The sequence below is a fragment of the Schistocerca cancellata genome, chromosome 2, assembly GCF_023864275.1.
Source record: "Schistocerca cancellata isolate TAMUIC-IGC-003103 chromosome 2, iqSchCanc2.1, whole genome shotgun sequence".
Taxonomy (NCBI): Eukaryota; Metazoa; Arthropoda; class Insecta; order Orthoptera; family Acrididae; genus Schistocerca; species Schistocerca cancellata.
In genome coordinates this window covers 1116963002-1117107180 of record NC_064627.1, presented here as the reverse complement: position 1 = coordinate 1117107180, position 144179 = coordinate 1116963002, and the positions used below count along the sequence as shown (strand labels likewise).

The following is a 144179-nucleotide window of genomic DNA, read 5'->3' as shown; positions in this document are numbered from 1 at the left end:
TGTATCGTCCAAGATTTGTCAGTTAATTTCAGATTGGGATGGGGGGTTGGGGGAAACTGATAATTAAGGAGAAGGGTGACTTTTGTTGGGATGGTTAAAATATTGAAATGGATTTTTTGGGGTTGATCCATCATTATTCATTTTCTTATGTTTGGTAATTTTCTTCTATAGACACTTTTACTTTACTTCATTTTGTTGATATGAACTTCTGGGTTTATATATTTGTATGTATGTGTGTTTTTTCGTGATGTTGTGTTTCTTGTGTATGTGAATATGTTATTTTTGTTGATGTCTCTCAAGGCGAGTTTTGGTTTTTGAGGAGTTTGCGTGTGGTAAGGTTAGTTTTTTATTTTTATGTTGTACTGAATTTGTCTATTTTGATGTATTTCTTTGATGTATTATAGTGTTCTGCGTTAAGTATGGGCTAGTCAGGTGCAGCAAGGAGTACAAATTTTGCAGTTGTTGCTCTTTTTACCTTTCCTAGTACTAGTATCACTACGATTTTTTCGAGTCCATACTAGCACTACTGAAGGCGAAAAGACTGACATACATAAAATTTTTATCCCGTACTTTGGTTGCGTATACAGGTCAACTGAAATATGGGATACTGGTGCTAGCTAGACGAAAAAAGCTACATATGTAACACTGATGTGATTTACCTACATAGGTCAACTGAAGAACAGGATACAGAAGTTATGTATATGTCGTTATTTTTCATCTTCGCTAGCACTAGTATCTTATTCTTCAGTTGACCTATATAGGTCAATTGAAGTACAGGATACACAAGTTATAAATATCGTTATTTCCCATTCGCTAGTACTAGTCTCCTACTCTTCAGTTGGCCTATATAGCTCATCTGAAGAACGGGAAAAAATTTCACTGCTGTTTTTTTTTTTTGTCATGGCTAGTAAGACTATGTTAACTTTCAGTCGATACTATTAGTATCAAAGACAAAAAAATTGTATCCCATACTTCAGTTGACCTATATAGGTCAACAGTACTATATAGGTCAACTGAAGTATGGGATACAAATTCTAAGTGTGTCATCTTCTTCCTCCTTCGTATAGTTGAAGTGAGGTGCAGATGGCCAGTGTTAGGTAAGCCGATTTCCTCGTTTTAGTTAGCAGTAGTATCCTGTTCTTCAGTTCACCTATTTAGGTCAACTGAAGTATGGGATACAAATATTATGTATGTAGATCTTTTTGCCTTCGCTAGAAATACCATCTATGTAAGAACAGAACGCTACTAGTATCAGAGGCGAAAGAAACAACACCTCTAAAATTCGTATCCTCTACTTCAATTGACCAATGTGGTTCAACTGAGGAATTGGATACTAATGCTAAAGAAAATGAAGAAATCAACGTATGTTAAATTTATATCCCGTACTGCAGTTAAGCTATACAGATCGACTGAAGTTCGAGATGCAACTCATATATATGTCAAATGAAGTATTCTATGCTATCGCTACTTCTATCCCTTTTTTATTTATTTTTCATGGAAGTACTAGGACTCAAGCAAGCAATATCCTTATCATTATGGTCGAAATATTACTGGACGTGGCATATGTCTACCATCTGTTTCCTCTCCTGCATTCCTTTATTTATGAACACTCGTCTGTGTTGTTAAATATGTGTAATAAATCATTTCTGGCAAATTCTGACATCCTTGGTCAAAGCTGACGGGTTGTATCCCATTCTTCAGTAGTCCCAGGTTTTTAATCAGCAATTACTGATTAACGATTGGTTACCTGGGTATCTGGGCCCATAACCTGTTGAGGTTCCATGGATATTGAGAACTTGATAAACACGTATACATTCGGTGATTTATCATATTATTTCACGTTGGTACACTTTACTACATGTTAGCACACACATAATTTATTTATTTAGCTTACAGCATGACACACTACATTGGAAACAGCATAAAAGAGAATATACATTGTTAAAATATAGGATAAAAAGATAATAAAACAATGTAAATTGGACATTGGCACATAACAATAAATGTATAACTGCATTACAAAACAATAAGATTGCATAAAGTTCAGATTCCAGTATTTTCAGCTATCACAATTCCACACTTAGATTCTGCAGCCAATCCACAGCTTGTTGTGTTGCCACTATCAATATGGACGAAACGGAATTGAACAGAACAACATGTAGGAACAAAGATGTAAAAAGTCAAAGATAACACACACATAGCACGCAACATATCGATATCATTTAAATAGGTTTGACCAGAATAATAAAGGGGACGTTGTGGACTGACCCTGTACGATTTCCTTTATGTACATTAATAGGATTTGAAAGTCTGTACCCAGAAGTTAGTTTACTAAAACTGTGCAACACAATTTTAAAAAACAAAAATTGCCTCTAAAAATGATATAATTTTCGAGCTCTGTTAAGTGCAAAACAGTATTTATATACTAAGTCGATTATCTTAGCTGAATGCATAGCTTACATGCTTCATATTATGTCGGTCTCTGGTTCAAATATCCCTTCACACCAATGTTTTTTCGGCCAATTCTATTTAAATTCCATATTTTTTGTCATGTGGGAATTATAATAATACTAAACCATAATTTTCTAATGAAAATATCATTTTATTTTCAGTTGTGGCTCACATGAAATAAATTAAAATTTGATACAGATATGTGAAATGACTTTTATACATCAACAATAATCCAGAATGAATTTTCACTCTGCATTGAAATGAAACTTCATCGCAGATTAAAACCAGATTAATCTGCCATGATGTTTAATCAATAATACTGGTGCATTTCGTATGCTCGTTTCCTCATTCAACAAAGAAATTAATGGGTATCCACAGTAAATTGAGCAGACATAGAATACTCAGGAAAAATACTTTTACAGTCGACCGAAGATCTTTCTGTAGATACAGTCCAACCTTTCAGTTCTTACGTACGGTACTAGATTTTGCTAGATTACTTATGATAGTTTATTCCACCAAATATGGAAATGTATTGATTTTTTGATTAACTATAGTTCCCTAAAATTTCGTGCTACTACTAAAAGACTTCATGAAGGCAGTATCAACCAGTAACAGCTAGTGACGAAAAGATTCAATCTCGGTTTTGTCACGATCCAGACCATCAAGCATTGTTCCCGTTTCGCTGTCACTGCTGACTGTTGGCACTGATGAATTGTCAGCACGTATTCTTTTTTTCTCGCATTTGTAGCTGATTTCTGTAGCACTGTTTACTGTAAATAAGCGTCTGCTTGAAAAAAACTTTTTGAACGTATCACCTTGACGTTACTTGAGTTTGTAGTCATCACATAGCGTAAACGCCGATTTTCGACCTAAATTAAAATATTAATATTTATTGTGCGATTTAATCTAATCTGGCGTAATGTGTGTTTGTTTAACATCCTGCACTTGATGTCGAAAACAAATCTTAAAATATCTAAATTTGTAGGCTATGTTGTTGTTAGTGCAGATATTTGTCCCCTGAGTAAGCTTCAAACCAGAGACATGTAGGCCTTCCTGTGTGAGTATGCTATACATTCTATGTGTTGAACTCGATATACTGTTAGGACAAATAAAGCTAGGGAGATGCATTATTGGTCCACTAAGCATACAATAGCTCCAAACACTTTTACTAGCGTATTTTCCGCAATTTGATCTTATGGTTTTTGTCTCAGTGTCATAAGTATAACAGGGGAATTTGCACTCAGCTTCCATCCATTCATACTTGCCTTCAGAGGTTAAAGACGACTCGTTCAGTGTGGCATCTAGTAGCAGAGCAAGATACCTGGTGGCATGATGTCACGAGACGTCACCCCAGAATTAAGAGAGTATTTGGCCTGAGAAGATGTGCTGTGCTTCAGCACCACACACACACCTGGCGCTCAACCCCAGTCCAGCTCTACCCTTCATGCATCTTGCACTTATATTCTGGAAAATACGGAAAGGTATGTTTACACCAATGAGCAAATGTGAGCACACAAGACAAAGATCCAGGTTGAGGAGGCTTCTGGAAGATTGAGGCACCCAGGGTTCCCCTCCAGTTTACTGTGGCTGGCGTGGTCTGCACTTCCTCGATATCCCAGTGCAGACCATGGACAGCGCGATGAACGTCTTTGCAATCGTATTTGGATCACGTCTTGGTGCCACCAGTCGAGACGCAGGTGGTCGCCAACAACCTGTGCATCGACGACGTGGGCAACGCCATCTTTCACCACCATGATGTGCATCTTCTGCAGTCCACATGGCGTCTGGAGGTGGGGCTCAACAAAGGTGTTGAACACCTTCTGCACCAGCCCCCACGCGATGTACTTCACAACAACACATGTCTGTATGTGGGAACCATGGGTCCTCCTACAGCTCTGGACAACGTGATTGGTGGTCTTGACGACGTTGCATCCTAATCTGCAATTTTTCTCGAGTTCCTGGCCAGGACTACTTTGATGGTAAGGCGTTAATACATGCACATGCAGCTGATGCAGTCATGGCCGGAAAAGGAAACAACTGGTATCCACAACCCACTGATGCTGGTGAGCTGTTGCTGCCGAAGACATCAGTGCTGCACCATCACAAACAACTGTAGTCATGCTGCCCACATGTCTGCCATCTTCCTCAGCGTTGCCAGTAAGTGCTCCTCCTACAGAAGATATCTCAAGGACACCAATCTCCCATTGTATTTCTCATCGCCCTCTGTCGTCTGCTGGTGGTAACGTCTGCTGTAGTGTCAGGAGGCTGCTTCGTCGCAGGATTGGATCTACCCACCTGGCAGATGGAATGTCAACGCCTCCATGTGAGATGGGGTGTGGAAATAAATGGTTCAAATGGCTCTGAGCACTATGCAACTTAACTTCTGAGGTCATCAGTCGCCTAGAACTTAGAATTAATTAAACCTAACTAACCTAAGGACATCACACACATCCATGCCCGAGGCAGGATTCGAACCTGTGACTGTAGCGGTCACTCGGTTGCAGACTGTAGCGCCTAGAACCGCACGGCCACTCCGGCCGGGGTGTGGAAATAGCTGACAGGGGTGTCTACTGGGAGTCGAAGCCAGCTCTGTACTGCAGTCGCACATGGGTGTCGGTGGCCATTAATGCAGCCAGGCGTGTGTGACTAAGGGCGAGGCCATGGAAGAGGCCCGGAAGAATGACATTCGAGAGCGCATAAAGCCACTGCTGGGACTTCAATGACACTCTGGAGATGACATCGAGCTGCTCCTGGAGGTGGCGCCTCGGATTGAAGAGGTACTGCCCTGTGAATGAGAACTGCAGGCCCCAGTACCAGATGTCTCGCACCATGCGCATGGCTGGCATGGTGGTATTTCCGGCTTTGAAGATTCTCCCATCATCCACTTTAAGCTACTTCTCGCGGCTGGATGCCACGAGTGAGAGGGACAGATATTTACCTGCAACCCCAGATGGCCCAGGGTTGTGACTGGCGAGCTGATGAGGGTCTGCAGTTCTCCTGGCGTCGAGGCAAACAGCAAGACGTCATCTGCCAAGGCTGCCACGTTGATCGGTCAGCCAAGGAGAAGGGCGCCGATATGGGAGGGAAGGTGGTGCAGGACAGGTTGAGGGCATAATGGAGGAGGAGGGGAAAAAAGAGGTGGCCCTGACGGACTTCTCTGGATGGCTGCACGATCTTACTCTCGCCATCAGGGCCCACTATCACCCTCCGCCCATCATCGTAGCAGCGCAGGATGTAGCGAAGGAATTCACCTGGTAGATCATAGGCTCTTAACACAGGGCCAAGAGCTGCATGGTGGCCTTCGACACGTCCAGCGACGGCACGTAGACAAATTAACCAGAATTTAACGCCGAGTCTCCCATTAGCCACCGCTCTGACATCAGCTTTGTGCTGAAAGCTGTGACTTGTGAGAGCACACGAAAGAGTAGTACACAGTTCTACGAACAGACGACGCAAAGTCTCACAGTTATTTCCATGGCCTATAAACACCTCCCAGATAGTCTATACCTCTCGATTGTTGCCAGATCTCATATGAGCGAAAGCGTAGTACAATCTTTGGTAAACAGATGGCGCGAGCCACTGTTGGCAGTGAGGCAGCTATTGAAATAACTGCTACTTGCTGTTGCTAGTATCAGATGAACGGTGATTGTGGTAACTGCTACTTCTCAGTAACCGTTTATTTCTATCAGTTATGTTAATTTTTGGCCACCTGTAGTAGCCATGGCCAGTGTGACATATGTCTTATAAGGAATTGTGGGAGTAAACTGCTTAACTTTTTCAGGATTATTTATAATTGATTTTTTACGGCACCCTTTATGGAAGGGATTCCAAGAATAATAACTTTTATTTATTTATTTCGAGTCAAAAACATTACAACAATATTTACAATATATACAATATAACAAATCAGGTCAAATCATAAAAGAACAAACTAAACGGTATTAGCCCAAAATTGTGCAACGGCAGCAGCATTGTCTGAAACATCAACAAGCTCTTGTGTGGAACATGATACAGGACATCTAGGACAGTTAATTAAATGTTTGGTTGTCTGTTCTTCTCCGCAGTCACACAAGGTGGAAGATTCCTTCATGAAGCCCCATTTAAACAGATTGTCCTTAGTTCGTCCGACGCCACTCCTGAGCCGATTTAGAGACTTCCACACTGTCCAGACTTGATTTCCACCAGGAGGAAGGGTCTCAGAAGGAGTCATCCAATCATTACTGTCAGATTTTGCTGTCCACTGAGATAGTCTGGCTGCTCCAGTCCGACCGGTGAGGGGTGTAGTAGTTCTCATGAAGCTCCTCCTAGATTTGAGTCTACTAATTGGTGGCTGGTATCCATGTAGCAGGTGATCGGTGTTATGATCTGCTTTATGTCTCTCAAGTTTGGCTGCGACTTCACGCCTTATGTCTGGAGGAGCAATACCTGCTAGTTTATGGAGTTTATCAATAGGTGTAGCTTTGAGGCATCCCGTTACTGTCCTGCAGGTTTCGTTCAGGGCCACATCAACCTGCTTTGCATGAGATGACTTGTACCATACAGGACATGCGTATTCAGCTGCGGAATAGCACAAGGCCAAGGCTGATGTTCTTAGTAGTTTGGGATCTGCACCCCAAACGCTGCCAGTGAGCTTCCGCAGGATGTTGTTACGAGCAGCAACTTTCTGCTTAGTGTTAGTGCAGTGTTTTCTGTAGGTCAACGTTCGATCTAAGGTGACACCCAGATATTTGGGGTAGAAACAATGTTCAAGCTCTTGATCTTCCCAAACCACTGTAAGTTTTCTATAGGCCTCTCGATTGCGTAGGTGGAAAGCACAAACTTGAGTTTTAGCAGGGTTCGGTCTTAAGTTATTGACTCTGTAGTACTCAGATAGGTCCTTGAGAGCAACAGTAAGCTGGTTTTCTACTGTGTCAAAATCTCTGGCTTGTGTGACTAAGGCAAGATCATCTGCATAGATGAAACTCTTTGTAAGAGAAGGTTGAGGCTGGTCATTTGTAAATATATTGAACAATATGGGGGAAAGGACACTACCCTGAGGCAAGCCATTCCTTTGACTTCTCCATCTACTCTTTCTTCCTTGGAACTCCACATAGAATCGCCGGTTTTCCAAAAGTGTCTGCACAGTTCTGGTGAAATTAATGTCTCTAGTGATGTAGTAGACTTTGTGCAATAATTGTCGATGTTGAATGGTGTCATATGCTGCTGTGAGATCCACGAAGACAGCCCCGGAAATGTATCCTTTTTCATATCCCTCTTCAATATGTTCAGTCAGATTAAGGACTTGTGCTGTACAATTCTTTCCAGGTCGGAAACCTGCTTGTTGAGGTATGAGTTGTTTTTCAACAATGGGAGTGAGTCTATTTAGCAACATTCTTTCATAGATTTTATACAAATGGCAAAGGAGCGAAATCGGTCGGTAGTTCTTGGGATCAGCTGCACCCTTTCCAGGTTTTAGTAAGGGAATAACTTTAGTTTTCCTCCAGATGGCAGGGATCTGTTTCCGCTTCAGACAACCATTATAGAATTGCAGAAGCCATCTTTCCGTGATGGGACCAAAATGTTTAATTTGCTCAATCATTAGGTCGTCTAGACCAGGCGCTTTACCATTTTTGCATTTCTGAATTGCGGTTCTGAGTTCTTGTAAGATGAAGTCATTTGATAGATGGTTGTTTTCACGTTCAGGTTCTCTTTTGAGTTTTGTTCTATCTTTAGAACAATTGACCCTTCCATTCTGAACTAGATGATGAGCAATTTGATCTGGTGCAATGTTTGCATGGTCAAGATTGTGGACAGGGTCGTTGTTCAGGCGTCGCAGCAACTGCCAGGCTTTCTGACTGCTTTTAGACATATCAAGGTTCTCGAGTAACTCTATCCATCGTTCTTTTTTGGATTTGGCTAAGGCTGAGGATAAATTTTGGCCAGCAGTTAAGGTTTCAATGCTGTAAGGATTATCATTGAAAAGTTGGATATAGTTATGTAGATGCTTCACGGATTCTTCTGTCAAGCCAGGTATGTAGTTAACTCGACAGCCTCTGGGAGTTGAGAGTCTTGAGCATCTTTTCACGGCTTCTACGAACTCATCATAGTTGGAAACTGAGGGTTCTATGCGTGAAACTTCTGAGTCAAGGAGGTCAGCAAACTTCTGCCAGTCTGCTTTCTTGAAATTGTATCGCCTTCGGAATGATGTGATTCTAGGAGTAATGGCTGCAAACACTTGGCAGCCTATGGGGCGGTGTTGAGTATTTGGTATCGGATTTAGAACAGTTTTTCTGCATTGGTGAGCTATGTTCTCGCTAACAAAAATTAAGTCGGGGTTACACCCACGTTTCCAACGCCCACTGTTAAAAGATGGTGGGAGTTTATTATCATGGACAAGATTAAGATGGTTGGTATCAGCCCAAGTCAAAACTGCTTCACCATTACTGTCGTCCTCAACATAACCCCAAACACTGCTATGACTATTGAAATCTCCAACAATAAAGTGAGCTTGTTGATTGGTGTAGTTGTCTGTAGGTGAAAATTGGAAATCTGCTCCTGGGGGTTTGTAAATTGACGACACAATACAACCATTCAGTTCTACAGACAGTATTTCAATATTGTTGAATTCTGTAAGTGAGGTAGAGAGAACAGCTATATCGTTCCTCACAAAGATAGCACTGCCATATTGTCTATGGGGTCGCTCAACTGCCAGTTTCATCCCAAGGATTTTTGGTCTTCTCATGGTGTCATCTCGATGGGTTTCTTGTATACATAAAATATCACACCTAGGTTCCTTGGCAATATGTTGCAGGAGTTCTTCTTTGGCAACAGACAATCCTTCTATGTTGATTGATACGATCACAAGGTGAGGTCTTGATAAAGACCTTTGGTTTCCATTCATAGTGAAACCTATAATGCAATGCTTTTGGAATGCTGACGTTCAGTTCAGTACTGGAGAATCTAGTCCAGTACCTATGCAGGGGCACCACGTGCAGGAGTCAGCTTCACATTAATAACTGAAAATGTACTTTATGCAACTGCAGTATATAACCTGATCGGTGTTTACCAGCTTCGAAAATGCGGAGTATGAACTGTTTATAAACACGGAAGCATGGGATTACGGGTGTTGGAGCTGTTTAGTGGAATCGGAGGCATGCATTATGCTCTTCGAGGCAAGTGTTTCGTTAAATGCCATAGAATAGTGCGTTTTCGTTACGAGTTTAGTTGCAATCGTTATTAGCTATCAACGTAGGCATTTGAAGATAACTGTGTGTCACAATCTTTCTATCATACTTTTCAGAAAGTTGTTCTGGTGAGGTGGTTGCAGCAGTTGACATCAACACTGTTGCTAATTTGGTTTACGCAGCTAATTTTCCACAAACGAAGCTCCTTCAGAAAAATATTGAATCACTAACAGCCGAAGAAATTAATAACATGAAAATAAATATGATTCTAATGAGCCCACCATGCCAACCCTTCACTAGGTAATTTGCATCTTATGAAATCTGAATATTAGTGCACAATAATTATTATTTTGTAGAACGTGAAATGAAATTAGTTTAACAGCGTCTGCAATTCGGGCAAATTTTTTTTCGGTGAGGACCATTACCATGAGGATCATTACATTTTGGCCTACTATTGCCCCAAACGTTGATCACATCGTAAAGGAATATTTTGGGTATGCTTTAATCCCACAGATAGTGGAGACATATGAAAAAGTAGTTTTCTCAGTTTGCTCCACTATTTGTGGCATTAACACACATTCAATTTTGTTGTACAAAATATACCTTTACTGTGTAATCAATGTTTGAAACAAAAGTAAGCTGGGTTGTGGTAATGATCCCCACCCCAAAAAAATTTGCAACACCTACTCTCTGCAAACCATTGTGAAGTGCATGGCAGGCGGTTCTTTACATTGTATCACATATAGGGCTTTTCCCAATTCCATTCACGTGTGAAATGTGGAAAGAATGTTGCGTAACTGCCTCTGCACCTGCTGTAATTAGTTTAATCTTCATGGATCAGTCTAATTTTGTCTTCATTATCCATAAGCGAGCAAGATATAGGGGGTGTAACATATTCATAGATCCTTCAATTCATGTTGATTCTGAAAACTTTTTTCACAGACTTTCAAGGGATAGTTTGCTTCTATCTTCAAGTCTCTTGCCACCTCAGTTATTTCAGCATATCTGTGCCATGTAATCATTCGTGCTGCCTTTCCTTACATTCATTCAGTATTCCATGTTGGTCCTAATCGATAAGAGAAACACACCCTTTAGCGATATTCTAAGGTGGATCACATGAGATTTGTCTATGCAATTTTCTTTGTAGACTGATTGCATTTCTCTAGTATTCCACCAATGAATGGCAGTCTGCCATCTACTTTACCTGTGACTGAGTGTATATGATTGTTCCATTTATCTCTGCAAACACACGTGACAAGAAGCCAACACCAACCACAGTAGAATAAGATTATATGCCCATAAGCTGTACAGGTGGCGAGAGATCGCAAGAATTTCGGACAGTATAAAAGAAATTTATATTATTGAGGGAGATGAAATTAAATGGGGGGGGGGCTGGAATATAATAGTAAGAAAGGAAAGTGAAGGAAAAATAATGGAGCATGAACATGGGCAAAGGACTAAAAGGGGAAACCATGTGGTATAATTTTGTGCAGAGCACAATTGAATTATTACTAAAACTTGGTTTAAGAATTGTAAAAGGAGGATGTGTCTGTGGATGAGACCTGGAGACACCAGAAAGTTTTAGATAGATTTATGTAATGGTAAAAAGAGATTTGAAAATGCAAAATATTTGAAGTGGGCGGGGGGGGGGGGGGGGGGGGGTGAGGACTCAGACCATAATTTATCAGTTATGATTTGCAGATTAAAATGAAAGATAATTAAGATGATAGGACCAGGATGAGTTGAAAGGGCCAGAGGCAGTTTAGAATTTCAAAGTGAGCATTAGGCAACATTGACTGAAATGAGGATGAATACAATAGAAGGCAAATGGGTATCTTATGAGAAATGAAGTAGTAGAAGTAGCAGAGAATTGATAGATAAATGGACAACACCCAGTAGAAATGTTGGATAACACACAAGATACTGAATTAATTGACAACAGAAGAAAATAGAGCAGTGACAGTGGCAAAAGGGAATACAGACACAAATGAAATTGACAGATAGTTCAAAACAAAAATGCGGGAATGGTTTAAGGAGAAATGCAAAACTAGTGGAATTACATATTCCATCTGTAGGAAATTAAATAATACTGTGGGAGGAAGCACTTGTGCTAATATGAAAACTTCAGATGGAAAGTCATTTAAAAGTAAAGAAGGAAAAGCTGAATGGTAGAAGGAATGTGTCTAGGTCTGTTAAAAGAAAACAAACTTGAAGATAGAATAACTGAAAGGGAAGTAAAGTAGATAATTTTAATTGTGTGAAATGAATCATTTTTCATTCAAATTGCCCGTTTGCGTACAAATATGACTACATGGTCTGTCTTGTTTACTGACTTAAATTACATACAGAAGATAGACTGGTAGAAAACAGTATCAGGAAAAATTAGTTTTGGTTCCATGGAAATGTGGAAACACAGAAGATAATGACTTATCTCCATAGATAGGCCGAAGAAAGGTAAACCTTAGTTTATGGCTTTGTAATTCTGTCAGAGATGGCAAAGGACTTGGAAGACAAATTTAACAGATTGAATGATGTCTTGAAAAGAGTTTAGAAGATAAGTAAAACAAGGGTAATGAAGTGTAGTTGAATCAAATCAGGCAATGCTAAGGGAACTAGATTAGAAACTGACACACTAAAAGTAGTTGATGGACTTTGTTATTTGGGCAGCAGATTAATGGATGATGCCGAATGGAGAGAGGATGTTGAATGCAGATTGGCAATAGCATAAGAAACAGAGAGAAAATTGTGAATACTGATTACAAATTTATAAATGTAAGCCTTTCTAAAGGTACTTGTCTGGAGTGTAGCCTTGTAGTGAAACATGGCTATAACAAGAAGTGAATAGAGGCATTTGACATGCAGTGCTAGAGAATGATTCTGGGGTCAAGAGGAATATTTGACCAGTGACATAATGTTAATGGCCACTGTGACATCACTTTTTGGTGCATATATTCAGTTTTGTTAAGTGGTGAAGCTAACAAATATGCTAACAGAAAGAACTTAGTTATGGTGACAGACTGACCTGTAGCAAAGCCCATTTGAAAAAAAAAAAACTGCCACTGATATCTCGTTACAGTTGCCATGTTGTTTAAGGCTTTCATTACACATTTCCTATGTCACTGGTCAATGTCAACGACTGGTATCTAATATTATTCTTTATCCCAATGCTGAATTGATTTTGGGGGGGGGGGGGGGCAGATCACACAGCTAATGAAGATATGCTGAATCAAATTGGGAAAATATCAAATCCAGATATGAAGATGCTTTACACAGGACATACTACTGTTACATGAAATCAGTGTTCAGACTGTAGACAATAACAAATTGGTCTGCAGTGTTGTCCGATGTCTGTGTGTGCTACTATTTGTGTTATAAAAAGTAAAAGGTAAACCCAGAAAAGCTGTATTACCTAAAAGTCATATTTCCATCAAGTATTTTGTTTGGGATTATGGACATGGTACAATATATGTCGGTATGAAAAATGCAAGAGGGGTGAATGGGGAGAACACTACGTAATTCGTACCACAAAAGTACTTTTTTTATGAAGTAGGCAGTTAAATTTTACAGGATAGACTGTAGACTGAAATGAAAATCCTCAAAGAAAATCTTTACATAAAAAAAAAGAAACTTTTTATAATAGTCACTTCTCTCTAATAATCCATGGCTCTTGCACTCCATACTTATGGATGTTCTCATACCATCAGAACATGAAGTCTGGTGGAGGCCCCAGCAATGCTTGCTTTGTTTGGTTTGCAGGGACATTTCTGGTCAGAGGGAAACTAGTAAACAAAATATATCCTTACAAATTTCCTTTATACCCAAACTTAGTGGATTATTATCATATGATACCTTATTCATTTATTAGAATCAAAAGTAGTTTTAGCTATATTGAAGGAAATGTGGTGTAACAATTGAAGAATACTAATGAAGTGTAATTCATCTGACAAATTCCAAGAACGAATTTTCATTATGCCAATGGAGTTGTGCTGAGATGCATCTTCCTGAAAGATTAAAACTGTGTGCCAGACTGGGCCTCGAACTTGTGACCTCTGCCTTTCACAGGCAAGTGCTCTACCAACTGAGGTGTCCAAGCACCCCTCATGATCCAAATAACGACTCTGCTTTTGCCAGTAACTCACCTGTTTTCGTACCTTCCTGCTTCTGTGAAGTGTGGCTGTGATCAAATGAGCTGATGTCATATGTCTTTTCTGCCACATGTAAAATTGCAATGCTAACAGTTACTGTGAGGTTCTGATAACATTCTAATCATGCGACACACCAAATTGTTGCATTCACAATCATAATAGGTATGCTTTCCCTCCAACACAGTAGATATTACAAATTCAGCTCTGTTTCTCTGTGATGTAGTTACAACCAGTGTCCCCATATATCATAAGAAATTGTACACTGTAAATTAAGCAAATTTTATTAGTCATTCTCAGTGTAATACTTTTCAAACACATATGTAACATATGTCTGCCTGTGTCTGTGTGTGTGCTTTTTCCCCCCTAAGGTAAGTCTTTCCGCTCCCGGGATTGGAATGACTCCTTACCTCCTCCCTTAAAACCCACATCATTTCGTCTTTCCCTCTCCTTCCCTCTTTCCTGATGAAGCAACCATTGGTTGCGAAAGCTTGAATATTTGTGTGTGTGTGTTCTTTATTTTTATTGTGTCTATCAACATACCAGCGCTTTCATAGAAGAGTAGAACTGGTAAAAACAAAAAGTGGGGGCGAGAAAGAGGGAGAGTAGTAGACCCAGTAAAAATAAAAAGGATATTGTCAATGATAAGCAGCTCTCAGTAACACATGCCCTTCCTTGGTACATCAGACTTCAATGCTCATCTTTCCTTTCAGTCTAAGAAATAAAGGCAATGAATGACATTTGTTTGTTTAAATGTAAACATTTACTAGCTTCTAACATTGGGCTTATCAACCCATCCCGTTTTAATTGGGAAAATTATACATCCTAGTAGTAAAAACTTTGCAAAGTAATTTTTTTTCACAAATCCCCAGATTTTGTCCGTTTAAAACTGCTATGGGCAAATGCCCATTTATAAATGTCCTGCCCACTGGGCATTTGCCCAGCCCACATTACTGAACCCATGTCATCAAAGTGTTGTAGCCTGTCTCATTTCTGTTTATTACTTTTCACAGAAATGGGCTGCAAAAGGATATGGCTGACAATAGAACCTCACCTTTTCTGCATTTCTTACGGCTGTTACCTGAACTGACTGGAAATCTGAAATATATTCTTTTAGAAAATGTCAAAGGTTTTGAGAAGTCCGAAGCCAGAGATATGTTTGTTAACATCCTGCAAGAAGCCAATTTTATTTTTCAAGAATTTCTCTTAAGTCCATTTCAATTCCATATCCCTAATTCTCGAACACGTTATTACCTTATTGCAAAACAAAGGCCACTGAATTTCTCATTTTCTATAAAGCCACTGGTAAGTGTAATGACAACATTATGTATCATCTTATAATATATTTATAACAAATTTAGAATTGTGAATGATAAAATTTCAGGATGTATTTTAGGAGAGAATACTTTGCATTTCTATAAATGCAGTATACTTAAGTATATAGTTTGTGTCCTGTTGACAGAACTGTTTTTCCAGAGAGGTTCATTTTTAATTTGCACAAGGAGGTCAACATTGAATAAATATTTACATAAATGTTACAAGAAATTGGTTCACTACACATTATTAGCTGCACTGAGAAATCAGAATCATTGGTTCAGTGTTCCTGTTTCAAGCTCTGGTTGTAATCTTCCTAGCTAATTTTATTGAGGTGGCTCAGCAGTTAAGGAACTAGGCTTGTATTTGAAAGGAGTGGGGTTCAGATCTCCATTTGGTCATCCAGATTTAGGTTTTCCGTGGTTTCCTGGAGGCAGATTGAGACAGAGGCTAAGATACAGCCTTTAGGTATGCCAGTGCTGATTTCTTGCCCAGTCTGGATGTGTGTTCTCTCTGAAGATGAATGAGTCAGTCAGTAGCAGTCACATTTGTGATTTTCAGAAGTATAAAAATAGTAAAGCAGTCTATAATCTCAAGACTGCTTTGAGCAACTCAGTGCTTCACAAGACGTGGTCATATTCCGGAAGTAGTAGTTTCAAGGATGAATGCTAAGTACCATAAAGGAAAATGCCAAGTATAAAAAAATAATCAGTCATATTTTGTAAGTAATGCAGCTCCTCAAAAATACGGAGTCTGTTTGCCTCCTCATTCTTAGTTGGCATTGTACCATTATAACAAATGATAATGTTAAGACATACACAGCTGTAATATTGTACTTAAGTTTGTAATAGCTCTAGCAGCAAGAGAAAAAGTTAATTTATGCATATCTTCAGATGATGGTATCTTCAGATGATGGTATGACTTTCACATCTTTTCCTGCCCCTACACCACCTCAGCATGTTGCTCCTCAGAGCAGTTATAAACAATCAGATGGATGTGAATCATGTAGCTCATTGGGTAATACATTTGGTGACTGCACTGACAGGGAAGATGACATACTTGTAAAAGAGCATGTGGGCTAACATAACCAGTTTTTTGGGGGGAGGGGGAGGGGGATGCGGTACATTTTCAAATGCATGCTTCAGTGTCACTGGACTGTGTGTGAATACTCAAAACAAGTAGTAATTGTAAGATACACCTCAATAAACCATGATACAAGGCAATGCTACTTTGTGTCATTGGATTACACACCATAGTTGGATCTGTTATCTGATGTACTTCACATTTCCATGCAGCCACCAGTAGTTATCAGCTGAAACTTTGAGCCATTTTTGCACCCAACATCATATTTCAAGCAGCTGCTGGAGGTTACTGGAACACCAGAGACAGTTGGGTAAGAATAACTCACGGACATAATGCTGATGATCTCATGCAACATCACATGTGCAGTGATGTCCTCAGTATATGCTGCAATTACGAGGCGACACACACTGATGGTAAGCGGATGTGATGGTTCTGTGAATTATCACAGGTTGCAGTAACAAACAAGACCAATAAGTACATGTAATTCCCTCAGTCCCAAGACACCAACATTTGTGTGTTGTAGATACCTTGCAAATCAGATGATCCGTCTTAGTGACTACTCTTTGCGGGGGTGGGGGGAACACCTGAAACTGTTGATGTCTCCTACATTGCACAGTCAGTTCTTCACCACTTGGTGCAACTAGCTATCCTCACACACTTCACAGCCTGACTCAAAATTTCTTTTTGTACCTTCCAAGCTCTACAGATGATCTCGTGCGTGCTTATTGCTCTAGTACCCATGGTAGAAGGATGTAGCAGAGAATGGCGTAACAACAGTATGTGAGTTGTTTGCAGAATTAATTTTCTGGCAGATAGAAGAGAGGCATTTGCAGATTGAAGCTTGAGTTGAAACTTGTCTGGATAGCTCAGTTGGTAGTGCATTGCCCACAACCTACAAGGGTCCCAGTTATAATTTGTCAGTGCATTATATAGAATGCTGTTGTTTTGTTGAGTTGCTTGTATCTTCTTTTTATGGTATGTCATAAATTTGAAATTGTTGGTGGTGAAATTAAGTTATAAAAGTGAATAAAATAATTCAGTCATAAAAGTGAATAAAATAATTCAGTCTGATATAGAATTTCACGTTTCAGGTGGATGATATAACACAAATTTTGGACGGAAATGACAGTACTTTGTACAAGACGTATCGTGTAAATACACAGTATTGTGAACTTGCTGCACAAGAAGAAAGCCATGAAAATAGTAGAGACGAGAGAACTTGTTTCTCTCTTTCTCACATTCTTGAAAAAGAAAATGCTGACAATTTGTCAAGTTTTAAATTGCCCGATAACATACTACTAAAATATGCTTGTGCCTTAGACATTGTTTTCCCATTGTCTAAACATTCTTGCTGCTTCACAAAAGCATATGGTCATTATGTAGTGGGTACTGGGTCAGTCCTGTCAGGTGAATCTACAGAGTATGTTCTAAGTGTTGCTGAAAAAATAAAGTCACGTGAATGTGAATCAGAACAGTGTCTGGACCTACTGCACAGCTTGCAACTACGCTATTTCACACCATTGGAAATAGCGAGATTAATGTGTTTTCCACCAGATTTTAGCTTTCCCATAATTGTGAACCGGAAACAGAGGTACCGTCTCCTAGGGAACAGCATAAATGTTCATGTTGTATCAGTTTTAATAACACTACTTGTTACTGACATATGATAGTATTTGATAAGAGCTTTGACTCAATGAGAAACTTGTATTGAAAAGATTTTGTACAGTTATTTATTAAAGTAGCCAAATACTCTTTGTGTAAAATAAAGTCTCAGCTGAGAATTATATTGACTGTATTTCTTTTGTCTCTACCATTCCTTAGATATTTTTTACACTATTAAATTTTGGAGGAAATACTACATTTATTGTACATTTTTATGACTTAATTTTGAAAGCTGTGCAAGATGATCACAAATTTAACAGTGGCAATCATAACAAAAAAAGACTTAAGACTGCAAGTCTGCAGATAGGAAGTGGTTAACCAGTACTTTTCTGAATGAATATTTTACTCCGTGTAGGAGTGTGCACTGTTATGAAATTTCTTGACAATTGAAAACTGCAATACACTTGAATGCGGACCCTTGCTTTAAGTTGGCAGTGTACTTAACCATGTTCACAGTTTCAATTTTGGCCTCTGTTAGTTTCTTGGTCCACATATACTTTTAAGTAGTTGGAAAGTTTCAGCAACTATGATGTTTACATGACACCATACAAAATTTTTGTTCAGTGTTTGGTTCTCCAAAGTTGATACCCATTTCGTGTTTCTCCCATCTTGCTCAGTCATACTACCTAATTACGAGGAAACTTCAAAAATTAAGTTACACATTGGGCTGGCAAAGTAACTTTTATGGATAGCTGTACTACTATTCAAAGTGAGATACATGACTATTTTTCAATGTAGTCATCAAGTCTCTGTGAATAAGGGTCAGAATGTTCTACCAGTCTTTCATTTCCTCAATGACAGTAATCTGCTCTTGGTCGTGGAGCCATTCGGGAATTACTGTGTGAATGTCCTCATTGTTGAAAAATAGCTTCCCCTTGTGACTGATGTGAATCAGTTCATATTGCTGGGACATTCTCTTTCTAGTCGATGTCGAAGCCCGTCCTCTGTACTTCAGCTTTGGAGTACATTTCCAGTTGCTACAGCATTTCACTTTCACACTGTGATGCACCTGTTCTCCTTTTTGAAACAGAACTGTCTGCAGGAAACCTAGAATATATGCTGTATTTTGACAGTGTGCTACTCTTGTTGGGCATTGGTAATGGTGGAGAACATGTAACTTCCTTTCTGAAGTCCCAACATAGTTGAAGCTCTTCACTTTTTAAAGTGTCTCCCTACCAATGGAACTTAAGTATCAAATTTGTTTTTGTCTCATTTTATTACATCACTGTTCTCTGCCAAGAATGTCATTCCACCATAAGTAGCTATCTCCTGTCAGACATCCAGCTGTTCGTGGACTCACTCAGTTTCCCCATACTATCAAGTCATCTGCAAACACTACTGTCTTCATTTATCCTAACCTGTCCATCAGAAACTGAGCTATGCTAAACACTTTTAATTCTCCCTGTTGTTTCATACTCACTTCCAAATTTTCCTCCTGCATATAAATTTGAATACTTTCTATATCTTAAAAAAACTGCACAAACTGTTGGTTGTACAGTATAACCTGATTAACGCGAACTCGCATAAGACAAACTCGCGGTTAACGGGAAAAAAATATTGGTCCTACCAGGAATACATTAGTTCCTATGGTATGTTTTATCTGTTAACACGAATTTTGGTTAAGGCGAATTACGCACTCTGTTTCAGTTCCTAGTGTTATTAAATTTCATTGAAAAACAAACTTCCAACCTTAGAGTATTCTAAAGCATAATTTTTTTCTGAAATAAATGTAGGAAATGTAGCTACAAAGCTAATTATACTTGTTGTTGACTCGGTTTTTAACTTATTGTTGGTCGGTAGCTGCGATTATCACCTCAACAATGCTTTACATTTTAAGACATTCAATAATGTGTGCAGCGGCATTTAAGAATGTACTCAGTGCCAGATTTGACAGGCGTTCTGTTAGTCGTAGCTGTATCGAGTTGGAATACTGAATAAAAACTACAGTTACAACCGGTACCGTAGCACGCGAAAATGGCAAAGAGGAAACAGACAGCTCTAAATGTACAGTTAAAGCTTAAGATTCTAGACGAAGTGGACTGTGGTACCAAGAAAACAGCTATTGCAGAGCAGTTTGGAATACCTATATCTACTTTACCTACAATTACTAAGAATCAAGAAAAAATTATTAATGCTGCGGCATCAGGCTCTGGAAACAAATCTAAAGGACTTCGTACCACCAAGTATGAAGACGTCGAAACCTTACTGCTAGAATGGTTCAATCATATGCGTGTAACTAACATACCTTTAACTGGTCCTGTGATTCAGTCAAAAGCAAATGATATTGCTAAAGATATGGGCATCAAAGACTTCCGTTGTTTTGCTGGTTGGTTGTATCAGTTCCAAAAGAGACATTCAGTTTCATCTGTACAAATTTGTGGTGAAGCAAATAAAGTTGATGAAGAAAGTGCGAACAGCTGGTTGCATGAATTCAACCGAATGAGGGAAAAGTATGCCTCGTGTGACGTGTTTAACATGGATGAAACTGGATTTTTCTACAATCTTTTTCCAAATCACACCCTGGGGATAAAAGGTGATAAGTGTCACAGTGGAGTATGAAGCAAAAACCGTGTGACTGTTGTACCGTGCTGTAATGCTGATGGCAGTGAGAAGTTTCGTCCCTGGGTTATCAGTAAATCCGAGAAACCACGTGGTTTTAAAAACATAAATATGGATACTTTACCTTGCATCTACTCTCACCACAAGAAAGCTTGGATCGATGGGACATCATTTCGCAAGTGGCTTCTTCATTTCAACAGTTAAATGGTTGCTTAATATAGACATGTTCTTCTTACATTGGCCAGATGTACTGCCCATAACGTTTGTTTTCCACCCAACGCCACAAGCCGCCTTCAGCCTTTGGACCAAGACATAATCTCTCTCATAAAGAGAGCGTATCGTAAGCGACTTGTAAGCGCTGCAATTCGTGCTGCTGAAAACAATAGTTCAACCCCAAATTGGAATCTGCTTGACGCAATAAAAGCCATCGTAGCAGCCTGGAACTCAGTATCGCCACACCATATAGGGAAGTGCTTTAACAGAGCTTGTAGACATAGCAACACCGAAGATGTCCACGAGTTAGAAGATGCCACTTCACCTGATGAATGGACAGTTCTGCAGGACGTTGCGATCCCTGAGATTAGTTTCGAAGACTTCATTAGTGTAGATGACGATGCCGTATGTGCTTCTGTGGAATCGGATGTTCCAAAAGCTGTGAACGAGGTGCAAGAAGGGCCATCAGAAGGAAGTGAAGAGGAAGAGAATACAGATACCATTCCACATACCCGTCAGGAGATGTTTACAGCCTTGGACTGTTTAGAATGGTTCCTTACAACTTCTGACGTGACTGCTGGGTTTACGGACGCTATCATTACAATTGGTTGTGAAATTACAAAATATTATCGTTCATCATGAACGTCAGCGAACCATGACCGAATTTTTTCCGAGAAAGAAACATACATAATTTGTGAGTACTTGTAATTTTACAATCACTTTATAGTGTTATAAGTCTACAATAACGTGATTGATAGCGTAGTGTATTCCCCATGAGTGTACTGCTGTACATGTACACTTATTCCCTTGAAATGTTTGCATTGGATATCGCCTTGAAAATAAATAAGTTACTTTTCAGACAATTGTTATGATGCAATAGCATTGAGAAAATCTGTAACTGAAGGCATTGGTCCAATAACCAGGTATGTCCACTTTTGGCATAAAGATTTTACTACCACTGCATAGTTTGAAAATTGTTCAACCTTTTCATGCTAGAATGAGACTCGTCCATGGGACAACTCAGAATAATAGACGGAATGGACTTGTCTGACATTGGATGTTTGGGGCAAGAAACAGGGTTATCTTGTGCTTCATTTGCTATTCAACAAAACTAGTCAGATTGTGGCATGTGAAATACATCCAAAAAGTTCACTATAGCTGATGTTACACAAAATATTTTTAGACATCTCACCCCCCCCCCCCCCACCCTTATATACACTGTTTCAGTGTAACATTAATAAGAGTGCTGATAATGAGACCTTTACCATTTCAGGCCCTTTTAATACTTTTCTGAACACAGGTATGTAGTTCTCTATAGTGCATAATTATCACAACTTATTTAGACAGCCTCTACAACATTGGCTTGTTCCGAGAAAAATTTACAAAGCACCTCTGCCAGAAATCTTTGAATATAAAGGTGCTATGAATCACATGCCAGCCTCAGGAATGGAATTTTATAGTCAGTTGATATGTGACAGAACAGTTACTGATGCTACACATTGTTCATCAAGAGAGACTCGCAACCACTCCTATGATGTATTAGGATTTTCAGCTTTTTCTTTTGATTTCTCAGACTTCTAATAATATTAAGTAACTGGTGAAGAACTAATAGTTGTTCTTTCTTTAGTTATTAGTGTATTTGACATATAAGAAAATTGTTTGGTGCAAGAGTAATCATAAATCTTTTCTTTGCTTGTTACATAAGCTATACAGGGTAGTCCATTGATTGTGACCAGGCCAAATATCTCACAAAATAAGTATCAAACGAAAAAATTACAAAGAACGAAACTTGTCTAGCTTGAAGGGGGAAACCAGATGGCGCTATGGTTGGCCTGCTAGATGGCACTGCCATAGATCAAATGGATATCAACTGCGTTTTTTAAATAGGAACCCCCATTTTTTATTACATATTCGTGTAGTACGTAAAGAAATGTGAATGTTTTAGTTGGACCACTTTTTTCGCTTTGTGACAGATGGCGCTGTAATAGTCACAAACATATGGCTCACAATTTTAGACGAACAGCTGGTAACAGGTAGGCTTTTTAAATTAAAGTACAGAACATAGGTATGTTTGAACATTTTATTTCAGTTCCAATGTGATACATGTACCTTTGTGAACTTATCATTTCTGAGAAAGCATGCCGTTACAGCCTGATTACCTGTAAATACCACATTAACGCAATAAATGCTCAAAATGATGTCCGTCAACCTCAGTGCATTTGGCAATACGTGTAACGACATTCCTCTCAACAGCGAGTAGTTCGCCTTCCGTAATGTTCGCACTTGCATTGACAATGCGCTGACGCATGTTGTCAGGCATTGTCGGTGGATCACAATAGCAAATATCCTTAAACTTTCCCCACAGAAAGAAATCCAGGATACGTCAGATTCGGTGAATGTGTGGGCCATGGTACGGTGCTTTGACGAGCAATCCACCTGTCATGAAATATGCTATTCAATACCGCTTCAACCACATGCGAGCTATGTGCCGGACATCCATCACATTGGAAGTACATCGCCATTCTGTCATGCAGTGAAACATTTTGTAGTAACATCGGTAAAACATTATGTAGGAAATCAGCATACATTGCACCATTTAGATTGCCATTGATAAAATGGGGGCCAATTATCCTTCCTCCCATAATGCCGCACCATACATTAACCCGCCAAGGTCGCTGATGTTCCACTTGTTGCAGCCATCATGGCTTTTCCATTGCCCAATAGTGCATATTATGGCGGTTTTTGTTACCGCTGTTGGTGAATGATGCTTCGTCGCTAAATAGAACGTGTGCAAAAAATCTGTCATCGTCCCGGAATTTCTCTTGTGCCCAGTGGCAGTACTGTATACGACGTTTAAAGTCATCGCCATTTCCCGGTGCACAGAAATTTGGTACGGGTGCAATCGATGGTGATGTAGCCTTCTCAACACCGATGTTTTTGAGATTCCCGATTCTCGCGCAATTTGTCTGCTATCGATGTGCGGATTAGCCACTCCAGCAGCTAAAACACCTACTTGGGCATCAGTCTTCAGTCACCTAGAGAGGGCAGCAGGTCCGACTGCCAAAAATTCATGCAGTATCAATGATAACACCTGGCCGAACACCTGAGAATAATTTAATGGACTGTGGATTCCGACACTGACTACTTTAAATGATGTAGCCAATAGATGCACGTTTTACAGTACTTTGATTTTTACTTTGCCCAACCCCCTAATAATACACAGTAATATGGCCAGTGCACAATTGTTTAACTTTTGATAAGCCTCATTAATAGTTTGCAGGTGAAACTCCACATACTGCTATGATAGTTTCTTGTTGAACATCTGTTATTGTTGTGGTCTTCAGTCCAGAGACTAGGAGCCATTCCTATGACTGTTGGCGGCCTCTCGGGACTGTGTAACATCGGCGTAATGTCTCTTCGGCACATAACACACATGCTGCCGAGCGTCCCACCACTGCCACATGTAACTGGCTAAAACGCGAGAATGAATAAAGCTATGTTTAAAATAACAATGGCATTGTTTTTCTGGTGAAATTCACTGTCTGTCTGATATGTCACATAACCACATTCCCATTTGAAATTTTGGAGTTGAATCCAAGATGGCTGCTTTCAAGATGGCCAAATGTTGGTGGCCCAGTCTATAAAGTTTCCCTCTTCCCGTTCCTCGTGTGTAGGGACTCTGTTTCCTTGTTTGCTACTCCATTTGAATTTTATGAGGGTGTTTCCGGACTTTCGGACCACCCTATATACAAGAAAATATCTCTTACATTTGTGGGAAATCCACTTTTGCAAGAAATAAAGAATTTCGCTGTTTATGATGCAGACTTACAAAATTTTGGAACAGCCATTGAAGATCAAAGTAAAGAATGAAGACCAGACATATGTTGTGCAAAGTGTTGTAAATTAATTAACTGGTGGAAAGAAACATTGTGTTATTTGCTATACCTATGGTATGGAGAGATCCAAAAGACATATCACAGATTTCTGGTTTTTTTTTTTTTTTTCTTTTTCTCTTTTATGACTCTTCAGGAATTTAAATAATGGAAACTCCAGGTTGGAATATCAACAATTAGAAGACACTCACACACAAGCTTTTGGCCACAGCCTTCACACAAGCAAGACACATGATCACCAACTCTGGCAGATTGGAACAGAATGATTTGGGAATTTTCAAATGATAAATGAAAGTAATACATTGCTTATATGTACCTACCTTCCACACTCAGAGACTTCTGGTTCCTTCAAGGCAAACAGATGAAGAAATGACATTTCCTGAAAGATATGATCCTTTGCTCCAGGACACATACAGCAGTGCCACACTTTACAACACAGGAAGATTTGAATGATTTAGTGCATGACATAGGACTAAGGAAACAAAAGGCAGAACTGCTTAGTTCGAGGTTACAGGAATATTAATCTTCTCCGCCAAAGTACGAACGAATTTATACGCAGAGAATATATTTTTATTTCACTTATGTTTTGCAACAGTGTTGTAGGCTTAATGAAAGCTCTCAACTTCAAATACAATCAACCTTAGTATTAAGACTATTTTAGTACGAATATTCAACAATTAAATGGGCTCATTTTTAACCATTGCATACAATATTATGAACTTAAACCCTACAAAAGCTTACTATTCTGAAGAATGCTTGCAGTCCCACAAATTCTGATAAAATGTAAGGGGGCAGTCAAAGAAAAATGACACAGATGGAAAAGAGTATGTTAAGTGTTTATTATTTCAAAAGCAGTTGCCATAACTGTTAATATATGTATCCTACTGTAAGACAAGCTGGTCTATGTCTTCATGGAGAAACGATTGCAGCTGCCGACAAAATCATGATTGTACCAAGATATGCATCTCTTTGTCCAAAGCAAAGCAAATCAATGGCCACAAAAGGTTTTTTCAGGGGTCCAAATATATGGAAATCATATGGGGAGAAATCGGAATGTATGGAGGATGTGTTAGGGTTTCCCAATGACACTTCTGCAGTGCAGTTGAAACAGGTATGACCACTCCGGGAAAGTCATGGTGATCTTTTTCTTTGACTAAAAGGGCCTGCCACTCATTGACTTTCTGGAACACAGCACCACGATTAACACTCATTGGTACATGGACACTTTGCAATGGACACACTGAAACATATTGTCAAATTCAAGTGTCAGGAATGTTGACAGATGGTGACATTCTGTTGCAAGCTAATGTCCACCCCCCATGTCACCAAAGTTGTTTCAACTAAGCTGCAGAAGTTTCACTTGGAAGCCTTTACATGTCCTCCATACAGTTCTAATCTTTTCCCATGTGATTTCCATATTTTTGGGGCCCTAAAGAAAGACATTTGTGGTCACAGATTTGTTTCGGACAAAGTGGTGTATGCCTCGGTAGTCATGGTTCTGCAGGCAACCGCAAACATTTTTCCATGAAGGCATTGATAGTCTTGTCTCATAGTGGGATAAATGTATTAACAATTATGGTCATTAATTTTGAAATAATGAATAGTTTACTTACTTTTTTCCCCCACCTGTCTTGTTTCCATTTGTCTGCGCCTTATAGGTTCAAACAGATGAAGTAAATGTAGCTGGTCTGTTTCATCTGAATATGAAAGATTAAGTGGACATTCTTGGATATTTAGCAAGTAAAATAACACTGTAACTGCCTGTATGCAAGTGTATCCTAATTATCACAATTTTACAAGTGCATATCATTCTTTTATTAAGACAGCCATTTGTACACTGAAACATGAACCATACTTCCACCAAACAGAAACTGGGAGAAGGAAGAAATGCTTACATGATCTTCCAAAATAGTTTTATCAGATAAGATCACAATATGGTTGTTCCTTTCAATCACTACACAAATCATGAAATGGCAGACACTGAGATAAGAAATCACAGCATAAAAAAAAAATCATCTAAAATTACTCAACAGTGGAAAGGCAGCAGGAGTGGGTGGAATACTTATTAGAGATTATGTAAAACAATCTGCCCTTCCCTTTCTAGCAGTAGTTTATTGTATGTTGCTGCTGGAGCAATGAAAAGTACCTACAGATTGGAAATAAAAAGCTCAGTTGATTCCTGTTTTCAAGAATGGTCATCAGACATGCACGTAATTGTAGACCTGTATCACTAACATCTATCTATTGTAGACTTGTGCAAGGTGTCCACAACGTCTGGGTACATAGGGAATTCTAATAAATATTCTTTATTCTATAAAATAAAATAAATTCTAATAATCGTAATAAGTTTTATTTATTTTTTTTCCAGACTGAGTGGTGGTGGCGCTGTCTGAAAAAGAATGCTTTGAGTTGGTACTCTTAAGTGGACGAGAAGGATGGTCATATCGCAAAACTGCAGAATAATTTAACCTTTGACACCCTAATTGTCAACCTATTTGTTTTACTGCTATTGAAGGTTAAAGAAATAGGTCTGGTTGAGGGGCATGAAAGAGAAGCAGTAGTTGAGAAGGGAGTGAGACAGAGTTGTAGCCTATCCCTAATATTATTTAACCTGTATGTTGAATAAGCAGTAAAGGAAACCAAAGAAAAATTTGGAGTAGTAATTAAAGTTCTGGAAGAAGAAATAAAAACTTTGAGTTTTGCTGGTGACATTGTAATTCTTTCAGACAGAGCAAATGACTTGGGAAGAGCAGCAGAATGGAATGGACAGCGTCTTGAAAGGAAGATGTAAGATGAACATCAACAAAAGCAAAACAAGGATAATAGAATGTAGACGAATTAAATCAGGTGATGCTAAGGGAATTATATTAGGAAACAAGACACTTAAAGTAGTAAATCAGTTTTGCTGTTTGGGCAGCAAAATAACTGATTATGGCCTAAGCAGAGAGGACATGAAATGTAGACTGGCAATGGCAAGAAAAGCATTTCTGAAGAAGGGAATTTTGTTAACATCAAATATACATTAACATGCTAGGAAGCTTTTCTGATAGCATTTGTCTCGAGTGTAGCCATTAACGGAAGTGAAACATGGATGATAAACAGTTTAGATAGAAGGAGAACAGAAGCTTTTGAAATGAGGTGCTACAGAAGAATGCTGAAGACCAGATGGGTCGATCACATAATTAATGAGGTGGCACTGAACAGAATTGGGGAGGCAAGGAATTTGTGGCACAAATTGACCAAAATAAGGTATCAGTGGACAGGACACATTCTGAGACATCAAGGGATCACCGATTTAGTACTGGCGGGAAGTGTGGCAGGTAAAAATCGTAGAGGGAGACCAAGAGACAAATACAGTAAGCTGATTCACAAAGATGTAGGTTGCAGTATTTATTCAGAGATGAAGAGGCTCTCACAGGTTAGAGTAGGATGGAGAGCCCCATCGAACCACTCTTCGGAGTGAGCAAAATGTGCTTTATTATTATTTATCATAATTCCCTATGTACCCAGACTTTATGGACACCATGTAGATCATGTTGCATGTTCAAGCATTATGTTGTTTTTTGAGAATGGTAGTCTCCACCGTGAAAATCAACATGACTTCCACAAAGAGATATCTTTGAAACTCAGAATGTTCATCCACGAGATCCAGAAATATGTATACAAATGTGCCCAGGTTGATGCTATGTTCCTGGTCTTGGTACAGTTCCACACTATTGTTTAGTGTACAAAATATGAGGCTACTGCATATCAGACCACATTTGTGATTGGAAAAAGTCTCACATGAAGGTAAAAGCTCAACATATTGTTCTTAACGGAACAAAATCTAAACATGTTAAGGTAATTTTGGGAGTTCTGCACTGTCACTGTTTCCAGTTTATGTTGATGATCTAGTGTATAACATTGGTGGTTCTGTGAGGCTCTTCACACACAATGCTGTTGTCTTTAGGAAGGCTGCAATGCCAGAAGACTATCAAAATGCAGGAAGATCTGCAGAGGATCGATGATTGCGACAGGGACCGGCAGTTGACTCTGAATGTAAATAAATGTAACATATTTTGAATAAATATGTGAAGAAATCCACAACCTTTGGATTATACTATTGGCAACAATCACTGGAAACAGTAACTACCTTAAATACCTACGTGTAATCCTGTGGAGTGATGTATGATAGAATGACAGCATAAAGCAAATATTAGAAAAAGCAGATGTCAGAATAATTCATCGGGGAAATTAATTCATCAGTGAAAGAAGTATCTTACAAAACACTTTTTCAACCATTTCTCGAGTACCGTTCATCGGTCTGGTATCCTAACCTAGTAGGATTAATTGCAGAGAGAGAGGATATCCAGAGAAGAGTGGTACGTTTTTTTACAGGATCATTTACTCGTTGTTTGAGAGTTATGAAGATGCTCAAGCAATTCGAGTGGCAGATGCTACAAGAGAAGCAATGTGCATCACAGAAACTGTTGAAACTTTGAGAGTGTAAGTTCTGAGGAGACTCATGTCTTGCGAAATGATCATGTCAAGAAAAATCTGGGAAATGAGAGTTCTTAGGGAACTTTACTGAGACTCATTCTTCCCTCCAGCCTTTCACTATTAATATAGGAACACCGGGGGTGGGGGTGTAGAGTAGGAACGAACAGGTAAGGCACATTCATTTTGTTTCTGTTGATTTGTTAAGAGGCTAAGTAAAATAGCATATGCACAACATTTCTATTTTTTACACCATTAATAAAAAAAATTTACGACATTTTCAACAGTCACCTTGCTTTTCGATGTGCTTGGTCCATTTTTACATTAGTTTTCCAATACTATTCAAAACAAGTTTTTCGGTTGCGCAACAGGGCATACATACACTGTTTCCTTCGCCTCTTTGTCAGAGATGAATAGATGGCCTATTACAACATCTGTAAGTGGAACAAACAAATGGAAATCTGATAGGGTTAGATCAGGCTGTATACCATTTACTGCAGCACCTTCAGATGCATATTTGGAAACAGCATGGGCAATGATAGTTGGATGCAAGTTATCACGCAAAATAGAACTTCAACTTTTGTAACAAACTGCAGGCTTCAGCTCATTGCGAAAAGCATGTGACTAACATTTACTGTTAACTGTTGACCCCTTTTTCTGGTAATATTCCAGAACTGACCCTTGTGGATCCTACATAACTGTGAGCAGCACTTTCCTGCAGAGGGTTGACACTTTAATTTCATTTTGGCTTGAGATACCAGGTTTTTCTATTCCGTATCATCTGGTTCAAAGTGATGAACCTATGTTTCATCTCCAGTGACATTTATTTCAAGAACATTTCACTTTCATTAGTATGACTTTCAGCAGGTGCTGACAGGGTCTTACAGAGTTACAATTGTGCCCTCCATCTACAGCTACACAGCTGCTCTGCAATTCACAATTAAGTACTTGGCAGAGAGTTTATCAAACCACCTTCAAACTATTTCTTTACCATTCTACTCTCTAACAGCATGTTCGAAAAAAAGAACACTTAAATCTTTTGTTGTGAGCTCTGATTTCTCTTATTTTATTGCAATGATCCTCGAGTTGTTTTGGGACATATCTTGCATAGACTTTACAAAAATTGTGCTTGTGATGGATGACATGGCTGGTTCAGGATTCAAGTGGCACAAACCTACTTGGGGTGCCCAGCCAGCAGGGGCACCACTACCAGTAAGACTTCTATACAGGACATATCACCATCAGCAGCGGTGGCTTGGGGTACCACTCTAAGACAGGCGAGATTTGTGTATAGTTTGCATCGTAATTAATTGTGGAACTGCCATGGGTGAAATTGTAGATGGGAATTGGGGAAGGGGGCGCCAAATGGTAAGTCTTTTGCATGGGAAAATGTTCTTGAACCATCCCTGGCAGAACTGTGACTATGACACACTTGTTTTGGCCGATTATATATTATTCAGTCAACCAGTAATCATTTTTGATGATAAAACATTGACTGTATGTTGTGCTGAAAGTCTTCTATAGATTTCAACTACTGACGGACATAAAACAACAAGAACACACGCCACAGCCATGTTTACAAGTGCAAAAGCCAACAAGTGTGACTATGGTGAACCTTGCCGCAAGTGAACAGAGTCGTGCAGCTGCCCAACACACTAAGCTGTACTGCCAACATATAGACAATAAGAACAACATGCAAATACTTATTCATTTACCTTCAAGTCTGAAACAAAAGAGGAGACTTCAGCTGCGTAGCATTTAGGCAAAAACTAGATCTACAACTGCAACTTTAAGATTGACGTCAGCAAGGAGAGGAAAAATGATAAAATTTATGAAAGTGTCTGAAATATGGAAGACTCTAATGAGGCATACCATCTGTCTGAGAATTTTATGACTGGCAAGGATTTTTTTTTTAGATCTATATGTATGACACCGCATATTTAAACGCTCCCTTAGCCCATGCCTCTTTTTAAGAACATACATAATAAAAGGTATTACAATTTGAAAGCTTTCAGAGCCATTGGCTTCTTCTTCTGGCACAAAGGTTGAAGGAGAAGGAAGAGGGGTGAAGGAAAAGGATTGGTGATGTTTAAGAAAAGGCGTAGAGGTCAGAAATGTTCTCCTGTCGCTGCTTGGTGAGTAGATTTTTTATCAATCCATTGCATAAACAAACCTTGGTGGCTGCTTTAGTCCCTCATTAATTTAGGCAGTGAGTGAAGGAAGAAGATGTATATTGAAGCTGTGGGTTGGTATGTGTGGAGTACTTGAATAGCATTTTCAACTGAGCACAGCCTGGAGGCAGATCTGAGCTCAAGTCCTAATTTGCTGCTTACTTTGCCAGGAAGATTTAGAAAGTGTCTTTTTAACTGTATTCCTCACTGATGACAAACATATTGACCAATTGAGAAGTCAACTGCAGAAAAGCAGACAATAATATAACTAGTTGGCAGCAAAAATTTAATTCTCCATCCAAGGCCCACATTATAGCACTCTGCAGACAAAGATCAAAGACCTATATGTAGTAAACATTTACCTCAATTAATGATAACAATTCAAGATAGATTACAAATTGAATTGGAATGCAAACAACAACAACCTAATCAAAAAGCTTAAGCACAGGCTGCTATTTATTCTCTCATTATTTTGAACCTGCAAAGAACAACTGTGATGTATTTTGAATACTTTCATTTGCTGCTGTTTTCTGGTATAATTTTCTTGAGTAACACGGCAAAGTTTCGCAAAGCATTCAGTCCACTAACAAATAATTGAGCAGCAATGATATTGTACAAAACTGATAACCTAGCCTCTTCAACTGAAATGAGATTATGTTTCGCAAGAGGGTCACAAAGCACTAGCTAAAGCAGATTATAAAGAATAGCAGAGAGGGAGAGACTAGCTGTTGTCTATGGAATTACCCTGAAACATCTATTATTTGCCATAAAGGACATTAAAGAGTAACTGTAATGATATACAACTTCAATTGTAAAGGTAAGTCAATAGGCACCCACAAGAAATTTCTCTCTTCAAGTCTTACAGACAAATGCCATTACATTTATTCTTTGCTGGCACGTGTGGCTCAGAACACACATTCGCAAGACAAGTTATACAAATAATTTCAACAGTCTTTGGACCTTTCAAAGTGCTGCCTGTTATCTAGAGAAAGAAAGTAGGAAATTGGAAACACTAGTAATTAAAAGTTATTTAAAGGCGTTCATTCCTTTAGATATCATTCAGATTCTGTGGCCATAAATCCACATAAGCACTGCATGGAATAATGTAGTAGAAAATTGATAGCACTGCAATTTTTAGAGTTCATCTGAACACACAGTGAAAGGATAGGTTAATGGAATTTAGGTACCGTACATTTGTCGCAGCAGACAAGAAATTAAATTCCAATGAGATAAAAATTGAAATTGCATAAAACTGAAATTCCATTTTTCAACTCACCACTAGACTCACTCCCAGAATTAACTGCAACTTTAGCAAAATAGTCACTCACTATTGAGTATGTTCCCAAATCATACTGTCAGCATTGGACTTTAATCGTCCAACAATTGTTTGACATCATTATAGTTCTGAAAGTGGTGGGTGTGACAAGACAGCCCATGAAGCAATACTGTAGTAGAATTGGGGAGAGAATATCCCTGACAGTAGCAGTGAGCTGGGCATGGTTGCTTCCATGTGTCTACCTCAATTTATCATATTTTGTATACATCTCTCATGCAATACCTCAGTGTTGTCATATCTCTAAATTACTTGCTTTTACCAACAGCTGCCAGAGATCATTTCTCACCAACTGTAACATAAATGCCTTATCTAAAACATACCTAGAAAGATAATTAAAAAACAATCTCATGGTGGAGGTATATTAGATCTAATGGCTACAGATACATCCAATCTCTTTGAGAACATCCAGACAAACTTGCAATCCTTGGTAATCAGTAACCATGGGGCAGTTGTAGCAACAAGGTACAAACACCAACTCAAACAAGAAGGAAATTTCACATGTTCACTAAGTTAGATAAAAATGCAGTCCTTTCATACTTCTACCATAGGGCCTCAAAATATTTATTACTGGGCAGGAGCACGTAGAAGAACAACTGATCAAGTACTGAATACATATTGATAGGGGAGATCTTCCATGATGAATAGGCTCCATAAAGAAATGGCAACTACTGTACAATAGATGAAAAACAAAGAATAGGGTCATTGATACAGAAATGCTATATTAAACCTGCCTGGCTCTCAAAATGGCAATGCACAAAGTTTTCAATGATTAACACCGCAGATTCTTATCTTAGATCAAGGCAATCTGGTAGATGTAGTATTTTTTTACTTCCAGAAAGTATTTGATTCAGTACAACATCAACACATATTAACAAATGAACAATCATTGCAAACCTTTTGCAGATACCTATGATAAAGTACAGGGAGGAGGGGGGGGGGGGGGAATCTTGATAAGGTTTCAAAGACTGACAACTTGCTTTAACTGTTCAAAAATTAGTCAATTTATACAAATATTGGCCCTATTCTAAAGGAAAAAAAGTGACTGACATTAAATGTATAGAAAGAAGGGCACCACAAAGTCACAGATTTGTTTGTCCCGCAGGTCAGCATAATGTAATTGCTGAAATAGCAGTTGCTTTAAGACAGATGCCAACTTCCCTGTGAAAGCTTCTTACAATGTTTCAGGATGCAACTTCAAGTGAGGAATCCAGAAATATACAATAATTCCCTATGGACCGCAGAGACAACATTTGACTTATTACAACTTGCTCAAAAGTTTTTAAGCGCTGTGATTGAAACCACAAGTATGTGTAATAAGTCATATAATGGGTAGTACACTCTGCTACACACTTCACAGTGGTTTCAGAGTGTAGATAAAACATTATTCGCCCGGATAACTGTGTGCATTAACACGCCGCTTCTGGGATTCGAGGAGGTGTGCCAGACAGATTAATGATTAGGGTTGGTGTGCTGGCCAGCCTGGATGTGGTTTTTAAAACAGTTTCCCTACATCCAACTAGGTGAATACCAGTCTAACCAACATTCCGCTGCAATTACACAATTTGTAAACATTTTGAAAATGTTCACACACTTTATTTCACATGGGATAGCACTGGATGCAAACAGATGGGTTACACAAATTCTGCCCACCCAGGAAAAGGGGCCACCAAGGGAAGGAGGAAGGGGGATGACAGAAAGGGCATCTGGCCGAATCTAACACTAACGTTGCCTTGTTCAGGCTACCATAGTGACCCCATGATGACATACATAAATTCCATCAGTGAGTATCAAACAATGTAAATTCCAGGTTGGAATATTAAGAATATAAGGAAAAGATAGATTTCTACTTACCGTAAAGATGACACTAAGTTGCAGACAAGCACACCGAAAAGATAGTTATACATTAGCTTTCGTTCAGAGCCTTCTTAAGAAAAGGAAACACACACACACACACACACACACACACACACACACACACACACACACACACACGCGACTGCCATCTGCAGTAACTCAGAGCAGAATGCGAAGGTCATGTACAATGGAAGCAGAATTCTGGAGAGAGAAGTGAAAGGAAAGGCATAGCAGGGTATGGGCAGGGGAGAGAAGAGTACTGTCTAGCAGAGCTTACAGGTACTAGGCTGCCAACTGGCACAGCATCTGGAAGCTGTGAGGTAGGGAGATGGTAGCGAATAAGGAGAGTAGAGGAGAAGGGGAAGGAATGCTGGTGCATAGGCAGATGAATGGCCACTGCCAAACTGTGGCCAAGAGCAAAGTAGACCACCTTGTGGCACAACATGTAATAACAAGCTTGATTTCAATGGCTGCTTCACTACCTGAGCCATCTGGATCCTCCCTCCACTACCAGCTTTTCTGAACTGCAGAGATGGGAGTTACTTTACAGTACATTCCCTACTCCCAAAATTATCCTGGCTTCAACCTATTGTTTCCACACCCTCCACCCAACAGTTTCCACACCCTCTGTCTTATCTCCTCCTCCTCATAATTTATCCCACCCTCTTTGTGTGCCGCCCTCTGCCAACGTACCTGCCTATCTTTCCCCACCTCCTTGCTCCACAACCACCTGAAACTGTGCCTGTTGGCACTCTACTCCTACAAGCTCTACTGCACAGCACTTTTCTCTCCCCCCACCCATACCCCGCTATTCCTTCCCTTTCCCCACCCCTCCAGATTGCTGCTTCCGTTCTACATGTCAGTTGCATTCCATTCTGAGATGGAGGCCATGTGAGAGTGAGGTGTGCTTGCTTGTGTGAAACAATGTGTGTGCACATTCCTGAAGAAGATTTTGGTATGACAGATTAAATAAGTTCATACTAACGCACGGGTAGACAAACTGCAGTCAGTATTAACTGTAAAAAATGAAAGCAATTTTGGATACAAGAGAGTGGTTTGATTATTTATAATTAAAACATATCCAAATTATGACAAATATTGATTTTCACATTTTTATAAGTAGTCTCAGTAATGGAGATGTGTGACACAAATTGTATCCTGAAATAGGAAGAACAAAAAACAGTAAATGTGACAGAACTACTAACTGGTGAAATATTTTACAACATGGAAACTCTAATGAAGTAATATTGTAGCATGTATTTCATTTGCAAGTTTTAAGAAATACAAGAAACACTGCACTATCTGGCACATAATACATATATACAAATAAAGCAATATTTTATGAATTGGGCCACATACTGAGCATGAAAGTTATAAGATTGTCAAAAATATCAGAGTGTATGACAATCATTATTTTCATCATTTGCTACCACTTATAATTTTTTTGAGTTACGTATAAGCAGCCAAACAGAAATTGTAAATTTATATTAACAAACACTAAATACTAATACAATTCAGTCAAAACTTATGAGTTCTGCAGTTTGGTCTTGTTTCTGATCCTGCTGTGCAGGCTGCTGCTGCTGCTGCTGTTGTTGTTGTGGCTGTTGTTGCTGCTGTTGAGGACTGCCAGAGGAAGACCCAGGTGGTTGCTGTGGTGCCCCTGGAGCAAACTGTCCAGGTGAGATATGATTCTGAATAGGCAATGGTGGTCCCTGAATCTGAGGATTTGGCCCTTGTCCTGGAGGACCTGGCAAATTAGGCTGTGGATGAAAAGGGGGAGTAGGCTGCATCTGTCCTTGCACACCCTGGCCAGGTAGAGGCATAGGCCCAGTTTGATTTGGCCCATGGGGTCCTATTGGGCCCATAGGAGGCATGACTCCTCCAGGAAGGGCACCCTGCTGTGGTCGAACAAGTTGAGGGAGTGGTCCTGGTGGTCCCTGTACTGGAACAGGCTGTGATGAATGTGGCTGAGCTGCTGGTATACCTGCAGAAGAGTTCAAATACCTACTTTAATCTTGCTTTAGAAACAGTCAAAGTATTAAAACATCTAAAGTCACATTAAACAAGAAATACAAACAGATCCAATGCAAAAGAAGTTCATATAATTATTAAAAATTAATTTTATGGTTATAATAGAAGGAAACATTCCACGAAGGAAAAATATACCTAAAAACAAAGATGATGTGACTTACCAAATGAAAGTGCTGGCAGGTCGACAGACACACAAACGAACACAAACATACACACAAAATTCAAGCTTTCGCAACAAACTGTTGCCTCATCAGGAAAGAGGGAAGGAGAGGGAAAAACGAAAGGATGTGGGTTTTAAGGGAGAGGGTAAGGAGTACCCGGGACTGGAATGACTCCTTATCCTCTCCCTTAAAACGCACATCCTTTCGTTTTTCCCTCTCCTTCCCTCTTTCCTGATGAGGCAACAGTTTGTTGCAAAAGCTTGAATTTTGTGTGTATGTTTGTGTTCGTTTGTGTGTCTGTCGACCTGCCAGCACTTTCATTTGGTAAGTCACATCATCTTTGTTTTTAGGTATATTAAAAATTAATTTTTTATTCCACTAATTTGATATCTATGCACAGTGCTAATGTGTGGGGTAGTCCAAGATTTACTTATACCTTGGGGGGGAATTAAAGTTATGTAATTAACCCTTTCACAACTATGGGCATACATAGATGCCCAGCAGGTAGAATGCCCAGACAGCTAGGGGTGTACACGTACACCTCGCTGGTGGAATGTCCAGATGTGAAGGGCATTCATTTATGCTAGACAAGAAGGAATACCTGAAGGCTAAGGTCACTGAGGCACACCCAGGTGCAGGAGCAGGTAAATAAGCACAACAGAACGGCAACTTGCTGTTGTCTGCATTTTAACATTCCTGCCAGGACTGTCATTATCTACTCTTTTTGGCAATATCGGAAAGCACTACAGCTTTTACTTCTCCTGAGCCCTTTCTACTTACTAGTCATGCACTGGGCCAGTTTCCACATTTGATGAAAAGAAACATTAGCCTTTCCAATGTTGGGATATAATTTATCAGACAAGAGAATCAGGGAAACCTTTCTTCAGATGAAGATATGTATATGTGTGAACATACTGCTGATCCTTCAACACTACCAGCAACTTTTCAGAAGATCTTTCTTCTGGAGACAGAAATGAAGGTGAAATAGTAAGCAAAGTCTAAATGACTTGTTGAATCATTGAAGTCTATTCATACAGTGCTAAATGTGTTCACAAAATGGTGGAATTTTCCTATACATAAAAAAAAATGATGTATGGGAAAATGCCACCACTTTGTGAACACATTTAGCACTGTATGAATAGACTTCAATGATACAACACGTCATTTAGACTTTTTATTTTATGTCATTTGAGCTTGTTTCTGCCATTTGTAAAGAGATAAATAATTATTACATATTTCTTACTGAAAAAATGATGACAGTACTCAGCAGTTTAGCACGATGGAAGCATATAAAGCCTGCAGAATTTTATTACTTCTTGGCATGTTCCCTGCTAATGTGAACAACTAATAAGTTAGAAGTGAGATAATATTGGTCAACAGATTATTTGCTTTAAACACCAATATTTTCATAGTACGAACTGATTCTGTATTTATTGCTCTTTAGTGACAATTTGGCCACACCTCAAGATATTCTTGCAAAAGTACAGCTCACTGTAGAGCACACATCAAAAGAATTTTGTGAGGCCACAGTCCCTTAGAAAATGTAGTAACAGATGAACGTCTGCTACTTTACAAAGGGAGGCTCCAATTTAAGCAATATACACCAAAGCAATATATAGCTGTTATAGTATTAATTTTTTTTTCTTTGTTGCGTATAAAGTAATTATATTCTAAATTATATTGTCTACATTGGTGCTGCTACAGAAATTGAATCTGGAAATGCTGAACGGAGAAAATCAAGTGAGGTTGTGAATTCGTTATTACCAAACCTTAACAAAGGTCATACTATTTATTTAGAGAATTGGTATTTAAGCCCAGAATTATTCCTTAGGCTCCATGAGAAATTTACTAATGTCACTGGAACAGTACAAAAAACATGAAACATTTATTACCGTTTGTTGACAAACTGACTAAAGGGGAAATACAAGTCAAGTCCTGTGAAATATTATTTGTTCTAAAATGGATGGACAATCAAGAAGTCCGGATGCTTTCAATTGTAAAAAGACCAGATTTTTCTCAAACTGAGAATAAGGAATATAAAACAGGCCAAAGTAAACAGAGATCCACTTGTGTGGTGAGCTACACTAAATCAGTGGGTGCTGTTGATAACCTGGACATGATGTTAAATTCTGTACAGTGTATCCAAAAGACAATGAAGTTGTTAGACTGACTCGGGTGTGCTGAATGCAAAGACAGTTTTTGAATAAAAAAATAAACAGAACACATCACTGGTGACATTCCACTTGGAACTAATCTGCCACCTGCTGGATAAATTTAATGTACACACATGTGAAACTGAGATTCCATGGACAATAAAACAAGAAACTTCATTTTGACTGCAAAATAAAGAATGAACTATCCAGGATTCCTCAGAGGAACAGAGAAACAAGAGATTCTGCAGAGACATTGTGTAATATGTACTGCTAATTCACATTGAAAAATGACATGCAAATGATGCAAAAAGTATGATGTTGCTCTTTGCATGGTGCCACACTTTGAAAAATATCACACTCTAAGGAAATCTTAAGTGATTTCTGTAAGTGTGTATGTTTCAAGAAAAGGAAAGTAAAATTAATAAACACAAAAAAGAAAAGAAAATAGAGGTTTTTAACATAGCCAGCAGCAGTACAAAGCCTGCATCAAAAATGAGGATGGGAAAGCACAGAACTAAATTGAGCTGAATGTGACAAATGGAAAGAGAAATCAGTGGGCAGGAAGCAGATTGAATTTTTTATTGTGGAGGACAGAGCTTAGGCTTAAATTACAAATGCGCCATTAGGCTACCACAAAATGAGTTATACCAAAATTTTCCTTTTTTTAATTCTGTGTCAGGCAATACAGTGTATTTGTTTTAAAGTTCAATAGTTTTTATTTATTTATGACAAGAGTAAAGATTGTTTGAGTCCTGAGCATCTTCAGTATGAACTGCTCTCTTATAAAACAACATACCTTGAAACATGTTTGTTCGAGGTTAATGAAATTGTATTGGGTTGTAGGCGAGAATTTTTAGTAACAAATACAAAAGTTTCTATCATTTTTCTAATGTACCTTTTTCTTAGCTTAGGGTAAAACTACAACAGAAAGTGGAGTTTAGTTTTGTAGTTATCAGAAACTGCAACCACCTTACAGTGGCGATATTGATTTTATAAAGAGTATTTGTACATGCACTGGGAACAAAATATCAGCCGACAGTGGCCGCAGCCTGCAGCGGTTGTTGATTGAGTCAGCTGCCCTGCAGCCAGGTGGACAACACGTTCACCCCATCAGCCAAACAGGGTGTGCAGGACACTCAGCCCTCGCAGCCGGGAGGGGGTTAATATTTTTTGTGTCTGCCATCCTGGTACACACCAAAATTCCACAGCATAGCACTGTAGCATGCTGCTAGAGAAACCAAAACGAAATGTGACAGCCAGTTGTTGAAATGAAGTACTAAACAGTAGTTCACTTCTCCAGGGCTGAGAATGAATTACTACACAATACCTCACCTTATCAATGGGCTGTGCCATTTTGTTTTGGCTACTCTAGCAGCATGCGACAGTGCTGTGGCCTGGAGAATTCAATGTGTACCAGCATTATATAAGGGGCAATCAAATAAAACAGACAGGCAGGGAAAAGTATGTAAAGTGTTTATTATTTGAAAAGCAACTGCCATGACCATTAAAACATTCATCCCAATGTGGTCGATGCCTTAATGGAAAAATGTTTGTAGTTGCCTAAGGAACCACAATTGTACCCAGGTGTCCGCCTCTTCATCCAAAGCAGATCAGCTGCCACCAACATCTTTCTTAAGGGTTCCAAAAACATGGAAATCACACGGGGACAGATTGTAACTGTATGGAGGACATGTGAGGACTTCCCAGTGAAACTTCTGCAGCATAGTCGAAACTGTCATTCTGTTGCAGAAGAGGTGCACGTTGTGCCTGGTTATGTAGCCAGTGGCAAAAGTTTTCCATGAAGGCAGTGAGCAGTCTTGTCTCAGAGTGGGATAAATGTATTAGCAGTCATCACAGTTACTTTTGAAATAATAAGCAGTTTACTTACCTTTTCCCATAGGTTTCGTTTTTATTTTGCTGCCCCATATAGATATGTAAACAAACTAGAAATTAATAAATTAACTTTTTGTGAGGTGATAATAGTATTTTATGACTACCTCTATATGCAGGGACAGTGGGCCATTTCTTCTCATAATGTTCTCCCTTTCAAAGTGATTTATGCTGGCTTGTAACTACGGCACAAAATCTGGCCCTCGCAACAGTCACTACTGTTGTCATATTTACACCCTGCTACATCAAGAGTTCCTAAAGATTTACTGCAGAGATTGTAATCAAATGGAGCTAGGAGATTGAATGTAAAAAAAGACTTAAAGTCATTTCAGTTAAGCTCATTATAATGTAAAACAGTTCATCTAACCAATTGTAAAAATTACCTGGCAAAGTATAATGTGGATATTCTTGAAATGATTGTGGACCCTGAACTGGAGCACCTGTTGTTACTGGTGGTGGTGCACCAGTAAACATCTGCCCACCAGGTGGCATACTAGGCGGTCCATAATGTGTATGCACAGGAGAACTCTCAGGCCCCGATGGAGGATAGGTTTGGTGAGGACCTAAAATATCGAAGTCATCATTTGGAATTATAGTTTAGTTACAGTACTGAATGAAGAATATAATCAGAACTAATTAGAAAAATTGACATCTTAAGCACAAGAAGACGTATAGAAAATAGTAAGCTACAGAATAACTAGTAGGGCCATACCTGGTGCACCCACGTATGGTGGCATTCCATAGGGCAGTGATCCCCTCATGTACTGCTGCTTCTGTTGTTCTTGTCTCATTTGCATTTCTCGTTCTTGCTCTTGTATTCTCTGCAAAGCTAATTGTCGCTGGTACTGTAAAAGTGGGAGACCACATGGTGTCAGTGCACATTTACATGAAAATATTTCAGTATTTGAATTAGAACACACCGATCACAGTTGCTTAAGAAGGAAAGATCAGAAAGATGGAAGAAAGGCTTCACATTTTATTTCTTGGTGCAATTATGTCTCCAGATTCGTTAAACACATGCCTACAAGCATTATGAATTAAATGACAAAGTCACATCCATAGTAGTGTGTAATATAGCAACACGTGAAATCTGTGTTATCACTGTCGCAACTGTGGAAGGGGGAAGCGGGAGAAGGGGAAATCGCTAAAACGGCATCTCTGGATTTGTACCTGTGTCTCTGTGTTATGTAACTGCTTTCATCTACAAGTTCTGTGTAAACCTACAAGTTCTGTGTAAACAAAGCTGTACTTTATCTGACGTTAAATGATTTACTAATCGTTACCACACATTTTCAGATGCTGAAAACCTACAAAATGCTTGAGACAGGAACTTATGGAATCTTAAAGATGTCTAAACATTCAAGAGGACTTACACATTGATTACAAGCAACTGAATGGTGGAATTTCTTCAGACATATGACATATAATGTTTTACTTTTTTCTTTAATACAGTTTTGGTGTAATGTAAATAATTTAGGAGTAACAGAGACCAGCACCGAAAAGCAGAAGCGTTGAGTCATTGACAGGCGCACATACAAAAAAGAAAACTTGTAGCTTTCAGAATAATTCTATTTCAAGCTAGAGTGTGTGCATGCACTCATGCATGCCCTTCGTATCAAATATTTATATGCCAAGATGGATCAAAAACTCTGAATGTGGAAGCATTTGCAACCAGTTTTTCTGTGACACTTCTGAGCATGCGTATGGTGTGGTCTAGTGTGTCACCAACCTATAAATATTGAGTTCCCCATCCAACTGATGTGTACCAAAAGCAGACTAGCACCCAATAGGGTGGGGGGTGTTTACACTGCCATGACAAACTGCATGTAGGATTAATGGGATGAGACTTATACATTACTAATGCAAGGTTAGCACCACAGACATATGTAGCACAACTCTTTTGACTGATTGTGTGGTGACTCTAGGTCATGGAGTTTTTATTTATTTACAAGTCAAGTTCCAGACCAAATTTGAGGAGCATATCTCCAAGAGGTCATGGGACGTGTCAGTACATGAAATTAGAACATAAAAGTAATAGATAAAAACAAAATGTTTATGAACGCGATAGAAGTCAATCCCATAAGTTTAAGTACATGCAATCAACAATACAACAAGACTCAGCTTAATTTTTCAAGGAACTCCTCGACAGGAGGAGTGACCCATGAGGAAACTCTTCAGTTTTGATTTGAAAGCATTTGGATTAGTGCTAAGATTTTTGAATTTCAGTGGTAGCTTATTGAAACCTGATGTAGCAGTATACTGCACACCTTTCTGCACAAGAGTTAAGGAAGTCTGACCCAAATGCAGGTTTGATTTCTGCCGAGTATTAACTGAGTGAAAGCTGCTTATTTCTGAGTATGAGCTAATATTGTTAGCAAGAAATGACAGTAAGGAATACACACACACACACACACACACACACACACACACACAGGGTGAGTCACCTAACATTACCGCTGGATATATTTCGTAAACCACATCAAATACTGACGAATCGATTCCACAGACCGAACGTGAGGAGAGGGGCTAGTGTAATTGTATAATACAAACCATACAAAAATGCACGGAAGTATGTTTTTTAACACAAACCTACGTTTTTCTAAATGGAACCCCGTTAGTTTTGTTAGCACATCTGAACATATAAACAAATACATAATCATTGTTGCATTGTAATATGTTCATTACATCCGGAGATATTGTAACCTAAAGTTGAAGCTTGAGTACCACTCCTCCGCTGTTCGATCGTGTGTATCGGAGAGCACCAAATTACGTAGGGATCCAAAGGGAACGGTGATGGACCTTAGGTACAGAGGAGACTGGAACAGCACATTACGTCCACATGCTAACACCTTTTTATTGGTCTTTTTCACTGACGCACATGTACATTACCATGAGGGGTGAGGTACATGTACACACGTGGTTTCTGTTTTCAATTACGGAGTGGAATAGAGTGTGCCCTAACATGTCAGGCCAATAGACGTTCAATGTGGTGGCCAGCATTTGCTGCACACAATTGCAATCTCTGGCGTAATGAATGTCGTACAGGCCGCAGTACATCTGGTGTAATGTCGCCGCAGGCTGCCACAATACGTTGTTTCATATCCTCTGGGGTTGTAGGCACATCGCGGTACACATTCCCCTTTAACGTACCCCACAGAAAGAAGTCCAGAGATGTAAGATCAGGAGAACGGGCTGGCCAATTTATGCGTCCTCCAAGTCCTATGAAACGCCCGTCGAACATCCTGTCAAGGGTCAGCCTAGTGTTAATTGCGGAATGTGCAGGTGCACCATCATGCTGATACCACATACGTCGACGCGTTTCCAGTGGGACATTTTCGAGCAACGTTGGCAGATCATTCTGTAGAAACGCGATGTATGTTGCAGCTGTTTGGGCCCCTGCAATGAAGTGAGGACCAATGAGGTGGTCGCCAATGATTCCACACCATACATTTACAGTCCATGGTCGCTGTCGCTCTACCTGTCTGAGCCAGCGAGGATTGTCCACGGGCCAGTAATGCATGTTCCGTAGATTCACTGCCCCGCTTCATCGGTAAACAGGTAGAACTGCAACGCATTCTCTGTTAATGCCCATTGACAGAATTGCACTCGATGATTAAAGTCATCACCATGTAATTGCTGATGTAGCAACACATGAAACGGGTGAAAGCGGTGACGATGCAGTATGCGCATGACTACTTTGACTCAGTCCACCGGCTCTCGCAATGTCCCATGTACTCATGTGTGGGTTCATGGCAACAGCAGCTAACACACCAACTGCATCCACTTCTCCTGTGATGGGCCTGTTACGGACCCATTTGCGTGCTACGACCATACCTGTTGCATACAGTTGGTGGTAGATGTTTTGCAATGTGCAGCACGTTGGATGCTCTCTGTCCGGGTACCGTTCTGCATACACCCTGCAGGATTCAGCTGCATTTCGTCGACACTCGCCATAGATGAGTATCATCTCCGCCTTTTCAGAGTTCGAATACACCATGGTCAAAGTTCCTACAACACTACACTATCACAGACGTCTGGTAACACGGTGTACTACAGTTGGTCTGTGTGCGGAGATGAATGCAGAATAACAATAGCAGCAAGCACTACATGCGGACACTGCGACAGCTAGACCAAACCACAACAATGCACTACAGCCACACTCGTAAACACGGTCGTCATCGTAAACATGTCCCTGCAGATGCTGCTCGCTGACTGTGGCCCGTGTTTGTTATAACATGCAACTGAACGTCTGAGGTTTCAAGCGTCAACTTTAGGTTACAATATCTCTGGATGTAATTAACATTTTACAATGCAACAAACGACACTGATTACGTATTTGTTTATATGTTCAGATGTGCTAACAAAACTAACGTGGTCCCATTTAAAAAAATGTAGGTTTGTGTTAAAAAACATACTTCCGTGCATTTTTGTATGGTTTGTATTAAACAATTACACTAGCCCCTCTCCTCACGTTCGGTCTGTGGAATCGATTCGTTAGTATTTGATGTGGTTTACGAAATATATCCAGCGGTAACGTTAGGTGACTTACCCTGTATATTGAGAGGCCTTACACCACTTATTGCCCAACCTGCCCATTTCTGAGCCAAAAATGTTCTTTTAGAACGGGAAGAGTTACCCCAAAATATAATACCATATGACATAAGTGAATGAAAATAAGCAAAATAGACTAATTTTTGACAAGAACCTGAATGTGGGCTTTTGACGACAGTTTACTATCTATCTGAACACCTAGAAATTTGAACTGTTCAGTTTCACTAATCATATGCCCATTCTGTGAAATTAAAACATCATGTTTTGTTGAGTTGTGTGTTAGAAAAACTGAGTCTTACTGTGATTTAGCGTTAGCTTATTTTCTACAAAGCCTGCACTATTTGAAACCAAGCCAATGTTGCACACAACATCCTTTACTACCAAGCTAGTGTCATCAGCAAACATAAATATTTTAGAGTTACCTGTGATATTAGAGGGCATATCATTTGTATAAATAAGGAACAGGAGTGGCCCCAACACTGATCCCTGGGGCACCCCTCACTTGGCCGTACCCCACTCAGGCCCCACATGACAGCCATTCTCAACATTGTGAATAATGACCTTTAGCTGTCTGTTGCTAAAGTAAGAAGTGAACCACTTGTTGGCTACTCCCCGTATTCTGTAATGGTCCAACTTCTGGAGCGATATTTTGTGATCAACACAATCAAAGGCCTTAGTTAAATCAAAAAATATGCCTAGCATTTGAAACCTTTTGTTTAACCCATCCAGTACCTCACAGAGAAAAGAGAATATAGCTTTTTCAATTGTTAAACGACTTCTAAAGCTGAACTGTACATTTGATAGCAAATCGTGTTATATAAAATGATCAATTATCCTTACATAAACAGCCTTTTCCATAACTTTAGCTAACATTGATGGCATAGAAATAGGTCTAAAATTGCCTGCATTATCCCTTTCTCCCTTTTTATACTTCTGAATACTTTAATCATTCGGGGAAACTGACCATTCCTAAACGAAAAATTACAAATATGGATAACATGTGCAACACAGTCCTTAAATATTCTGCTTGACACACTATCATATCCATGAGAGTCCTTAGTCTTCAGTGATTCAATTACTGACTGACTCAATCTCCCCCTTGTCTGTACCACAGAGGAGTATTTAAGATGTCAATCTTGGAAAGGCATTTACCAAGAAAGTTAAACGATTCCCTGTAGAAACTAAATTTTTATTTAATTCACTAGCAATGTTCAGAAAATGATTGTTAAATACCGGACATATATCTGATTTATCAGTAACAGAAATATTTTTACTACGAACTGACTTTATATCGTCAATCTTGTGCTGCTGACCAGACACTCCCTTCACAACTGATCATATGGTTTTAATTTTATCCTGTGAATTAGCTATTCTATTTGCACACCACATACTCTTTGTCTTCCGAATAACATTTTTAAGCATCTTACAATACTGTTTGTAATGGGCTACTGTAGCTTGATTGTGACTACTTCTAACATTTTGATGTAATTCACACTTTGTTCTACATGATATCCTTATCCTACTAGTCAGCCGATATCCTTATCCTACTAGTCAGCCACCCGGGCTACCTATTACTGCTAGTACCCAATTTAGAACATTCTAATGGAAGCAACACTCTAAAGAGCATGAGAAATGTGTTAAGGAAAGCACTATATTTATCATCTATGTTATCAGCATTATAAACATCCTGCCACTCTTGTTCCTTGACAAGGTTTAAAAAAACTCTCTATTGCTGTTCGATTAACTTTCCCAAATAGTGTTTAATTACATGTGACATTTGTTTGAGTACAAAAGTTTATTAAATCATTATTTTGCCACTAAAAGCACGAAACACCTCTGAAAACTATTAAATTTAGTAATTGTATAACAGTGCACAAATAAGTTTGTCAGTACTTAGCTTTATAGCTGCTACAGCTGCAATTGCGCGTTGCAAAATGTAAACACACTACTGAGGCATGAGGTGAATGAACGAAGTAAGCACACTCACAAATAACAGACCACTCTAGCCAGTAACAAATTAAGAAAGACTGAGGTTAATGAAAATCCACTATAAGTTACTTTTACAGTAAATATTAACACAAATAAACTTTAAAATAAATAACTGAAGATTAAAACTTTATAAAATATTGATGAGCGATTTCAACAGCAGTCCAGCACAAGTCACGTCAAGCCAAAGACCAGTACTTCAAAAACTTTTGTATGCAAGTACTCAACCAGGTCACAGAAATTAACAAGTATACTTTGCCATCTCAGTGGAGGGACTGTCCACACAGAGACAAGCCTGCAGATCATCTGCCAAGAGGAAAAATGCATCAAACCTTACATGCAACACACATGTAGTGGCATTAGCTGCTTTGGTTTCCACACCAGCTCTGTCGGTGGCCAAATGAGGATCACAAGTATACTGCACCTCTTTCTTTGCTGGAAAATAAACACTCAAATGTGTATCTACTGGTCCTCTTTATGGAGATACTCTCATATGATACCGTGTCCTTACAATTTTTCCAGTAGTGACCTGCTACAATTAGTAGCTCAAGGGGGAGCTCATCACATCCTTCGGTAGGCTCAACCAGCTGTACGAGGGTGTGCTGACAAGTAGTGCCTCCTGATTTTTTTGTGCGAAAACTTACAACTTTTTAAATAAAATAAACTTTGACGTTCTACATCTTTATTCTTCATGTCTACATATTTCTCAACATACCTTGGCGAGGAATACATTTCTCCCAATGAGAGACCACTGTCACTGAGAACCATTTGTTGACAGAGCCACAATGTCATCTCTGCTTGCACTGCTTCATCACTATCAAACCGAAATTCTCCATGGTGATTTTAAGTTTTGGAACCCAATTCTGATGGTATTGTCAGCTGCTGTACACAGGCAACTCTGAGCTCTATCACACACTTTGAGGTTAGCACCACCATTTACTTTACTATTTGCATGCACAACCCAATGTCACACATTACTGATGTCAATATAATCATCACTGGACACATTTTTCATTCTTCTAAGGATCTCAACTGAAGGCACGTTTTCTGCGATTAGAAACTATTACAGCATGCTGTTTCTCAAACACCAACAAAGTTATGTTACACCCCGCCATGTTGCAAGTCACAATTTGGAGCCCTCTAGTGGCAGAGGGTTGCAACTTGCATCAGTGAAGTGGGAAAGTTGACAGACTAATACGCATGCATGCAATACCTCAACTGGTAGTATAAAAAAATTCAGAGGCATTACTTTTTAGCAGGCCCTCGCAATTTTCTTATGTATTGCTTTTTGAACTCTTGAGGTACTGACAGATGTCTTGAAAATGACTGAAAACTCTCTAATGTGGTAACTGTAAAGTGAGCATTGTTCCATGTGCTTCTCAACATCAGGCAGACCAGCTGACGCTAAGTCTGCTGCAGTGAATGAAGATTCAAAGGCATGCCAGTGGATGATTCGCAACAACTTCTAGCTTTATATTGTTGTCTAATGATCTGCTGATGAAGCTAGATTGGCTGCTACCATCTAAAACACAAGTTGTAAGTCTACTTACACCTGTAGGTCTGTTACTGAAACACCGGCTGTATGGAACTGAGTTAGTACTGAACAAACAGTATTCATATTGCCAACTGGATTTCGTTCAGCAGGAGTAGCCAATGAAGTAGGCAATTCTGAATTGCTGCAGACTGATTTGTGATTCTCTCTCTCTCTCTCTCTCTCTCAAAAGTGACATTCTGTCTACAGTCTTTTACTGAATGACCCTCATTGAGGAAAAAAAAAAAAAGTACCTATTGATGGATCTCAAAATTTTGAGGTGGTCATAAACACCCTTCAACTTCTCACACTCTTGCATCCAGTGACCACACTGTTCGCAAAACACACAGTAGGCTTCTACCTAAAATATGGATCTGTGTTCTGTATGTCATAACTCAGAAATTTGAGGGCCGCTCTGTACAGTGCAATGTTAGTTGGTCTGCAAGTTTCCCAACGATCTTTTGCACCGACAGGACTTTATCTATTAATTTAAGGATGTTCCCCTCTGAAAATTATTCCCTCTTTACATGGATTATCCAGTGACAACATATGCCTTCTGTGAAAGCATGAGGTATCTTTGGATCTAAGGCTTTATCTTAAGCCTAGTGCTTGCATAAATTAAATGTGCTTATTGCATTCAAAAATGTTTAGAGATTCTGGGGTACCAGATGTTACAGGTGTGACATCTTCCAGTTACTTAAGAAGCACCAGCATAATTCTATTTCTATCACCATAACACCCACATAAAATTTCCTTGGTTTGCTTATAATCAGCTGCAGTTACAGCAATGACTTGCAACAAATTCTTGGGTTCCCCCTCCAGATACCCTCAAAGACATACAGATTTATTGATAGTTAACAAGTTTGGGTATGTGTAGACAGAGGAACTGAATTGTTCCCAGAAGAGATTCCAATGCTCAATGTCATCAGAAAATATATCTGTTTGATTAGTGGCAGTCTAACACTGCAATTACATGAATGTGTATAATCATCAGAATGCATCCTAATCTGTCTGCTGTGCCACCTAAATGTCTGCCCTCAGCACTGTATTTTGCCTTCAAAATCACCTACTTCAAAGAGTTTTTAAAGTCTTCGCATGCTATGATGTCAGCTTCATATTCCGGGTCAACAAGCAAGTCTTGGATTGCATCATCAATGATCACTAACTAGCTATAGTTTCCTGCAACAGACTGCTAATGTAAAATGAACAAATTTATTTGACTTCCTAAGCATGTAACACTGAACATTGTGTTCCTCACTTGCATTTCAAATTAAACACACAATCGGTTCTTTCAAAACCATTTCTCACATTTAAATTTAATTGTAGCATCGCTAACAGATGGCAACAATTAAAACTAAATATGAGCAATGATACTGAAAGGTATTCTATGAGGAAGTGGAAGGTACAGCTGCTTGAGCTAGACTTCATAAAATCCTCACTAGAATACCAACTAATTGGAGAGGTACACTAAAGGAAGGAAGCTGGTGGGTGTACAAGGAAAGCTAGTGAGACACTGGATGTGTTCTTCATAACTCACTTTCCTCAATACACTGTGGCACATAACACAGACCAAGAGTCAGTCCCCTGAGAGAGACTGGATTATAGTTAATAAACATGGAAAAACCGGAAATCTGTCAGAGAATGTGTTGATTTCAAAAGAATCTAGAGGATAGTGGAGTTTCAACCATTCAAGTCATCAGCCTCAAATGGAATCTTTCCAGCTCTACTGCAACATGCAAGAGGAGGTATTAATTACATTTCTGCGTAGACTGTTTAGGTCAGCCTAGCAGCAGGAATAACTGCTAATGCTTGGAGGACAGTGAGCATTGCCTTCATTCTGGAGCCAGCAAGAACTGATCATACAAAGGCAAAGGATGTGAAACCGATCAGTCTATCTTCCTTTCTTCTAAATGCATTATAAAAACTAGTTAATGTGTGTGTTAGAGAAAAGAGCTTAACTGAAGTTCCTCTACATGTAAACCAATGCACAGACCAACTACGCAAATATGTGAAACAGCACTTCACTAACTTGTTGGGAAGGTAAAAAAAAAAGCTCTACACTTTCAGGAAATTGCTCTCGGTATCTTCCTGGGTATTGAGCAGGTTATTAAGATACAACATTCGAATCCATGGTCATATCTGCAGAAGAGCATGGTGCTGAAACTGCCATATGCATGTAGATTAAGTCCATGCTAAACGGAAGAAAGGTAGAAGCCACCACGATGAACGAGAAAGTGATGATCAACACCACAAGGGGGTGTCTGCGAGGAGTGGTTTTGTCCGCACTACTGCAGAATCTTGTGGTGAATGAATTCATTGTAGACTTGAATACTAGAGGCTACTTTTTACCAAGGATATCCAGATGGTTTAGTCATAGTAACACTTGGAAAATTTTGTAACTGTTACAATAATGGCACAATGTTCACTGAACATTGTGCAAAACTGTTGCACAAAATAATATCTAAGGGTCAGTCCCAAGAAAACTGTTGTACCATTCATGAGGAAGCATATCCAGTACACATACTGAAATCTCAAGCTTCTCAAGAAAACTCTGCCGGTAGACGGGGTAGTAAATTGTCTAGGTGTAATCCTGGACACAAAACTGTCATGGACCTCTTACATAAAGAATGTATGTTTCAAAGAGAGCTCTTTTGAGCACTAAAACAGCCTGTGGTAAAAACTGGGGTCTAAACTCCAGGACTACGTACTGGATATACACCGCTTATTACCTAAAACAACAATATGGCAGAATAAAGTAGAACAGATAGTGGCTGCTAAGAGGGTTCGCAATATGCAGAGATTGACCTGCTTAGGCATAACTTGCAGAATTAGCAACACACTTATGGCTGTGGTGGAGACTGCGGGACATGCCGCCATTACATCTATGGGTTACATTGGAGGCAGTAACAGCAATATACAGATTAAAAACAGGAAATATCTGAATACCTTTTGTTGTTGTTGTTGTTGTTGTTGTTGTTGTCGTCGTCTTCAGTCCTGAGACTGGTTTGATGCAGCTCTCCATGCTACCCTTTCCTGTGCAAGCTTCTTCATCTCCCAGTACTTACTGCAACCCACATCCTTCTGAATCTGCTTAGTGTATTCATCTCTTGGTCTCCCTCTACGATTTTTACCCTCCACGCTGCCCTCCAATGCTAAATTTGTGATCCCTTGATGCCTCAGAACATGTCCTACTAACCGGTCCCTTCTTTTTGTCAAGTTGTGCCATATACTCCTCTTCTCCCCAATTCTATTCAATACTTCATCATTAGTTATGTGATCTACCCATCTAATCTTCAGCATTCTTCTGTAGCACCACATTTCGAAAGCTTCTATTCTCTTCTTGTCCAAACTATTTATCGTCCATGTTTCACTTCCATACATGGCTACACTCCATACAAATACTTTCAGAAACGACTTCCTGACACTTATATCTATACTCGATGTTAACAAATTTCTCTTCTCCAGAAACACTTTCCTTGCCATTGCCAGTCTACATTTTATATCCTCTCTACTTCGACCATCATCAGTTATTTTGCTCCCCAAATAGCAAAACTCCCTTACTACTTTAAGAGTCTCATTTCCTAATCTAATTCCCTCAGCATCACCCGACTTAATTTGACTACATTCCATTATCCTCGTTTTGCTTCTGTTGATGTTCATCTTATATCCTCCTTTCAAGACACTGTCCATTCCGTTCAACTGCTCTTCGAAGTCCTTTGCTGTCTCTGATAGAATTACAATGTCATCGGCAAACCTCAAAGTTTTTATTTCTTCTCCATGGATTTTAATACCTACTCTGAATTTTTCTTTTGTTTCCTTTACTGCTTGCTCAATATACAGATTGAATACCATCGGGGAGAGGCTACAACCCTGTCTCATTCCCTTCCCAACCACGGCTTTCCTTTCGTGTCCCTCGACTCTTATAACTGCCATCTGGTTTCTGTACAAATTGTAAATAGCCTTTCGCTCCCTGTATTTTACCCCTGCCAGCTTTAGAATTTGAAAGAGAGTATTCCAGTCAACATTGTCAAAAGCTTTCTCTAAGTCTACAAATGCTAGAAACATAAGTTTGCCTTTCCTTAATCTTTCTTCTACGATAAGTCTTAAGGTCAGTACTGCCTCACGTGTTCCAATATATCTTCCCCGAGGTCGGCTTCTACTAGTTTTTCAATTCGTCTAAAAAGAATTCGCGTTAGTATTTTGCAGCTGTGGGTTATTAAACTGATAGTTCGGTAATTTTCACATCTGTCAACACCTGCTTTCTTTGGGATTCAAAAATGTTCAAATGTGTGTGAAATCGTATGGGACTTAACTGCTAAGGTCATCAGTCCCTAAGCTTACACACTACTTAACCTAAATTATCCTAAGGACAAACACACACACCCATACCCGAGGGAGGACTCGAACCTCCGCTGGGACCAGCCGCACAGTCAATGACTGCAGCGCCTCAGACCGCTCGGCTAATCCTGCGCGGCTTTCTTTGGGATTGGAATTATTATATTCTTTTTGAAGTCTGAGGGTATTTCGCCTGTTTCATACATCTTGCTCAGCAGATGGTAGAGTTTTGTCAGGACTGGCTCTCCCAAGGCCGTCAGTAGTTCCAATGGAATGTTGTCTACTCCGAGGGCCTTGTTTCGACTTAGGTCTTTCAGTGCTCTGTCAAACTCTTCACGCAGTATCGTATCTCCCATTCATCTTCATCTACATCCTCTTCCATTTCCATAATATTGTCCTCAAGTGCATCACCCTTGTATAGACCCTCTATATACTCCACTCCTTCTACCACCTTTCTGCTTTCCCTTCTTTGCTTAGAACTGGGTTTCCATCTGAGCTCTTGATGTTTATACAAGTGGTTCTCTTATCTCCAAAGGTCTCTTTAATTTTTCTGTAGGCAGTATCTATCTTACCCCTAGTGAGATAAGCCTCTACATCCTTACATTTGTCCTCTAGCCATCCCTGCTTAGCAATTTTGCACTTCCTGCAGATCTCATTTTTGAGTCGTCTGTATTCCTTTTTGCCTGCTTCATTTACTGCATTTTTATATTTTCTCCTTTCGTCAATTAAGTTCAATATTTCTTCTGTTACCCAAAGAGTTCTACTAGCCCTTGTCTTTTTACCTACGAGATCCTCTGCTGCTTTCACTACTTCATCCCTCAGAGCTACCCATTCTTCTTCTACTGTACTTCTTTCCCCCATTCCTGTCAATTGTTCCATTATGCTCTCTCTGAAACTCTGTACAACCTCTGGTTCTTTCAGTTTATCCAGGTCCCATCTAATTAAATTCCCACCTTTTTGCAATTTCTTCAGTTTTAACCTACAGTTCATAATCAATAGATTGCGGTCAGAGTTCACATCTGCCCCTGGAAATGTCTTACAATTTAAAACCTGGTTCCTAAATCTCTGTCTTACCATTATATAATCTATCTGATACCTTCTAGTATCTCCAGGATTCTTCCATGTATACAACCTTCTTTCATGATTCTTGAATCAAGTGTTAGCTATGACCAAGTGCTGGCTATGACTGAATACCTTTAGGACATCCAAAATCCCACAGCAACATTGGGAATGTAGTAAATATAAGAATGGTTGGGAAAAACGCTGGCCGTTCGTACAATAACTTTCGGCTGCTTCAATAAAACTTTCAACGTAACAACTGGAAGTAGGGAGCGGCGGAATAATGAACCCCAAGACACCATGTGGGAGACAGTATGGTTTACTGACAGATTGTAAACAGACAAATGTGCTGGAGTTGGGGTATACGAGGTACAACCTAGTCTAGAGTGTGCAATCTCTCTAAGGAAGCTGGCAATGGTATGCTAGGAAAAATACCCGCTGTCAGGGTATGCATGGAGCAGAATTTGTGTAGGTGCTATGAAGGTCGTAGCATCTGCATTTATTCAAACAGCTCTGAAATCTCCATTAGCCTCTGCAATGAAATCAAGGACCATTGGAGACTGCTATGAAACCATTGTGTGAGTGGGGCAAAGCAACATGGTAAACCTGGTGTGGGTACCTAGTCATTTGGGAATTAATGGCAAGGAACATGCTGAGAGGCTGGCCTGAACAGGTGTGACGACTCCAATTTTTGGACCAGAACCTGTCCTAATGATCACTAACGTGATAGACAAATCAGAACTAAGTAGATGGATGGGGAGGCAGCATGCAGATACTGGACTACGATCCAAAAACAAAATCCATGGCATGCTATTGATGCGGAAGCTGTGTTTCACAAGAATTTCCATAATCCTGGGCTTGGACATGACACAGATTAACTCATGATAGGGCTTATGACTGGTCATGGGAACTTTAACTTATGGATGTAGAGGAACAATCCCGGTGTAGACTATGTGGTAAAGAGAATGAAACCACATATCACCTAATCGTCCAATGCAAAGCATTGGAGGACAAAAGATGGAATATTCAAGCCATTAAGTCCTGAACAAAGCATGTCTATTAAAGAACTACTAAAGGGTCTCCTATTACTTCTTACGGGTACTGGTTGGTTTTTCTATAATCACGGGGAGCAAAACCACACAATAAACTTAGTGCAGGCTACAGTGGGATAAGATCACAGTTGGTTTCATCCAACTGCACTAATCAAATCACATGAACAGATGTCAACAATTGACAAATCTTAATATTAAACATCCTTACCAGAGGTTAAGTTTGTGCTAGTTATGTAATTTAACAATTACTCTTCTACCTCTTACTCAAATATTGCTCCAAGAGCTATCATACTTACAATAAGCTGATACATTACAATAATAACTGGAAGTAAGACTAAAGTAGCAATGCTTAAACAACTTAGCTGAGAGCAAGCACTGTATGTTGCAAAAGAAGAAATTCTGCATTTTGTTCCTTGAAATTTCTGTAAAGTCCTCTTTAATTATCATTCACATCCCAGAGCTTCAGAACGTTCCTATCCTTTATGCATTTCCTAGGTTTTGGCATGATAAAATGTATGGGAATGAGGATCCACGTCAGTGTCGATGTCCCCATGAAAAGAGGATTTCTTCTATGTCACACGTTGAAAAAGCCAAGAGAGCAGAAGCTGAAAGACAGCAGAATGGGGTCTCACACAGCCATCCTTGCAACTGCTGATGGAAGACACCTCAACAGGCCTGTCTAGCTTGTGAGCTGAATGCAGATCAGTGTGGGAAGCATGGAAGGGATCTCTAAACAGCATCTCTACATTTGTATTTTTATTCTGCATTATGTAACTTCCACGATCTGTAAGTCCTATGAAAATAATAAAGTTAACAACAACCACCACCACCACCACCACCACCACCACCACCACCACTAATGACCCTATACTTCCATAATGTTGTTGCTTGATTCAAATATAATTTAGTATAACACAAACCTGCAAATATTCTTGTTTCTTCTTGCGCATTATTTCAAGTTTGTGAGCCATCTGGAGTTGTCTAATACGCTCTGCTTCTTCTGCTTGCCTTCTCAGCTTCTCTCTGTGTTCTTCCCGCAATGCATCTAGAGCGGCTCTTGCATCTTTCACTTGTGCTAGCTTGTCCTGAAGTCCTTCGTAATACACTGACAGGAAAAACAGATGCTTAGTGAAAGAAATTTTGACTAACACATTGAGAAAAAATAGCAATTATGATTTATCTGGCTCATAATACCCTGATAAGGCTATAGCCCGGTTCATATTATCAAAGTATGGAACATTTCATGTAAAAACGACTAACATCATGTGCCAAAAGTTATCATAGTTTGTTACTTAGTTAGTGGGACATATTCTTAATGAATGTCACAATGTGAAATGTATCAACTGAACAAAAGATTACAGAGACAATAAAAAGATACTTGTATGGCTATATGCTGACAATTTACAGATCTATTATTTACTGCTTATTTTAGTTCAACAACTCATCTAATGCACAGAAAGTGTGTTACCACAGAGAAAAAAACTTTAATCTGCACTTGAAATCGTTTCTGCCATGTTGTAGACATTTTATTTCATGAGATAAATTGTCAGAGTTTCATAACTATCAATTTCACCCCTATCTGTACCAAAGTCAGGTTCACTATTGGGGACAAGAATGTACCCAGGCCTGAACCGAGGGGGTTAATCATTCAGTTCCATGGTCAATGATGAAATAGTTCCGAGATTTCATGACACTTCTGTGAGCATCTGCTGTTGCTCTGTTTTCATGACATGTTCTGGTTGTTTCAGCCATCTGCTCATATAGCTGATAGCTCAGTTTAGTTACAGCAGGTAAGTTCTGGTAGAATGTAAATATTTTAGGAGTGAAGGAAGTCACTCACCAAAAATCAAAAGTGTTGAGTCGTCGGCAAGTACGCACAAAAAAGAAAGAAAACTTGCTAGCATTCAGAATAAAACCTTTATCAAGCTAGAGGACAAATAACACATGCAAAACACGTGCACATATACACACATGCGTGTAAAATAGTTCCCAGACTGGCCCAACATGTAATGATGGTAGAAGAAACCAATTGCGCCGCCAGAAATTCATAAAACGGTTTTGTTGGTGGAAAAACAAAAGCCTCTGTCGATGTTCCACGAGTAAATATGATCGAGACAATGCTGAGGACACCGCTAAATGAGACAAGTCTGTGGAGAACTGCAATGGATGGCAAAATTGTCAACAAAAAGGGACCCAGAGATGCCCAGCGGGACACAGGCCATTATAGGGTTACTTGCGAAAGCAAAGAGGATGATGCTCCGGACAGAACCCTGAGGCACATCGTTTTCCTAGATAAAGGCGCCCGACAAGGCACAACCCACTTGTACCTTGAAAACTCGGTCTTTTAAAAATTCCTGAAGGAAATGGAGCAGGCAGCCACAGAAGCTCCACATATAGAGAATACGGAGGCTACCAGTCCTCCAGCAGAAGTCACAGGCTTTCTCCAAATCGAAAAACATGACCACAGTCTGGGATTTCTACAGAAAACCATTCATGCCATGGGTGGACAAAGTGACGAGATGTCAACTGCAGAACGCCGTGCTCTAAATCCACAATGTGCAGTGGTTAGTAAATGGCAAGACTCGGGCAACAATACCTGTCGGGCACGAATCCTATGTTCCATCACCCTGCAAACACAGCTGGTGAGAGAAATGGGGCAGTAGCTAGAAGGAAGGTGTTTGTCCTAACTGGGCTTAGGTATGGCTATGACAGTGGCTTCACGCCAGCTTTTGGGAAACATGCCCTCTGCCCAGATGCGGTTGTACAAATGAAACAGAAAGTGATTTCCCACAAGAGAAATGTGCTGCAACATCTGAATGTGAACAGCATCTGGCCATGGGTCAGAGGATCGAGATTAAGTGAGAACTTGATCTTAGCTCTCTCGTAATAAAGGCAACATTGTAGCACACACGATTCTGAGAAGAGAAGGGTATCGCCCAAGCCTCCTCCATTCATTTCCAATGGAGGAAGGAAGGGCGACAGTGGGAGGAGCTCGAAATCTCCGCAAAATGGCGCCCAAAGGTGTTGGAGATAGAAGTAGGTTCCACGATGGTATCATCTGCTACTGTCAGACCAGAAATTGCGGAATGGATTTCAGTCCCAGAGAGCCGTCAGAAGTTGGTCCACACAATGGAAGAGAGAGTGGAACTGTTAGAAAGAACTAGTAAATGAAATCCAACTAGTTTTTTTGCTATCCCGAAGAATGCAACGACACTGTGCACCCATCTGCTTACAATAAATGCAGTTTGCAATCATCGGCTGATGGTTAAAAATGCTGAGAGCATGTCTCCGCATGAAAATTGCGTCGCGGCATGCCTCAGTTCACCAAGGGACCAGGACACGGTGTGTTAAAGAGGATGTGCGACAAAATGGAACGTTCTGCAGCAGTAAGGTTAATGTTTGTAAGATATTCCACTTGGTCATCACAACTGGGGAAATCTTGTTCGTCAAAGGTCACCAGGGAGGAGTAAAGCCTCCAGTTGGCCTTAGTAAGCTGCCATTTGGGTGTGCACGCAGGTAGGGGTAGGAGACAGCAAACAGGTAGCACACGGGAAATAGTCACTCGAGTATGTGTCAGAGAGAACAGACCATTGGAGACGATGGGCAAGTTGGGCAGTGTGCAAGGATAGGTCGAAATGGGAATAGATGTGTGTGGAGTCTGAAAGGAACGTGGGTGCTCCCATGCTAAGGCAGATGAGGTTAAGCTGACTGAGGTAAGCCAGGAGGCCATCTCTCCGACGGGTTCTGGGAGAACCCCAAAGGGGATGGTGCGCATTACAGTCACTGAGCAGCAAAAAGGGGTAAGGGAGCTGCCCAGTAAGCTGGAGGAAGTCTGCCCTGGAATGTAAACAGTACAAAGGGAAAAGGTCAAGCGAGGAAGGAAAAGGTGAACTGCAACAGCTTGAAGCCAAGTAGTCAGGGAGATAGGTTGACTATGATCATCATACCGCATGAGCAGCATGACTACCCCATGAGATGGAATGCCAACCTTGAGGGGAAGGTCAATAGACAGGGAAAAAAATGCAAAAGCTCAAAGTGGTCGTTAGGACGCAATTTTGTTTCCTGAAGGCAGAGAACAAGAGGACAATGTGATTCTAAAAGCAGCCATAAATCCTCTTTGTTGGATTGAAGGCCACAAACATTCCTTTGGAGGAGAGTCATGATGGGGAAAAAATGAAGGGATGTCACCTTGGCAGCTGCCGAGAGCCAGCCTACGAATACTCACTGCCACAGGCCACAGAGACAGGAGGGTCCTGCTCCATGAGGTCTACAGAAGTGTTGGCTTTCTTCTGTTTTCCAACGCAGAAGAATGGTTGGTGGTGTGCACTGGCAATACAGACCAGCTGGGTGAGGGTGGCGACACTGTCAAAGAGTATCTTCGAGTCGGCGAAGGAGAAGACCATTTGCCTTTGTCAGACTTTTTTGAACCTTTCCGGTTAGCCGAGGAAGACTCAGGTATTGGTTGGCTGAAGGGATGTAGGAAGTCTTCACGGGAGTATTTCTTCTGTCCTTTCTGGCCTGCCGGTTGTGAAACTGGTGACTTCACCCCCTGAGACGGGAGTCTGATAGCTTGTTGCACAGCTGGATGAAGAGATGGCGATGGTACCGTGACATTGGGTGATTTTATAACCTCAGAGCTGAATCTGAGGTTGCACGTCTGTGTGGCCATGTCCTTCATGGAGTGAGTTGTAGCAACAACAGTACTGTAAGTGCCAGACAGTAGAACACAGGGTTTGCAACTAGCCAATAACTTGCGAGCGACCGGGTATACCCAGATCTCCTGGACAGACCGCTCATTGAGATACACGTGACAATCTCGAGGGGTGGCGGCATGGTCGCCATGGCAGTTGATACAGTGGGGAGAAGGAGAACAATCGCCCTCATGCATATCTCAACCACAGGTTATACATTTGGTTGAGTGTCAACAAGACATTCGAGTGGGGCTGAAAAAATGACACTGGTAGCAAACGCCGAAGCAGAGGAAGAATAGGAGAAGGGAAGATGTAAGAAAAAGGAACAAAAAACAGTGGTGAGACTGTTCTTATGTCAGCTACAGACAATGTGGAACATTCCCAAAAATGCCCTAGACGTGTTCCGCACGGGAGGGGCCCCGTGGTAGCCACGCACGAATCCACCAAAGAGCGGTGAGCCCCCTGGGGGGGAGGGGCAATATTTAGTGAGAGACATATGCATTTCTGGTAATGATGTTTTATTCTTGATTGTGAGAATGAGATGACAACGAACAGTGCTATCCTCCCTTGGATCTGTCTCCATGCAGGTCATAATGTTTAAGGCAAGGGTGTCTTATGGTTCAAAATAAATGTCTTGTAAACATTTAAAAATTTGTTTACCCTCAGTCAATAACTTTATTTCCATCAAATGACTTAAGAACCTGTTCACAATACATAATAATAATTCTGCCACTGATTGGAGATTGTTCTCCATTTTTCTACATTTATATTGGGTGAAAGGTTTTAAGTTGGAGGCTGAGATGTGTGGAGACACATATGTCAAGTTCCATAATGAAGTCACGTGGATCATTGCCATCATCTGCCTGATGGTGTTACAGCTGCCTTCTCTGGCAGTGATGTTATCTTTCTTGGTATCTTCTGTTTACTACTGTGCGAATTTGGCTTAGGAAGGAAGAGTGGTTTTTTTCTCTCTGTGTATCAGACTATATTTGACAATACTTTCTATAAAATGTTAGCCATTTGTTCAAATGTTGGTTTGGAAGGAGCTGTATATTACTGTCCTGTGTATTGGTGCAAATTCTCTCACAAGTAAAGCTGTTTATTGGACCATCTATTACCTCTGTTTGCAGAGAGATGCTTAGTTTTGTTAATGTTTTCAGTAAAGCTAATACAAATGACACCACAAAAGCAGGCTGCTGCAGACCCTTATATACTTCTTGGGTCTGGCATATGGAATTTGCTTTGTTATTTTCATTTCTTGGATCTTGTACTGTTCGATGTATGCAAAACAATTACTATCCTAAATAGAGTGAGCATCTGCGCAATTTGTGCGCATTTCTGGAGAGCAACAAGAGCCAGTTTTATAGCTTATTCCCCACATGATCTGTAAGTTGCCTTACTGTTACTGGTATTTTATTGTGGCCATATTTGACATCTGAAATATCATGCTGGAATTTGAACATAAGGTTTTAGTTTTGGAGGGATAAATTCACCTTTGACGTATTCAGAAAGTAGTTGTGAAACTGATGTTAAGGCAGTAGTTTTTGTAATTCACCAATGTTTTGTTGTTACATTCTTTACTTCTGTGCCTCCTTTCACTCCTCATTGCTTCTGTGATTCTGCTGTATCTATAACCAATACATCTCTTCAGCTTAAAGTGCTTGCTGTATGTAAGAGTGTTGTGTTTTTGTTCTCTTATGGGATACTGACTTAGATCCTTGTCTTGCAAAAGTGCAGTCTTCTGACAATGCGTAGCTGTTTGTATCAGTAAGGTGTCATTTCACAACCTAGTGATAGATTTCAAACTCCCCACAGTATTTTTCACATCTTTATGGATATTGATGGGCACACATTTCAAATGGATTCTCTCTCTTTTGTACAGTACACATATTTAATCATTCCTTTATCTTGTTGTACTTGTGTAACTTTGTTGTAACAACACTTTTCTTTTGTTGGAGGACTAGCTTTCCAAGTGCGTTTTTAAAATGGTTCCACAATATGCTACAGAAATAAATACCCATACAGCCAGAAGACTTCTTGCATGAGTAGGGGAGGGGACCAAACAGCGAGGTCATCGGTCCAATCAGATGAGGGAAGGATGGAGAAGGAAACTGGCCATGCCCTTTCAAAGGGCATTTGCCTGAAGTGATTTAGGGAAAGCATGGAAAATCTAAATCAGAATGGCCAGACGCAGGTTTGAACCAACGTCCTCACAAATGCGAATCCAGTGTGCTAACCACTGTGCCACCCCGTTTGGTCTTTTGCATGAGTAAGGTACATGCTCCTGGGGTGCTCAAGTGGCTTAGATTGGATTGGATTGATTTGGGGGAAGAGACCAAACAGCGAGGTCGTCGGTCTCATCGGATTAGGGAAGGATGGGGAAGGAAGTCGGCCGTGCACTTTCAGAGGAACTATCCTAGCATTTGCCTGGAGCGATTTAGGGAAATCGTGGAAAACCTAAATCAGGATGGCCGGACGTGGGATTGAACTGTCGTCCTTGCCTGCTAACAACAGTTTAATCTCAATAGACATATACCTTATTGAAGCACAGCTTACATCAATATGGAAAAACCTTTAATATTTATTTATGTCCTGTCCCTGAGATTTTGGTGGTTAAGCAAAGATGTCCTCTGTCCCAGACACAAAGTTCTGCTGTCATGTCTCATGGTTGTCATTGAAGCATACCTGAGCTAACAATTACTACTAGATTGGCACCACTGATTAGCCCCAATCTCAGTGTCTCTTGATTCACCAAGCCCATATCTAGTCATTTCTAACTCAACAGGGATTCAGTTTATGCAAAGTTTGCAATATTAAGTAAAGAATAATTACAAGGACACTAATGGACAGTTTAACAAACTGTATCTGTTATTGCAATGTTTGACGTAGACTGCTAAAGAAGGGAAATTATTTATAAAAGCAAAGTGCATCCTTCCAAGATACTACACCAAGGTTTTATTCCATATGAATACTCACATTTATGAGGACACCATGGCACACAATAACAATGTAACAACAGCCAGTGATGTGCCTGATTCATGGTGCGCTGTAGTGGGTAAATTTCTATACAGTGACTACACGATGGACTAGCAGCTCTGGAATATACTGTGGTAGCAGAATTTGTGTCGCTACACTTCAAGATTTAGTTTCTTGAGCATTGTTACTAAGATTTAATTTTCTCAACTAATAGAATTATGAAAAAAGAGATTCAATGCCCAAGACTTCATAATCTGCCTCCAAAACATCCAAGTCACACGAAATGCTTTTTGAAAATATAAATAAATAGCTAGGTTGCTGGAATACAGTTTGATGCACTCGACACCGCCACATTAAATTTTGCTTATATCACTGATACAACATGATTACGTAGTCTTTTTTGTAGTTTATTATAAATAGAAAAACCTACTCTAAATTTTATGGGCAGTGTTTTTCATCCAACATGTGAGATATAACAAATGTAATGACCAGTAGGCCAATTTTTAATTGTAATTGCAAGCACAACATGGTACCCTTGCAAAATTACACTCAAAAGACTAAACAGTCATTGTGAACTATTAAGATATAGTAAATTTGAAAGCCAAATTGCTACTATATTTATAAGTGCAGATGGCTGAATACAATCACTATACATTACAAGTCCATGTCAAGGACTGTAGAAAAGCCACAAAGAGGGATCACAAGTATTTCAATCAAAAAACTTGTTAAATAGCTACAGAAAAATACACGTCTTGGTGCTCATCTAGCTTGTAAGGATTTGACTGGATGAACTGAGAGACTGTTGGCAGTGTCTGATGCCTAATAAATGTTATAATTTGTTACATTTATAATCCATTATCATTCTGGTCATACTGTATCATGAACAGAGATATTTGTTCTATGCTCTTTTCACACAAAACAGCTTTTACTTAAAAACAGAACATAATAATAATAATAATAAACCATTTAAGTCATATGTGAGGAAAGGGGGGGGGGGGGGAGGTGGAGATCTGCATCTTTAGCATGACTGATGGCACCTCAGTTCAGTGTGTAACAAAGATATTGTTGTACGTCAGTAACTTACCTCTGCTGTCATCTTGTTGTTGAATATATCGCAGAAGTTGAGAATGCATAGCTGTAATATTCATAAAAAGTGTTTGCACGGAGCTGTCATTAGCAATGCTACGCCCACGACTTGAGTTTGATTTCATACGGTTCACAAATATTTCCACTTGGCTTTTTAGAGCACCCACAAATTCCTCAATTTGAGAATCTGGTTCACCATTTTCCTGTTTCTGTTGCTGAAACATACAAAATGATGGCATAAAATTAAAGAAGAAACATAAATAGACAAAGCCGCCACACTCACCAAGTTAGATCTGGGAAATTAATTTTCAAGCTATCTGAACTACCCAGAAGCATGAATAACGATGATAAAGAATTAAAGAAAAATAGCAATCAATTAAAACTCAAGTTGATACAAAGGGTCAGAAAGAGGAAGGAACGAAGGAAGGAAGGAAGGAAGGAATAACGAAAGTGACAAGAGAGATTATGATGATAAGAAGAATTAGTGGAAAAGTTGAGTCAAATTCTGCAAAAAATTTTGAAGCACAGAACTGTTAGTGACAACCCACGTATAAGGTGGTTACAACAACTTTTGGGGGCCAATATAGACAGTGAACTAATTACTGCTGGTTACCCAATTTTATAGGAATGTGGTACAGACTATGCACTACAGGTTTCCACTGATAGTAGTGTTAGTGCCATGACTTGCCATTAGGTACGAGAACTGGTGACGTTAGGTTGAAATAAAGCATCAGTGTGCATTGTTGCAGCCTGTCAAGATGGGTCTGGACAAGGTGAGCAAGATTTTACTCGCAAAGCTGCTGAATTGAAACGACAGCAATAGTGCTGCTTCTTTTTGCGAGTATTGATGCACTGAAGGAATATAGAGAGGTTCTTTTTCCGCACTGTGGTTGAAAGACATGATTTGGAACTTGGAATTAACTAGTGATTTGGAAATTGCTCCTGGGCAAGGCGAATAGCCAATTATTCCACAAATTGTTCAAGAATTTACTGTTGCCATAGCTGAGAATGCTGGACGCAATGTGCATCTTTCAAGCAGTGCATGACCTGTGTCAGGACAACTGCCATGGTACACCGTTAAAAAAGTGCTGCCAACAATTGAATGTTACCTTCTCAGGCGAAAATCAAAATATTTTTCTTCCAATTGTTTATTCATTATTTATCTTCTGCATGTTCTCACAAATCTTTCCACAAAGATTCACTGTCCTAAGGTAACTTGTTTTTCTAAAGACCTCAAGTAACAAAGGTTTAATTATAACCACCCTGTTCAGGAATTACTTGCAGGCATGTAACACATGACACTGAAGATACAGCCATCATAATGCCATCTTAGAACATAGAACATTTAAACAAGAATGGATGAAAAATGTTTAATATATAAGAGGCATAGCTGGACGGGTGTGCACAGATATTCACACCAGCTGCACTAAACTAAAGCAACAGCAAGATACTCACTATCTGGACAAAAAACAGTTGTTGTCCACAAAATTTATTACATATCCCAATAAGCTGCTCTCTAGTAATAACTGAGATTACCTGTTTATTTATTAAAGATTCCACCACTTTCATTAACGATTCCACCACATCCCAAGAAATAAATTGTAAAGCTCAAAATACAACTATTCTAATAGTGATGAAAAGAATTGTTAGAACTGATAATTTCAAAAGATCAAATTTGTCACAAGCTGCTTATTGATATAACTTTTGGATTTTAAAGAAGTTATAAATCATACACATATAAAGCTGATGCTGGCAAACAATGGTGTTGTGATAGCAGCAACAAAATTGCGTAAAAAACTTAATTTACCTGGCTACAGCTGCTACATTGCATACAGCAAAGAATTTGTAACATAACTGCGACAGTAATTAAATATGGAGAATAATTTCTAGATGAAATTTATATTTCCATACAATAACTGAAGGAATATTTTCTATTCAGAAGGTTTAAAGTTTCCTATATCTGTCAGAGATGTACTCTTAGACAAACATTAAGTCTGATGACTTACTATCCTAGGACTTGGTGCAGAAGGCTGCTGTCCAGGGCGTGGACTGCTGCGTTCAGAGCTTGCACTGGTAGATGGACCAGATGAGTCTTCATTCTGTCGCTTTTCCCAATAAGCTCGGTTCAGGTAACGAGCAAGCTCTGGGTCCTCTTCTTCCCCTTGATTTGGGCTATTGTCCTAGAAATTGTTTCACGCAAGTAATAATTTCAGTGCTACATAATCTTATGAGATGAGTTACGCAATATACTTGGAAATTATTTGTTATTTTCCAAAAAATTTTTTAATGTGGGTCACATTTTACACCAACTCTATTGCAGTATAATTAAATGAAAGAACAATGAGCTGACAACCACAACCAAGTTAGTTCAGTTTTATTCAGTTAATGGTGTAAGATATAATGAAAAGATATATAGAATTACTTTTGATGATTCTGGTAATAATTATTATGAACAGTATATATAAGGCAATACAATCAACATAAATTAATCTCTTATGTACTTCATAATCATTATTTCTTACATAGAATACAGCCTTCATCTCACACTGCCAGCACGTTGACTTAACACATCCTTTCTACCGACAACTGATTATTGAAAAGCTGCAGCACACTGCAGTGAAAAGTCACAAGACTTCTTCGCGTGGGCAAAATTGTGCTATTCTCCCCATAGCCAAAATGGAGAAGCTCTTCTAATAATGATTCGTAACAACAGGTAATTTCCCCCTGTGCTAATAGGTGAAACTTGCCTTAATGGGTGCTATAATGCGTAAAACTATCTAGGGGCTAATGGCTCAATTTTATATTTAAAACTGGTGATTGATGGGAGTCCGTACAGGCAAAATGATGCTGGTCTGTGCTCACAATATCACACATTTAATCATCAGTGGTATGGAATATAGTGGTATGTGAGTGTATTGCACTATTTAAGTTACTAATGCATTTAGTATTACACTAAATTAAAATTAAGTTACATGTTAAATGTTATTTATACATTTGTCTATGGTCACTGTCACTTGCACATCACACTGTGACACTTAACTTCCTCGCCATCGGCACTACTCATGTTGCTTCATACTTCCCCATCATTCACATCTCACTATCTTCCCATCCCCTGTTAACATCTCTCAGTCCATGTTTTGGTCTCTATTGTTCATATTTGCCCTGAACTTGAGTAAATTCCTAAATATTTTGTTTGTTACAAGATTCAGAAACTTCCAATTTATCAGTAGTCCTAATTAACATCTGTGTTTCACACTGACGGGGGAAACAGAAAAATGCCCTAGCTTGTCACAAGCAAGTAACTCCCATGACTGGGCAGAGGACGCTGTTTTGATCAGAACTGACCCAGATCTCATTTTGGACAAGCCCTCCACCTCCCCAAACTTGTCCTCTAAATGCTCAACAAAAAACTGAGGCTTCATCGTCATGAAATATTCCCGATCAACTCTTGAACATACAATGTACTGGGGTGAATAAGATCCGCTGCCATCCTTAGCCTGAAGTTCCTCTAATGGTATGGCCAGAGAGGGAACGATTTGGGGTCATACTTCTGTGCGTTGAATTGAGCTCGTGATCGCTTAGGGACTGCTGGTGTTTCACCACCAGTAAGAGATGATGGACTACGCTTCATTGCGTGTCATCTGCCCTGATGCCACCCAATCCGACCAGTGGCCCTTCCCACAGGCGCCACCCAGCCGTAGCAAAGGCCACTGGCAGGATGGCCTTTCCGGGAGTCCCAATGCCCCAGGGCAACGGGCATCTACCCCTTGGCATACATGTAGAGTTAACGGTGCAGGCATCAGCAGAGCGATCCCTGTGTGGTCAGGGGGCTACAACCAACAGGGCACATGGCGGCCCCACCACAACGGACTGGCTACCATGCTGGGTATCAGGTGCAAAGAAGTCCAAGGTCATCGTCGATGCAGAAATCGACACTGCATAGTGCATGGTGGAAAACACACCCAGGAAGGTGTCCTCGCCCAAGAGATGGAGAATGAGCAGGACTGCAATGCGACGATGAGAAAGTGGGCTAAATATCTCAATGCACGATTGACACGATGCAGCTTGTAAGGCGCTCTTCCCCAATTGGCTTGCTCTTCGGGAAAATTTTGAAGAATGGAGGTCAAACCCTACAGGGGACCATCACATAAAGGCCAAAACGAGTGAAACTCCTTTTAGTCGCCTCGTACGACAGGCAGAAATTTCTTGGGCCTATTCTAACCCCCGGATCTGCAGGGGGGGACACTATACTTAGAACAAAGAGTCAAAAGAAGGGGACATGCCACCAATATGTGAGATATTGTCAGTCTGGCGCCACAACCACATTGTGGGAGTGGGTCGTTACATAGGAGGAAACAATGGGTGAGCTGGGATTGGCCAATGCGTAAACGGCATAACACTGTGGACTCCTTCCAAGAGGGGTGGAAAGAAATGCCCCAAACTGCAGTAGCCTCCTTGATTGCGTGGAGTTTATTACTATGAGCAGTACTCCTCCAGATGGCATTCCACTGTTGGGCAAAGAGAGATTTGATGTAGATCCGCATATCCGCAGCTGGAATCGTGAAAGGAAATGGGGGTAAGTATCTGCTGCTCTATCCAAATGGTCAAACAATCCATTCCCTGGGATTCCCACATGACTTGAAACCCAGAGAAAGATGACTGAACAGGCGGCACGCTCAAGGGCAGTGACAAGGTCATGGATGGCAGAGACCAAGGGGTGACATGAGTAGCATCGATCGATAGCCTGCAGGCTGCTCATGGAGTCAGAACAAAAACACTACGGAGGGAGGCCTGAGAAACATAAAGAAGGGCCCTGTGAGTGGTTAGAAGCTCTGCTGTAAATACACTATGTGATCCTGGCAACAAATGGTGCTCGAAGCCGGTAGGAAATGTGAAAGCATATTCTACCTTATCAGTAGTCTTAGAACCATCAGAGTAAAAGATGGTGGCACCTTGGAACTCTGCAAGGATGGCACATACAAGACACCTGTAAACGATAGGAGCAACAGAGACCTTAGGACCCTGGAAGCGATCGGTCCTAATCCGAGGTCTAGGCATTGCCCAGGGAAGGGGGGGGGGGGGGGAGGCATGGGGGGGCATGGGAGGAAAGACATAGGGTGCAGTCCAGTGAGTGCAGATGGAGATCCTGGCATAGGGTAGTGAGACACTTGCCAATCGGCAATCCCACCTGTGGGCGGGTGTTACGAGGAAGACATCCCTCATTGTTGAAGAGCATAGCGTACATAGGATGGTTAGGGAATTGGTGAATGGTGACTGCATAAGGAACAAGGAGTTGGCTCCATCAGACATGTAGAGGGGGAATCCCTGCTTCTGTAAGGAGACTATTAACAGGACTAGTGCGAAAGGCACCAATAGCCAGACACACCCCACAATGATGGACAGGGTCAAGGAATTTCAAAGTGGAAGGAGCTGCTGAACCATAAACCTGACTACAATAATCGAGTCTGGACAAGACCAGAGCATGGTAAAGATGGAGAACAGTGGAACGGTCTGCACCCCAAGATGTGTAGGCCAGGAGGCGGAGAGCATTAAGCTTTCGCATGCATGTAGTCTAGGTGGCGAATGTGGGGCAGCCATGTCAGCTTCTTATCAAAAACAAGGCCCAAGAAACGGGACTGTGCTACAACATCGAAAAGCTGGTGGCCTAAATAAAGTTCTGGATCAGGGTGTACTGTGGGTCGACGACAAAAATGCATAACCCACATTTTGGAGGGTGAAAACTGGGAGCTGCACCAGATGCAGTAGTCATCAACGTACAACACCGGGATAACCAGAGGCCCAACAGAGGTCACAAGCCCATTTATGGCAATGAGGGAGAGTGTGACACTTAGCACAGAACCCTGTGGGATATCATTCTCCTAAATCTGAGGGGTGCTGACTGAAGTGCCAACTCGAACCCGGAAGAGCTGGTAAGATAAAAACTCGTGGATAAGAATTGGAAGGGGACCATGGGAGCCCCAGTCATGGAGGGTAACTAAAATAAATGGTCAGTTGGAGATCGCCCTGCCCAGAAGCCACAATGATAAAGTGACAAAAGGCACCGAGATTCGAGTACCCAATATAATATGGAGTTGACCATCCTTCCAAGCAGTTTACAAAGCACATTCGTAAGGCTAATGGGGCGGTAACTGTCTAGAGACATTGGGTTTTTCCCAGGCTTAATGACAGGCAATACTATACTGTCCCACCACTGTGACAGAAAAGCATCCGTGAGCCAGATGTGATTGAAGATCCTAAGGAGCTGTTGCCTCTGGGGAAAGTCCAAGTGTTGAATCACCTGATTGTGAATGAAATTTGGCCCTGTGGCTGTGTCTCGTGAAGAGCTAAGAGCCTGCACCAATTCCCATTCAGCTGAAGGTGCATTTAGGGCTGTTCAACTCTGTGTTTCTGCTGGAGAAAGGTAGGAAGGTAGGAAGCGGACGAATATCCCATCACAAAGTGTGTCACAAGGTGTCCCGCAAGGAGCAATGGATCAGTGCACAGAGCTCCTTGGAGCTTCAGACCCTGGACAGTAGACTGTTGCTGGTGGCCCAGAATGCTACAGAGCATTCACCAAACCTGTGATAAATAGGCATACGTCCCCAGGGAAGAAACATCGTGCTCCCAGCATTCCTTTTTACTCTGCTCCATAAGGTAACAGGCCTTAGCTCAGAGGCGCTTAAGAGTGAGGAGGTTGGTCTGGGAGGGGTGTTGCTTAAATTGCTGCAGCACCTGTCGGCGGTCCTGGACAGCGACTGCTATGTCCTCGGTCCACCACGGTACTGGCCGATGACAAGGGGGCTCCGTGGCTAAAGGGACAGCAGTGCCAGCAGTATGAAGAAGAGCGGCAGAGATGTCTTGAATGACTACATCAATGGAATACAAGAGGGAGGTGTCAAAGTGGACAGCAGACATGTATAAAGGCCAATTGGCTCAGCGGAATGTCCAACGTAGGGGCCTGTCTGCCTGGCGGCAGCAGGGGAATGAGAGTGTCACTGGAAAGTGGTCACTGCCACAAATGCAATCATGGGATGACCAATGTAGGGAAGCCACGTGGGCAGGGGAGCAGATCTTGAGATCGGTAGCAGAGAAGGTGCCATGAGCGGCACTGAAGTGGGTAGGGGAACCATCGTTGAGGATACGCAAATCGAAGTCCATGTAAGTTGGTTAATTAGGATACCCCGACCCATTGAAGTGACACTTCCCCACAGTGGATGGTGGGCACTGAAATCCCCAAGGAGGAGAAACGAGGGCGGGAGTTGCCAGATTAAGGTAGATAGTGCAACTTAGGCAAGTGGCCTACCTGGAGGGAGGTGGACATTGCAAAGGGTGATTGCCGGAGTCGTTTGCACTCTAACTGCTATCACTTCCAAGGTGTACATAGGGGGTTCCAGTCACTAATGGCATGGGAGCGAACCAAAGTGCAGACCCCACCAGATGCTATCCCAAGGCTCCGACAGAAGACACGATAACCACAGAAAGTTGGAGAGTGGTCATCACAGAGATGCGTTTCTTTGAGAAGAAGACAGAACACAAAGTAAGAGGAGACCAGACATTGAATTTGCCGGTATGTGACGATAGTATCCATTGCAGTTCCACTGGATGATCGTGTGGCGTAAGTCCAAGGTAGGCATGAAGGAGCCGAGGAGGTAGTCAGGCCACTTTGTCAGTATTTGTCACTGACAAGGATGGGTTGACATCCATAAATAAGATGTCGACTCAGGTTGTAAGAGGGGAGTTGACACTTCCAGGGACACTAGGGGCACCTTATCGTGGGATTTATGTTTCTTCTTCTTCTCTTTCTGAGGTGGAGGAGAGCAGGACATGGGGAGGACAGGCATCCGCAAGATCGGCGACTGAAAGAGAGCAAGCGACCTTGGGGCGCACTGATGGTGCAACTCGTGGCCGAGTGGTGGTGTGAATCTTCTGGTCTGTGAGATGCCGGAAAGAGCGTTCCTGGGAGGTAGCCCGATCACCAACAGATGCCGAAGAAGGGAGGCAGTTCTTTGGTCGGGGAGGGGGGATCAACTCCCTGACGGGAGGTAATGGGAACTGCAGGGGGGGGGGTGGAGGGGAGAGTGGGGGGGGCTGGGGTAAAGACAAAGGGGGGGGGGGTAGGAGGAGGAGGAGGAGGAGGAGGAGGAGGAGGAAAGCAAGTAACAGAGGCAAAAGTTGAAGATAGTGACACCAGATGGAGTTTCTCATACTTTTTGCGAGCCTCAGTGTAAGACAGGCGATCCAGGGACTTTTATTCTTGTATCTTCTTGTCTCTCTTCTAACCAGGCAATCCGGCGAGCGAGGGGAGTGACGGTCAGCACGCGCACACACACACACACACACACACACACACACAGGCGGCAGAACACAAGGGCTTCCCTCACAGACTGGGTGGCTACAGTCACCACACAAAAGGTTCACCGTACAGCGAGAAGACATACGCCCAAAACGCAAGCACTGAAAGCACCGCACAGGTGGAGGGATGTACGGCTTCATGTCACATCTGTAGCACATAACCTTGACCTTCTCTGGGAGGGTATCCCCTTCGAAAGCTAGAATGAAGGTGCCAGTATTGGTGTGGTTGTCTTTGCGACCCTTCTGCACAGACACAAGCAGACATTTGTAAAAGCAAAGAGTTTGGGCAGAGATGTCAGTCGAGGCGACATCTCTGCCCAAACTCTTTGCTTTTACAAATGTCTGCTTGTGTCTGTGTATATGCGGATGGATATGTGTGTGTGCGCGAGTGTATACCTGTCCTTTTTTCCCCCTAAGGTAAGTCTTTCCGCTCCCGGGATTGGAATGACTCCTTACCCTCTCCCTTAAAACCCACATCCTTTCGTCTTTCCCTCTCCTTCCCTCTTTCCTGACGAAGCAACCGTTTGTTGCGAAAGCTTGAATTTTGTGTGTATGTTTGTGTGTCTATCGACCTGCCAGCGCTTTTGTTTGGTAAGTCTCATCATCTTTCTTTTTAGATATATTTTTTCCACGTGGAATGTTTCTCTCTATTATATTCATAGAAGTAAATAATAATTTATTTGGTAGAGTGTATATGAAGTTATGTTTTGTAGGGCCATTTCATTTACATCTACATCCATACTCCGCAAGCCACCTGACAGTGTGTGGCGGAGGGTACCTTGAGTACCTCTATCGGTTCTCCCTTCTATTCCAGTCTCGTATTGTTCGTGGAAAGAAGGATTGCCGGTATGCTTCTGTGTGGGCTCTACTCTCTCTGATTTTATCCTCATGGTCTCTTCGCGAGATATACATAGGAGGGAGCAATGTACTGCTATACTCTTCGGTGAAGGTATGTTCTCGAAACTTCAACAAAAGCTCGTACCGAGCTACTGAGCATCTCTCCTGCAGAGTCTTCCACTGGAGTTTATCATCTCCGTAACGCTTTCGCGATTACTAAATGATCCTGTAACGAAGCATGCCGCTCTCCGTTGGATCTTCTCTATCTCTTCTATCAACCCTATCTGGTACGGATCCCATACTGCTGAGCAGTATTCAAGCAGTGGGCGAACAAGTGTACTGTAACCTACTTCCTTTGTTTTCGGATTGCATTTCCTTAGGATTCTTCCAATGAATCTCAGTCTGGCATCTGCTTTACCAACGATCAACTTTATATGATCATTCCATTTTAAATCACTCTTAATGCATACTCCCAGATAATTTATGGAATTAACTGCTTCCAGTTGCTGACCTGCTATATTGTAGCTAAATGATAAAGGATCTATCTTCCTATGTATTCGCAGCACATTACACTTGTCTACATTGAGATTCAATTGCCATTCCCTGCACCATGTGTCAATTCGCTGCAGATCCTCCTGCATTTCAGTACAATTTTCCATTGTTACAACCTCTCAATATACTACAGCATCATCTGCAAAAAGCCTCAGTGAACTTCCGATGTCATCCATAAGGTCATTTATGTACATTGTGAATAGCAACGGTCCTACAACACTCCCCTGTGACACACCTGAAATAACTCTTACTTCGGAAGACTTCTCTCCATTGAGAATGACATGTTGCATTCTGTTATCTAGGAACTCTTCAATCCAATCACACAATTGGTCTGATGGTCCATATGCTCTTACTTTGTTCATTAAACGACTGTGAGGAACTGTATCGAACACCTTCATCTAGGGTGTCTCTATGTTAAACTGAAATAAAATGTGATACCATTCTTTGAAATGGTGTCATAATTATACATCTTTAAACTCATAAGTTATAGAAGTAAGGAGCGAGAGATGAAACAAAATTCCAAAATCTCCACCTTCTTCAAACAGCCTACACGTTCAGCAACAACAAACAGTGAGAAATCTTTGACTGCAAATGGAGCTATAATATTCCTTATAGTGAAGCACAATTTAAGTTATAGTAGTAAAGATCGTGGCAATAAACTGTTAAGAGAATTATTCAGTGACTATGCTGTTGATGAAAAAAAGGCAGAAACAATACTGAAAAACGTTTTAGCTCCAATAAGTGTTGACGATTGTGTAAACATTCTTAAAGACCCCAGTAAAATACAAATATTTTCAGTTGCCAACTATGCTTCGACTTTCAAAACTTGAAAGTTGTTCCCCATAATGGTTAGGTACTTTGACTCCCTTGAATGTATTAAAAATAATCTGTTAGACTTTATTGAAGAACCAGATGAAAGTCCATGTGGGATTTATAGTCTGCTTAAGGGCACAATTAAGAAACAAAGTTTAAAAATGTGTCATCATTTTGCACAAAAAATGCCAACGTAAATTTTGGAAAACATCAAACTGTAACAAAGTTCTTAAATGATGAAAATCATACCATAATTGCTTTAATCACATTTTAAACAATGCTTGTAAGCACGTTTGCAATTCACTACATTTAGGTGTCGAAGAAATTGTCTTAAAATAATGCAAACCATTTCCCTTCTTCAGTTAAATGAAGAAAACAATTGCAATAATTCTTATTTTGTTACTTACAATGATCAGAAATATTGAGGCATGTGCCAACCAGCTGCCTCTTGTTCACACCTGTTGTGGAAAGGATTGAATGTAATTGGGATGCCATTAAGAGTTATATAAGTGTTGCGAATTGTCCTTGATTTTTACAGAAGCATTATAGTGACCATCACGAATGTGGAAAGGACTTGATCATTCGGGCCCACTTTAGCTTTTTTTTTTTCTCACATTGGCAATTTTCAAGAGTTAAAAGTACCTAAAAAATGCAATCCTAAGTATTATAGAAACTTACATTCCTGTAAATGAACTTTTTGAGTAAATATACCAGAAGAAGAATGATAACATTTCAGAAAGTGCAATACATCAGTTTTTAATTTGTAAGATACAAATGTTAAAAGTTGACAGGAAACATTTTCAATGGTTTCTATGGCACATTACATTCATACTTACTCAAGAATTTCAATATTTCACTGAATATGCTGATTAATTATCGTCTTCCTCTGCCTGACTAAAGAAAATAATTTCAGTGAGTTACAAAATGTTCTGAAATATTTTGAATTTGATGTAAATGAAGACGAACTGTGTGACAAATTCTGTTATGTCTGGGAAATTTTACACGATAAAGACAATTTTGCTGATAATGCTTGTGAGAAATGGGTATGTATGTTTTGTGATTTAAAATGCAAAGGAATTAGGTACACAATTGGAAAAAGTCTGTGTTTTGTTATGATTATCCCAGGATTTAAAGCCCACACACAGAGTTTTTGATTATAAATAATAAGTGGACTGATGTGAGAAACAGAAGTTCTGTTGAACTCAATGCTGAACTGCACCTTGTAATGAATTTCAATTTAACCTGTAAAGAACTTTTCAAAGGTATGAAAGATTAAGATGTGTTTCTTTCTGAATGAAAATCAAACTGTAAATATTTGTAACCTCAAGTGCTTTATGTATTTTAAGTGTATGAGAATGAAAATTCCATTGGACGCGTCGTAGCTAAAAACTGAAGTACTATAGAAAATGTTGATAGTGTAGTGTTAATCCTATGTCATATAACATGTTAGCAATTTCCAGAATGAGATTTTCGCTCTGTAGTGCAGTGTACGCTGATATGAAACTTCCTGGCATATTAAATCTGTGTGCGGGACTGAGATTCGAACTCGGGGCCTTTGCCTTTCGCGGGCAAGTGCTCTACCAACTGAGCTACCCAAGCACGACTCACGCCCCGTCCTCACAGCTGGCGGAAGTAAAGCTGTGAGGACGGGGCGTGAATCGTGCTCGGGTAGCTCAGTTGGTAGTGCACTTGCCCGCGAAAGGCAAAGGTCCCGAGTTCGAGTCTCAGTTCGGCATACTGTTTTAATCTGCCAGGAACTTTCATGTTAGCAATTTTCAGCATCTCCCTTATTTTCAATTAGAAAACCTAGTAACTCTAGTCACTCGGCATGAGGCAAGAACCAGTGCATTGTCACAGGGTGAGGCAGAAATGGACTTCTTCATTTGGGTTTTGAACATTTTCACAAATGGTTCCATCACTGAATTAGAAGCTGGATGAAACAGGGCAGCAGTAGATGCTGGATACCACTGTGAATGCAAAAATCTCCAAACTCCTTCGACATGAATTGCTGATCGCTATTGGAGACAAGGATCCTGCAAAAGCCATTGATCACAAAAATGATTGACAACAGCAAATAGATTCAGTTGATGTTCTGGAGGGCAGCTTGGTTACATTCAGCATATCTGACAGTGCGTCGACCACCATCAACAACATGCTTCCCAAAAAATAGCTGGCAAAGCCAATGTGCATCCTATTGCAAAGGTGCTCCAAAAGTGACTAAGGGGAAAACTGCCATGATGGTGCAGCCTGGTTGAGTGCACAGGCCATGCAAGCTCATACAAGATGTTCAATATCATGATCAATCACTGGCCAGTAAATGTGTTGCCATGCCAAAGCCTTCAGCATGGGACATATCCTAGTGTGATGCAAATAGCAACTGGAGTATATGAAGAAGCAATGCCAGAGGGTTGACCAGTCAATACCTTCGCTCCTCCATAACCAGTTGGAAGACCACTGGAAAACACTGAGTCAATCTCAACATACCAAATCTGCGCCCAAAGGAATTCCATTTTGCCATCCTGTCTGAATTGGTACACCAACATAAATATTGAGTACACTTCATACGACTTCAGAACTATTCATACATAGTAGGCAGAATAATAATTCTCATTTATTACCCGATATTTATAGTTTACTGTGTAGTGGCAAGGTAGCAGCAATGTTTTAATGAGACTTAGGTCCCTCTAGTATTTAATATGTCCAAGAAGGCTCCTGATAGAATGTGGGAACCACTTCTACTTGTTGCTATGGCATTCCACATTGCTGCTTAAGAAAGCAAGTTCTTTCTGTTAACTGCGTATCCCAATAAAATGTTAAAATCAGCAAATAAAATACTGTTTAAAATAAGATGAATGTCACAACTCCCTGCACAAACTTGCATTAATGACCTACCAATGGAGTCTGATAGTTCACTGAAATTAAGATAGTACACACTGGAAACAGATTTTCTTCACACATTTTTATTTACAAGTGTTCTGCAACTAATAGTAAATGTTCACTCTATATTTTCTATTTCCCTACAAATTATTTAGTCATCATTTCTCACAGGTCAGTCCACATGAGTGATCTTTCTTTGTAACCACAGATGCCGAATAACTTATATGATCATCACCTTTCACTGATGTTCTGCCTTGATGGCATTATACTTACTAATCATAGATTGTTATACAAAAGGCCACAAACCAACAAAAAATTCCTTTCAGTCTTTGAAAGCAATCATGATAGTTTTATCCACACTTAAAATCATTATAAACTGTTAAATGAAAATGCTCATGAGACACCTGCAATGTAAAGCACACAGGACCAAGTTACTAGCACAGATTCCTCAACTGGTGTCATTGCTTCGCATTTGTGTTTGTATTTCAGTTTTAATTTTTCTAGCAACTGATATACATGTATAGAAGCATAGCACTCACCATGAGTGGAGGAGGTGAATACTGCTTTGCACGTTGAATGGCCGCTGCATTTGAAATAATGGCTGATGTAGTGCGTTTCTTCTGTAAAAATTAGAAAGTTGTCCAAAATATATAATGGGTTCAAATAATCATGAAAATTGTTTTACATTGATTATTTATTAAATAAGAAATGGTACTTTGCAAAATTGTACATGGGAATTACAAAACTATTTCAACATATGCATACTACACGACAATGGCTTTCAGACTACAAAGATTAGATGGAATTGATTAAAAAATTTCATAGTGTCCTTAAATTACAAGTGATGGCAAGGATGCACCAAGGTCGTGACAGACACTTTATGAAGGCTTTCAGGTTGGACTGACATGATGTGTGCATACAAAATATTTGTACGTATTTACTCGAATCTAAGCCGCACTCGAATCTAAGCCGCACCTGAAAAACGAGACTCGAAATCAAGGGAAAAAAAATTTCCCGAATCTACGCCGCACCTGAAATTTGAGACTCTAAATTCAAGAGGAGAGAAAAGTTTTAGGCCGCACCTCCAAATCGAAACAAAGTTGGTCCATTGCAATATGAGACACAATTTCGGTCGAATGAATGACAATACAGCTACAGCAGTTTGGTTCAAGTCTTAAGCTTAGCACTTAAGCTTAACCAGGTAGCCATTGCTATGCGTCAGGCGCTCCGTCCGTATTTATACAGGTACCCTTCCTTTTTCACGTGCTTCGTCTGGCTTTGTCTTGATTGCATATTTTTCTTTGATCTGATAAGTGCCGTTCTCTTTGTTATAGGTGTTTACGTCACTCTGAGCTGAAAATGCATTACTGTACTGAGTCATGCATTGTTTGTCGCAGCATGGCTTGCTTTTGTGCGCGCTACCGCGGCTTACAATAAAAAATGAAAAAACAGAGGAATTGTCTCAAAACCGAAACAACGGCAAGAGATTGCTACTTCTTGTTACTCACACTGCTGCTTTCTTTGATAATGATCAACAAGAACCAAATAATAGACTGCGTATGATAGAAGATGTTCTGAAGGAGAGTTTAGCGAAAATTTTTCTCCGTTTGAAAATCTTTGCAGGCGCCTCTTTAGTACATTACATTCTGCACAGAAATTAGAGTCATCTTAGATTTAAAAATCTAGTCAACTACCGTGCTTCATTTCTGACTGTATCACTATCAGGCATAAGAATAATACGAATATAAACATGACATGATATGTATATTCTTACACGTTTGCTGTTGTCTCACTCTAGTTTCGTAGTTTATTAGGCAGACAGGATTTAAGTGAGATAGCAGCAAACACGAAACAATACATGGCATAATGTTTATATTCGTATTATTCTTATAAGAGAATACTGCATGTGATTCACAGTTCATAAAAGTTCCTATTAGCAACCATCTCTTCTCACAGGTATGAAAAAATTCAATGAACAATACGGAATTTGTATTTACTTCGTTGGATAATGTATGAAAATGCAGTGGTCGAAACTCGGGGCGGAGAAAAAAGCTCGTCTTCCACCTTTTTTTTTACATTTATTTACCGACGCAGAGGTTTTGGCGCCGGTATTTATCTTTGTGCCTGCAAAGCATGCCTGTGTTGCGCTACATATATTCGACGGCAGAAGTTAGTTGTGGCGGCACCTACCAACATTTATCAGAACTTCCGCTTGCTTTGCACTCGATTCTAAGCCGCAGGCGGTTTTTTGGATTAAAAATCCGGAAAAAAGTGTGGCTTAGATTTGAGTAAATACGGTATGTGTTTTGTATAATGACCAATATATCAGTTTGCCTGCTATTCTTCACAGTGCTTGCTATGAACTGACACCAACAACTGAATACAAATAATCTTGCTGTTCAAAAGAGGAAAGTTGGTTGGTTGACTGGGGGTGAGGGGGGTTGTAAGGGATCAAATAACAAGGCCATCAGTTCTTTGATCAAAGAGTGGTGCATCTGAATGTAGAGATGTCCACTGAGAATGTTGTCTGAACTAGTCAATGTAGTCAGGAGATTCATAATAGTAAAAGCACGATGGTGAAAAATGTAAGGGACAACATTACAGTCAAGAGTGCCCCTATTCATAAAATGCAACACCCAGGACAGAAAACAGGGTGTGGCAGAAAGGAGGCAAACTGAATCAAAAGTGATTAAAACAGAGCAGAAGAGGGTAGAAGAGGGATGGAAAAGTAGCCTGGTTAAGGAGGTAGGTTTGGGGGGTCCCCCAGACCAAGCATGCAAGTGGAGGCCCTATCCCCAGCCATCCTGCCCCTGCTCTGGAGGTAGATTAAAACCTTGTAGCTAAGAATAAAAACCACTTTCATGGAGAGAACCGAGAATGGGTTCAACCATCTGTGAATCATCCACCCATATTAGAGGCAATCTGTCCATACCTGGTGTAGAGGACCAAAAGGAGAGAGCATCCAACCAGAATAGGAGTTACTGTCTGTAAGGTTCGATGACCACAATGGGAGGGGGGAGGGGGGGGGGGGGCTTGTTACACAAAAGAAACTGTGGGTTAACCTGGGGTGACTGATTTGGAGATGACATAGCACTGTGGATTCCTTCTGGGAGTGGCAGAAGAAAAAGCACCATGCTGCAGTAGTCTCCTACTGATCACCATAGCATCTCACCAGAATCTAGGCATTCATATTTCTTCCATTTACGACAGGCAGTAAATAACTTTTTATTCCTGGATCTCAAGTTCTTTCTTGAAAACTGACAAACTGGGGATGATGTTTTGCACAGCTGACAACAATGGTGGATGTTCACAAGGACTATCTTCATGGAGTGATCATCCACAGTTGCCACATTCTGGGTCTGCCAAGCAGCATGATGACATACTCTCAAAGCGTTAACATCTGATGCAGCTCATGGGTGGTGGAACATTTGGTTTCACATCACACCTGTCCACCATGACCTTAACTTTCTCCAGGAAGACATTCCCTTCAAAGGCTAAGATCAAGGCACCTGTGTTCGTATGATTATCCTTGGGCCCTTTTAAACGCGTCTGATAAAATTTATGCCTCACTGTTGGAGATTAATCCAGAGTTCCTCTTCTGTGTGGAACATAAGATCTCAGTGGAAGCTCAATCCTTGGACCGTGTTCAAAGTTCTGCATGGGGTAATGGTCACAGGCATGTCACCTAAACAACCACATGCCTGAAGAGCTGCAGACTGGGCAGCAGAGAGCATCAGACTGGGCAGCAGAGGAAGTTTTAATAAATAATGAACCATTTCGCATTTTCTCAGAGACTCAACTTCCTTAAATTTAACTTCAAAGCTTTCAACAAAAAAATAATAGTTTTGTCACAGCAAAAGCATCCTCATCATCTCAAGTACATACCATGTATTGGCTGAAGTGTTTTGCTCCTAGACATTTGACTTATTCCTCTTCCCATGGAGCAGCCAGGGAAGGAAATGTCTTGGCATCGTATCTCTCTGTATTGTAATAATCTTTCCCTTGTGATTCATGTGCAGCTACGAGTGGAAGAAAGTTTAATTTGCTTCCTGTGCGAATCTTCCTCCAGAGTAGCACCCACTCCGAATGGGGGCTCTCTCTCTCTGCAAGTGTCATAGCAAACCTGGCCTGTAAACCGTTGCCTGCAGTCCTCATACCCCAGCCATGACAGCAGTAGAATCCTTCACTTGTGTGGGGAGTTTCCAGCTTAGACATCAACAGCGTGATGCGCGCGCGCGCACACACACACACACACACACACACACACACACACACAGGAATGGCTACCGGGGGCTACCACCAGGCAGGTATCTGACCCACCCCCCTCCAAACACACACACACACACACACACACACACACACACACACACACACAAAGGAATGGCTACCATGCTAGGTTTTGGGTATAATATCTTTATAAGAAGGGAAGGGTGCTGAGAGAGAGAGGAACAAAAGATGGAATATACACCACACTGAGCAACCTTCTCTGTAGGATCCACACTTCTGTAGAATTTGAAAAAGGAGTAGCAAGTCAAAGCTGACAAGGGGACTGTATAGTTAAGAATGAAAAGTTATTGAATGCCATGAAGGAAGGAAATGAGTGTCCAAACTCACGTACCAGATCCATGCACAATCAGCCCTTTGGTGGCCCAGCACAAACTCATAAGAGGTGTGAGCCCCTGGGGGCATCAAAAGAGGAAATTCCACAACACAATCTGTTACCACTATAGTGCTCAAGTAACCAGATTTTTCTCAACAAAAGAAAAGAAAGGTAATGACACAAGGTGCAATGTTCTTGTTAAAAGCATGTGACTGCTTTATCAATGAGGCTATTTCCCTGGATACCATCTGCCCTGCTGTCTATCAGAATAGTGCCACTTACTCAAATATGGAGATCAGAATAGTGCCACTTACTCAAATATGGAGAAGACAGTCCTAACACACAGAATTTTATTGTCTGCCTGTAATAGGTTCCAGACCAACTAACTTTAGATATAACTGAAACTTTGTCCTTCAAATATGTGCTAAATAAAAGATGTAAGAATAGACATAGTAACACCCCCTTTATATCAACTGTAAAATGGTTACATTATACAACACTAACAAAAATGGAAAAGTAATCTCACCTCTTTCTCCTTGTGCTCTGCCTCAGACTTTGACAAAGCAAGGGCAAGCTGCAGTTCCTCCTCTTCCCGCAGCTCCTCCTCCGTTTTACGAGGAGGGCCCTGAAATAAATGTCACCCTTATAACAGATATTATAAATCACGTTTCTTTAACTTTAGTTACTGCAGATCTATTGTCAATAGCATGATTATTATGCTGTCAATGTCTATTGGGTCAAGTTGTACTTTTTAATGAAGTAAAAAAAGCTTTCCATAATTGCCTTGCTACATTATCAGAAACTACAGGGCCATATTCATTAAACAGGCATACGCTAGAAGTTATGTTTTCCTACAGAGCAGTAGTTTGCATGTAGACGAAGTGGATGCTGTAATAAAGGAAATGACAACACTGCGCACAGCCGCAAATTTTCCTCTGTTCTCCTCCTTCCCCAGATTTAACATTTAGAATATTCGTTACGTTGAACCACTGGTTCACAGTGAAAGTCAGTCAGCACGTATACCAAGTCTCCATCAAAGCTGATGTTACATTTGAATTTCACTGCTTTACTGCACTTATACTTCATACTGATTTCTCAGACAAAGAATTCAAATTCAAGATCAAAAAGCAGGTCAATATTAAGATAAAATTTCAGTATGACTTTTCAGCACACTTTATATGCACCACTATAAATTTAAACTCTAAATTTTGTGAAAAATGCACTAACAGCAACATACATTTATGAGGTTTCTTTTGTCTTTATTGCTGTTGTTCTTATCTACACCAAGATCAAGGATTAAACTATCTCTGGTTTGTTTGTCCTGAAGTACTTTGCTCTATCTCCTCGTTGACCAATAACTTCTGTCTTCCTTGTTTCGGCATATAGTTCAGCACTAGTTTTGGTGTTCTGCTTTCTTGCAGTCTTGTTACATGCTCTTTCTATTTATTCCCCCACTTAACTATCTCTCCGTTTACAGACATTGTGTTGTGTAAAAAGCTATTACTCTCAGAAATCTTAGATCTGCACTATCTGTTCTTCTGATATATTGTTTTGTAAGGGTCCAACATGCACATCATCACAACAATGTTGGCACTGTCGTTACTGTTAACAATTTAAGCAAGGTATCTATTCTCCTAAAAAATCAATTGACACATAGGAGGATAAGAATTCCACAAACTTTTGCAGTTTGTTCAGGCATATTTTCTGTGTATTTTGTTATCAGAGAACCATGGTAACTGGTTGCTTGTTACAGAGCAATTACATTTATTTTGATTTCTCATCCTCATTTATATTTATATCTGTATTGCACTGAAAATACCAACACAACTCTGCAAATGTTGGCAGTGTATACTGTGCGTCTAGCTTATAAACACTTGTTCCATTTACTCATGATAACTCTTGTTGACAATAGCAGAGACAGCTTTACTCTGACATTAAGACTGCATTTAGTATGGCTCGTTTCTGTACGCATGATTACTCTAACTTAGCTACTGTCATTTGCACTAAGATGTAAGTATGTGCATAACAGATGGCTCCCAAAACCATGACTACTGAAGCAACACAACAAACTTAATATAACACTGTTAATTATTGTTCTCCATCCCATCTCTTCTTCCCTCCTCCCATCCACTCCTACTGATGGTACAATTTGTTTAGAGCATTTTAAATTCACCTGTTAATTGTTTCTGACTAGTAAACTCTTACAAATCCCAAGTGCAGCCTAGAAGATAATCAATATTTTGGAATAACTAAGCAAACTAAGAACTAAATTCAAGAACAAAAATGACATGAAGATTTTATTTCAATATGACTTTCAGCACACTCTAAAATACCACACATGCAAAAGCACATTTTGTGAAACAATGCACACACTCCACAAACAACGAAACTTGTGTCCCCATTTCTGATTCAGTGAATATGTCACTTTGATCTTATCAATGTTCATAGATTAAAGTATATATGAGTACATACAAATGGTCTCTCAGCTATTTTCAGAACCAATTAAAATACCTGTATGTCTTGAGAAACTGGATCATCATTCTGAAATTTTGCTGACTTCTTCATAGAACTGAGCAAGAGAAAAGATATGTTTATTTACTCTTCCAAAACAAAAGATGACAGCTCAGTCACTTGTTTCAGAAACATTTCATCCAAAAGCTGTTTATAGTAAAGACTGTGCAAATGAATATTTTTTATATATAAATGTTATCTCTAGTAAGAAATATATCAAATATATCAGTACTTATGTCACAGTATTAATTTTTTTTAAACAATATCAATAACAGATACCTTTATTAACTGCATATATTCTCTCTCTTTTCCATTAGACTATGTTAACTTAATTGAAATAATCAGCATTTCAGTATAGACTCATTTTTATAATTTGTAACAAACATTTTTAATAAAATCATGCAAATATATTTGGTTGAGAAGCATGCAGAAAAGTATCAAAGCACAGTTCATGACTCTGCTAAAGACTGAAAGGGCTCAAAATTGAAATATGATCATTTTACACATTTTAGACATACTAGATCAGACTTATGATTCTATCTAAGGAATATGTATATAAGCAAGGGACACAGATGAAAAGCCTGACTTTTTCTATAACATAAAGAAAAAGTCTAGTAATTTTGTGAGGAAACAACTGTGTGTAAACTTTCATTACCTAAAGCTATTACGTCATTATTTGGATGGGTTGTCATAAATTGCATTTTTTTTTTTTTTTTTTAACTGAAGAAATAGCAAATTAAATACCTGACTTTGCTGTGCTAATGAACTGCTGAGATACTCTGGTGGCAACTCCCCCTCAGACTTCTGTGTAGGTGGTGGGGTTGAGGTAGATCTAAATTTTCAGTGAACATTTAGTTCAATTTTAGTAAAAGGAAATCTTAGCTTCTTGGAAGCAGATGTATTATGCTGATAAATATTTATGTACTTACTTATTGAGCGATTCATAGCATGCCTCACATACACGAACTTCTTTTTCTATTCCAAACTTTGGCAGTGTTGAGGTTTTTGACGAGCACTGACTGCAGAATACCTGTCCACAGGCTCTGCAGTGATGCTGGAAAAATGGAACTCGTGCTAATTATGAATTCATAATCAGACAAAAATACTGGCTCATTCTATTTACTATGAGGTGGCTCTGCACTATTAATGATGTTGTCAACTCTCTGAAATATGCCAAGACACATTACAAATGAGGAAACGTGATGTTAAATTTCCAAAGTACCATGTTCTAATACTGAAAATCTATTACCTAAACAAGAAAAAGTTGTGCTAGATAAGAAGGTTGGTGCTATGTTGCACTGCATTTAAGACAAAAGAGATACAGCTCTAGATGTTCTTAGAGGAAATACAAAATTGCACACTTGTCAAAACATTTTACAATCCATATGGTGACACTGAAAACAATCTGCCAGAATTCACATGAACCTCAGAAAGACATTTAAGTATATTCAGTGCAATGTCGGTACTGTTAGCAGTCCCTGAAAAGTTTAACATCTGCCACCATAACTCCCGACACATTTTTCATTTGCTCAGTCTAACTAAATGGATAAAGGCCACAATTTAGTAAGAAATATGAAGAATACTGCTTATTGGGCATCAACGTCCGAGCCAAACAAATAATTTTAATCTAGTAAGGTAATCTTTGTTTACAGTTTTAAGTTGTTTCGAATTATTATTATTAGCTAGTGTTTTCAGATGACACTCACAAGATCATATAGAAGTAGTAGTAGTAGTAGTGCTAGCACTGCGACTCCAGCCTCTGGAGAGGTACGAAATGTAATGTCATTGTTAACAATTTTATGGCATTATGGCAGAATATCTACTGTCTTCCAACAGGGAAGATATACATATTCTTGCACATCAGATTTAACTCCGGCATAATTTAAGTAACAATCAGCTTCACTTATATTTTACACTTTGTCATTGAGGTATTCACAATATCCTGTTCTCTGAGTACAATTGCTTTGTGAAGTCTTCATGTGTCTCAGCAATACTACTAAAACTCATTCTTCAAATTTGACCACATTACTAAATTAAAAAAATAACTGAAAAGTTTTAAAAGTCATTGACAATGGATGCAATGCAAAATGTCTTAGTCAATGATAAACTTAACTGCCAGTCCTCCACTCTTGTAAAGTATCAATTACAATTGCATTCTTGTAGTTGTAAGGCAGGATGATAAGTGGAAAACTGAGGGAAAAAATCATATCGCTCAATGGACTACATGCTAATTTTAGACGATATCTACAGCAAAAGCAAAGAGATGTGATTTAAAATACTAGCCACAAATGTCAGTTCTTGTGAAGAAATGTCAGGAGATACTCCTCTGAACTTTTGCTCACCAAACATTCACCTATAATACTAGTCTTACACTGTTATACCTTCTAGTTGTATCAGAACTAATTTTAAAGTTAAAAACTCATGAAGGAAATATTATTGTTTACTAATAGGTTCAACATGTTTCACTGAAACAATGAGATTACATTCTTGAGTTTATTATTTCTATTTACCATGACAACATATCAACAGCCAAATTAATACAGCTAATAAATATAGTGGCGTCAATCTGCTGCATCATGTCTGGAAACTGCCAACAGAATGTGTAGATGCTTTGGCAGTCGTGCTGATTTACTGTTTATATACCCCACTGTGACTGTGCAATGGAACATTGGAAAATCTTCCATATTGCTCAAGAGTTCCAAAAAGGAGCCTGTCAATGTGATATGATGGATCTGCTTGAATTAACCCCATCTGTGATAGAGGTGATTGAACAATTATATATATGAACATGTAGTTTAATGCCTGTACTATATTTGTGACTTTACATTCCTTGCATTGGAATGTTCCAGTATACACAGTGTTTCTGTCATCTGTGTGAAGATGTCACACAATAAACAAATAAGCAGCACTATGGAACTCTGCTCTTATACCTAAAACTCTTTGCTGGTGTGTACCAAATAAAGAGCACCTTACAAATATCAGAGGCTATGCCTGCTTTCCCATCAGGGTTTGCTGTGTTCATTATGTGAGACTGAAACCATGTTTTTTGACCAGGATTCAAAATGAAAGTCTGGAAGGGAAGGAAAGGAAAGAAGCTCATGGGATGTTGAAGCTTTGAGTTGGACTATGAGGCAAGCTTGACTAGAGTGATTGTTCACTGCACTTTGTGTAGCACACAATTTTAGCTTGTCATTTATATCAGCACAAACTAAGGTGACAGCCAAGGGACAAGTGGCTAAAAGGAGTGCAACAAACCATTTGGAAGAGAGCATAACAGCTCAAGTCTACATACAGGCCAGAAGCAGTCACAGTGGTGTTTCTCTATTACTCTTAGGTTGGCAAACACATCAGTTTCATGTAGCCAATAAGATGACACATTCACATAACTGATGAGAGTTGATAAAAGAGGCTATGAATTTCTAGCACCAAAATATAAACCATTTTCTTCACTGTGGTCACAAATATTTGAAGTTTTGACAAACATGTAATGACTTACAAGGTTGGGATTAGGTTGGAATGTGACAGTTGTGTTCTGTAGCTTAGCCTGAGGCTTAGGTTAGGATGGAATACAGTAGTTTTAATAACAGAAAATAAATTAATAATCTTAGTTGTCACATATATTTGTTTCTTCTTTATATGTCATGAATTATGAGATTGTAGTTAGGCTGAGACCTAACAGAGCACCTTAAATTAAATTAATAACATTGGTGTTCAAAATATTTGTTTCTTCCGAATATTTTATGATTATGGGGGTTATGATAAACTGAAGTGATAATGTGACAGCTGTCAGCTGCTCTCTCACTGTGTGTGTGTGTGTGTGTGTGTGTGTGTGTGTGTGTGTGTGTGTGTGTGTGTGTGTGTGTGTGAGAGAGAGAGAGAGAGAGAGAGAGAGAGAGAGAGAGAGAGAGAGAGAGAGAGTGCAGGAACACTCACACGCACATATTCATAAAATGATTCATCCAAGAGAGGGCCCAGTTTTCATTCTTTTTTGTGTTCCTGTTGATGACTCTATGCTTCCACTATTTGGTGAGTTGTTCTTTGTCCTCCTACATTATTTACATTATGACAGGAGTAACAATGTTTGTTGACAATGAAGGAACAAAAGTCTACAGCATTGCGAGAAGTTGCTGGAGAAATGAAAATATTCTACTACATACTGGAAGCTAAGTGAATGTGACATGTACATGTGCTATATCTTTTTTATGAAAAAAATGAGCAGGTTTCATTCTTTGCTTGTGTCAAGTGTTACAGTCATAGATGTAAATAGAAGTACACGAAACTTATTAAGGAGGTGGCTTTGCTGCAGATTTTAACTGGACAATATTAATGGTAGCAGTGTTAAATGCACCACAATCTTTCTCTTTTGGTAGAGATTAACCAGCAAGCAACAAAGTTTCGTGGACATCAGGTGGTCAAATACACTCCTGGAAATTGAAATAAGAACACCGTGAATTCATTGTCCCAGGAAGGGGAAACTTTATTGACACATTCCTGGGGTCAGATACATCACATGATCACACTGACAGAACCACAGGCACATAGACACAGGCAACAGAGCATGCACAATGTCGGCACTAGTACAGTGTATATCCACCTTTCGCAGCAATGCAGGCTGCTATTCTCCCATGGAGATGATCGTAGAGATCCTGGATGTAGTCCTGTGGAACGGCTTGCCATGCCATTTCCACCTGGCGCCTCAGTTGGACCAGCGTTTGTGCTGGACGTGCAGACCGCGTGAGACGACGCTTCATCCAGTCCCAAACATGCTCAATGGGGGACAGATCCGGAGATCTTGCTGGCCAGGGTAGTTGACTTACACCTTCTAGAGCACGTTGGGTGGCACGGGATACATGCGGACGTGCATTGTCCTGTTGGAACAGCAAGTTCCCTTGCCGGTCTAGGAATGGTAGAACGATGGGTTCGATGACGGTTTGGATGTACCGTACACTATTCAGTGTCCCCTTGACGATCACCAGTGGTGTACGGCCAGTGTAGGAGATCGCTCCCCACACCATGATGCCGGGTGTTGGCCCTGTGTGCCTCGGTTGTATGCAGTCCTGATTGTGGCGCTCACCTGCACGGCGCCAAACACGCATACGACCATCATTGGCACCAAGGCAGAAGCGACTCTCATCGCTGAAGACGACACGTCTCCATTCGTCCCTCCATTCACGCCTGTCGCGACACCACTGGAGGCGGGCTGCACGATGTTGGGGCGTGAGCGGAAGACGGCCTAACGGTGTGCGGGACCGTAGCCCAGCTTCATGGAGACGGTTGCGAATGGTCCTCGCCGATACCCCAGGAGCAACAGTGTCCCTAATTTGCTGGGAAGTGGCGGTGCGGTCCCCTACGGCACTGCGTAGGATCCTACGGTCTTGGCGTGCATCCGTGCGTCACTGCGGTCCGGTCCCAGGTCGACGGGCACGTGCACCTTCCGCCGACCACTGGCGACAACATCGATGTACTGTGGAGACCTCACACCCCACGTGTTGAGCAATTCGGCGGTACATCCACCCGGCCTCCCACATGCCCACTATACGCCCTCGCTCAAAATCCGTCAACTGCACATACGGTTCACGTCCACGCTGTCGCGGCATGCTACCAGTGTTAAAGACTGCGATGGAGCTCCGTATGCCACGGCAAACTGGCTGACACTGACGGCGGTGGTGCACAAATGCTGCGCAGCTAGCGCCATTTGACGGCCAACACCGCGGTTCCTGGTGTGTCCGCTGTGCTGTGCGTGTGATCATTGCTTGTACAGACCTCTCGCAGTGTCCGGAGCAAGTATGGTGGGTCTGACACACCAGTGTCAATGTGTTCTTTTTTCCATTTCCAGGAGTGTATTTTGGGCATTATTGCATTTCATTCAGTATTTGTATGTTTTGTAAGGTAAGTTGTTGAGAACTGAGAAGACATTATAAGTCTTGCAATGATTGCAGAAACAGCTTTGGTACGTGACAAAATGAAAGAGAGAATTTAAAATAGCTGTTGAAATTTCAGAAAATGAATCTCATAACATACAAACACTGGGAAACTGTAATGTAGCAGGGTTGTACCCTCTGCCAAGTTTTACCATACCTCGTAACCGTTAGAATCCTTGAAGGTATTTGTTCTATGCAAGCAGAACATGTTATGTAGATGAAAATACTTTGATAATGAATATTAGTAAATTAGATTTAATTTGCATCCTTCACTCACAAGAATTTTAACATCATTTTATGGAGAGTTTCATTTTTAATATTTCAATCTGAATGGCTTCTGCTTAAACAAATTGTATAGCACTTGGCACACTGGGCAGTTCGTGAGGTCTGTCATGGAAGCCATACCTGTTGTCATATTATTAAGGCGATACTTGTTATTTACACCCACTTGGTGTTCATAAGTGGTTATATTGGCTTTAATTAAAAGGACTCGGGTATTCAGGCTCTTTTCCATTATCTTTATGCAACACATGTCTAATAATCATTACACTGCTGAATGCAGCATTACTTGCTTGACAACTGAGGCATAAAACACGATTTCAGAGAAAATGATTGGTTATAATCTCTGTCCTCCTAAACAATGAATGATGATCATGATATTTAACAAATCTTGGTTATAATCTCTGTCCTCCTAAACAATGAATGATGATCATGATATTTAACAAATCTTTATGCAATGAAGTGCCAAAGAAACTGGTATAGGTATGCTTATTCAAACACAGAGAAATGTAAACAGATAGAATACAATGCTGTGATTGGCAACACCTATATAAGACGAGTGTCTGGCATAGTTGTTAAGATTGGTTACTGCTGCTACAATGACAGGTTATCACGATTTAAATGAGTTTGAACATGGTGTTATAGTCAGCACACAAGCCAGGGGACATGGCATCTGCGAGGTAGTGATGAAGTGGGGATTTTCCCATACAACCATTTCATGAGGGTACTGTGAATATCAGGAATCCAGTAAAACATCAAATCTCCAACATCACTGTGGCTGGAAAAATATCCTGCAAGAATGGGACCAACAACAACTGAAGAGGATTGTTCAATCCTTCCGCAAATTTCTGGGCCATCAACAAGTGTCAGCATGTGAACCATTCAACAAAACATCATCAATACGCGCTTTCAGAGCCTAAGACCCAACTGTGTACCCTTAATGACTGCACAACACAAGGCTTTTTTCCTCATCTGGGCCTGTCAACCCTGAAATTGGACTGTTGATGGCTGGAAACATGTTGCCTGGTCGGATGAGTCTCATTTCAAATTGTAGCTAGCGGACAGACGTGTACGGGTATGGAGACAACCTCACAACTCCATGAACCTTGCATGTCAGCAAGGGACTGTTCAAGCTGGTGGAGGCTCCGTAATGGTGTGGGGCGGGTGCAGCTGAAGTGATATGGGACCCCTGATACATCTAGATACGACTGACAGGTGAAACGTACGTAAGCATCTTGTCTGATCACCTGCATCCATTCATGTCCACTGTGCATTCAAACGGACTTGGGCAATTCCAGCAGGACAATGTGACACTGTACACATCTATAATTGATACAGAGTGGCTCCAGGAACACTCTTCTGAGTTTAAACACTTCCGCTATCCACCAAACTCCTCAGACGTGAACATTATTGAGCATATCTGGGATGCCTCGTAACATGCTGTTCAGAAGAGATCGCCATCCCCTCGTACTCTTATGGATTTATGAACAGCCCTGCAGGATTCATGGTGTCAATTCCCTTCAGCACTACTGCAGACATTAGACGAGTCCATGCTACATCATGTTGTGGCACTTCGGTGTGCTTGCGGGGGCTCTACACAATATTAGACAGGTGTACCAGTTTCTTTGGCTCTTCAGTGTATGTTTTGGACAGCATAATGTGGGAGAAATTGTTTTTTATTATGCACAGGTAATACAAGATACACGAGCACAGCATATCTGCATAACTGGAGGACAAGTTTAGTGTCTCCATATTCTCCGAGCCGCTTGCTCTTAAATGTCACAGCCTGGGGTTGTGTTGCAGCCACAGAAGAATGGCGCTCACAGTTAACAATACTGGTGTTGTAGAAGCAAAAACAAAAGAAGTTTTAAAACTGTTATTCCGTCTTTTATTCTCAAACATTTTGCTCTGTCAAAATGTGTTCCTGATGTGCAGTCTAATGAGGCAAGATATTTGCAATTCAAGCAGTTGTGACACAGTTGTACTATACATATCTCATGAGAGTTATCTGTCACTGTGTAAAGAAGGTTAAATAGATTGGTGTTGAAAGTAAAAATATTTTGTGTCAAAAGTATAAATCTGACAAGGATTCCAGATTTCTTTCAGCCTCTAGCACTGAAGACACTGCAAAGGAAAAGAAGTCAGCTAAAAAGAGTTGAAGCATAATAATTTGAATCTTATCAGCAGGTCCAAATCTTAGTTAATTTATGACATAGGCAACCGTGGAAAATATATTACGTGCCATTCATTAATCAATCAAAAGAGACAGATCAAAAATAATATCATTAAGAAAAATAACTGGAGACGAGTTTGCGACATGCGGACATAAAGTAAGGCATTGAGCAATGAGTGTTACTGAATGATACGAAAGTCACACTAGCGAATGAACCTGTCAATCAACACTAACCCAAGAACTTAACTTTTCTATATTTAGAATAGCCCTGCTACATTGTGTCACTATTTTAGTGGTCATGAAAGGAAACGAACACTTGTAAGAAATGCTGTCCAAGAATAAATGGGCATTTTCCATTAATCAATGGATTACTGAAGGGTTTGTGAGCAGGGGCAGGCTAAAGATTAAGGAGCAAGAGCAACTTGTACGCACCCTTATGCTACACCATTCAAGTGAGGCTTACAAGAGGTAAGTTTCCCACTGCTGATTTGATTCATATAGACAAGGTGTGCAGGGCACAACTAGAACTTCAACGTACACAAACAGGAAGATGCAACTCCTAACCGTTATCAAAAAGACAGAGTTTGAATATTTTGGACAAGTTTACATATTTCGTATTGTCACAAATATTCAAGTAGTCGGCAGCTGTGTGAGTATGCAGGTACTTTCGTAAGTGCGAGGTTTCTGGATTGAATCACGCTGCAAGTAACTTTTTCCATCCCTATGTAATTTTGACAACTGACTTATTATGACGATGCAAATTATCCATATTTAATGATTCATTTATTATTTACATAATATTTATCCTGAAAAACTGAGAGACAATTATTTTCATGAGGAGATTGAAATGAAAGAGAATAAACAAGAACTCCCAATCAAATCAGTATATTCACTTCATTTATATTACTGTACATACATTTGCGACAAATATAATATATAAACCCAGGTAGCATTCCATGAATCAGGATGATGATGATCGTAGAAACATGGAAAACAATAATTATTGTGACATACAGCATGTGTGACGAATGCCAAAGTTATAGATGTGCATGATTTTTCCATGCATCTATTGCAAAACAAACTTTATTTACATTTATGAACAGTTCTCAATGATCACACATTTTAGCAGCATACCATACATACCAATGCACATCACAGAATACTGGTACAATGACTGACTGTGTATGATTAACTGAATTTTCATGTAATCTTCTCTTGAAGGTATCTCTCTATTCTGTTTCATGATGTTTGCACAATTTTGTAGTCATTTTATAAGATTATTCGCCTGCACGTAAAAATAAATGTTGCAAGAAATTAAGAGTCAAGAGTAATATTACAACTGATTAGGTTTGTCGTGCCAACTCTTAGCCCAAGTCAGCCCAAAGCCACCTGGCTAAAATGTGGCAAGAGGCAACCCTACATCCCCATCCAGCAACAAATACTTCAGATAAACAGTATACACTCAAATCTAATGGATAAAATTCAAAAACCGATTCGCTGCATGGGCTATCAGCTTGGACTTCAGAGAGTGATTCAGCTAGCTGCAAAGTCCACTGTGTAGCAGTGAAGGTGAGGCCCTACCAGAAGATACGGAGGGTCGGCAGGCACTACAAACACAACAGGATGGTGCAGACTGTCATAATAGGTGTATAAGGGTCAGATAGGTGTGACCAGTAGGGAGGCAGCAAAGGTCTAAGAATTCACAGTGAGACAATCCAAGGGAAGATTACAACAATATTATGAAAAGGAATGATTGCTATTCACCCTATACAGAAGATATATATGTACCCCATAGAGTCACAGACAGGGACAACAAAAAGACTATTAAAAATGCGAGTTTTTGGTCAAAAGGCCTCCTCCTAAAGTAGACAGTCCAGATACATTTACGACAGCACAACTCACACACACATGCCCATTGTTGCTGGCCAATGAGGCTGGGCTAGCAATCTATTCTTATAACAAGATTCTGAAAATATTGTCATTATTCCTTCTTGGGAGACTACTACACAGTCAAAGACTCTCTTATTGTCCGTAACTTATAGATTGTGGCCGTGACACACCATTCTTTGTTCCATGCATGTTGGTGGTATGACTGACTGCCACCAATTCCACTGTAAAGACATAGCATCTAATAGGCAGGGAGTGGTGTTTCTGGTATGTAAAGAAAGAGGCTGTCTGGTCTCCAACTCCTGAGCCATCCTTATAAATGATATCCCCACAGAGGTCCCTACAAGCTCCAAGAAGAACAATTGATGGTGAGAGGTGCATCACATATTTTGGACCAAGAGAATGATCCAGGCAAATTTGCAGGTAAGGTATAAGTCATGTGAGCGTTCCGCAGTGTGACAAAGTGAAAGAATTGTCAGAAGGTAAGCAAAACTTGGAATGGGTAGGCTGTAACCTGGCCGATAAGAAAATTCTAGATGGAGATCACTTTTTTGGAAGTTATACCTTCACATCAGGATTGGTAAGTAGTCAATTCAAATATCCTAGATGAGTATAGATTTGTGTGGTGTAGCTAAGGAGTAGTGGTTTCTACCCATAATGGGGCATTCCTTGTGCCACCAGGAGGCTGCCTACAAGGCTCATCAGAAAGGCACCAATTACAACTCTGATCCTACAATCACAGATCGAATCTAGGAGTCACAATGCCGAGCGTGCCACTGACCCATAATCCAAGCTTCTATAACATGAACATTATAAAATGATGGTTCTGTAGAGTTCTAAAATGGTGGAACAGTCCCCGCCTCAGATGGTGTTTCTGAGATAGCATAGGAAATTAAGTTTTAACTAAGGTGTCTGCTTGAAGTGTCATATACAGGGTGCCCAAGTTAGCAAGGCATCAAATAGAATTCCTAAGAAGTGATGTAGCAAATGAAGCAGGTGAAAAGGAATACAAATGTTTAAAAATGAGATTGACAATAAGCTCAAAATTGCTAAGCCAGAATGGCTAGAGGACAAACATAAGGATTTAGAAGCATATTTCGCTAGGGGAAAGACAGGTAGTACCTACAGGAAAATTAAAAAGACCTTTGTGGAAAAGAGAAGCAGCTGCATGGATATCAATAACTCAGATGGTAAACCAGCCTGAAGCAAAAAAGGGAAAGCTGAAAGATGAATGGAGTATATAGAGGGTCTATACAAGGGAGATGAACTTGAAAGCAAATTTATACAAAGGGAAGTGGATGTAGATGAGATGGGAGATATGATGCTGTGAGAAGAACTGGACAAAGCTCTGAAAGATCTAAGTCAAAACAAGGCCCTAGGAGTAGACAATATTCCATTAGAATTACTGATAGCCTTGAGAGAGTCAACCATGACAAAACTCTTCCGTCTTGTTCACAAGATGTATGAGACAGGTGAAATACCCTCAGACTTCAAGAAGAATGTAGTAATTCCAATTCCAAAGAAAGCAGTTACTGACAGATGCAAAAATTACTGATCAGTTTAATAAGTCAAGGTTGCTGAATATTAACACAAATTCTACACAGAAGAATGAAAAACAGGTAGAAGCAGACCTCGGGGAAGATCATTTTGGATTACGGAAAAATATAGGAACACACAAGGCAATACTGACCCTATTACTTATCTTCGAAGATAGGTTACGGACAGACAAACCTACATTTCTAGCATTTGCAGACTTAGAGAAAGCTTTTGACAATGTTGACTGGAAAACTCTCTTTGAAATTCTGAAGGTAGCAGGGATAAAACACAAGAAACGAAAGGCAATTTACCAGTTATAAAGAGCCAAGGGGCATGAAAGGGAGGCAGAAGTTGAAAAGGGAGTGAGGCACAGCTGTAGCCTATTCCCACTGTTATTCAATATGTACAATGAACAAGCAGTAAAGGAAACCAAAGACAAATTTGGAGTAGGAATCAAAGTTTGATCTGGAAGAGCAGTTGAACAAAATTGACAGGGTCTTGAAAGGTAGATATAAGATGAACATCAACAAAAGCACAACAAAGATAATGGAATGTAGTCAAATCATGAATGCTAAGGGAAATAGATTAGGAAATGGGACACTTAAAGTAGTAGATGAGTTTTGCTATTTGGACAGCAAAATAACTGACAGATAGAACATAAAACATAGACTAGCAACAGCACAAAAAGTGTTCCGGAAGAAGAGAATTCTGTTAACACTGAATATAGATTTAAGTGTTAGGAAGTCTTTTCCGAAGGTATTCATCTGGAGTGCAGCCATGTATGGAAGTGAAACATGGACGATAAACAGTTTATATAAAAAGAGAGCCGAAGTTTTGAAATGTGGTGCTACAGAAGACTGCTGAAGATCAGGTGAGTCAATCACATACCTAATGTGGAGGTACGAAGTAGAATTCGGGAGACAAAGAATTTGTGGCACAACTTGACCAAAAGAAGGAACTGGTTGATAAGACAATTTGAGACTTAAAGGGATCACCAATGTAGTGCTGGTGGGAAGCATGAAGGGTAAAATCTTAGAGGGAGACCAAGAGATAAATACAGAAGCAGATTCAGAAAGATGTAGGTTTCGGTAGTTATTTGGAGATGAAGATGCTCGCACAGGATAGAGTAGCATGGAGAGCTGCAACAAAACCAGTTTTTAAACTAAAGACGACGACAACAACAACATAACGATGATGAGAACAACAAAAACAACAACAACAAGTGACATGTCTTGACACATCAAGCAGATCATTATGCATGTAGACTTCTGGGTGTGAATGAGTGGATCTACATCAGGAGAAACAAGACATGTTTTGACAGTGGTAAATTGGAAGCCATGTGTATGTGCCCAATATTTTACCTTTCTTACAGCAGCCTGTAGTTCTCACCCAGTTCCCATCATGCTGGAAGAACTATAGTAGAATCAGAAGTCTCCTCCTTCCTGCATGTATGGAGCACAGTTGGAATTAAATTTGGACTAAAAATCACAGACACAAGATTTTGGATGAAGGATGGGAGAGAGCCTCAGAAGCCCCACTCATTTAAGGCAATGAGAATGTGATTGGGTCATGCAGCGTTATAAACTGCCCACAAGTGAAAGAAGACAGTGATTACATACTAATGATTGGTTGAGGCCATTCTGGCAGTCAACATCAGGTGATCACTAGCAGAATGTCCCTTCCAATACACACATTTTGGGACAGACATGAGGGTCTAACACAATTTTCAGCTTACCACGTACTCATGTTAGTTGTAAAGGACACTGGTAACACAGACTGGTCTCTGGCTATACACCCACTGGGATCTTCCCTGGTTTCAAAACTAGGATATTCTTACCTCCCCTCCACTGGTAGGCAGGGGATGGGTGGGGGGTGGGGGTGGGGGGGACTTGCCCTTAAGCCAGATTCAGTTAGAAGTAAGAAGGATGTGATGCTTGCATTTTATAGATAGATGGTATAACTCTGATTATGTAGTCAATCAGGGCTTGTAGCTGTACTTTGGCATTTTATCAGTGAACTGTGGAGTTTCCACTCAGAAAAGGGGTGTTATACGGCAAATATTTTGTGCTGAAAGACAAGGTGACACACACAGAATGTGAATGGGTAGTTGTCTGATGCTGATGTCTGGGCAAAGTCCATCACCTGATGATCAGTGATAACAGTAGGGTCATATTTCACTACACCATCGTGACAGGAGGCTGGACTAGCGATCACTTTTTCTTGATCACAAAGACTGCACAAGTTGGTCCATGTCTGTGAGAGGTACTGTTCTGATGGAGGATAATAGTACTTCCCAGCATGCCTTCTCTTGTCATTTTATAAGGTACTGGACTCTGACTTTGAGGTAAGAGCAATAAAAACCCCTTTTTTATTTTTCTAAAATAATAAAAGTCCACTCAAGTTTGCAGCTGTCTGATAATTTAATAGTTCTCATTGTATCAGTTATGCAGATGGCTACTGAAATGAAGGGTGGACCAGGATATTATACAGACTGGGTGGGTGGTAGAATTCCACTATGGGATGGCTGGAAAGAATTGTGGGTAGGATGCTTCTCACTTTCAGGCACGATGACAACTAGTAAAAGCCCTGGTAAAGGATATAGTTTAGTTTCTGAAAAGTAACATTGCAAAATTCAGCAAAAATGTTAATGTCAATAACTATGACACAGAAAATGAATTTGTTCACACATTGTGTATGTCTTCCTTTAAAAATGAATTATTTAAACAAAGTATACGAGGTGTGACAATAAAGTAATGAGACTGATTTTCTTTGCAAGATGTGGCAACCCTGCAGGCTTGCGCAGGCACAATATCTTTAACCTTTGTCTATAAGCTGCTTCCACTCCAAGCGGCACATCAATGCAACTGCTCAGTCATGAGTTGTGCTGTAATAAGTTAACATGTGTTTGTGTCTCTAGTCACAGAAACGGAACTGCATAATATTATGCAACAGTATGCCATTTCTTTTTGCGTTAAACTGGGTGAAAACGCGACAACAACTTACAGTAAGCTTCAGAAGGCTTTCGGAGAGGAGGTTATGTCAAGAGCTCAAGTTTTTCATGGCATAAAATGTTTAGTGAAGGCAGAATGAATGTTGAAGATGAAGACCGCAGTGGACGACCATCAACCTCACGGATGGATGTCAACTTGGCCAGGGTGCATGAAGTCTTACGATCTGACTGAATATTATCCATGAAAATGATTGCAGAACTGAACATCAATCAAGAAATGGTTCATCTAATAATAACTGAAGATCTTTGTACGAGAAAGATTTGTGCAAAAATGGTCCCCAAAAGTCTCGCACCACAACAGCGAGAAACACAGAAAAATGTGGCAGCCGACCTGTTAGAGCAAACGGAAATCAATCCAGAATTGTTGAGCCATGTTATTATTGGTGATGAAAGTTGTTTTTTTCAGTATGATCCAGAGACAAAACTCTGAAGTTCCCAATGGTGCTCAAAGGGATCACCCAGACCAAAAAAAGCTCGCATGTCAAAGTGAAATGCACGCTTGTGTGCTTCTTTGATTCCAAGGGAATTGTTCATGATAATGCGCCATCCCATACTGCTCTGTCAGTACAGCAATTTTTAACCTCAAAACAAATTTCAGTACTACCACAGCCGCCTTATTCAGCAGATATCGCTCCGTGCGACTTTTTTAGATTTCCAAGAGTCAGAACGGCGGTCAAGGGACACCATTTTCAAACAACACAAGATGTCCAAAAAGCTGTGATGAGGGTCTTGGAGGATATTACAGAAGATGAGTTCCAGAAATGTTACCATCAATGGTAGATGCACTGGAAAAAGTATGTGCAATCAGAAGGAAACTACTTTGACGGAGACAACACTAGACTTTACTAAAAAGGTAAGCAACATTTTTTCTCACATCAGTCTCTGAACCTCATACATGTAAACAAGAAACTACCAAGAGAAATACAAAACATGAAGTCTAACACTCAGTCTTCTTCACATCCTACTGACTCATCTATTTGATGAAACATTACCTTCATTCCTTCTGTTGTTTATATTCCATTAATAACTTCCCAAGCACTTTATTTCGGCGTGAACAGTGTCCTGGCATCCCCCCCCCCCCCCCCCCCGAATGATTTTTCTTTTTAATTCACTGAAACAAGTCGGTACCAAAGAGTTAAAACAGCACAGGTGCATTAAATTTCAATGTACGCATAATTTGCCGCTGTGCTGGCATTAGGGAATGTGGCAGTGGGTGACCAAAGTGGAGTGTTGGGCAGTGGCATGGTGTGTGTGTGTGTGTGTGTGTGTGTGTGTGTGTGTGTGTGTGTGTGTGTGTGCGCGCGCGCGTGCGCACGCGCGCGTGCGCACGCGCGCGTGCGTGTGGGGGCGGGGATGGGGTGGGGCTTTGACCGAAAGCTAGGTACATAAAAGTCTTTTCATTGTGCCTTTATGCAACTCAATGCGTCATTTTTATGGTATCAATCTATCCTTTCTATCATTGTAGACCTTTAGAGTAGTATTTTGTAAAAAAATTAATCCTCATTGAACATTTTATCGCAAGTCCTCAAAAACTGAAACCTGTGATTTTTAAGGATGGAGGAGGGGAAGGGGGAGGGGGAGGGTGTTGTATGGTTGAAGAGGTGTATTCTGGCACCTAAAATTTTAGAAATTAAGCATTAGACTTCCCATTATCATAAATACCTAATGCTGGCTCACAAATGTAAATTAATACACATTATAAAAATACGTGTGTGTGTGTGTGTGTGTGTGTGTGTGTGTGTGTGTGTGTGTGTGTGTCCCAATGTTCCTTTTAAACCACAGGACCAATTTCAACCATACTTTGTACACACAACAATTGCTATGAAGGCAAGAACCACCTACCTCTCAAAGGGGTGGGGGTGCAAATGGGGGTGAAAAAGAATCTTAGCCCGTGACACGTTAATTCTCAGATTTTGTTCACCCAATACTTGAGAATAAGAGCACTTACCAATCTGCAAGAAACTTTACATGTAATTTCCAACCTTTACAAATTTTTTCTTTTCTTGCTGACAATCCTTACTAGATGACGAAAACAGAAAGAGTTTATCACCTACTACTTTTCCACCGTTCACTTTGTAAAAGTATCACATGAGGCATGTTACCATTTATTACTTCTTTACTACCAACTGCATTTACAACACAGTTTGTAGACAGTATGCACATATAGCACAAAATGTAACTGCACAATTATATCACTGTACGACACGTAATTCAAGAGATATGATGTCATGAACATTGGATTTGGGAAAAACTGCCGCACTATGCAAGACATTTAAATTTATTAGTTCATTGCTACTAATTCCATTCGTATCACATTTCACAGACTGGATCTGCATATGCCGTTGAATGTACGTAAAAAATTATATCATTGTATGACACACGGTTCATAAGGTATAACATCACAAACATTAAGCACAGGGCCAGATGCTGCATGGTATGGGCATGGACACCACAGCTATAAATAAGAACTTGGGCAACACCGGGTTTATCTTCTAATTTACATGTAAATTTACAGTAGGCTGATGTGAAAAGTCATTCCATCATTTATCGTGAGTAATTCAATAAGTGAAGAAACTCTGATCCACTTCTCATGTACAGTATACACACTAAACAGCTGAACACTGGAATAAAAAACTGGTTCCAGACAACTGCTCAATCAGGACAAAGCCTCTCCACAAGATTGGAGAGGTTCTAAAATCATGACGTAGTAGGGACTGAAAACTGTAAAGACGTCTGTAATTGTTTTACTTCCATTTAAGTTGTTGAAGAAAGGTTCAGGAGTGGGATTAAAATTGAGAGTGAAAAGATATCAATGCCCAGCTTCACTGCTATCCTCAGTGAAAGTAAGAACTTCAGGACTTGCTGAACGGAATGAACAGTCTTAAGATTATGCACTACTGGCAGTGTAAACCGATGAAAGATGAGAGTGATGAGGAGTAGCAGAAATAAGGTTAGCAATAAACTGAATGTAAAAACTGGGAATCAAAAACTAAATCAAGCGAAGAAATTCTGCTACCCTGGAAGCGATTAAATGACAGACAAAGCATGAAAAACATAAAAAGAAGGCATTTCTGGCCAAAAGAAGTCTCCTAATTGAAGTATCAAACACTAATTGTATTTCAGGTAGAAGTTCCTAAGAATGTATATTTGGAGCACAGCATTGTATGGAAATGAATCGTGGACTGTGGAAAATCTGGAAAAGCAGAGACTCTAAGCATTTAACATATGCTACAGTAGGATATTGAAAATTAGATTAGACTGCGGAATCGGTGAGAAGAAGATGTTAAAATATCAAGGAATAATTGTGCTTGAGGGGATAAAAACTGTAGGGAAAGAAAGAGATTGGAATACATCCAACAAATAACTGAGGATGTTATGTGCAACTGCTGCTCTAAGATGAAAAGGTTGGAACAAGAGTGGCATTCATGGCAGACAGATCTCTTCCATTCCCCTCCCCTCCACTCCCACAAAAAAAGGAGAAAGGCTCAATGAAAAGGAAATAATTTAATTTACACTGTCAAGTGATAACCCTGAGGAGTCAATACTTTGCACGAGTTGAAAACAGCCACATACACACCAGATAGCTGTTTCAGAAACTGCAGCCAAAAGGGAATCTACGTGCTATCCAATCAGAAATGAAGAAGGCAGCTACCAACAGTATTCACAGGCCTGAAAGCTAGGGGCATAACTGCACAATAAAAGACATTACATCCAACATACAGGATGGCCCGCTTAAACACTTCAGTGCAAATATCTCTGAAACAAAAATAGATAATGAAAAAACATTTTCACATGATAATAAATACTACAAGACAGTCTATAACATGAACAAATATTAGTTTCAACAAAGACTTATGTTTTTTAATGGGCACCTCATACTATTTCTAAAGCAAATCAATAACATGAAAAACCACAAAAAGAATGGCACTGGTCGCATCACAATATGTCAATTACATCCCGAGAAATCGCAAAGTCGAGTTGACACTTGAAATAAATCAAATGCATCGCTGTTGCACATCTCGAGACATAAGTGTGAATGCCACACTGCTCATAATCGCAATGTGATTGATGCACATAACCTTACTTTCACAAAAACATAAATATGAGCTGAAACATATATTTGCTTACATTTTAGAATGTCTCATAGTATTTACTCTTAAGAGCCCTGCCTTACACTCATACCCACGAAATCGTTTTTCAATATCTATTGCTCTACCAGAGATATTTGAGGTGAAACATTTAAGTGGACCACCCTGTATGTGCGAACAAAGACAGTAATGTACTATTTATTTTTATTATTATTAGCTCTATGCATTTTGTCTGGTAATAATTTCCCAGCTGAGCCACATTGCAGGAGATGAGTTACAGGGTATAAGTGATACGAGTGCAGCTGAAAAGGAACATTGATTTCTATGTCACCAAAATCTCTAAGTGCTGGATTGATTTTATCTACTATACCATACAATATTAAATTTTAAGATATATGCCTGGATCACTCCAAGACACCTGTGAACTGTTTACAAGTACTTAAAAGAAGGAGCAGGGATTGGAAATTTATGTGATGTACACCTTACCTTCATCAATTTCTTTGAATAGACTAATTTGTCAGAGTGACAAGGGTACAGACACAAAGATCACTTTCACTTTGGAAAAAATTGGCCCAGAGGATTAATATAATGCACTTCAAGGTGAACTGCCCAAGTGAACTTAACAAGACAAAACCATTCCTAAAAACATGAGTCACGTAAATTCAAACAATAAACTTGTAAATCAGCTAGTTAAGTACAATGCAACAATTAAATAATTTTACTGATCAGTAACAATTTGGTGATGTTTTTTTGTTTTCCACGTTTTATATACAGCAGTAATAAAGTGCAGAAACTTCTTACACAACTCAATTTCCTGACAAAAAACAGAAATCCACAAATAAATTTCCTGACAAAAAACAAAATCATTAGCTGACATGAAGTTCTCAGTTACAATTTCAGTATTGCAAATATCTTTACTAACAATATGGAAACATTTTTGTATAAAAGACAATGTTTCTGTCATGACCATAAATGAAAATTCTATTCAACAAACATTCCGCTAGTCTTTCCCACAAATATAAAAAAACATCAAGTACTAACAATTGGGCTACTTGAATTTATAATACATTTCTGTCACAGTCATCCCACACAAATTCTGAAGCTTGTCAATTCAGTGTAACTGTGAAGGAATGAGTTTGACAAATGAGGCTTAACTTTTGAGGAATTCTAAAAGTAGAAAGCCTAGTTTGTTAAATATGATAACTTTTTATATGAAGCAGCACAGTCATCAAATTGAACAAATTAACTTTAATAATTCAAATAACATTTTTTCCTGAATGATTCTGCCAACACTGAAATAATTTTGTAACATGACAGGACCAATTCCATTACCAAACTGGAGTTAAAACTTGTAACTGTTACAATAATTTAAACTAACAGCTATACAGAGTGAAGCTTACCTTTCGCTGAACCACTCCAAATGAAACACGACAACGATGGCAACAATCACCATCTGCCCATTCTGGAGCAGTGTCTGCAGAAAACATGGCATCACTCTCTTTCAGAACCGGAAATTTGTAGCCCTCAGTTTTCATAATATTTAGTGTGTCCTGCAATATTGAAAAGATTCCTGTAGCTAAATACCTTCATCACAGTAATACAGCCAGTTCTGGATACAAATTAATTATAAATATCAAGGACAAGATTCCTATGCGAGCATAAAATATTGCATAGGCTTGAAAAACAAATGATTGTTTGAAAACTTTTCTCATAATTACAATATTGCATAGAAACAAATTACAGCAATTTTTCACTGCTGAACTTTTCTTTCCACACAATGATAAATGTTACTTCAACACCAGTATGTATCAATTAACAAAAAATATTTAGTTCAATGAAAAAATGAAGACACACAACACAAAGTTGTATGCTACATAACACTACAGTTATTTACGTGTAGCCACTAGCATTTAATAACATGACTGCATACATATGCAGAAATATGTGAATTATATTATTCAGCACTTACTTACAAAAGGCACAGATGACATTAGAGTATGGCCTACATAAGTGGAAACACGCATACAAATGAAGACAGACTTGCAAACATACCAGTAATGAGGAATATCTAAAAAGTCTTGCTACTGAGCGAGAACGTACTATTAAAAAGAAAATACAACTAACAACTAAACAAAAGCATAAATTCAGGTGTGAGTAAAACTGGTATAGAAGTAAAAACTGCCTTGAATCGGACAAAGAATTTACTTACTGTCACATTGCAATATAGAATCTGGTGGCAGGAGGAGTAAAAAAATTATCAGCAGAAATAACCAAGCAATACAGTTCAACAGGCAGAGGAAACTATTTCAAATAACATAGGAGTATAAATTAAAAATAATCTACTAGAAACATTTTTTGTTGAGTTACTTATGAGAGTTAGACCTGGAGAATGGTAGCACTGAAAAGGAAAAGAATAGGAACCATCACACAAACATAACGCTATCATTGAACCCTGAAGGTGTATTGGGTGAAAAGAGTAATAAATGAAGTGCTGAAAAAGTGGAAATGACACTAGATCTGTGGAGGGAAGAAACTTGGGACAGGATCCATTTTAAGACCTGCTAATATAGTGAAGTAATACTGAAAGGTTCAGAAGAAGTAAAAAAACAGCATAGCAAGACCCAGGAAGGAATATATACATTGAACAACATCATACAAAGACATTGGCTACAAATAGAAAAATGTAAAAGATCTACAGCAAATCAACTCAAGAATTGAATAGGGGGAAAAAAAAAAGAAGAAGAATCCCGATATGAAATTAATTGCTAAAAGAAACATTTATGTGGAAAATAAAAATGTTATTCTCACCTGTACTGCTCTGTACTTTGGGCTATTTCTAAAGGCATAAGCCCATGCTTGAATCATTTCTAATACTTTGTTTTTAACATTTTCATGGTTTGTTGTTTTTACTAATTCACGCAGCTGCTCCATATACTGCTTAGTGCCAATTTCATCATGGATAAGGTGACCACAATTCTTCACACATGATTCTAAAACCTGGATACAAAAGCACTTTTTTTAAAATTTCACAAAAAAGAGCACTCCAATGTACTCAGGAAAAATAGAAATACTAATAAAAACTGAACACCAGATCTTCCCAGTGTTTTTCCAACAACAAATGCTAACCCTTCAAATCACAAGTTTAATTTGTACAGAATCTGTCTCTTCCCAATATAGCAAGCCAATATACACAAAAATCAACCAATTAACAAATAATGGCAAATGGAGTTTCACTATAAAGGCTGATTTACAAATCAAAGCATCACACCTGCACAGTCTACAAGAAACTCAGAGCGATAAACCATGACTCATTAAAATAGCCCAATAAAGCTGTGAACTACATATAATTTTTCTCATTAAAAGTCCATTCTTTAAAATTGAAGTGCAATTAGAAGACACAGTAAAATCCTGAAGTTATCAAAATGAAAGACACAATGTCCAGAACATTAAATCACAGGACACCATAAGGCTATAGTGGAAACGAAAGCAGGAGAACACAGAACACAAACTGCTGCACTGACGAGTGATGTGGAAAACTTTTTCCAGGCATTCCTCTGCTCCTCTACATCTACATCAATACTCTGAAAACCACCTGACGGTTTGTGGTAGAGGGTACAACTGGTACCCCCTCCTCCCCCTCCCCCCTTTCCACTCGTGGACGGCACATGGGAAGAATGACTGACAGTAAGACTCTGTATTAGCTCTAATTTCTCAAATTTTCTTGTCATGATCATTTCAAAAGATGTATGTGGAAGGAAGTAATATGTTGTCTGACTCTTCCCAGAAAGTACCGTCTCAAAATTTCAATAGTAAACCACTCCGTGATGCACAATGTGTATCTTGTAGTGTCTGCCACTGGAGCAACTCACTAACGCTATCCTGCCAAGACCTATCTAGTCTTCTTTTTGCCACCTATACAGAGATCTGCTTACTGAACCTTAAAGTTTCTCTTTGAAAGCCACTGGTTAAAAAGTTTACACACAATAAAAATTATTACAGCACCTAACAGAGGGTATGGAATATTATGTATGAGACTGAATCAGCCTGAGAGTTGGTAATCAAGTGTGCATGAGGTGTGCTTGCTTGTGTGAGTGAAAGGTGTGTGCCTCTCTTTTACTGATGAAGCCTGTGGCTGAATGGCCAAAAGCTTCATGCGAGTATCTTAATTGTGCCTGTCTGCAACTTGATGTGACGTCTTTATTGTAAGTAGCAATCTGTCTTTTACTACACTGTAGACTGAATACTCAATTTAATTTGCATTCCCAACCAGAATTTAGAAATATAATTGCCATTGGAGGATGTGTGGTTGGTTGGTTGATTGATTTGGGGAAGAGGACCCAACAGCGAGGTCATTGGTCCCATCGGATTAGGGAAGGATGGGGAAGGAAGTTAGCTGTGCCCCCTCAAAGGAACCATCCGAGCATTTGCCTGAAACAATTTAGGGAAATCACGGAAACCTAAATCAGGATGGCCGGATGTGGGTTTGAACCGTTGTCCTCCCAAATGCAAGTCCAATGTGCTAACCACTGTGCCACCTTGCTCGGTGGATGTGCTGTATTGACAAGTGAACAGTCCAATTTGACAAATCAAACCCTGCACTGAATTTTTTTTTTTATACGAGAAGCACACACTGAAAGAAATACAAAGTTAAAATTTTAGCTGCTATGGCACACTGCAAGTACTTAAGAAACAGTCAAAAACTGACAAAACTGTAGCTCACCATATGGTTAGAGAAATGCACATCCCTACCATAGCTGTAGCAGACAGTTAATGTACAATATGGCAGGCACATAGTCTTGGTTGACAGCACATTGATCAACAGGAGACAGCACGACTAATTTGTAAAGCAAATTTCAGTTTCCACTTATAGTTTCTCTGACACAGTTGTTCATGACTGCTGTTTGACAGAATATGCAGCTCATTTAATATCCACAATAATTTACAGTTGCCATTGTAGTATTGCCAGATGGTAAAACTGAAGTAACTGTCTGAGGGTTTCCTTTGCATTTGCCTGTAAATAGCATCTGACTTCATGCATATTTCAGAGTTCCACAGTAATGCGGAATCCAACTAATGTTTTCAACACTGCGAAGATGACATCTGAAGAACGTAGTATGCAATTGAAATCACCTACTTCACATGAAAACCTACATGTGTGATATTTATTAGTTAATTTCTTTGACATTCATTCAACTGATGTCAACATTTCACTAGAAATTCTGGAGGAAGAATTACAAGAAATAGAAAATAATTCTAACAGTTCCATGAATTGGGTTCAAATGATGACTGTTGTGCTAATATAGTACCTTCCCAGACCACAGAAAACATGTGCAGTATTAGCTTTCCATTTCTGGTTAAATGAAGGTAGGAAAAAAATGTTTTAAGTTAAGCAGTGTGCAAAGCCAGTTTCATTTCCTGAACTCTGAATGTGAACTGTATAAATGGAAGAAAGATATGCACAAAAAACAAAATATGCACTATAATGAAACTCACAAAAGTGACAAAAATTATTTGAAAGATTTAAAATTGCTCATAAGAGTCCTGCACCATTACCAAGGAACATCTACGAGACAGGGCCCTCTGAACTGCAGATGAGTTGAATATTACAGATTTCCGTGCTTCTTTGATATGGTTAATCGGATTCAGGGAATTACATGGAAAAAGAAGTTGCAAAATCATGAAGTTTACTAGAAGCAAACATGTCATTAATAGGTAACACAATAGAGAAATTTATAGCTGATGTGGAGATGGGGGGAAAGAAAAGCCTTCTCGTTATCTCCTAAAATGCTGTGTATAAAGACAGTCAGGGTTCGTGTGAGAAACGTGTGCAAACCAAACATCATTTCTATTGAAGTTTGTAGCACAAGCTTGAAGCACAAGTGAGCTTTATGTCTATCTTCAGGAACCTCAAGGCAAATTAGCACCAAAAATTACTGTTTGGTAGCAAAAATCTTGTAATTGAAACCGCAAAATCTGGAGAAATGAGAGAGGAGACTTTTCAATACTACCTCTGAAATGTCTTCTTAGTGTTTGCAGAAAATAATTCATTGCTTTTGTTGGAATGTTGGTCTGGACATAACACCACCTCTGTCTCTAGAAGAATGACAAAAGACAGTTAATATAATTCAGGAGCAATTTAGAACGAATAGTGTGATTCAGTCGCACGATAAAGAAATTTTTCACCAGTGTAAGGAATTTTCCAGAAATTGTCAGGTTATATAACTTCCAACATCTGCTTGTCATTTCAGGTTTATCAATAAAACAGTAACGAAGAAATGAAGGAAGAACGGGTTTAATGACCCGTCGACATCAAGGTCATTAGAGAGAGAGAGAGAGAGAGAGAGAGAGAGAGAGAGAGAGAGTGCACAAGCACAACCTCGTATTTATGTTAAGGACGGGGAAGAAAATCAGCCGCGCCCTTTCAGAGGAACCATCTCAGCATTTGCCTGAGGAATTTAGGAAAATCACAGAAAACATTAATTTGGATGGCCGGACGCAGTGTGCTAACCACTGTGCCACATCACTCAATAGCAGAACAGTGAATTTGATCAAGTATGCCTCATACACGGCACAATATGCAGAACAACAGCCATGACCATTTATTACCCCATGCACATTCTGTCTAAATAAAACTAGTAATTGCTGTGAAATGCCTGAAAGCATTAATTTGTCTTTCAACAGTTGTGCCTCGTACCCGGAAAATGTCAGTTTTCAGCATCTAATAGGCACTTCACATTTTTGAGATGACTAGGAAATAATATACATTATTCAAACATTAATATAATACAAATTGTTATGAAATATTTCATGTCAACAAATTAAAAGTTCTGATTGATGGAAGTTGTCAGTAATATAACATCATGCACAGCCTTGTTTTCTTTTCTCTGCTAGTCACTTGTGCAACAGTTACACCTACAACAGTTTAGATGATGATACTAACAGCAAGATTTCCAAAAAATAATGATTTGGGATATTTTTTGGTATGGTTAAAGTGCTTAAAATTCGCGTGTGTGCACTTTCGACTTTGCACTACACACTGTGTTCTCGTCATGACTGTGTCTGCTCATTCGCCAATTCCATGCTTGACAGGAATGGCTGTACAAACTGCCGTAATAAGCTGCTCTTCGTGTGGCACAGAGGAGTAACTTCAACATTATATATAATAGAAGGAAACATTCCACGAAGGAAAAATATACCTAAAAACAAAGATGATGTGACTTACCAAATGAAAGTGCTGGCAGGTCGACAGACACAGAAACGAACACAAACATACACACAAAATTCAAGCTTTCGCAACAAACTGTTGCCTCATCAGCAAAGAGGGAAGGAGAGGGAAAGACGAAAGGATGTGGGTTTTAAGGGAGAGGGTAAGGAGTCATTCCAGTCCCGGGAGCAGAAAGACTTACCTTAGGGGGAAAAAAGGACGGGTATACACTCGCGCACACACACACATATCCATCCACACATATACAGACACAAGCAGACATATTTAAAGACAAAGAGTTTGGGCAGAGATGTCAGTTGAGGCAGAAGTGCAGAGGAAAAGATGTTGATGAATGACAGGTGAGGTATGAGTGGCGGAAATTTGAAATTAGCGGAGATTGAGGCCTGGTGGATAACGGGAAGAGAGGATATATTGAAGAGCAAGTTCCCCAGGATTTGAGGAAGTCGTATCCCTGCTGGAGAGCCACATTCAGAATCTGATCCAGTCCCGGAAAGTATCCTGTCACAAGTGGGGCACTTTTGTGGTTCTTCTGTGAGAGGTTCTCGGTTTGAGAGGATGAGGAAGTGGCTCTGGTTATTTGCTTCTGTACCAGGTCGGGAGGGTAGTTGCGGGATGCGAAAGCTGTTGTCAGGTTGTTGGTGTAATGCTTCAGGGATTCCGGACTGGAGCAGATTCGTTTGCCACGAAGACCTAGGCTGTAGGGAAGGGACCGTTTGATGTGGAATGGGTGGCAGCTGTCTTAATGGAGGTACTGTTGCTTGTTGGTGGGTTTGATGTGGACGGACGTGTGAAGCTGGCCATTGGACAGGTGAAGGTCAACATCAAGGAAAGTGGCATGGGATTTGGAGTAGGACCAGGTGAATCTGATGGAACCAAAGGAGTTGAGGTTGGAGAGGAAATTCTGGAGTTCTTCTTCACTGTGAGTCCAGATCATGAAGATGTCATCAATAAATCTGTACCAAACTTTGGGTTGGCAGGCCTGGGTAACCAAGAAGGCTTCCTCTAAGCGACCCATGAATAGGTTGGCGTACGAGGGGGCCATCCTGGTACCCATGGCTGTTCCCTTTAATTGTTGGTATGTCTGGTTATCAAAAGTGAAGAAGTTGTGGGTCAGGATGAAGCTGGCTAAGGTCATGAGGAAAGATGTTTTAGGTAGGGTGGCAGGTGATCGGCGTGAAAGGAAGTGCTCCATCGCAGCGAGGCCCTGGACGTGCGAGATATTTGTGTATAAGTGGCATCAATGGTTACAAGGATGGTTTCTGGTGGTAACGGATTGGGTAAGGATTCCAGGCCCTGAAGCATTACACCAACAACCTGACAACAGCTTTCGCATCCCGCAACTACCCTCCCGACCTGGTACAGAAGCAAATAACTAGAGCCACTTCCTCATCCTCTCAAACCCAGAACCTCCCACAGAAGAACCACAAAAGTGCCCCACTTGTGACAGGATACTTTCCAGGACTGGATCAGATTCTGAATGTGGCTCTCCAGCAGGGATACGACTTCCTCAAATCCTGCCCTGAAATGAGATCCATCCTTCATGAAATCCTCCCCACTCCACCAAGAGTGTCTTTCCGCCGTCCACCTAACCTTCGTAACCTCTTAGTTCATCCCTATCAAATCCCCAAACCACCTTCCCTACCCTCTGGCTCCTACCCTTGTAACCGCCCCCGGTGTAAAACCTGTCCCATGCACCCTCCCACCACCACCTACTCCAGTCCTGTAACCAGGAAGGTGTACACAATCAAAGGCAAAGCCACGTGTGAAAGCACCCACGTGATCTACCAACTGACCTGCCTACACTGTGATGCATTCTATGTGGGAATGACCATCAACAAACTGTCCATTCGCATGAATGGACACAGGCAGACAGTGTTTGTTGGTAATGAGGATCACCCTGTGGCTAAACATGCCTTGGTGCACGACCAGCACATCTTGGCGCAGTGTTACACCGTCCGGGTTATCTGGATACTTCCTACTAACACCAACCTATCCGAACTCCAGAGATGGGAACTTGCTCTTCAATATATCCTCTCTTCCCGTTATCCACCAGGCCTCAATCTCCGCTAATTTCAAATTTCCGCCACTCATACCTCACCTGTCATTCATCAACATCTTTGCCTCTGCACTTCTGCCTCGACTGACATCTCTGCCCAAACTCTTTGTCTTTAAATATGTCTGCTTGTGTCTGTATATGTGTGGATGGATATGTGTGTGTGTGTGTGTGTGTGTGTGTGTGTGTGTGTGTGTGTGTGTGTGTGCGCGCGCGCGAGTGTATACCCGTCCTTTTTTCCCCCTAAGGTAAGTCTTTCTGCTCCCGGGACTGGAATGACTCCTTACCCTCTCCCTTAAAACCCACATCCTTTCGTCTTTCCCTCTCCTTCCCTCTTTCCTGATGAGGCAACAGTTTGTTGCGAAAGCTTGAATTTTGTGTGTATGTTTGTGTTCATTTGTGTGTCTGTCGACCTGCCAGCACTTTCATTTGGTAAGTCACATCATCTTTGTTTTTAGGTATATATATACACACACACACACACACACACACACACACACACACACACACACTTGGAGTGCACCTTAGCAGCTAAAATCACGACAATGTTTTTCTTTTGGTGTATTCTTCCTGTGTGCAAAATTTCAGGGTAGTTTTCGACATGTCAGATTGGACCATTCCCTAGCGAGTTGTCGAATAGTGTCTCCATTCACAACCGTCTAACATCAGACCTGTCATCACTTTACACAAATATGAAAAAACTGTCCATTTTGAAGTATTATACAACAAAGGAAACTCAAATCTGGCTGCCTGTACTGGGATTTGAAACCCATTTCTCCTTCATGTAATTAATTTAAGTAATTTTGATTGATAGGAATGTAAAGGAAAATTTCAACATCTCCCATGCATTGCAGCCAACAACTCCACTGTGTGTTTAATGCTTTGTACTGAGCACCTACTGTCTATAAGCATGTCACGGTAAAAAATATTTACAATTTTCAGATGATCTAAGCTACAACTGCCTCTCCAAGTTAAAATTATTTGCAGTACCTATAGTGTAAAAGTTATTCCACCATAGATCATCTCATCGCCAGTTCCCCCCCCCCCCCCCCAAAACTCTTTCTCTTATTCTGGATCCCCTATCTTCCCCTTCCAATATTTCTCACAGCTACCTCTTACTCTGCCCCCTGCTTAGGCGGCAGACACTTACTGTGCATACATCCATCTTCCACTATACTTGTATTTTGCACAAAAGTATTTTCTGCACTTAGACTAATACCTTAAGATGGGGAGGTCTGTACCTTAATGATACACAGAGCTATGCTGGCAGGAGCTATGTTCTTGGTAGGGTCATTCATGCCCGAATGGTCAGTAGGTAAGATAGCAGACAAAAAGTTGTCTTCATAGGGGGCTCCCTTATTAGAAATCCATGGGTGGCAACCACCATGGGCCCTTAGCTACATGTGACATTGCCTCCATTTACTTGTGTAAGACTACTTCTGTTTTCTCCTCTTTCAGCCTCTCTGACAATTCTTGTTTTTTCAACCCTGAAAGTATTAGGCTGCGAGGCCCGAGGGAGTCTTTCATTCGGGCACGCCAAGATGCCTTAAGGTAGCACCTGGATTTCCCTTGGGAGGCGCCAGTACCCTCTTCAAGAGGGACTTCACGAAGTACAGAAAGGTGAGAAAGTATAATGATGTACAAAACATGGAAAAGACAAGAGATGAGGAATTGCTGAAAGTCTGTACCCCTGCTCCCCACCCCTTGCTTCATGGTTCAAATCCTGCAAGACACCTAGATGCAACATCTATCCCATGCATGCTCCCATCATCACCTACTCCAGTCCGGTCACAAGCATCACCTATTCCATCAAAGAGATGGCTACCTGTGAAACCAGTCATGTTATCTACAAGCTAAGCTGCAACCACCATGTTTTGTTCTAAATGAACATGACAACCAACAAGCTGTCTGTCCGCATGAATGGCCACTGACAAACTGTGGCCCAGAAACAGCTGGACCACCCAGCTGCTGAGCACACTGCCCATCACAATGCCCTTCATTTTAATGATTGTTTCACAGCCTGTGCCATCTGGATCCTTCCAACAAACACCAGCTTTTCTGAAATGTGTAGGTGGGAATTCTCCCTGCAATTTATTCTACTTTCCCGTAACCCTCCTGGTCTCAACCTTTGTTAGTCATTGTCCTTCACCCACCTATCCCTTCCTTCTCCTACTCCACAGCCTTCTATTCTGTAAGTGCTCGAAGTGTCTCCCCCCCCCCCCTCCCCCTTTCCATCTGTCCTCCGTCTAACTTCCTGTCTGCACCCAGTTTCCCTATCCTCTCTCCAACTCGTCCCTGAATGCTGCCACAAACAGCACTTTACCGAACCCCACCTGCACCCAGCTCTCCCTCCCACTCTCCACCCCAGCCTCCTCCTTACCCCCACCACCCAGACTGGTTCTGCCGTTATGTACAGTTGCTCACAGTCTGGCCTCGGCAGCCATAAACGGTGGTCATGCGTGTGTCAGCTGCATTTGCGTAAATGTGTGTGTGTGTGTGTGTGTGTGTGTGTGTGTGTGTGTGTGTGTGTGTTCCAAAGCTTACATATTTGGTAGCCTATTCATTGTGCCTGTTTGTGACTCAACATGGTGAGTAGTAGTCTATACTTTTCATAATATTGTCAGGATTTAGTAAAGGCAGATCACTCAGAGACAAGTAAAAGAGATAAGATGGTAACATAGCCTACAAACACAAATACCATTTATAGATCAGGATACAGTGTAGATGGCTGTAAGTGGAGGACCTGGGCAATTCTCAATACTGCCGAAGATTTTTTCTTGGTGGGAGTACTGGTAATGGGTAGTACACTTGGCCTCATGATGATGAGCTACTTCACTGAGTAGTAGCATTTTCACGGACTGCAAAATCTTCAAAAAAGCACACTGAGGGTTTATTTGTTCATTAGTTCTTGGATGAAACCTTTCCAGGCAAATGGATTGAAAGAGACAGTCCAACATTGTGGCTACCACGTTCACCAGACATAACCCTTTTGGTTGGGTTACATTAACAATAAAGTGTTCAGTTCACCAGTTCCTGGTGAGCAAACTCTTATAGGACAAATACAAATAATATAGAGGTGGCGAGAGAACAGACACTGTAAAAGACATGGAGAGCAACTGAGTGTCCCCTAGACATTCTACACACAACAAATGGAGACATGCGGAAGTGTGTCCACAAAATACTTTGAGAGTTAAGCTACCAGTTCCAGCAAAATGATTACTGTACTTACTCGAATCTAAGCCGCACTTTTTTCAGGTTTTTGTAGTTCAAAAAACCGCCTGCGGCTTAGAGTCGAGTGCAAAGTAAGCGGAAGCTCTGAAAAATGTTGGTAGGTGCCGCCACAACTAACTTCTGCCATCGAATATATGTAGCACTACACAGGCATGCTTTGCAGGCACAAAGATAAATACTGGCGCCAAAACCTCTGCGTCAGTAAATAAATTAAAAAAAAAGGTGGAAGACGAGCTTTTTTTCTCCGCCCCGAGTTTCGACCCCTGCATTTTCATACATTATACAACGAAGTAAATACAAATTCCGTATTGTTCACCTTCGAATGCAGCAGCATTTCAATCCGACTGGCAAGACTGTTTGGAATGTTTGTCAATATGGCCAACTCTACGTTCTGAATTTTTTCCTGTGAGATGAGATGGTTGCTAATAGGAACTTTTATGAATTGTGAATCACATGCAGTATTCTCTTCATCATAAGAATAATATGAATATAAACATTTTGTCCTGTATTCTTTCATGTTTGCTGCTATCTCATTTAAATCCTGTCTGCCTAATAACCTACAAAACTAGTGTGAGACAACAGCAAATGCGGAAGAATATACATATCATGTCATGTTTATATTCGTATTATTCTTATGCCTAATAGTGATACAATCAGAAATGAAGCACGGCAATTGACTAGATTTATAACTCTAAGATGACTAATTTCTGTGCAGAATGTAATGTACCAAAGAGGTGTCTGCATAGATTTTCAAACGGAGAAAAATTTTCGCAAAACTCTCGTTCAGAACATCTATCATATGCAGTCTATTATTTGGTTCTTGTTGATCATTATCAAAGAAAGCAGCAGTGTAAGTAACAACAAATAGAAGTCTCTTGCCATTGTTTAGCTAATGAGACAATTCCTCCCCTTTTTTTTTATTGTAAGCGGCGGTAGTGCGCACAAAAGCAAGCCATGCCTCAAGCGGTGACAGGTCATAAATACTCATTTTCAGAATGCGACAAACAATGCATGACAGTACAATAATGCATTTTCAGCTTAAAGTGACGTAAACACTTTTAACAAAGAGAACGGCACTTATCAGATCAAAGAAAAATAAGCAACCGATTCAAACCAGATGAAGCACGTGAAAAAGGAAGCGTACCCGTATAAATATGGATGGAGTGCCTGACGCATAGCAATGGCTACCTGGTAAAGCTCAACTGCTAAGCTTACGACTCGAACCAAACTACTGTAGCTGTATCGTCATTCATTCAACCTAAATTGTGTCTCCTATTACAATAGGCCAACTTTATTTCAATTTGGAGATGCGGCCTAAAACTTTTCTCTCCCCTTGAATTTCGAGCCTCAAATTTCAGGTGCGGCTTAGATTCAAGTAAATACGGTAGTTGTACCTGGTGTCATTCCTTAGATATAATTTTCTGTAATCAGGGAAGGGCCTGTACTCATCCTGCACAGGATGCAGCAACCCACGGTAACTTAAAACATGCTACTACTTCGCTTAATAAATGGCTGTGGTAAGCATCCGAAGGTCTGCATGTAAAGAATCTTGTTGATGTTCATTCCCAAAAATTGGTATTGTAATTGAAAGTACTTTTTGAATGTAAATAGTGTGGTGTCACCGCCAGACACCACACTTGCTAGGTGGTAGCTTTAAATCGGCCGCAGTCCATTAGTACATGTTGGACCCGCATGTCGCCACTGTCAGTACTTGCAGACCTAGCGCCACCACATGGCAGGTCTAGAGGGGCGGACTAGCACTCGCCCCAGTTGTACGACGACTTTGCTAGCGACTACACTGACGAAGCCTTTCTCTCATTTGCCGAGAGACAGTTAGAATAGCCTTCAGCTAAGTCCATGACTACGACCTAGCAAGGCGCCATTAGCCTTACAGTGCTTGTAATTAAAGTCTCATTTGTATCGTCAAGAGCAATGTACCACAAGGATGAAGTAAAGTTAAGTATCCGAGGAATTGCATACTTTTCTCTATAGCATTCACAAAGTATCCTGTTCCAGAACTCACGCCAGCCGGCGTGTGTGTACGCATGCCTTTTGGCTACTTCCCAGTGGCGTGGCTGTCTTGCTACGCCACAACAAATAGTAATTTTATAAATAACTAAAGGAATAGTAGAGGGGATGAGTTGTCGATAGACATATAAATAAGACTGAAAACTTAGCTTGTGTGAGTTCAGAAGAGAATTCCTATTCATCCTTCCAGCCAAGTCCCACAACCTGTTCCTTAAATGTTGCCTAAGCTCTGAAATCCCCCTCCTCTTCCCCTCAACAGCCTGAACATAAAATTCCTCACTCTGGATGCCACCCCTCTTCTCACAATGACCTTCAGGTTTTCACATTCCACTGATCCCTATTCATCACTACCTGATATTACAGAGACAAAGCTCCATGAACCAGGCACTCCTGGGCCATCTCTGCTCCGCTCCCTCCATGAGATACTGTTATTATGCAGCACAAACTACCAACACCATGTCGCTCAAATTGAAACTCTTCCCCTTCTACACAGGAAAACCTCAGCTCACTTACACATTAGTTCCCCAATCATACTATAATCATCAGTGGAGACTTTATCATCTAATAATTAATTATTAAAACTGCAGTTCTGATAGCGGTGGGAGTTATGAGACATCCTGTGAAACTTTATGTAAAGCATTTTCTGAAAATTACGAGTACTTAGAACAGATAGTTAGGAACCCCACTCATGATGTGAATAAACTGGATCTTGTGGCAACAAGCAGACCTAACCACTTTGAGGGTGTCCACATTGAAACTAGTGTCAGTGACCATAATGCAGTTGTGGCAACAATAATTAACAAAGAACAACTAAAACAAGCAGAAAAATACATATGTTCAGCACACTAGACAAAAAAATCAGTAGTGTCATATCTCAATGAGGAAACAAACTTTCAGCATAGGGCAAGAACATGCACAGGAACTCTGGCTCACCTTTGAAAGAATACTTGAGCATGCACTGAACAGATATATACCTAGTAGAACAGTTCATAATTGGAGGCAACCTCCATGGTACAGTCACTGTAAAGAAACTTCTAAAGAAACAGAAATTACGGCTTAATAGGTGTAGAACAAAGCGCAGAGTTATAGATAGAGAGATTCAGAATGAAACACAGTGGGTTGTCAAGAGAGCAATGCATGATGCCTTCAATGATTGGCGTAATCTTCCACAAAACCCAAAGAAATTTTAGCTGTATGCAAACACTGTTGGTAGCACCAAAGTTCGTGACCACTCCATAGTGAATGAGACAGGAACTGAAATTGAGGGTAGCAAAACAAAAGCTGAAACGCTTAACTCCATTTTCAAATGTTCCTTTTCATAGGAAAACCCAGGCAAACTGTACCAATTTAATCCTCATACTACTGAAAAGAAGAATGAAATAAGAATTAGTGTCAGTGGTGTTGAGAAACAGCTGAAGTTGTTAAAATTGAACAAAGCTCCAGGGCTCAATGGAATTCCTATCAGATTCTATATTGAATTTGCGGCTTAGTTAGCTCCTCATCTAATTATAATCTATCATAGATTCCTCTAACAATGCCCACTTCTTGTAAAGAGGCACAGGTCACACTGTCTTAGCATTTCTTCAAGTAACCACTCCTTTCTTTACTCCATTTTAGTTTTCTACATCTTTCATTTTCTAACCTATCTATTTTTGGTCATCCCCTTCACACCTCTGTTACATACAATGCACTTGGCTTTTCACTCTTATTAATGCATGCACAGTGTTTTAGCAGTAATCTCTGTCTTACCTATTACCCTGTCTTCCACCTTTAACATTTCAAATCTCATCTAGTGCAGTCCCCACCAATCAATCTTTCCTTCTCATCCTGTTCAGTAAGTCTCCCCTGATCCAGGGTTCTGGGTGACTCTGGTCCTTTACCTAAACCTCTTCAGTCCTTTTCCTTCACTCCTCCTACTTCTGCTGATGTAAAATCTTTTTTTTATGTGTGTGTTCTGTTGATGCCACTTGGTGAGTAGATTTTTTATCTATCCCATTACCTTATATCACTTCATAACGGAATATATACTAACAATGTTATGGAAAGGATAAACTGCTACTCAGCATATAGAGGAGATGCTGAGTCACAGACAGGCACACCAAGAAGACAGTTAAACAAGAAAACTTCTGAAGTAGACAACAAAATCAGTGGCCAGAGATAGTTGTCATGTGTGCGTGAGCTGTTCCTGTGTGAGCATTGTCTACTTTAGAAGAATATCTTTTGGCCAAAAGCTCGTGCTGAAAGCTCACATGTCTAATAGTCTCTTCGTTACGCCTATATGTGACAACATCTGATTATTAGCAATCTACTCTTTTCATAACATTGTCATTATTCCAGCACCGATTTTCCACTGTTGGAATACATATAATACACACACAGTATATGTGACAGCACAGGAGATTCTATTCACCTATTGGTGATGGAGGAACAACTACAGCAACAATGACAGAAAAACATATTAGAATAACTGCTAGTTTTTGGAATTATTACACAGATGCTTCTTCACAATAAGACAAAGTAGGATAAAGTAACACAGGGGCAACATTTATGTTTTAAGACACTACTCTTTATTGACCCACAGCTAGGAGGAACTCACTTCCGCAAGAATTCTGTTGGCATAGATGGTATCTCTTCAAGATTACTGAAGGAGTGCTATAAGCCAATAAGCAAAATACTGTGCCACATATTCAATGAATCCATCCAGCACGGGATTGCTCCAGAGACTAAAGTATGCTATTGTCAAACCTCTCTTTAAAAAAGGCGATAAAGCCGACGTTACCAGCTATCGGTCTATCTCCTTTTTAACAACCTTTTCTAAAATTCTTGAGAAATTGGTTCAGAAAAGACTTATTGAACACCTCATGCATTATAAGGTATTAAATAGTAGCCAGTTCAGATTTCAACAGGGTGTATCAACAGAACAAGCTATTTTTTCCTTCACCCATCAAATCTTAAGAGTCATTTAATAATAAATTATCTCATGTTGGTATCTTCTGTGACCTTTCTAAGGCCTTTGATAGTGTTAATCATGAAATCCTCTTAGCAAAGGCTGAATATTTTGGTATAACTGGCTCAGTTGGCTCATGGATTAAATCCTACCTAGCTGGAAGATAGCAGAAGGTCATGTTGAACGACTCTGAGGGGTACTCTGTGTCATCTAGCTGGGGCTCTATTGGCTGTTCCTCAGGGCTCTGTACTTAGCCCCCTTCTCTTCCTCATCTTTAGCAAAGACCTTCCCTAACATACTAGCTTTAAAACTCACTTTACTCTTTTTGCTGATGACACCTCTATCCTCATCAACAAAACTCCCAACCTCAGTCTTGAGGAATCTACCAATATTGTCTTGGTTTGTAAATAATGGGTTATCACTAAATGCTAATAAGACCCTGTTTGTGCATTTCCAAGTAAGGAAAGAAATTGAGGCTCAATTAAGTATTACATTGAATGGTAGTGAGTTACTACAAGTTGAGTCAACCAAGTTTCTGGGTGTACACATTGACAACAGTCTAAAATGGTCTGACCATATTTTGCACCTCCACAAAAAACAGCTCAGCAACATTCGCTGTTCGTATTATTTCCACTGTATGTGACCGAGACACCACAAAAACTGCTTATTTTAGTTATTTCCATGCATTATTGCTGTATGGTATAGTTTTCTGGGGTAATCAGCCACTACCCAAAAAAATATTCATTGCCCAAAAGAGATTTATTAGGATAATGAGCGGAGTCCAGCTGTAGTGTTCCCTTCTCCTCAGGGTTCTGCCGTGAAAAATATAAAATAGAAAATCTGATTGGGTTTGGAATTTTGGTGGTTTCAGTTACGGATAAGGCGGACTTCGTATTATTGATTGAGATCGTGCTGTAATTTGACCGTGCATGGCAGACCGGGTCGGCAACAATACGAAAAGCGACTGTACGGAAAATAGCATCAGAAACTAATTGAAATTTACCTTATAATCTTGTTAGATATGCAGTATTAATTACAATGTAGTCTTCATGGCTGTCCTCCTAATTTCTCTTGTAGGACGACCCGTCTTTCACTTTTCTCCGTCTGTTGAAAACTTCTTCAAGTCACTGTCATGATCAATTTACAAATTTGATGATAACCACCTTGAATGACTATTGTAACAACCTCGCTTTGTAATGTAATTTTAATTTCCACCCAAAAGCACATTCAACACATCGCCAAAAAATACACGTCTTTCGTATGAAGACAAGAGAGAGAGTGAGAGACATCAATTAGTTGTTAAAAACAAAAACCTACGCAAAAGTAAAAAGACGAACAAAATTATTTATAAGAATCGGTCGCTGGCGCAGCGCTCTTCTGCGTGCGCGATCGTAAATTATATCTTTGTATTGGCGGAGGTGCGGAAGTCAAAGTACCATTACACAGCCTACACATTATTGTAGAAACCTTTTCAGAAAATTAGGGATACTGACAACCGCATGCCAATATATCTACTCCCCGTTATGTTTCATTGGTAAAAATGGACAATCGTACAAAACCAATGATTCATACCATACCCACAATACCAGGAGGAAGATGGACCTCCATTATGAATCAAAAAACCTTACTATTGTACAAAAAGGAGTCCATTACCTGAGCTGCAAGGTGTTCAATGCTCTCCCACCATCACTGACATTACTTATCCACGAGCTTCCCAAATTTAAACAACAGCTCAAACAGTATTTATTAGATAATTCCTTCTATTTGGAACAAGAATATTTCAGTAGAGTTAACTGTATTTGAGTTTTTCATTTACTAATTTGATGTGCTATTGCGCATGACGATACTCACAATCACTGTTAACATTACTGTGTCTTTCATTTAGCTATTAAGATCTACCATATTTTTTAATGTAATTTTTTTTATATCTATTAATGTGTATTTTGTCTTATACCAGATATCCTCTTGCAAGAGGTACTCTTATGTATTCCTTTTATATTATTTGTAACAATTCTGACACGTTCTACATCTATGCGAATGCCTCCCAGTATTGGATTTACAGGATATAAAGAAAGAAAGAAATAAAATACAGCATCTGCTTATCAACCTTTTTCTTACTTCCTACCTTCCCTTCTTCTACACGAAGTGGCAGATAAAAATTCGAAAATATTAAATTCTTTTTGCATAAGGTAAATTTTAAAAGAATATTAGAGAACTTACCAGAAGCCCAAACATTGCAATATGAGGGTTTGCATTATAGAGTTTCTTCTTAATTGCAGCAAGAGCATACTTTGGCCTGAAATATAAGTAGAGAAATTATAGCAAATTAAATGCATGGTTGTCATGAAATACATATGTGCAGGCTTGCATATCACTTCCATTTCATGAGAAAGAAATGATAACCAGAAATCGGTGAAAAAAGACAAAATATCAATTTTTCTTTCAAAGATATCTTTCACACTAATTTTAATCCAGTCTGCCAAACATATCTAAAGTTTTAACACAATACTTATTTTGGATTTATCTGCAGTCCTAAGTGCAAACAGTTTATTACTTTACCATATTCAGTACTGCTCAGTGACTAAAAGGTAACATGCCATAGTTATCCCTCAATTTTTATTCATAGCATTTTAATACATAAAATATTTTTAGTGATTGTATCCCTACATGAAACACGGATGGATTAACTTCAGCTAAGATGCTCAGTTACAGAAGAAGGCTGAAGATTAGATGCATAGATCACATAACTAATGCGGAGGTACTGAATAGAATTGGGGAGAAGAGAAATTTGTGGCACAACTTAACTAGAAGAAGGGATCGGTTGGTAGAGCATGTTCTGAGGCATCAAGGGCTCACCAATTTAGTACTGGAGGGCAGCGTGGAGGGTAAAAATCGTATAGGGAGACCAAGAGATGAATACACTAAGCAAATTCAGAAGGATATAGCTTGCAGTAGGTACTGCGAGATGAAGAAACTTGCACAGGATAGAGTAGCATGGAGAGCTGCATCAAACCAGTCTCTGGACTGAAGACGAGGGAAACATTCCACTTGGGAAAAATATATATAAAAAAAACAAAGATGCTGTGAATTCCCAAACGAGAAAGCGCTGGTAGATAGACACAATAAAAAACACACACACAAATTTCAAGCTTTCGCAACCCAAGGTTGCTTCATCAGGAAAGAGGGAAGGAGAGGGAAAGACGAAAGGATGTGGGTTTTAAGGGAGAGGGTAAGGAGTCATTCCCGTCCCGGGAGCGGAAAGACTTACCTTAGGGGGAAAAAAAGGATGGGTATACACTCGCGCACACACACACATATCCATCCACACATATACATACACATACCGACACAGGCAGACATATGTAAATGCAAAGTGGTTGGGCAGAGATGTCAGTCGAGGCAGAAGTACAGAGACAAAGATGTTGTTGAATGACAGGTGATGTACGAGGGGCGGCAACTTCAAATTAGCGGAGGTTGAGGCCTGGTGGGTAACGGGAAGAGAGAATATATTGAAGGGCAAGTTCCCATCTCCGGAGTTCTGACAGGTTGGTATCAGTGGGAAGCATCCAGATAACCCGGACGGTGTAACACTGTGCCAAAATGTGCTGGCCATGAACCAAGGCATGTTTAGCCACAGGGTGATCCTCATTACCAACAAACACTGTCTGCCTGTGTCCATTCATGCGAATGGACAGTTTGTTGCTGGTCATTCCCACATAGAACGCTTCACAGTGTAGGCAGGTCAGTTGGTAAATCACGTGGGTGCTTTCACACGTGGCTCTGCCTTTGATCGTGTACACCTTCCGGGTTACAGGACTGGAATAGGTGGTGGTGGGAGGGTGCATGGGACAGGTTTTACACCGGGGGCGGTTACAGGGGTAGGAGCCAGAGGGTAGGGAAGGTGGTCTGGGGATTTCATAGGGATGAACTAAGAGGTTGCGAAGGTTAGGTGGACGGCGGAAAGACACTCTTGGTGGAGTGGGGAGGATTTCATGAAGGATGGATCTCATTTCAGGGCAGGATTTGAGGAAGTCGTATCCCTGCTGGAGAGCCACATTCAGAAACTGATCCAGTCCCGGAAAGTATCCTGTCACAAGTGGGGCACTTTTGGGGTTCTTCTGTGGAAGGTTCCGGGTTTGAGGAGATGAGGAAGTGGCTCTGGTTATTTGCTTCTGTACCAGGTCGGGAGGGTAGTTACGAAATGCAAAAGCTGTTTTCAGGCTGTTGGTGTAATGGTTCAAGGATTCCGGACTGGAGCAGATTCATTTGCTATGAAGACCTAGGCTGTAGGGAAGGGACCGTTTGATATGGAATGGGTGGCAGCTGTCATAATGGAGGTATCTGTTGCTTGTTGGTGGGTTTGATGTGGATGGGTGTGTGAAGCTGGCCATTGGACAGATGGAGGTCAATGCCAAGGAAAGTGGCATGGGATTTGTAGTAGGACCAGGTGAACCTGATAGAACCAAAGGACTTGAGGTTGGAGAGGAAATTCTGGAGTTCTTCTTCACTGTGAGTCCAGATCATGAAGATGTCATCAATAAATCTGTACCAAACTTTGGGTTGGCAGGCCTGGGTAACCAAGAAGGCTTCCTCTAAGCGACCCATAAATAGGTTGGCGTACGAGGGGGCCATCCTGGTACCCGTGGCTGTTCCCATTAATTGTTGGTATGTCTGGCCTTCAAAAGTGAAGAAGTTGTGGATTAGGATGAAGCTGGCTAAGGTAATGAGGACAGAGGTTTTAGGTAGGGTAGCAGGTGATCGGCGTGAAAGGAAGTGCTCCATCGCAGCAAGGCCCTGGACGTGCGGGATATTTGTGTATAAGGAAGTGGTATCAATGGTTACAAGGATGGTTTCCGGGGGTAACAGATTGGGTAAGGACTCCGGGCATTCCAGAAAGTGGTTGATGTCTTTAATGAAGGATGGGAGACTGCATGTAATGGGTTGAAGGTGTTGATCTACGCAGGCAGAGATACGTTCTGTGGGGGCTTGGTAACCAGCTACAATGGGGCGGCCAGGATGTTTGGGTTTGTGAATTTTAGAAAGTAGGTAGAAGGTAGGGGTGCGGGGTGTCGGTGGGGTCAGGAGGTTGATGGAGTCAGGTGAAAGGTTTTGTAGGGGGCCTAAGGTTCTGAGGATTCCTTGAAGCTCCACCTGGACATCAGGAATGGGATTACCTTGGCAAACTTTGTATGTAGTGTTGTCTGAAAGCTGATGCAATCCCTCAGCCACATACTCCAGACGATCAAGTACCACGGTTGTGGAACCCTTCTTAGCCAGAAGAATGATGATGGATTGGTCAGCCTTCAGATCACTGATAGCCTGGGCTTCAGCTGTAGTGATGTTAAGAGTAGGATTAAGGTTTTTCAAGACAAATTGAGAGGCAAGGCTGGAAGTGAGAAATTCGTGGAAGGTTTGGAGAGGGTGATTTTGAGGAAGAGGAGGTGGGTCCCACTGTGGCGGAGGACAGAACTGTTCCAGGCAGGGTTCAATTTGGATAGTGTCTTGGGGATTTGGATCATTAGGAGTAGGATTAGGATCATTTTTCTTCGTGGCAAAGTGATATTTCCAGCAGAGAGTGCGAGTGTAGGACAGTAAATCTTTGACAAGGGCTGTTTGGTTGAATCTGGGAGTGGGGCTGAAGGTGAGGCCTTTGGATAGGACAGAGGTTTCGGATTGCGAGAGAGGTTTGGAGGAAAGGTTAACTACTGAATTAAGGTGTTGTGGTTCCAGATTGTGTTGATTGGAATTTCGAGGTTTTGGAGGGAGTGGAGCTGGAAGTGGGAGATTGAGTAGATGGGAGAGACTGGGTTTGTGTGCAATGAGAGGAGGTTGAGGTTTGTTGGAAAGGTTGTGAAGGGTGAGTGAGTTGCCTTTTCGGAGGTGAGAAACCAGGAGATTGGATAGTTTTTTAAGGTGGAGGGGGGCATGCTGTTCTAATTTGTGGTTGGCCTGTAGGAGGATGCTCTTGAACAGCCGGTGTGGATGTGGGAGAGGAAAGACTGAGGACTTCTTATTAAGGATAGAAGTTGACGGGTGTGTTCATTGGCTGAGTTGATGTGTAGGTGAAGAATTAGGCGGGTGAGTGCCATGGATTGTTCAGTTTGGAACTGGTATAGGGACTGATGGAAAGAAGGGTTACAGCCAGCGATGGGAACTTTACGTGTGAGGTCTTTGGGGGTAATGCCAAATGTCAGACAAGCCTGAGTAAATAAAATATGGGAGTGTAATCCGGCTAGGGTGAAGGCATGTTTGCAGAGGGAATGTAAATAAAACTTAATGGGGTCGTTGTGGGGATGTTGTGAGGGTGACATGGTATTAGAAGGTGGAAAGTGTAACATGAGGCTAAAGTGAAAATAAAAATAAAAATATATGGAGAGAAATAAAGGTGAACTAGAAAGCAACTTGAGTACTGGTATGAAAAAAGTCTAAAAAGTGTTGGTTAAAGCTGTGCTATGTTGATCCTGTGGTGAACTTAGGTTGGTAAACAACGATGTGAACAAAGGTTAGGTAGTTGTATTGCCTACAAAACACGTTAAAAGGTGGAAAAATTCGGGAAAATTTCAAAAAACCTGCGTGTAAATGTATTAAAATGACTGGTTGTGCAGTGCAGATTATGAAAATGAGGCTAACAATTGTCTGGCGAAGAAATAATAATGTTAAAACCTGTGGGAAGCTGCTAAAAAATGATCGGTTATGTGGGAAAAACGGGAATGGAAATAAAGCGAAAGTTGTTAGAACTGGCCGAAATGGTTGTTTAATAGGTGAAATGAACTGAAGCTGTGAAATAGTATTCACGAGGTTACACGAGAAATGTTTGTAAACTGGGAACGGTGGATTTTATAGCAGCGGTAGTGTTGAAAGCGGTGAAAATTTTTTTGGATATGGTTTGGAAGTAAGTTATGTATTACTGAGTATATATGGGCAGGATAAAACTGTATGGTAGATTGCGGTAAAAAGGGAAGGTGAATACAAAGTGAAACTACTTGCACAAACAAAAAGAGAAAGTAAGATGACTGAAAAGATATTGAAAGGCAAGAGTGACAATAACAAACATAATTGTTGGGTTCAAATTAATGATATGAATATAATAGAGGGAAACATTCCACGTGGGAAAAGTATATATATAAAAAACAAAGACGCTGTGACAAACCAAACGAGAAAGCGCTGGTAGATAGACACAATAAAATACTATTTCACAGCTTCAGTTCCTTTCACCTATTAAACAACCATTTCGGCCAGTTCTAACAACTTTCACTTTATTTCCATTCCCGTTTTTCCCACATAACCGATCATTTTTTAGCAGCTTCCCACAGGTTTTAACGTTATTATTTCTTCGCCAGACAATTGTTAGCCTCATTTTCATAATCTGCCACCACACAACCAGTCATTTTAATACATTTACACGCAGGTTTTTCGAAATTTTCCCAATCTGCACATACACAGACACAAGCAACTGTTGGTTGCGAAAGCTTGAATTTTGTATGTATGTTTGTGTGTCTGTCAACATGCCAGCACTTTCGTTTGGTAAGTCACATCATCTTTGTTTTTAGTTATATTTTTCCCACGTGGAATGTTTCCCTAAACATTCCACGTGGGAAAAATATATCTAAAAACAAAGATGATGTGACTTACCAAACAAAAGCGCTGGCAGGTCGATAGACACACAACCATACACACAAAATTCTAGTTTTCGCAACAAACGGTTGCTTCATCAGGAAAGAGGGAAGGAGAGGGAAAGACGAAAGGATGTGGGTTTTAAGGGAGAGGGTAAGGAGTCATTCCAATCCCGGGAGCGGAAAGACTTACCTTAGGGGGAAAAAAGGACAGGTATACACTGGCGCGCGCACACACACACATATCCATCCGCACATACCAAATGCGGATGGATATGTGTGTGTGTGTGTGTGTATGCGCGCGCGCGAGAGAGAATGTATACCTGTCCTTTTTCCCCCCCTAAGGTAAGTCTTTCCGCTCCCGGGATTGGAATGACTCCTTACCGTCTCCCTTAAAACCCACGTCCTTTCATCTTTCCCTCTCCTTCCCTCTTTCCTGATGAAGCAACCGTTTGTTGCGAAAGCTTGAATTTTGTGTGTACGTTTGCGTATCTATCGACCTGCCAGCACTTTTGTTTGGTAAGTCTCATCATCTTGGTATTTTTTTTTTTTTTTTTTTTTTTTTTTGTGTCTTTAAATGAACGACACTAGAGGCTGATGGCAGTGTGTTGGAATGTCTTACTGTGTTACTGCTTTGATTAGCAATGTCCTTTCAGCAGTTCATGTATATCTGTTTATTTCCACAACACTTCCATCTGACTAACCATCTCCCTATGCTTTGTTAACACTCAGTGCACTGTAATCTAAAAAACACCTCCAGTCCTGGACTTTAAAAAGTATGCCTTTTTCTCTTCTCCAGAACAATCTACTAGGTGGTTAAAAGCTTTGACAATCTTCTTTCATCTATGCAGGATCTCATTTCATCATCACAACATGAGTACCAAAACTAAGTATTGTCGATTGCTGTGCACAACAGCAGTAATTAACAACACATTCTACACTGCCGGCGATCATTTTGTGGCTACACAAAAGTTCTTTCTCCCACATGCTCTACTTCCCATAGTAACTGACACAATATTAACAACAAATAAGTTGAGTTTGTAAAGACTTAGTAGCAAAAGTAAATAATCCCATAAAGCTTTAAAACATGCTGAATAAGTTCCACAGTAAACAATCACAGACACTACAGAAGAGACTACTCCTGATTATAGAAACTTGAACACACTTTCTATCTGTCTGGAGGAATAAAATCTACAGTCAATAATTTCAGAGAGTAATGAGGACATTCAAGAAAAGTTATATGAAGCATTAACACAAGAAATAGGGTACACAGATCTCACTGTACGTGCAAGTGCTGCTGTGCAGTGGGCCCATTTTTGCCATCCTATGCCACTCTGACCGAATATACCAAATGTGTAGCAGCAACCTAAAAACTGTGTTGGAAAACTTAACCCTGACAGTATCAATTTCAAATACAAATTCCTGGTGGACCACACTGTTGCTGTCAAAACTAATAAGCAAAACAGTCTTGCTCCTGGATATTTGGAAAGACGAAAGATAACTGTTTAAGAGTCCTATCAACACTGAGGTCATCAAAGGCAGTTATATTTGGAGCTGGTGTGGTGAAACTAAGCACCTGATCCCACCTGTCTGCTTTGGCCATGACACAATAGTGTGGTTCGTGATGGGCAAGGTGTTTTTTGAGTTGGTTTGTGTTTGTAAATGTCTTGTTGTTGTATTTCTGGTACCGCGCAATGCGAATTTGGAATACGCGCAAGACGGCATGGACGTCAAAGACCCCTAGAGGTCTCTGCACCATCACGCCGTAAGCCGTAGTGGCGCGCACCTCCTGGCCCATGTTTAATGTGAGGACGCCACAGTGGAACATGTGGTCCCAGCGGCCAATAGCGGCACCCCGATCATGTATTTAAGCGCCTGCCTCTCGCTCAGACAGTGAGTCTAATCATTGCGTGCATCTTGACACATCGCCTCGACAATAGACAGCGTGTTTACCATTCTTTGTTTTCATTACTAGTGGACATCCTGGATTCGTTTGGTTGTCTCTGTCACCCTGTTGCTTCTTGCATGTCGTCGTAAGGTCTCAATCAATCGTCCGTCGTCGTTTCGTGTCCGTGCTTTCCGTTCGTTTGTTTGTTCGCAGGCCACTCTCTGTTTGGGGTCCCGCCGTGCTTTCTCAGCCACCCCGCAACTGTTCCAGTCGCGGTTACAAAATTTTTGGCGATGAGGTAAACGGTGGCAGTTGTCAGCATAGAGGCGAATTTGGTCTGTCTTCTGGGGCAACAGCAGCAGCTCATGCAGCCGCAGCAGCTCCAGTTAGACATCTTAGAACAGTTGTTGCGGTTGCTAACAGACAAAGTCGATGCCCGGGACACACTACCACAACAGCTTCCGAGTCTTCGGGTGTCCAGTGCTTTCCCACGTCCGCTGCCGTTCCCACCCTTTAATGACGCTAAATAGGGCTGGGAAACCTACTTATATCAGCTGAAACAACATTTCACGGCTTTTCAAGTCACAGGCGACTCCTTGTAGCGGTCGTTGTTTTTGTCTTGGGCTTCCCCAGACATGTTCTCTCTTCTCTGCAAGTTGGCACCATTGTCCGATCCTGTGGCTCTCTCGTTCCAGGAGATATGCCTTTTGCTGACAAACTATTATTCCCAACGCTACCAAGTGGTCGACTCTCGGCTGCAGTTCCACCAGTACCATAAACAGCCTGGTCAATCATATCGTTGCTGGGTCACAGACTTGCAGGGTCTCAGCCGTCTATGCGATTTTACGTGCACCAAGCAGCAATGTAAGGCTTTGTATGCGGACTCCCTGATCCGGAATGTGGTGCTTCAATTGGCTCCCGATCCTGAGGACTGTACTGCGGCACTGAAACTCTATAACCCCTCCTTGGAAGAGATTTTCCACAATGCAAACTCCTTTGAAATTGCTCAAGCGGCCAACGAGCGTCTTATGGCGCAGCCGCAGGTGGCGGCAATCAAGGCGTGATGGCGGGTTCCGCCCTCACGACGTCGACGCGGCCTGGCCGACAGAGGCCAGCGCTGTCGTGACTCCTCATAGTCCGACGTCTCTATGGCATCGGCGCTTCCGATCGCCCCTCGTCACCACCCGCGCAGAACACTTCCATCTTGCCCACAGTGCTTTACTGCACATTCTCATTGTTCCCATCACTGGAAAACGTGCACGCTGTGTAACAAGGAGAGCCACATCCGTTGGTTTCTCGTAGTCGCTCGACTCACTCCAGTCCTGCCCCTCCTGGGCCTCAAGATACAGTCCATGCTCTGCAATCAATCATCCCACAGGATGACCCATCAGCGCCGAAGCTTTTCCTCACGCTCTGCCTTTTCACTGAGGATGTCAGTTTTCAGGTCAACACTGGGGCCACAGTCTCCCTGATTAATATGGTGACACACACCCAGCTGGGCTCTTCTGAGTTGTCACCACCTTCTCGCCGTTTGGTCGCCTACGGAGACCGTTCCATTCCCCTCCGTGGGCAGTTCGTCGTCCAGGCGACGTACAAGTGTGTTCCCCGGCACCTTACCTTCTTTGTCGTCGACCAGCTCCTTGCCTCTTTGTCGTTTACCATCCATCGGCTTTGAATATTTTTGGCCTGGATACGTTTCAACTGTTTGGCTTTTCAATTTCTGACGAAGTTAAGGTCATTTCCACGTCTGTTCCTTTTCAGGACTTGGACGATCTGTGCTCCACTTTTGCGCCATGGTTTGCAATGGATCTCTGATGTGCTTCTGGTTTTCAGGCGCACCTCACCCTATGGCCGGATGCGCAGCTTCGCTTTTTCCTGGCCTGGCCCCTTCTGGTGGCCTTACGGCCGGCAGTCAAGCAGGAACTTTATCAGCTCCAGGCTGCTGGCGTTTTGGACCCTGTGACTTACAGTGCCTGGGAGACGCCATTGGTGGTCATACGGAAACCCAATGGGTCCTTTTAGCTGTGTGGGGACTTCGGCACTACTGTCAATGCTCAGTCCCTCATTGACACTTACCCCATTCCCCGACAGGAAGACCTTCTCGCCAAGCTTGCCAGGGTAAAGTATTTTTCAAAGATCGACCTGGCTTAGGCGTACCACCAGTTACCCTTGGATGCCGAATCTCAGAACATCATGGTTATCAACAAACCTCTCAGATTGTATAAGTACAAGTGCCTTCCCTTTGGTGTCTCTTCTGCACCGGCCATTTTCGAACGGTTCCTGGAGCAGCTTACACAGCCTATCCCCTCGTGTGTGAATTATCTGGATGACATCTTTGTCACCGGGCATTCCCGCCAGGAACATTTGCGAAACCTCAGCGCCTTATTTCATGCTCTCTGCAGGTTTACGCTGTCAGCTGGACAATTCCCCCCCCCCCCCCCCCCCCCAACCGGAAGTGGAATACTTAGGCCACTGGCTTAGCAAAGATGGCGTCCGCCCTTCGGGTCGTAATGTCGTGGGGCCATTGAGGCCCTTTCTTGTCCCAAGGACTTAGCTGAACTCCAGGTGTTTTTGGGCAAGGTTACTTATTTTTAAAAGTTCTTGCCCCAGGCTGCCACCATTGCTCAACCCCTCAATCACTTGCGTCACAAAGGAGTACCTTTTGATTGGACTCCTGCCTGTGACCAGGCTTATCTCCATTTAAAGGTGATGCTGGAGTCCGCCCCTTGCCTTACTCCCTCCCAGTCTACAAAGGAGAAGGCTTGCAAATCACTCGTATGACCCATCCTAAAATAACAATAACAACACTCAATAACCATTCATATTATCATAAAAACTACAGCAGTTAAAAAGTCGAGAATGATGAGATGTTCTCAAAAGCCACATAGCTTTATGAAGATGCTTTATTCGCAACTACCAGCTTTGTGTCAGTATAGACGCATCTTCAGATTTATACTGGTTATATTTCCATATATAGATGGACAATACCCCCCATGAACCATAGATCTTGCGTTGGTGGGGAGGTTTGCGTGCCTCAGCAATACAGATAGCTGTACCGTAGGTGCAATCACAACGGAGGGGTATCTGTTGAGAGGCCAGACAAATGCATGGTTCCCGAAGAGAGGCAGCAGCTTTTTCAGTAGTTGCAGGGGCAGCAGTCTGGATGATTGACTGATCTGGCCTTTAACACTAACCAAAACGGCCTTGCTGTGCTGGTACTGCGAACGGCTGAAAGCAAGGAGAAACTAAGGCCGTAATTTTTCCCGAGGGCATGCAGCTTTACTGTATGGATAAATGATGATGGCGTCCTCTTGGGTAAAATATTCCAGAGGTAAAATAGTCCCCCATTTGGATCTCCGGGCGGGGCTACTCAGAAGGACGTCGTTACCAGGAGAAAGAAACCTGGCGTTCTACAGATCAGAGCGTGGAATGTCAGATCCCTTAATTGGGCAAGTAGGTTAGCAAATTTAAAAAGGGAAATAGATATAGTGAGAATTACTGAAGTTCGGTGGCATGAAGAACAAGACTTTTGGTCAGGTGAATACAGGGTAATAAGTACAAAATCAAATAGGGGTAATGCAGGAGTAGGTTTAATAATGAATAAAAAAATAGGAGTACGGGTAAGCTACTACAAACAGCGCAGCGAACGCATTGTTGTGGCCAAAGACAGACACGAAGCCCATGCCTACGACAGTAGCACAAGTCTATATGCCAACTAGCTCTGCAGATGGAGAAATTGAAGAAATGTATGATGAGATAAAAGAAATTATTCAGACAGTGAAGGGAGACGAAAATTTAATAGTCATGGGTGACTGGAATTCAATAGTAAGAAAAGGGAGAGAAGGAAACGTAGCAGGTGAATATGGATCAGGGGTAAGAAATGAAATAGGAAGACGCCTGGTGGAATTTTGCACAGAGCACAACTTAATCATAGCTAACACTTGGTTTAAGAATCATGATAGAAGGTTGTATACATGGAAGAACCCTGGAGATACAGACAGGTTACAGATAGATTATATAATGGTAAGACAGAGATTTAGGAACCAGGTTTTAAATTGTAAGACATTTCCAGGGGCAGATGTGGACTCTGACCACAATCTATTGGTTATGAACTGTAGATTAAAACTGAAGAAACTGCAAAAGGGTGGGAAATTAAGGAGATGGGACCTGGATAAACTGACTAAACCAGAGGTTGTACAGAGTTCCAGGGAGAGCATAAGGGAACAATTAACAGGAATGGGGGAAAGAAATACAGTAGAAGAAGAATGGGTAGCTTTGAGAGATGAAGTAGTGAAGGCAGCAGAGGATCAAGTTGGTAAAAAGATGAGGGATAGTAGAAATCCTCGGGTGACAGAAGATATATTGAATTTAATTGATGAAGGGAGAAAATATAAAAATGCAGTAAAGGAAGCAGGCAAAAAGGAATACAAACGTCTCAAAAATGAGATCGACAGGAAGTGCAAAATGGCTAAGCAGGCATGGCTAGAGGACAAATGTAAGGATGTAGAGGCTTATCTCACTAGGGGTAAGATAGATACTGCCTACAGGAAAATTAAAGAGACCTTAGTAGAAAAGAGAACCACTTGTATGAATATCAAGAGCTCAGATGGAAACCCAGTTCTAAGCAAAGAAGGGAAAGCAGAAAGGTGGAAGGAGTATATAGAGGGTCTATACAAGGGCGATGTACTTGAGGGCAATGTTATAGAAATGGACGAGGATGTAGATGAAGATGAATTGGGAGATATGATACTGCGTGAAGAGTTTGACAGAGCACTGAAAGACCTAAGTCAAAACAAGTCCCCGGGAGTAGACAACATTCCATTAGAACTGCTGACGGCCTTGGGAGAGCCAGTCCTGACAAAACTCTACCGTCTGGTGAGCAAGATGTATGAGACAGGCAAAATACCCTCAGACTTCAAGAAGAATATAACAATTCCAATCCCAAAGAAAGCCGCGCAGGATTAGCCGAGCGGTCTGAGGCGCTGCAGTCATGGACTGTGCGGCTGGTCCCAGCGGAGGTTCGAGTCCTCCCTCGGGTATGGGTGTGTGTGTTTGTCCTTAGGATAATTTAGGTTAAGTAGTGTGTAAGCTTAGGGACTGATGACCTTAGCAGTTAAGTCCCATACGATTTCACACACATTTGAACATTTTTGAATCCCAAAGAAAGCAGGTGTTGACAGATGTGAAAATTACCGAACTATCAGTTTAATAACCCACAGCTGCAAAATACTAACGCGAATTCTTTACAGACGAATTGAAAAACTAGTAGAAGCCGACCTCGGGGAAGATCAGTTTGGATTCCATAGAAATGTTGGAACACGTGAAGCAATACTGACCTTAAGACTTGTCGTAGAAGAAAGATTAAGGAAAGGTAAAACTATGTTTCTAGCATTTGTAGACTTAGAGAGAGCTTTTGACAACATTGACTGGAATACTCTCTTTCAAATTCTAAAGCTGGCAGGGGTAAAATACATGGAGCGAAAGGCTATTTACAATTTGTACAGAAACCAAATGGCAGTTATAAGAATCAAGGGACACGAAAGGAAAGCCGTGGTTGGGAAGGGAGTGAGACAGGGTTGTAGCCTCTCCCAGGTGTTATTCAATCTGTATATTGAGCAAGCAGTAAAGGAAACAAAAGAAAAATTCGGAGTAGGTATTAAAATCCAGGGAGAAGAAATAAAAACTTTGAGGTTCGCCGATGACATTGTAATTCTGTCAGAAACAGCAAAGGACTTGGAAGAGCAGTTGGATGGAATGGACAGTGTATTGAAAGGAGGATATAAGATGAAAATCAACAAAATCAAAACGAGGATAATGGAACATAGTCGAATTAAGTCGGGTGATGCTGAGGGAATTATATTAGGAAATGAGACACTTAAAGCAGTAAAGGAGTTTTACTATTTGGGGAGCAAAATAACTGATGATGGTCGAAGTAGAGAGGATATAAAATGTAGAAGAAGGGATCGGTTGGTAGGACATGTTCTGAGGCATCAAGGGATCACCAATTTAGTATTGGAGGGCAGCGTGGAGGGTAAAAATTGTAGGGGGAGACCAAGAGATGAATAAACTAAGCAGATTCAGAAGGATGTAGGCTGCAGTACGTACTGGGAGATGAAGAAGCTTGCACAGGATAGAGTAGCATGGAGAGCTGCATCAAACCAGTCTCAGGACTGAAGACCACAACAACAACAACAACAACAACAACAACAGATGGACAATTACAAAGTCCCAGCTTTTGGGAAGTTACTCATGTTAAAAGTCAAAACACAGTGGTGGGTTGTCATAATAAAATTGAGCACACACTAAAAACACTTGTAAAAATGTGCAAAGCATGACTGCTGAATAAGCCAGGCCCACGGCAATAGGTGGTACTGAATACCTCCCTTGCTGTGTACACACTAAAAACATCCATAGCATTGCCAATAATTCGAAATATGGTAATGCATTGTCAGTTATTACAGCATGAGGTTTGCCTACTTTGGGTATGTACGCTTTTATGGGAGATATTGAATGTATACATAAAAGGGCAGCAGAAATGGTTATCTTAGGTTTGTTTGACAGATGGGATAGTGTCACAGACGTGTTAAAGAAACTAAACTGGTAGACTCAAATATAGATGTAAACTATCCCGAGGAAGCCTACTAACAACGTTTCAAGAGCCAGATTTAAATTACGACTAAGAATATACTGCAGGCGTAGTCCATATCAACTCAGGCAGGCTAGGAAAAAATCTTACCTTCACAGTCTCTGATGTTATTGAATTTAGCATATGTTAAAATGAAAGACTTAATAAAGAACACGTATTTTTATTTTTGTTTTCTCCAAAAGAATTTCTGCTGCGAGATACAGTCCCCCAAAGATGATATTGCGCATACCATTTTGATGAAGCGAATTTTGGAAAAAATTTTAAAATACTGTATCTCTGGAACAGTTCTAAATATTTTGTTGGTTTTTTTATTTGAAAGATAGTTGCTTTATGATTGCAAAGAAATCTTCCATTTGGACTTATCTGTCAAAGTTCTTTCACTATAGCATTCTGAACTTTTTTAAATAATTTATGGAACTTTTTTTCCTTCAAAATACCAATCCATAAAATTTTGATTTTCTCCTGTTGCTTAGTACCATATAGATCCACATTCCCTGAAATGTAGAGCTTCCACTTTCAGGTTGAACAGGTTTTACAAACAACTAGAATTTTTGCCATACATAAAACCTGTTTTATTATCACATAACAGGCTCATAAAAATCAAAACCTAGCCTTATTTAAAATAATTTTAGTTTTGAAAGATGAGTAAGAGACTAATTTTTAAAGCATTTTAAATAGTTCCAAACTGTATGTGAAAGGTTCAAAGACTTAAAGGTTTCAATTTATACAACTTCTGTCCACTCTGTTTTGTACCGAAATTAGCCAGCCAATTAACTGAAAATGTGTTACACTGCTTCAGTATCTTCCTTTGATATAGAGTGATGCCTTCCTGTTGAACCAATAGGAATTGGAGCACTTAACAGTCTTCAAAACAGTGTGAACAGGAAGTGAGCACTGATAGCGTTGTTGCTGCCCTTCAGCTGGAAACCTATATCCAGCAGCTGGTCCATTTGGTAGCATAAAGTTCACTACAATTTCGTTTAACTCTTAACTAGTGTCTACAATCTCTGAAAACCACCAGTCAGAGTCACACACACACACACACACACACACACACACACACACACACACACACACACACACACACACACACCACAAACGTTCCCCTTCTCACGTTGTTAATCTGAATATTATCCTGCTGTTACTGAGGTGTTCGACAAACGAATGAAATTTCTTCTTTCTTGCTCTTTAAAGTGTGTGCAATATGAGTTTGCCCATCACTTTTGAGTCCAAAAATGTGTCTTCTGAATTCCTTTTACAGGAGTAATTTGTTTGGACCAGTCTTCTTTTTTTTCTGCTGACGGAATTCTTCGATTTCCTCTTTGGACAAAAGAATGAGGGCTTTGGATGTGTAAGATTTCACGACTCTCATAAAATCCTCAGCATTCTGAATCACAGCTGTATTTAGTCTGGAAAGATTTTTTTTTTGTAGCACGGTGCTTCAGCAGGCCTCCTACACCACACAAGGCCCCTTCCTGCAACCAGTAGCACTGAATACTCAGTCAGTTGGCACAAGCGACTTACTCAATTGAAACAGCTGGTAATGAATTTTAAAGTAAGACGGAGCACATCAGAAATAATGATGATCTTCTCTGCCCCTGTTTGTAATTGAAGAATTTTGCCATTGCTAGCAAAGCAATTGCCGAGTCATGTCCTGAGTTATCACTTATAACTGCAATACTTGGGGCATTGTTTTCAAAACATGTCACTCCTGTAAAAATTGAAACCTGATCATTACTCCAATGATACCCTTCTAATTCTTGTGGGAGAGTTACAGACCAGTTCCCAGCAAAATCACAGTGAAGCACTAAACATAGTTCCTTAGCCTGGCACACCCTTTCACTTCTGCAAAGTTGTGTTTTTGCAATTTCTTCATATGTTGGTGTGTTACTCCTTTCACTGACCATTTATGAAGTTAGTCAATGAAACTGTCAAAGGCAACAGTTTTCTTAATTATTTCATTTTCCTCGCATGTCGCATATCTAATTTCTGCAGAGTTATGTGATTCGCCTTCCAGGCCAAGTGTTTGTAAAGATCGTCCTCCCTTTCCAGGGCAGTCACCACATTCTTGAAACAAACAAGCCTCTCGCTTTAAGTCACAGACTACCAATGACTTCACACGCCCAACCAAGGTGTCGTACATCACGTGCTCCGGTAAGTTCCTCAAAGTTACCACACAAAGTTCGAAATTTGTGCACTACACACACAGACAGACAGACAGACATCGCTATGTGTGTTTCGAATTGCCCAATTATTTGATCTTCCAATGTGTGAAGTTGTATAGTTGCTCTTATAAACTGCAAAGTTTCTTTAATACTGAGAGTCATGTACCTCTTCACTTTCACAAACTTTTGACCTTCAACTGTTAGTGTCTTTTTTGTTCACACTATGATGAGAACAGTACCATTTATCTTCCAGATAAAATGACTGTGATATTTGAACTTTAGCTGCTTCTAACGAATGACCATAATAAGGATCTGGTCTTCCGAAGACTCCTTTCACAAACCTCATATTTCTTGATTTGTCTTCCATGTACTTTGATACTGATGGAACGTGGTTAAAAATTGTTTTCTTTCAAAATGTCTCTGGAATAATAGTTAAAACTTGCACCTTTTCACTGTAGGATGCACAATATTTGACAGCTGAATTGATATCTGCGAAAAATTCCTGGCAAGAGGTGTAACAGTGCTATGGTTCATTTCCTTCTTAAGATGGAATTTCTACTTTGGAGAGCGTGGTCAGTTTTGCTGTAGTGTATTCATCCATAGCTTTAGTAATTTCTCTGCGCTTTCTTGATGCATTGAGCTTATGACTCGACTTCACTGACCATGGTTTCTTAACAGGACCTCTGATTCAGTGTATTTAATTCTTCCTCTATTGATCTGCATCATCTGCACCATGGGAGGCTTCACCTTGTTCAGATACTATCATTGTTGTTATTCTGTCAAAATATTTAGAACACAAAAAGTCGTCACTGGAAACCTCTTCACTTTGAAACAGTATTCAAATGAGAATGCTTATTCCCAACTTGAACAAAGTCTGTTTTTTTGTTTGTCTTGTATAGGCCTATCACTCTTTCATGGATATACAAAAAGTCAGCACACTTCACGCTCCTGAGGTCCCAGTTAGAAGACATTTCAAACTGTCCTTTTCACAAAACACACTGCAACTGTGTCAGCTGGCAAATTCCTCATGAAAACACAGAACTCACTGTATGGTCTCAGATTTCTAAGGAGCCTCTTCAGTAAACAAATTAGCACTGGACAACTACAATACAGAAAACCTGCAATGAACAACCACGACAAAGAAACTGACAAGACACTATTACAAAGTGTAAGAAATATCTGCAACAATGAAAATGAAAAGAAATAATTGCAACAAACAAAGCGATAAGAAATAACTGCAAGAAAGACAATAGGAATAAACACTGTAACAAAGAAATTAGTAAGAAACAACTTCAGTGAAGACATACATTGCCCTTGAAAGTTAAAAAAATGATTTTTTAAAATAAAACCTGTCCAAATTAAAAATGGTACAGAGAATATAGTACTAGATGGTGCTAACCAACAGAAAAAAATCTAACTTTTCTGGATTGACATCTTTAAAAAAAAATCCTGTAAGTTATTTAAAAATAAAAAATTTAAAAAGAACTTTGACAGATATGTCCAAATGGAAGACACCATTGTAATCATAAAGCAATTATCTTTCAAATAAAAAAAAAAAAACTCTAACAAAATGTCTATAACTGTGACAGAGATACAGCAGTTTAAAAATTTTTCCAAAATTTGCATCTTCAAAATGGTGTTTGCAGTGTCATCTTTGGAGTCCCATACCTCGGGGCAGGAACTTGTTTTGAAGGGGAAAAAAAAGTGTTCCTTACTTACTCCATAATTTTAACATATGCTAAATTCAATAACATCCAAGACTATGTCTACTGCAATAAACTGCCAATAACCATTAAAAAGTTGGTTTCGGATAAGGCACAGTTTAAACAGAGTTTGAAAGACTTTTTGATAGGCAACTGCTGCTACTCTATAGGTGAATTTCTTAACAGGAACTGTTAGACCAGCTTAAGTAAACATGCCTGTTAGATTTCAGTTTTGAAATCACTTTGTCACAATAGCCAAGATTAGGTATTTAGAGTGTGATAAATTTATTAAAGTGCATAACTATGTTTCGTTCTGACACTGTATTAATTCTGTAAATATTAGCAGTTCGAGTTTGCTGTAATGTGTTCACCTATTTTGTCAATCTGCCGACAAATGACCACCAAGCTAGTGAGTATTCTATTCAAATGATTTATGTTTTCTATGATTACTTTCAGACTTGTTCCACATCCATGAAAATCATCTCATTTTAGGGTCTATGGAACAAAAACTGAATCTAATTTAATCTAATCTGTAATCATCATAATAAAAAAGCAAATGTCTGTCTCTGCGTGTGGTGTATGCTTTCATTATTCATTACTTATATGAACACTTGTATATTTTTCTGCATATTTTAAATTACATCAGTAATTCCATAGATGAAACAGCAAGCTATAGCCTACACTACAAACAACAATGTTAACAGGGAAAAAATTTCAACACATCTTATTAAAATTATGCACAGAAGCAATCAACAAACCAATACTAAACTGACTGGAAGAGCAGTATTGCCATAACAGTTGGAAATAAAAATAGGAGAGTCTGTTCACACATTGACGCAACAAAGGGACAAAAACTGGAGGTTGGAAATTAATTTGAAAGTGCAGTGAACAACAAAAGTACAAAATCAGAACACATTTTTCATCTGTTGTGGTTCACGTTCTAAAGTCCATCCATGTGACCTCAAACTCCATGAAATGTCTGAATTATGAGGATCTGTTGATGTCAAATCATGCAGTAAATTTTCAAGTCCACAATATTGAATTATGGTGGGTGAGTTGAGTTTAGCTTAGCTTTTTAGTGAAACATTTTTACAACACTTCGCCTTGATGTGGAATGTGTCAGTATATTTACAAATAAGATACATTTTCTCTAAGATAGCATGGCTACATGCTGGATTTTTTGTAGTAATCTTAGTTTACAACAAAATTTAACAACTGTGACCTAACCACAAACATACTATCTACTTAGAAATCCATTTATACAGTAGTGGTTTTCGAGAAGCAGCTTTTTCAGTTTTAGAACTTTCATTACCATATTATCTACCAATGTGTCTAATTCACAGGGGAGTTGGTAACATATTCCTTAAGCTGCATACTTTGCTCCTTTCTGCACACTATCAAGGTTAAATAATAGTTGAAGATATTTTATACCATATGTTATATTTCTGCATACTATTATTTCCAAATAATGTCTTTCTTCACAACAATCAACATAATAGAAAAACGTATTATGAAGCTGCTCTCTCTCTCTGTGTGTGTGTGTGTGTGTGTGTGTGTGTGTGTGTGTGTGTGTTTAATTGGCCCATTTACTATCAATTTCTGTGTTTGTATTTTTGTTATTTATTTACTTGCCCATTATCACAGAAATCCACTCTTTGCACACTCTCGGTATTTGTGTTCTATTTTTATATTTAGGTAATAACAAGGTCATTAACGGGGGGACAATCTTCTTTTATTCACATTCAACTGAATATTAACAAAGGATTTTTATGTATCTTGTGAAGTTAATAGCCCTGTCTGAACAGTTTGGCAAACACTGCAGAAAACGGTAGTTTCACCAGATCAATCCTAGATTTATGGTGAATAATAATTTGGTAGCAGTAGTCTTTAATCCTCCTTCAGCAGCTGTAGTTGTATACACCGAAATCAACTGCAACCAGTTGCATAAGAGAAATTTTATTTCCTTAACCGACTTCAGGCACTTAGCGTCCTCCTTCAGAAGGTTATACTCATTATTTGCGAGAGTCAACAATAAGATGCTGTCAGCATGTTGATGTGGTTCATACTGCCTCTACAAAAATGGTGTAAAAAAGCCAAACAAGTGCCGACATCATGCCAATAATACTGTAGTTGCAAACAATGAAATTAAACGCGAATTTTGAACAGAATGTTGACGTGAAAGTACAGTACACGACCCGTGAAAAATGAAGTAGCCTACGCCTACACATAAATATATTAAGTTAAACATTCAGTGAAGAGCGGGCGAAGGTGGTTTAGAGATTTCCTACACTAATAAAAACAGATCGCTTGGGATGCAGCGGCATTATATAGAAACATAAAAATCTCGGTCCGATTGATTAGTATAAGAGTTTATTACAAGATGATAAACTACACTCTACCAAATTGATATTCAGAAATTTCTCTTTATTTAACCCCTATGGGAGAAAATACTTACCAACATGTTTCAATGTTCACTTAAACAGCACAAACTGGGCTGATCCAAACATCCTGTTTCGGATGAGGATAGAAAGAAATATCCTGTTTCGGAAGAGGATAGAAAGAACACTGTGTTAAATGATACTTACTGAACATCTCCTTGTCTGATTTGGTCACATATTTGAAGAATTGTAGGCCAGTCCGGTTCTAATCTCAAATTGCTTGTCGCCTTATCTAGGAAATAAATGACAGGTAATCCAATTAAAGCAATTTCCGAACAAAACTTCTGTGTTATATTACACGTCACCTTAGTGAAAGAAATCGTCTGTAAACCGTACCAAGTAACTTATCAAAACCCGACGAAGAGCGAAACATCTTCTCAACAATTGTGAAGCAGGCAATCAACTGCCTATTAGATGATTAGTTGTCACAAAACCAGACGCGTAAACCATTAGTCACAAAACAGCTGACAATGACGCACGTTATTCAACGATAACTGTATTATCTTTCCTCAGTCTGCTTTTGCGGTTTTTTAGTCTGTTACCACTACACCAACGTTGAATAATTTACATGTTACCATTCGTGAGACTTTATTGTTATAAGAATACGCGAAAGTCGTTTAGTTCATTAATTAGTATTCATTTGTGGTATTTACTCGTAAAACATTTATTAGATATTTATTTATCAGTAAAAAGTATAGTCACTCCGCAAAAGCCACAGCGTAAACTGTAAATCCACTTCGCGCATGCTCTGCGGCTACTTGACATCCCAACGAAACAGTTAACAAAAGGAAAAATCAAACTTAAAACGAGAGAGATTGAAAGGTTTATTATATTGTTGCGTAAATATTTCTGTTTTCAGAAGAAAACTTTTAAAATTTATAGGTGCGCATGCCTTTCATATTGGTTTTTAATTCCTGATAATCATTTACATCTAATTGCAGTACGAAAAAAGCCATGTACGTAGTTTGCGTATGTGAATACGGCATT

General features: G+C 40.3%; 2 protein-coding genes and 1 long non-coding RNA gene across 3 annotated transcripts; 1 reads left to right on the top strand and 2 right to left on the bottom strand.

Moving 5' to 3' along the window:
* Positions 1–9440: 9440 nt before the first annotated feature.
* On the bottom strand, positions 9441–9865 carry LOC126163157 (uncharacterized). The gene is made up of 2 exons (XR_007535170.1): positions 9724–9865; positions 9441–9595 (listed from the first exon to the last, which is right to left on the bottom strand). It is a non-coding gene; the product is annotated as an uncharacterized LOC126163157 (long non-coding RNA).
* Positions 9542–17943, top strand: LOC126163156 (tRNA (cytosine(38)-C(5))-methyltransferase). Its single transcript, XM_049920090.1, has 4 exons — positions 9542–9606; positions 9735–9914; positions 14770–15061; positions 17245–17943. Exons 1-4 carry the CDS (start codon positions 9542–9544, stop codon positions 17818–17820), a joined length of 1113 nt encoding a protein of 370 aa, XP_049776047.1. The 3' UTR covers positions 17821–17943.
* Positions 17944–35379: 17436 nt separating this feature from the next.
* Positions 35380–143850, bottom strand: LOC126163155 (hepatocyte growth factor-regulated tyrosine kinase substrate). Its single transcript, XM_049920089.1, has 15 exons — positions 143529–143850; positions 143340–143424; positions 122960–123035; positions 106064–106252; positions 104656–104805; positions 85291–85415; positions 85106–85193; positions 82377–82475; positions 77790–77870; positions 65826–65999; positions 63818–64034; positions 55987–56171; positions 41265–41397; positions 40936–41115; positions 35380–36301 (listed from the first exon to the last, which is right to left on the bottom strand). The coding sequence occupies exons 1-15, from the start codon at positions 143563–143565 to the stop codon at positions 35832–35834; spliced, it is 2289 nt and encodes a 762-aa protein (XP_049776046.1). The 5' UTR covers positions 143566–143850; the 3' UTR covers positions 35380–35831.
* Positions 143851–144179: the final 329 nt, after the last annotated feature.

Coding starts and splice junctions, on each gene's coding strand:
- LOC126163155 (XM_049920089.1), bottom strand. CDS start 143,565: ATGTTTCGCTCTTCGTCGGGTTTTGATAAGTTACTTG. Junction 123,036..143,339: donor ATCAGACAAGGAGATGTTCA/GTAAGTATCATT, acceptor CTTATATTTCAG/GCCAAAGTATGCTCTTGCTG. Junction 82,476..85,105: donor CATTAGCACAGCAAAGTCAG/GTATTTAATTTG, acceptor CATTTATTTCAG/GGCCCTCCTCGTAAAACGGA.
- LOC126163156 (XM_049920090.1), top strand. CDS start 9,542: ATGGGATTACGGGTGTTGGAGCTGTTTAGTGGAATCGGAGGCATGCAT. Junction 9,607..9,734: donor CATTATGCTCTTCGAGGCAA/GTGTTTCGTTAA, acceptor CTTTTCAGAAAG/TTGTTCTGGTGAGGTGGTTG. Junction 9,915..14,769: donor CCATGCCAACCCTTCACTAG/GTAATTTGCATC, acceptor TACTTTTCACAG/AAATGGGCTGCAAAAGGATA.